This window comes from Pecten maximus, chromosome 7 (genome assembly GCF_902652985.1).
Source record: "Pecten maximus chromosome 7, xPecMax1.1, whole genome shotgun sequence".
Lineage (NCBI taxonomy): Eukaryota > Metazoa > Mollusca > Bivalvia > Pectinida > Pectinidae > Pecten > Pecten maximus.
The window spans coordinates 43,177,901-43,315,073 of NC_047021.1; the positions used below are offsets into that span (position 1 = coordinate 43,177,901).

The 137,173-nt window shown below is 35.3% G+C and overlaps 5 protein-coding genes across 7 annotated transcripts; 2 read left to right on the top strand and 3 right to left on the bottom strand.

The window, feature by feature from the left end:
* Positions 1 to 741: 741 nt before the first annotated feature.
* LOC117330914 (sodium- and chloride-dependent glycine transporter 1-like) lies at positions 742 to 47,741 on the bottom strand. The gene is made up of 14 exons (XM_033889472.1): positions 47,523 to 47,741; positions 40,570 to 40,753; positions 39,258 to 39,389; positions 21,302 to 21,638; positions 17,211 to 17,343; positions 16,633 to 16,767; positions 16,195 to 16,298; positions 15,508 to 15,632; positions 14,558 to 14,670; positions 8,599 to 8,730; positions 8,117 to 8,216; positions 6,260 to 6,360; positions 5,706 to 5,873; positions 742 to 5,293 (listed from the first exon to the last, which is right to left on the bottom strand). Exons 1-14 carry the CDS (start codon positions 47,589 to 47,591, stop codon positions 5,099 to 5,101), a joined length of 2,028 nt encoding a protein of 675 aa, XP_033745363.1. The 5' UTR covers positions 47,592 to 47,741; the 3' UTR covers positions 742 to 5,098.
* A 6,290-nt stretch (positions 47,742 to 54,031) lies between these two features.
* Positions 54,032 to 69,097, top strand: LOC117330916 (salivary glue protein Sgs-3-like). 2 transcript variants are annotated; one of them, XM_033889474.1, is made up of 7 exons: positions 54,032 to 54,116; positions 57,189 to 57,284; positions 57,561 to 57,583; positions 64,999 to 65,118; positions 66,701 to 66,820; positions 68,014 to 68,100; positions 68,739 to 69,097. In XM_033889474.1, exons 1-7 carry the CDS (start codon positions 54,037 to 54,039, stop codon positions 68,975 to 68,977), a joined length of 765 nt encoding a protein of 254 aa, XP_033745365.1. In that variant the 5' UTR covers positions 54,032 to 54,036; the 3' UTR covers positions 68,978 to 69,097. The 2 variants fall into 2 exon arrangements, with proteins under 2 accessions (XP_033745365.1, XP_033745366.1); XM_033889475.1 differs by lacking the exons at positions 54,032 to 54,116; positions 57,189 to 57,284; positions 57,561 to 57,583 and adding an exon at positions 63,260 to 63,497.
* A 24,882-nt stretch (positions 69,098 to 93,979) lies between these two features.
* On the top strand, positions 93,980 to 101,981 carry LOC117330917 (deoxyribonuclease-1-like 2). 2 transcript variants are annotated; one of them, XM_033889476.1, is made up of 10 exons: positions 93,992 to 94,021; positions 96,068 to 96,097; positions 96,311 to 96,546; positions 97,359 to 97,447; positions 97,825 to 97,902; positions 98,577 to 98,683; positions 99,330 to 99,433; positions 100,124 to 100,281; positions 101,234 to 101,321; positions 101,862 to 101,981. In XM_033889476.1, exons 3-10 carry the CDS (start codon positions 96,352 to 96,354, stop codon positions 101,910 to 101,912), a joined length of 870 nt encoding a protein of 289 aa, XP_033745367.1. In that variant the 5' UTR covers positions 93,992 to 94,021; positions 96,068 to 96,097; positions 96,311 to 96,351; the 3' UTR covers positions 101,913 to 101,981. The 2 variants fall into 2 exon arrangements, with proteins under 2 accessions (XP_033745368.1, XP_033745367.1); XM_033889477.1 differs by lacking the exon at positions 96,068 to 96,097 and having other exon boundaries at positions 93,980 to 94,021.
* A 1,852-nt stretch (positions 101,982 to 103,833) lies between these two features.
* LOC117330918 (fibropellin-1-like) lies at positions 103,834 to 121,319 on the bottom strand. Its single transcript, XM_033889478.1, is given in 9 exon segments — positions 103,834 to 105,353; positions 105,963 to 106,057; positions 109,162 to 109,232; positions 109,616 to 111,539; positions 111,542 to 112,275; positions 115,234 to 115,361; positions 116,947 to 117,089; positions 119,656 to 119,785; positions 121,150 to 121,319. Coding segments are annotated over 9 exon segments (3,489 nt in total). The 5' UTR covers positions 121,317 to 121,319; the 3' UTR covers positions 103,834 to 105,256.
* A 4,341-nt stretch (positions 121,320 to 125,660) lies between these two features.
* On the bottom strand, positions 125,661 to 128,263 carry LOC117331234. The gene is made up of 3 exons (XM_033889833.1): positions 127,694 to 128,263; positions 126,675 to 127,389; positions 125,661 to 126,343 (listed from the first exon to the last, which is right to left on the bottom strand). Exons 1-3 carry the CDS (start codon positions 128,261 to 128,263, stop codon positions 126,063 to 126,065), a joined length of 1,566 nt encoding a protein of 521 aa, XP_033745724.1. The 3' UTR covers positions 125,661 to 126,062.
* Between the last annotated feature and the right edge of the window lie 8,910 nt (positions 128,264 to 137,173).

The window sequence follows — 137,173 nt, forward strand, 5'->3', positions numbered from 1 at the left end:
TTGCCTTTTGGGGGAGGGTGTAGGAAACACAAATGAAAAAAAGAATTTTTTTTTTTAAATATTTGGTAATTTAAAAAAATATATTTACATTGTAGACATGTAGGAGCAACTTTCTGTGAAGTTTCAAGGCGCTACACCGAATAATGAGCAAATTAGATTTTTCGCCCCTCAAAACACGATTTTTGCACGATTTGGGGCTCTCAGGCGTTGGGGTCGGGATATTCCACCAACTCGATTTTTTCTGGCTCGCTTTTTTTTTAAACGTTAAATACCCCGGGGTTAGACCGCGTTTTCACAGAAAAAGGCGGGGTTTGCCAAACCCCCTACAAAAAATATTCGATCCTCTCTAACCCCCTATTAGTATTAATATTATTCCACCTGTGGCACTTTGTAACATAGTTTTCATCGTGGTCTAACCCTATAGCTTTCCCATATGATTTTTAAACCGGTATTCTCGCATATGATGCATCAACGGCAGATAGACAAAGTTTTTTTTATTTTTAGGGTGCTCAGGCAATTAAGTGGCAAGCCAGCGTCTAACCCCCAATTAAGTTGAAAAAGTGGTGGCCTCGGTGCTAATTAGGGTTAGGGTTAGGGGTTAGGGTTATTATTATTTTGACTTAAAATACACTCTTCTTTTGCTTGTGGTCATGTAAACAGTTAAAGTCGGATTTTTTTATTACTTCCCTCGACAGTCAAAAGAACTCAAGTCGTTTTGCAAAGAAAAGATAACAAAAGACATAAATTTTAGTGAAGTTTTATTACATAACATGTACTTTCTTTTATAAAAAGAAAACATAGCTCCATTGCGAAGCAGACTTAAGCTTAAATTAGTTAATCCGTAACAATGTGAATTCTGAAATTCATGTGTCATAGTTTTCTAGAACATTTAATAGTGCTATGTATCCCTTCAGCAAGGCAACACTTTTTGGTGGTAAGTCAGTCTTTATGATGCGAGTACATTGTTTAAATTCAGCAAAGTAGCTTTTCTTGGGTCTACAGTACAATGTAAGTGCGTTGTAGGCTTCAGAAAGGTTTGGCGTGATGTAACATAAATAGATAACCATTCTGCATACTGTAACAAAATTAATTTCCGTGGGAGTATATTTTCGTTCATTCAAATGCCCACGCATTACATACAGACAAAAAACCAAAAGTACATTTACATATTCTGTCAATCCAAGAATCAATTACCACAAAAGAGTGTCTTGTACGAGACCCACGAAAATATCTTATTTTACAGAGACATCATAGGACCTTGTTACAACGATAATGATGTATTATCAATTTGATCAACCCCGATAGAACACTGACTATAGATAGTTAGTGAGACAAAATCTAGCAATAGGTGGAGTCATATAGGCGGTAAACTAGTAACTAACTAAAGCCGATAGAACACTGGCTATATAAAGTCGGTGAGACACAATCTAGCAATAGGTGAAGCCATATAGGCGGTACCATTAACTAACGGAAGCCGACAGACACTGACTATATATTCACATTTTGGTGGCAAAGCCACGATATAAACTAAGTAAAAAGATTTGCAGTCTATGTGACCATAATTGACACCCAAAACGTGACATCAATCCATGCCGCGCATGAATATATTCACCCACCGGAACTACTTGTAACTAACGTAATTCGTTTTTTATGTTAATTAAAAAGTATCAAAAAGACATTTTATACAATATTGTTACACAAATAATTAACAAAATTGAACAGACTGTGTTTTTTTCGGATTATTTCAATGCACTTTTTTGTCTGCCAATCTAAACGTGACAGTTGAGTTTTGAAAAATAGGCTGTTCTATTTGTCGAACCCCATTGACGAAATCGCTGAATATTGGTATTTTTTATGCTAACTCAATTTTAATTTTAAAAATTAACAAAACGAATATGTCTAGAATGTAAATATAAGCATTAAACTGTCTTTTTTGGTGTCTATGGTCGATATAGATGCCAGAGCTTTGTAGCGCACAATATGACATGTTTGTTTGCAAAGCTCTGGCATCTATATCGACCATAGACACCAAAAAAAGACAGTTTAATCCTTAAATAAAGAAAGTCGGTGAGACAAATCTTAGCAATAGGCAGAGTCATGTAGGTGGTAAACCTGCAAAAAACTAAGGTAACTTGATTTAGTTTGGTCAATGTATGACTTTTGTATAAGTTAAATGACAATGATATTCAAGAGTTCACAATATCTTTTACTGTGAAATAAAATTTGACATGTGAATCTCAATATGAGATATTTAAAGTTAAATCTTCAACATAAACTTTTATATCCTACACGTATTAATCGCTGTGTTACATCCGGACCTAAACTAACAATGCTGGAACATGCCCTAATCCAAGGAATGGCTTCATGCAGTTTAAGTTGTTTGATGGTAACATGCTGAAATGTTTGAAACTCCACTAAAACCTCCTTGGAAATTTTGATATAATTCAAATTTCACTATTTCAATTGAGGATTATAATTTAGACAACATTTGTATTTGTATTTTATCAATGGGATTTTCTATTTACATATAACATACAAAATCAAGGCCACAATATTTGTCAAATGGAATTTGTAATTCGTTAATGTCGTGTGGGAATGAATTTAGTAAATTGAATAACAGAATAATTTGTTGACGTTCTTTCCTAAATGGTGTCATGTGATCAGGTCTTACTAATGTCATGCGACATCATCACATATGTCCTAGCTAATGTCATGTGACACTCAGTGACTGCGGATATGATTTATTGTAAAATAATTAGCACCCTTCTTGCCAGAAAAAAAACTGACGCTACAAAAGACGTTACATACCTCATTTAACGTCAACTGGCATTGTCGTTTATGTATGTTAAGGTTATTTAAACAAAATGAAAACCTGACATCAATATCCGAGTGAAATATTTGGTCGTTATGAATTTGATCATATTAAAATCACTCAACATAATGAGGAAAACTTTGGGTTTGTAGAAAATAAAAATAAATATGTTCAAAAAAAGTTTATATAACATTGATACAATGCTGAACATTCATCATCATGTTAAGGGAATTTATATATTTAACAAATATCAGTTTATTAAGATAAAACCATCACATTGTAATGATTCAAAGATTGTAACTTGGCAATTTAATGCTAATTCTTATTCCTTGCATTGACTCTTGCAAATGGCAGTGAAGGAAATGCCCTTAGCACACTTCGACCTTCAAGATTATTTTTTTCTTCATGTGTAAAAAAAAAGATTTCATTTTTTTCATAAATTTTCAATTCCTTGTTTTCATTTTCACATGTATTCTTTTTTCAATGTCCATATCTCAAAATAAGAAAATGTGTTACTCAAAAATATTTTCTTTTCCAAATTTGATGAAAGATGTTGATTTTTATACTACAAAACCATGTGAGAGTGACAATCACAAAATCATTGAATGCTTATAATGTATTCCGCTTGCTAGTAAATGACTAGAATGTTATTTAGACACCAGTTTCATAAAATATTTCTTCTAAAAACATTCAACCCAATACGATACATATCTACATACTGGTTGCATTCTTTAAACAGCAACTGTAAAATAGATTTGGGTTACATGAAAAATATTTATTTACAATCTACATGAAATACTGAAATCAAAGTAGACATCAAAATGGTTCAATTCGATGACCATGAATACTTGAATACCAACAAATATAAACAACATTTTAGTGATCATTATCTTATACTATAAATATATACAGCAAACTAAATTAACCAACCTCAAAAAGGTCAACCCTATTTTGAATATTATCCTTTTTTCCTCTAGCAATACCTCTTAATGTCACTTATACATTGTCATAGACTGGACATCAGTGACACAATGCTTTGTTTTATACTTTTATTCATCTGTTGAAAATTAAAAAGTCACAGTATTACTTTACCTTTATATTTCCCTACAATTTTATGAAAGTTAAAAAAAAAAATCTGTTTTTATAATATTACTAAATTTTACTAGAAATTAAAGTCATAATATCATGTTTTTTCTACTATCTCCATGCAATTTTATAAAACCTTTTTTTTCAATTCTTATACAATTCTATTAATTTCAGTTCTCAGCGAGTTTCAACTTTTTATGGTCATTATCACACAAGATTACATACACATATATAGAAAACTCCTCCATTAAAACCTACATTCTATATCACATCAACTAATTTCACACTCTGTTTGATAATAAAATAGAGAAATTCAAACACGAGTGAAAATTTTTTCTTTCATTATTTTTTTGTGATTAAAAATATTAAATGTTTAGCAAATGATTACTTTAGATGCATTTGAGTCATTATTTTCAGTCCAATTGAATCGGTACCCAATTATCTTGACTTAAAAAATTTCCATAGAAAAGCATTATTGGATTTTAAAAAAAGAAAGAAAAACAAGTTAAAGAACTTTCTTTAAAGGGGTATTCAGTAGTGGAATGGACATCAGAAACGTACAAAATTTCTATTGATAAAATCTATGCTCGAATAAGGATTACCGTAAATATTCGTGTATAGACTAATAGTGCACACTTTTTTTCAAGGATATGTAGTTTTTGTGCCTACCAGTAATAAAAGTAACGGCAAAATCCTAAATACTGTTTGCCTTTGCGGTAATTAGTGATACTTCGGGTCGAATAGAGAATTTTTATGATTTATTATACCTGAAGCACTTTGGTTTCCCTTGAGAGTAAAACTGCCTTGATAATTTAAAGATTATAACTTAATATTTTGAAAAAATACATATTTCCTATTAAGCTTCATTTTGGCAACATACATTTTATTCAAACGAAGGAATGCCCCTTTAAATTCTGTAATGCTTTCCTACGAAAATTTAAAGTTAAGGAATTTTGAGAAACTTTAGCTTTGTCATCGATGAAAACCTAAAACAACCTGTGTTATGATGTTTTTGTTGATTTTGTTAAAAGCTTAAGATGAGGATGACATCTGTATAAATCGATATGAGATGTTAATTCTAAAGCATTCTTGATAGTTTGTTAATGGTCAGAACTATTATGTACATAATATTAACAAATGGAAACTTTTACAAAACACTTATTAATATATCAAGATCACTCTTTGTATGACTTGTCAATATCATGATGATGTAATGAAGATCTGTGTTTCTGGTGACGACCGCAGTTCTGTCGTGGAAAGTTTGGAGCGTGGACGTCTGTTGCGGAGAGTTGGTAAGTATGAATGCCTTGTCTCCAGTGAGGCAAAGTATTTCTCCCGGTATTCAGGTACAGCGGGACCAAAATCCTCAGAAGGCCGACAAAGCTTTTGTATTCTCTGTAACCAGGACGATAACACAAATACCCATTAGGTGACGATTATCATACCATAAGTAACTTGTATTTCAAAATTATCATTTTATCGGAAAATAACCAAAATTTATAGGCATTTTCTTTCAAATGAGAAAAATTTTATTCTGAATTGTATGCTGTATGTACACTGGCCTCTGCGTCTAGAATACTGAAATTCTTGAGACCCTAACTCTTTGTTTGATACTGAGGGGAGACAACCCAGTGTCAAAATTAAGCTAAGCAATATTCAGATGAAAATTAGAGACTGGCAGCCAGTCAAGTACAGTAGCAACTCAATTAAAATGGAAAGAGTAAAATAAAAACTAATAATAAATCTTTAACATGATAGATTACAAATTCCAGGTATGCCAACTGCCAAGAAATATGAGGATACATACCGTGACGAGAGATCCACGTTCGTTTAAAATTGAGATGAGAGCCACAAGAGGAATGGGTATGAGGGAAGCCAGACCAAACATCCAGCCTAGAGCAATACCCCATGCTGGGTATTCGTAGTCTCCATACGTCACCGCACTGAAGCTGGATACGCTGAATATCCATACAAACTGTCAAAACACACAGAAGTTAGTGGATTCATTTACTACAGATAAGCGACAATATAATTCAAACTCTGTCTTTGTCTTCATACATGAAAATATTAATTAGAACAAAACAAGATTTACAAACCATTCTATTTTGGGAAAATACTTTGACTGGACAGAGGAACATTGGCCATTTTAGGAAATTGTCATCAGGTGAAAAATGGGAATTTTCAGTACAGTGTAAAATTAATGTGGAATACAAGTTGCTGGAATCCATGTCTATACACACAAAATATTAGATCGAAAGGTTTCAGGAATTATGATTTAATTGGAGAAAATAAACAACTGAAACATTGAATGTATGGAACTTCTGGGGAAATGAATGAACAGGATTGTCAGGGATTGCTTACTGTGATCATTGAAGGGGAGATAAAACACCAGCAGATTTTCCACCAAACGCTCGGCTGGTAACCAATCATCAGCTCCAGATCCTTGTAGAATCGGTCCGCTCCTGTAAATGTCAAACATTCTTGTTCAGTACTACATCGACCCAATAGACAGCACACAAAACCCTTGGTCACACATCCACCCAATATACTACACACGAAACCCTGGGTCACACATCCACCCAATAGACTTCACATGAAACCCTGGGTCACACATCCACCCAATAGACTTCACACTAAACCCTGGGTCACACATCCACCCAATAGACTTCACACGAAACCCTGGGTCACACATCCACCCAATAGACTTCACACGAAACCCTGGGTCACACATCCACCCAATAGACTTCACACGAAAGCCTGGGTCACACATCCACCCAATAGACTTCACACAAATTCCTGGGTCACACATCCACCCAATAGACTTCACATGAAACCCTTGGTCACACATCCACCCAATAGACTTCACACGAAACCCTGGGTCACACATCCACCCAATAGACTTCACACAAATCCCTGGGTCACACATCCATCTATAGTCTCATTATTGGTCCCAGTTTGACATCTCTCACTTAAGTTTAACTTGTAATTATCATTCTGAGTATGTTAAGCTACTTATTTAAAATATACGTGTACTACGCTTAAATTTGAACATTTAAAATGTCACTGAAAGGATAGGTTACCTAGACCAGTATCAAATACCCTTGTATTTAGGGTTTAAGGAGGAAGTTGTTTAACCCCTCCCCTTATGACCTTTCAAAGTTTTTGAGGTCATTTGTACAAGAACTACAAAATCTCTGTAAGATATAAATGCCCTGCTTCTACTTGACACGCTGAAACACAGTTTGGTGAGGATCGCATCAGCATTTCTTGAGATTAGCTAGTTACATGGCATCGGCACGGTACAGAATTGGACGGACAAGGGTTACACTATATGCCCCCTCATTTCAAAGCAGGGGCATATATATTTAAAATACTCATTTCAGATTTTCAGTTTTCAATCACCAGTTCTCTTAAGAACCCATTGATCAATTAAATAAATAATAGACATCATTCACAGCATAATAAATAACTAGTGAGAAATTTGTGCCAGCTTCTTGTAACTAAAGTAATTAATTGCATAAAAATTTATAGTCCAGAAAAAAACTAGAACTCTCGCCAGGATGGCTGACTAATACCCCCGCAATCTGCACGAGTCAATGGTGAATTGGAACAGTTGGAACTGGAAATAGAGGCTAACTAAGATAACCCAGTAATATAGTGACCAGTTGCCATAGCAAATATAATTTTGAGAAGAAGAAAGTGGCATGAACATCTACACATGGTCCTCTATTTGTGTGAAGTTTCATTGAAATCGGCCCTTCGGTTTAGGAGGAGTTGTCCCGACAAACTTAAAGTTATGGTTCTTATCGGAAAACCTATTATTTTTCTTAAAACGAAATTTAACGCAAAAATGATGTAAACACTTTGTATTGGAGTGGTGTGGCTATATCGCATTGAGATTTATGTACAGTTGATCGCCCCAATCATAATCGATCGTCCTAATATAGGGCGGTACTCGGGGGAGTTATCAGGCAGGAAGGTGTTTATAGTGACCAGTTGCCATAGCAACCATAATTTAGAGAAAAAGAAAGTGGCATGCACATCTACATATGATCATTAATATTTGTGTGAAGTTTCATTGGAATCGGCCCATCGGTTTAGGAGGAGTTGTCCGGACAAAATGTGTCTACGGACGGACGAACAGACAACCTGATTCCAGTATACCCCCCTAACTTCGTTGCGGGGGTATAATAACATTTTCAGGAGGAGCTAACTCACCATAAATCCAGGCGATGGCAATACATTCAGCGAGACAGAGGAGCATGAGGGAAAACGTGGCACAATACCAGTCCATGATCTGTAGAATGTACACACCTCCCTACAAAATAAATACAAATATGTGGATGTCAGACAGACAGACATATGGATGGACAACTTCCGCCTGTCCCTGGTTTGCATCTTCATGCACTGTAATCTGGCATAAAATAAAATTGCTCAATTTTTTTCAATAGCCTGAGCACAATTTATGGAAGCAAAAGTTTAATTTGAGAATAGGTATAAAATCTTCTTCTATAGATCTACAAATCTAAGACCTTTGGGAAGATTTTTTATTTTAATATATGGTAAAAAAGTCTGAAATAAACCTTTTTATAATGTTTTCTAATTTTCTAAATTCTTAAAGTTATTATTATCACAAACATTCATGGAAAAGTCTGAAATATTTTCAGTTGAAAATTCTTTGTCAGCGATTTATTTCTCACCTGCATCACACATGGGACACCAAGCAGAAACTCAATGAAACACATGACGGCTGTGAATAACACCTTCCTGTTGGCAAGAAGATCCGGGAATTCGTCCACAAATGCACTCGTCATAGTTTCAAACATCCCAAACTAAAAAACAGAGGATAGTGTTAATCTGGGCCAACACACATTTGAACCAACGACAGAAGAGTTGAACCTTGAAGTGATGTAGCATCAGCTATAAAAAGTTTATATTATTACCTTCAAACATTATTGTCATTCCAGTATGTCAAAGATTTCACAAAAGGAAGAGAAAATGTACCCCCTTATTCCAAATTTATCCCTTACTTTATATAAGATCCCTTTATCAACCAATTCTTTTTTAATTGAATTTGAAATTCATTTATTTGCTAAAAATATATTTGAATAACATTTTTACAAATGAGTATTTTTGCAATTTTTAGATTTTCCCCATAATTCATATTTTCGAGATAAAGTATAATTGACTATGTTTTGAAATCACTCAGTTTTTTCTCTTCCAATTTGAAAAAAATGTAAAACTTTTCAAGCAATGGTCAACATGAATCAAACTAATATCTAGCAGTATATGAAGGTTTATAAATAAAATTAATTGGAAGTAACGAAAATAGCATCTTTATGTGGTGTTGAGGATGTTAATACATGATTAAAATAATGATAATAATAATCTAATTAATTTACTTCAGAGAAATGTTGATACCCGGTAATTTTCACAATTTCTCCAAATAACAGCTTTTTTTCATCACAATTTCAATTTCATTTTTTTTCTTTAAAGAATAAAATTGGGCAATTTTCAAAATGAAATGAGAGTACTTCAATTTTCTCATATTGAAAAAGCTGAACTCTTATTGATTATAAGCAATATAAAAAATACCCAAAATGTTATCAGCAATTATCACCAAAGACCAAATATGGATCATTTAGTCCAGGAAAGTTGATAATACAGATGCATAGAAAAATCACCCGAGGCCTGTATAATTAGGATTCTGAAAAGCCACTGGGAAGTGAGCATCAGTTCTCTTCATTGTCTCAAATGAATTGAAATATGCTTACACTTCCTGGTGAAAGTAAAATATAAAATATTACTGATCACAGGTAAGGTCCATGTTCCTTTTACAGCTTCTACATTGAATTTTAGAGGATAAAATGAATTCTATGAAACCTTGTCGAATGGACAAAATCTATAGCACTGGGGGACATCTATACGACAAGGTTCAGAGGGTTCCATGACCTCTAAAACAGGCAACTGTTTTTATTTACAGATATTTACAGAATTATGATATGAAGTTTTATAGATTTTGGAAAATAAAACAACACAGGAATCTTTAATAAAAACTTCCTTCAAATTATTGTACGTCTCAATCATTAGAAAAAAAATGTCATAGTTTGACAGCATTATACATTGAATGCGTATAATTACAAAATTATCATATTTAATTGTTCAATTCTAAATGCCAGGAAAATTTCTTAGAAATTTTATATGAAAATTATTCATCCAAGAACTTTGCACATAAGACATTCACTCCCAGTTTTGCTGGACCAGTCAAATGTGTTCTCAAGGGATGAATGAAAAAGCTGATTACACTAAAATTATCATTGGATCAATGAAAAGACGTACAAAGCATGAAGTGTAGGCTGAGAAATCACATATCGCATGTTTTAGAACATGGGCCTTTTACAATTGTGAATCAGTGTAGATTTCTTCTAAAAAAAATACATTCTGGCCAAATAAATATCTCACTTTTGTTAAAAAGTTGATAATAATAAATATTTTGGATTAACTAATGTATCCAAGGTAGGAACAATTTGAATTTTCTCTTAAGTTGGGGATCAATTTATTTGGCCAGACTTCCAAAGCCTCCCTATAGTGGTGAATATTGATCATATGCATTTGTAGATAATATCCTGACAAACAAATGTGCTTTGATCATAGTTATAGCTACTCAAATTATAACAGAATTATTATAAACTAATTCATAAACATTTTTAGATAAAATTTCAATTTTTCCTCCACTCTTCATTTTTTTTTTTTTTTAAATCCCAAATGTTTGAAATTTATTTTTATGGAAGTTGAAATGACCATAACTGCCACTGTACTTTTTTTTCTCTCGCAATTTTTGCAATTTTAAATTTGTCAAAAAAAAAAAAAAATGCTGTTAGGCGTTAGCACATATATATATACAAAGATACATCAAATCTTCAAAAAAAATCTTAAATTACACATTTCTTTGTGTCAGTCCATATTTGTTCCGAGTGATAAATTAAGTTATTCATCACAGAAAAAATGTTCTGGTAGTATTGAATGCTGTCCTTGGAGAAATTTGAAAATGAAAACCATTGCTTGAAAATGTGACATAATAGAAGGTACCTCTTATATATTTGAAATGAGTGTTTGGATACGAATATGATATTTTATTTATCATACGGTACACAGCAAACCAAGACAGTCGGTTGGATGGAGTGACTTAGTGTGGGTCTTGACGAGATTAGTCTTCAGGTATTCGGTCAGCATCCGAAGCTGGTAAGGTAAGATACAAAATGGGAGAGGTTACCACAAAACTCGTCATAAGGGTAAATCCAGACACAAAATTCCTCATAATATTTACTTTAATTACCAGTTTAACGGCTATAATTCTTATCATATTGAAATTTATCAGAATCGATATATGAAAAATTGTGTATTAAATATAATTTAAATTATTCTAAAACAATTTAAAAACTTTTAATGCAGAAACATTCGCACCCTAGGTTGTAGCTTGAAGCTTGGGCATCCTCTTATTTACAAGGTATTAAAATGACCCTCACTTTCGCATTTAATTTTTTTTGACACATTACTTTATCAATCAGAGTTGCTCTCCCTACGTTAATTTCTGTAATGCTCCGGAAACAGTTTATGCTCCGACTCTGAAATAAGCATCCTAACTCTTCCATAAAATCACAGCTTATAGATTTGAAGCTTGTCAAGTATATTTCATCATGTTAAGAGATGAATTCTATATGATTTAGAATAAAGACAGTATGTACCATACACACTTAACCTATCATACACTAGATGCTTTCAATTTTTTCAGTTGGTGCAAGTAAATATCGAATTCTAAATAAAATAATGTAAACAAATTGATATCCTCTGATGATTTTAAAGTATAACCATTTTGAGCGAAATTTATTTTAGCGAAAATACAAATAAACCTGTAGGTTTAGCTCCCCATTCAAATGGCAGGATTTAAAAAACCATGCATCCCATTTTCATAAAACGGAAAAAAAGGGCAGACAACTATGTAATATACATTACTACTTAGCTACGATATGTTTGGAAGCCACTACTTACACGGTATAAGGAATCGGTACGGTAAGTTCAAGGTGATCGTGAGGCAGATCTTGAAGTCATAAGCTTGCATTTCATAAACAGAAACCATACAGAACACTATTAGATGTATAAACCATATACATATGATAATAACGTTTACCCAAACCATCAAATAATTTTCATCTATAATTTTTCGTTTGAGGAAAGGAAAAATATACTTGGTATGTATGCATACACACTTCCAACATCTCACAAAATCTCTCCAACTCTCATATTGCGATTTTACCTGTGACCCGTTATCCAGGCTCTTTACAAAGCTGTTTACACAAAAGAGAAAATAATAGATGATGATTAACTTACATATATAGCAGTAGACATCTTGTGTATATACATGTATGTAATCACATCTTTATGTCAAAAGTGTAAATCAAACTTCTACTAGGTTCTACACCATTCCAATTTCATAAAAATGTTAATTTCAGCAATCAAAAATCCATCAGTAGACAAATGTATAATAACATGTAAAAGTATTAAAAATTCTATTGTTCATGAAGGTTTCAATTTATTTTCTTAATTTAATAAACCCTACTTTTGAAAATTAAACAGAAGAAATCATGCTTGTCACAGAAAGAAAATGGTTTCACTTTTCTACTATTTCTTCGGAGAAAAAAAACTGAATATTTTTGCTACGTAAAAATGCCAAAGCAAAGTGAAAACATTTTCTCTGTGAAAAGTATCTATTTTTTTCTGTCAAATCTTCATAACTTAAAATTATGAAATAAATTTTAACATTAGCATGCTGACCAATAAAATGCAATCACATGTTAAATACTGCAAAAGACAGCAGGATTTATACAGTGCATATTAATGAGTCTCAATGTCTTTTTTTGTTGAGATTGAAAGTCGAGGCAACATAAACACATACTACTTTGCCACCATCCATTTATGGGGGCATTATAAGCAATCATTTAGAAAGAAAGGAAAGGCATTTTATCAATCTAAAGTTGGGGGGGGGGGGGGGGGGGGGGGGATATATTTTCTGGATTTTTAAGCCAAAGAATTACCTCCACTTAAATCATAACAAAAGATAAGTAAATTATATCAAAAGATAGTAATTTTAATCACTTAGAAAAAAAATGTATATGTTATCTTTGTATTGTAAGGCAATAATCATTAATTTGTTTTCAAAATCAAATACATCACTGCTGAAAAGAAAAGAAAATGAAAATTAAAAAAACAATAAATGAACTAAAGGTAGCAAATTCCAATATGAAAAAAATACAAAGGGAGGTAATTCTGTTGTACTACAAAATTAGTGTTGCAGATCATTTTGAACAAAAATGTTAGTTATGTATACAAGGGAATAAATACGATATGAAACAATGGTAGGTTAATTTTATAATTAACTGCACTGTGGCCTCGTGTCAACTTTAAAGTATATCCCCAATATTTTCCTTTCCTTTTTATTTAATCCTTGCATTTACCGATATATAAAATGCCTTCAGAATGTGTAGCTATTCTACTAGATCAAGGGCAATAACTCTACTAGCAGTACCTGTGAAAAACTAAGGGAAGTAACTCTAGGTTACTAAAATGCTTTACCAGCTTGCATGATAAATATTTTACGTACAAGAGACAGTCTGTAGTATGAAAAATAAAACAATATACTAGAACTATATCTTTTATATGAACAGTATTTTTTTTTTTATTGTTGGCCTGGTCATTTTAGATTTTCCACATAACTTATAAATCGTAACTTGTTAGTAAAACTCTATGACTGTATATAGTGGATAACTATATAGGTTATATCACATAATAATAATTAATAATATAAGTTAGTGGTCATATGGAAGGAAGCAGGTGTGAATGTTTACCAGATATTTTGCTCTTCTTCAATACCATCAGTTTCTGTGCCAATATCCAGCTAACATTTCAAACTGGTTTTCAAATAAGACATAAATTTTATTTGTACTTTAAGTTACTGAGGTCTTTAATCAAACTTCAAGTATGCTGAAAACATTTACAGGAAACTTATATCTTGATACTTCTATCAATAATGCTGACAGGTTGCTGTCTGTTTCCAATCATATTTAATGAATACATAACCATTGAGAAGCAAATGTCTTGCATGAAGCAAATTATGATCTTCCCTGGATAAGAATTCCACAAACTCTCAATTTAAAATGGAACTTTGCTTTTGTTTAAAAGAAACTGCTTAAATATTTTTTTCTATTTTCATTTTTGTCAAAGTGAAATTGCTAGCTTTATCTAGCTTTATTTCTCCGAGAAGAATATTGTTTCTGTAGTTATTTTTGCCCAGTGAAATAAAGAGCTTTGTCCATAAGCTTTTTTTTCTGTAGTTATTTTTGCCCAGTGAAATAAAAAGCTTTGTCCATAAGCTTTTTTTCCGTAGTTATTTTTGACTAGTGAAATAAAAAGCTTTGTCCATAAGCTTTTTTTTGTAGTTATTTTTGACTAGTGAAATATTAGCTTTGTCCATAAGCTTCATTTCTATGGTAAGAATATTGATTTTTTTCTGAATTCTATATGACAGCTGAGGTCACATTGTAGCTATGACACTAGAAGCTATTTTGTGTGTGTTATAGACCATGTGTCAGTGTAAGGTTATACCTGGGTATCGAGTCCGACCGTAAACAACATGAGGAAGAAAAGAACAGCCCAGAGAGGGGAGATAGGTAGTGTTGTCATCGCCTCTGGGTATGCCACAAATGCCAGTCCGGGGCCTGCAATAACAGAAGTTACTCATTGAATATTGTAAACAATTACAAACAATCCGGCTATTTTTCTTACTGAGCATAAAACTGGTTAAGCTGTTATTAGTTATATGGGACAGATATCCTATTCCGATAATTAATATTATCCATCAATTTTCCACTGTTGAACTAAAAAACAGGCATATTATATTACATCATGTCAGAATATATATATATCTTTATCATGTAACGTGATTCATCAGTTTGATGTAGTACTATATACATGCAGTCTTTGCCCCACTTAAATACTTGTTTTCCTTAGTAGCACTGTACTAGTCTAGACAGGCACTTGAAGGTTAATACAAATATTGCTGTATACAATTAGGTTCAAAACCCTTCAAATCATAATCCAAGGTATTTCAAATTCAGTTGCTGAGGGGGATTTTAACATTTTCAAATAACATATTTTTTCCCCCCGAATGAAATTGAAATCTTGACATACAATATCATTAGAACTTAACGTTTACCTCTACTCTTCAAGGTTATATGTTTATTTTCAATGCTTTTCAAGTTTGTATGGACCTGGTAAATATTACTTGAATTTATGTTTTGTAACACATGATGGAAATTTAAAAGAAAATTAAATTCAAAGTTCTCGAGGTCCTTGAAGCAACAAAGGGACAGGCCATTAGTATTCATTACTGGTTTATGACTCAAGCTCGTTGGATTTTCAATTAATTTTTTTGCAGGATTTTATTTTTAGACTCCACGCTGTTCGTGATCTTGAGACATTAATGATATATCTATAGATGTAAAGACATAATCCGGTGAGTACTTCAGAATTTAAATGATTTAAACATTACATACCATGAGTAACCACATTTTTTATATCCACTCCCGTTTCGTGGGCCATGAATCCCAACACAGAGAAGATCACTAGCCCAGCAAACACACTTGTCGCACAGTTGACAAATGGTACGATCATCGCATCCCTATAAAACAATTAGTCCAGATTATAATAATCAGTAAGTAGTAGAGATAACTCGGAGAACACGATGACATATAGAAACGTATTTTAAAGCTAGGATACAGAATATCTCACATCTTGTAAAAATACTTCATCAAACTTTACATAACATAAAATAACTTCTTTATCAAACTTCACATAACATAAAATAAATTCTATCAAATTTTGCATGATATAAACAACTTCTTAATCAAACTTCACATAACATAAAATATTTCTTTATAAAATTTTACTTGACATAAAAAAAAAACTTCTTTATCAGATTTTCCATGACATAAAATAACTTGTTTATCAAATTTTATATGACCTAACATAACTTCTTTGTCAAACTAAAATCATTATAGGATATTATAAGATTCTACATGTTATAAATCACTTTAGACATCATAAAACCATCTGTTTATCAAAGTTAGATATCATAAAACTTAACAGACATATATAAGTTCGTTTCTTTCTCAAACTTTCCATGAAGTCCTAAACTACATCTTTACCATATTTCACTTTATAGATATTGTAAAAACACTGACCTGTAACAGTTGTTATGGAACTTATTGTAGCTTGCCATGGTAATAAGACCGCCCCAGGCTGGTCCAATGGAGTAGAAGATCTGTACTGCAGCATCCCCCCACACCTACCAACCACAGAAATTCAAATCCTAATTTCACTTCGGAGGCATGAAGTGCAGAATTATTTCTCTGATGAGCGACATGTTGAAGATTTTTTCTCATTTAGCCACAACATGAAGCACAGAAAACTCGTCAACATGAATTACAGTAAATTTGTATAGTTACAGATCTATATACATCCATGTGTAATCATGTAATCATCATTATTAAACTGTATATCCTTAAAGGCTCATCATGATCAACACAGAAAAGGTTGTTAGGGTCAATGAATATGTACATGTAATACAGAAAATTGCTCTCCCTCAGTACATAGTATGCTACATGCATTAGAAATCTTACCTGAAAATTTTTGAGTTTGTTAAAGTCAGGGATTAAGTAAAACTTAATGCCAGCCCCGGCACCTGGTAGTGTCAGTCCCCGGACAAGAAGAATTAGCAGCACGAGGTACGGAAAAGTGGCGGTGAAATACACAACCTACAAAAACAGCAGATACATGATGCACAATCATTTAATTTCCAAGTTTTTTTCGGAACATGAATGATATACCTGATTCAGTTTCTACGTTACTTGATCATATACCTTATTAAATTTAATTTACATTTATAAAATTAAATGAATTTCATCAATTGTAATGGATATTTAAACAAAATGCCTTGTAATTTGTTAATGAAGTTGAAACAGTTTAAAATATAGTCCGAATCAACAAATATAGTCCAGATCATGAAAACAATATTTGACTTTCAAAGTTACAGCAAAACTTTAATTTAAACAATTTAAAGGAACAAGGAGTTAGGTTTCAGGAATAAGATCTTTTAAAATTTTTCAGCACAGATATTCTACTTCAAATTAAACTTATCAAGTCCTAGACAAACACCATAAAGTAACTGGAATCCAAACAGAAATCACTATGGACTTACCTTCCCAGAAGACTTGACACCCTTAAACAGGCAGAGGAAGATGACTACCCAGGCAATGAAAAGACAGATGAAGAGGTCCCACCTCAGTTCTCCCATGTCGTCTATCCCGGCTGTCCGCTGTAAAACTTTTCTCCTGTAACACATCCATTACAATCATCATTATAGTTCTAACCTACTTCTCATACACAAAGGAATGAAAAAACCAGAGTGAGTAGGGGTTTACAAAGATATCTCAACTCCATCTAGATATCCAAATATTGCTGGTGTGTGTGAGTGAGTGATTTACTAATTAAAAATGTACTATTTATATATTTGAATATTATATACTGTATGTATATCAAAATAACAAAACAAAACTTAACGACAAACTTTCTAGCGCTTTCACAGCTCTTGCTGCTCTTCAGGAAAGTTTGTATATGTATATATATATTTGTCAATAAGTAACATAAATGGTAATTATCCGGATAACACTGAATCTCCTTACAAAGGTACTGTATATCTGCAGGATACAAATTACTTGAGATGTTAATATGGGGCAAAGAGGAAATTCTAACTTCAAATTTTCGAGGCCATCCGTCCCTTTATCAAGACACAGAGAATACAGATACAATCACATAATATATAAACAGTACTAAATAATACAATAAGATACAGTAAGACTAGTATTTTTGGTAGTAGTTGAAATTACAACCATAAACCCTTCGGCTGGCGTGGGCCGAAGGCGGTGGCTAGCGTGACATTTACAGAGCCATGTTCTATGATGGAACGCTATGTGACATGTATATATATAGTCATTTTATTTTTAGGGTGCCGGGTGGTGTGAGGATAATTAAAATGCACTTGCCTTTCACCTAGGCAACTAAGTTTCATTCTCTGATCTGTCATGAAAAGGTACAGGGTAACCTGTCATGTGGGTCAATTTTACTGGGTGTTTCAGTTTCCCATATTATTAGACCCGTGATCTGCTTCTGTCTAGTCCAGCATCACAGAAACCCAACTAGGCAGGTACTAGTATTACAGTAACCCAAACAGTCGAGTATTAGAGTAACCCAACCAGTCCAGTATCACAGTAACCCAACCAGTCCAGTATTACAGTAACCCAACCAGTCCAGTATTACAGTAACCCAACCAGTCCAGTATCACAGTAACCCAACCAGTCCAGTATTACAGTAACCCAACCAGTCCAGTATCACAGTAACCCAACCAGTCCAGCATCACAGTAACCCAACCAGTCCAGTATCACAGTAACCCAACCAGTCCAGTATCACAGTAACTCAACCAGTCCAGTATTACTGTAACCCAACCAGTCCAGTATTACAGTGACCCAACCAGTCCAGTATCACAGTAACCCAACCAGTCCAGCATGATAGAAACCCAACCAGTCCAGTATCACAGTAACTCAACCAGTCCAGCATTACAGTAACCCAACCAGTCCAGTATTACAGTAACCCAACCAGTCCAGTATCACAGTAACCCAACCAGTCCAGTATCACAGTAACCCAGCCAGTCCAGTATCACAGTAACCCAACCAGTCCAGCATGATAGAAACCTAACCAGTCCAGTATTACAGTAACCCTGGGGCCAACCAGTCCAGTATCACAGTAACTCAACCAGTCCAGTATCACAGTAACCCAACTAATCCAGTATTACAGTAACCCAACCAGTCCAGTATCACAGTAACCCAACTAATCCAGTATTACAGTAACCCAACCAGACCAGTATCACAGTAACCCAACTAATCCAGTATTACAGTAACCCAACCAGTCCAGTATCACAGTAACTCAACCAGTACAGTATTACAGTAACCCAACCAGTCTAGCATGATAGAAACTTAACCAGTCCAGTATTACAGTACCCCAACCAGTCCAGTATCACAGTAACACAACCAGTCCAGTATCACAGTAACTCAACCAGTCCAGTATTACTGTAACCCAACCAGTCCAGTATTACAGTAACCCAACCAGTCCAGTATCACAGTAACCCAACCAGTCCAGTATTACAGTAACTCAACCAGTCCAGTATTACTGTAACCCAACCAGTCCAGTATTACAGTAACCCAACCAGTCCAGTATTACAGTAACCCAACCAGTCCAGTATCCGGTAACCCAACCAGTCCAGCATCACAGTAACCCAATCATGCAGTCCAAAAGCTTTCAAGTGTGCTGTTTGACGTTTTTTTTTTTTACTCTGACCATAATACCCACCAAAATCTGATCATGATAGTCTTTAAAGCAATTTGGCCTTTTAGTGTTACTGTAATATTTCCACAGGATGTTTCTGAACAGTGATTACTCTGTAGATACTAAATACCTGATTTCCAGGTCATTATTCCATTAGAACTAAAATGAAGAATCCTCCGTGGAACAATTTAAATGACTCCCTGTGGATACAAACGTTTAATTAACGACCTCGCCCAACAGCCCAGGTAATATAATCAGGGATTGAGATCTCGTTACTGTTATCACGTTACGGACATAAAATATTGACGGATAAAATATTGACCATGTATGCAGTCCTCTTGACATAGAATATTGATTATGTAGATTATATTTTTGTATAATTTAAATTTTTTCCCCAAACCCTCATTACTGTAATATCTGGAGTAAAATCTAATTAATATTTATGAAGACACTTCCACAACTAGGTGCTGGGGTAGCACAGTCTGGATTGAAGCACAGTGATGAGCATATATTTATATACACATGTTCTTCCATGATCTGAATACACAGCCGCTATACATGTGGGTTTCTCCGATTTTTCTGGTTTCCTCCCACATACTTCCTGTATCCTTCAGCCCATATCAACACAGTTTGATTAACCATCAACTAGTACCACTCATTTCATTTCTGTATGAAATCTATTCTTGATTCAACCTTCAAATCATCGTAAAAACTTCAAAATGTTCTTTCTTTATTCCTTATTTTACAATAATACCTAGAGGTATATACTTCCTATATACTGTAACAGGGAACTGAAAACCTTACTAATCCCCTAACACCAGGAGCTAATTGGAAACATATACAAAGTAAAAAGTTTCACAGCAAACAAAAATAACCTTGGTACAGAGCATCTTCACTTACCAACAGTTCACTTAACCCTTTCAACCCTAAGAAACTTTAGTGGACTCTGCCATTCATTCATCATTTGAAGTCTAATATGGTCAGTAGGGGTGAAAGTGCTAAGATCAAGTACTCTTCACGTGAAAAGGAGAGGATCGTATTTAATACCCTTTGTAAACAAAGATGAGTGAAAATGGGTACATAGAGGACACCAATATTCTATATATAGTAACTGTGACCTAATTTTTTTAAGGCTTTGTTATGTGCACTGGTAAAAGGAGAGATGGACTTTTAAAAAACTCATTGGGTTACATGTACATGTACTAAAATAAACACTTAATTATGTATATGAATCCATCACTTGTCATAGAAGGAAAAGCCCAGGCCAGGGGGCAAAATTAAACTTTAAATATATATACATTATAAGTGGGCTTATCACCAGACACGGACTTATTACCGATAAATTTGATAGGATAACTAATTTTGGTATCTATCACATCAATTGTACCAGCAATTTCCTGTCAGGCCACATTTTACAGTCAGGTCATGTATGCATAACATTTCATGAAATTTGATAAATTACAAATAAACGCCAAGCATAATGTTTTGACATTTGAAATTTGATGACACAGTGCTACGTATTATGAAATCAAAACAATAATGTTTGAACTATGACAATAGAACGATTCATATGCATTACAAACACAGTTAAAATGTCATCAAGCCATCTGAAGTGACTGGGTGACTCCCATGTGCATTACTACCGCATTCGAAACCTGATGATATTTTGATGGTTAGGTTGTGATATTTGACACTATACAATCGGTGTACATTTTTACATCTCGATATCAGTATACACATGGTACTTTGTAGAGGTTTTTGATGTTCATTGCTATCCCAATCAGGGAATTACATATCCTCTGATTAATCAAAGAATTACCCAGTGTATAGATAAACATAATGTCTATTATTAAAAGCCATACATCACTCTGTTCTAAGTGAATGATTTTTTTCATTAACGTGATCACTTACTCCCAGAATTCCTCACTGGCCGTCATCCTCTTTGTAACATTCTGAATGGCAGTGGATACATTTCCAGCGACCATCTGGACCAGAGACGCATTCCCTGTTGTAACATTATAAAAGGTGGTGTTTAAACTGTTGACCGTCGTCGTTTCGTTGTTGGTTGGTGATATGGCGTTAGGGCCGGTGCGTATGTAACATTGGTCCGTGTTCCACCAGTTGTTACACATGCTCCAGGGTAGGACAGCACGTAGGGAGTGGTACAGGTAGTAAATTGTCCAGGTAATGATGATGTTGTAATAAACACAAACGATGCCCGAGATAATCACCATTCCATACCCAACACCTGAAAAACACAAAGGTCAAAAGGTCACTTCATTGTACCAAACGACTAAAACAAAGGTCAAAGGCCAATTTACTGTGCCTGACACCTTAAACAAAGGTCAAAGGAAGAAAGATTACTTTCACTATCGACTGATTTAAAACATGCAACCTCTTTACTGCTATCAGAACAATCACTTCAACCAGCTCTGGTTATTTTTTATCACTACAGCCATATTTGTGTGGCCTAATTCTTGGAAATGACCAACGAATCAGAAGTACTCTACTTTCCTTTTCCTTTTAAGTATCAAATGCGAAAACAATCAGAGATTTCACTTATCGATTTCTAATTGGAAAATCTGAGAATACAACGAGTGAGGGCCAAGAGCTCGAAGTGACTTTCCAATGTCGCATCAACTAGAATGTATACAAGTTACCTCCCCTTGCGTAAACCAGGAAGCAAGCGTAATGATTTGCACAGAAAAGAGTTTGCAATATTGAGAGTCAGGCATAAAACCAGCCATTGTGTACAATTTTAACTGTTTTTCTATAATTTATTTATCTTAAGCAAATGTCTTCAAACATATAAAAGCCTGAATCATATTACTTAATCACAAACAAATACTTCTTGGAAGGAGATAAAGTTGTCAAGTGTGTTGTTAGGGTTTTTAGGGAAGAATTATTTCCGGTCCTATCCTGAATTCATCAGGATTTATTATAGAAATAAGCGACATTTTGATTCCCCTAAGAGTTCCGAATTAATTTGTTCCAGTGAAATTTGACGAATATTGTTTAAGGTGGCTGTTTCAGAGCACCTAATGAGATCGGTTATATCGGTGAACATTTCTTAAAGACATTTGACACTGAATGCACTTTTGTTACTCAAAGTTCACAATCATAAACAGCCTGGCCAGATAGTTTTGAAAAAACACCAGTTTGACAGGGGAATCTGTCAACAGAGGTTTCTAAAATCGATCAGAGCTTGTTTATTTTACCAACAACAGTCTGGTGCATGTGATGTGACATGCATGTTAATGTGAGCGGGGACAGACAACATGCTGATATACACAGTACTGATATGGCCTGATTTGATATATTCACACACACTTTAGACAGGATCTTCTTTCCGTACCTTTATATACATGTATTGGATTTATTCAATCCTAAAACTCATTTGAAACTTGATAACGCCCATTGATCGATACCCAGGCTTTACAGTAGGAAACACCTTGTTCCTTAATTCCTTGCAAAACTTGTGCAACATGAATTTCAGTAGATCTATACATACATGATTTTGAACAGCTAGGTTATAAGATTCCTAAACATCTCATGATTTGTGTTAATTAAATACATGTATGCACTTCGAAATTTCTTTATAATAACTGTATATAATCCAACAATATATACCCATACCTGGTAATAAGCCCACCCCTATCTGTTTATAATCATCATATATAATCCACCCTTACCTGGTAATAACCCCACCCCTATCTGTTATAATCATCATATATAATCCATCCATACCTTGTAATAAGCCCACCCCTATCTGTTATAATCATCATATATAATCCACCCATACCTGGTAATAACCCCACCCCTATCTGTTATAATCATCATATATAATCCATCCATACCTTGTAATAAGCCCACCCCTAATCTGTTTATATCATCATATATAAATCCCATCCCTGTACTTGGTAATAAGCCCCACCACCCCTATCTGTTTATAATCATCATATATAATCCATCCATACCTTGTAATAAGCCCACCCCTATCTGTTATAATCATCATATATAATCCACCCATACCTGGTAATAAGCCCACCCCTATCTGTTATAATCACCATATATAACCCACTCATGTCTGGTAATAACCCCACCCCTATCTGTTATAATCATCATATATAATCCATCCATACCTTGTAATAAGCCCACCCCTATCTGTTTATAATCATCATATATAATCCACCCTTACCTGGTAATAACCCCACCCCTATCTGTTATAATCATCATATATAATCCATCCATACCTTGTAATAAGCCCACCCCTATCTGTTTATAATCATCATATATAACCCACTCATGTCTGGAAATAACCCCACCCCTATCTGTTATAATCATCATATATAACCCACTCATGTCTGGTAATAACCCCACCCCTATCTCTTATAATCACCATATATAATCCACCCATACCTGGTAATAAGCCCATCCCTAGCTGGTGCAGGTCTATTACAAATGATATCAAATACAATTTATCTTACTTCAGTGAGTCAACATGATTTGTTTCCTGTGAAAGATTTCTCGCTAGCCTCCTAGGGTATGACAAAGAAAATGTGTTAGCAATTATAATCTATTAAGACATCATGGCAATAATACCATACGTCATATTGACAATTCAACCACGTCATGTCAACATAGTTGTGTTGAATTACCTTTTTTTTTTTTTAAATTGTCATAAATATAAAAGTATGATGGGAGAAAAATAACCATCCCCTACCTTGAGGACATATTGTATTTCTCTGTCACAACCATCTGGGCGATATTTTGTATTAACCCTTGGGTTAGACAATCAAGAATATCACAAGGAGGGTTAGAGATTTCTATGTCAAATCCTGAAGTAAGGAGATATCTTGTCTATATATTTTGGTCCCTAATTTCAGGCCAGATTACAAATTGTATATGTTATTTAATTTCTCCTAATGGAGTCATCCAAATTTCTGAAATCTTGAAATTGCCAAGATTTTAAGCGAGGATGTCAAATCCAGCAATATAAATTACCCATACCCCCTTAATTCTACTTATGCTGCTCCAATCATCTCCAAAGTCTGCAACATAAGACGTGTATGTGGTAATTTTCCAAAACATTGCCAATGTCTGCCATGTACATGTGTGTGGTTATTACCGATACCCAAAATGAACAGGAAAACCACATGTCACAGATTATGAGTTGGTGCTCTAGACTTATTACAGGATAAACATGACTGCAAGGAGATTGAGAATCAGGTTGTATACATATAGGCACCAAGATACTTTTAACCATTAGTGGTTAAATTGGACAACAGAGGAGGGTTGGGGGATAAAGGTGCCACAAGCCTACCATTACAGTCAGCTGCTGTGTGTAGTCAAACCTTTTATCTGAATCATTTTATTGAGATGAGGTCATTAGGCAATGCCACCAATGATGATAAAATCCAAAGACATTCCAACCTCATGCTGTTATATATTGACTTTCTGAGTTTACCAGTGATCATTTTGGAGGGGGCCATGGGGACATTGGCCCACAATTCGCCCATAATTTTCCTAGATGACCCACATGATTCAGAAAACAAGAGGCCCATGGGGCCTGTATCGCTCACCTGGTTGAATTAGACCAAATGTCAAAATAATGTTCATATTCAATTTGTTTTATTTGTAAATCTCAAACAATGCTATATATGGTTATAGTGTGGGAATCGGAACTGCTATAAAGATTAATGAAGTCCAGACTATCTAAGGTCTGAAAGTCCTCAAGAATTGTTTTTAGAACATGCATTCATCACTTTATTACTAGTAGCAATTTAAAGGAATTACCTCTATTTCCCCTATTGGGCCCCGCCCCTTTGGCCCCTTTGGGGTCAGAGTCACCATTTATGCAAAATCTGTTCCCCTTCCTCCAAGGATGCTTCTGACCAAATTGGGTTCAAATCCATTCATAACTTAATAACTAGTAGTGATTTAAAGGAATTACTTCTATTTCCCATATTGGGCCCCTCGGGGGTCAGAGTCACCATTTATGCAAAATCTGTTCCCCTCCCCCCAAGGATGTTTCTGACCAAATTGGGTTCAAATCCATTCATAACTTTATGACTAGTAGCGATTCAAAGGAATTACCTCTATTTCCTGTATTGGGCCCCGCCCCTTTGGCCCCTTTGGGGTCAGAGCCACCATTTATGCAAAATCTGTTCCCCTTCTGCCAAGGATGTTTCTGACCAAATTGGGTTAAATCCATTCATAACTTTATGACTAGTAGCGATTTAAAGGAATTACCTCTATTTCCCCTATTGGGCCCCGCCCCTTTGGCCCCTTTGGGGTCAGAGTCACCATTTATGCAAAATCTGTTCCCATTCCCCGAAGGATGTTTCTGACCAAATTGGGTTCAAATCCATTCATAACTTTATGACTAGTAGCGATTTAAAGGAATTACCTCTATTTCCCCTATTGGGCCCAGCCCCTTTGGCCCCTCGGGGGTCAGAGTCACCATTTATGCAAAATCTGTTCCCCTACCCCCAAGGATGTTTCAGACCAAATTGGGTTCAAATCCATTCATAACTTTATGACGAGTAGCGATTTAAATGAATTACCTCCATTTCCCATATTGGGCCCCGCCCCTTTGGCCCCTCGGGGGTCAGAGCCACCATTTATGCAAAATCTGTTCCCCTTCCCCGAAGGATGTTTCTGACCAAATTGGGTTCAAATCCATTCATAACTTTATGACTAGTAGCGATTTAAAGGAATTACCTCTATTTCCCCTATTGGGCCCCGCTCCTTTGGCCCCTCGAGGGTAGGTCACCATTTATGCAAAATCTGTTCCCCTTCCCCCAAGGACATTTCTGACTAAATTTGGTTCAAATCCATTCATAACTTTATGACTAGTAGCGATTCAGAGGAATTACCTCTATTTCCCCTATTGGGCCCCCGCCCCTTTGGCCCCTCGGGGGTCAGAGTCACCATTTATGCAAAATCTGTTCCCCTTCCCCCAAGGATGTTTCAGACCAAATTGGGTTCAAATCCATTCATAACTTTATGACTAGTAGCGATTTAAAGGAATTACCTCTATTTCCCCTATTGGGCCCCGCCCCTTTGGCCCCTCGGGGGTCAGAGTCACCATTTATGCAAAATCTGTTCCCTTTCCCCCAAGGATGTTTCAGACCAAATTGGGTTCAAATCCATTCATAACTTTATGACTAGTAGCGATTTAAAGGAATTACCTCTATTTCCCCTATTGGGCCCCGCCCCTTTGGCCCCTCGGGGGTCAGAGTCACCATTTATGCAAATCTGTTCCCCTTCCCCCAAGGATGTTTCCTACCAAATTGGGTTCAAATCCATTCATAACTTTATGACTAGTAGCGATTTAAAGGAATTACCTCTATTTCCCCTATTGGGCCCCGCCCCTTTGGCCCCTCGGGGGTCAGAGTCACCATTTATGCAAAATCTGTTCCCCTTCTGCCAAGGATGTTTCTGGCCAAATTTGGTCAAAATCCAGTTAGAACTTTTTGACTAGTAGCGATTTGAAGCAAATGTTGACGGACGACGGACGGACGGACGACGGTTGGACGGACGACGGACGGACGACGGACGCTGCGCTATGACATAAGCTCACCGGACCTTCGGTCCAGGTGAGCTAAAAATCCTTTGAATTTCTATACATGGCCCATACATTATATTACAGATATCATACATGTACAGTCGAATCTGTATTAAGCGACCACTCAAGGGAAGTTGAAAAACGGTCTCTTAATGGAGAGTGGTCTCTTAATAGAGATGGTATCTTAAATTTAATAAAGGTTCATAAGCTTTTTATTCGCTTTATAAATTGGCAATAATGATTTATAATATATATGAAAAATGAACCACCACTTTGAATAAAACAAAAATTTTTTTTTTTTTTTTTTTGTGTATTTTTTTTTTAATAATTATTACTGTGCTAATTTTTCATCACTATATGTATTTTTTGAAATTCTTTCAGCATAGCAAAATACATCGATTTAACATGAGAAATATATTTCATTGGTTAATAAGATTACTTTCAAATTATTTATATATATTTTTTTTTAATTCCTGAAATCTTGGTCCGGATTTCCGCTCCGATTATTATTTACGTTCCTGCATTTCCTACTTTAAAAACGGTGAGTTTTTCACTGGCAAATATCTGTTTTAATGTCTCAAAAAAGATAACAAATCACGATTAAACAGTAAGTTAACTGTTTATGCATTCCTTCATCGTTATATTTCGCATGCAAATTGATATATCGTATATAAAACATCTGAAAATCGTCAGAATTCCAGACGGTCACTTCGCCTCATCTCCCGTCCTTTTGCACGAAAAGTAAAACTACTTGGGTGTTATTAAGGCGAAAATGGTTATGTAAGGCATTTTGGAGACTTCTGGTCGCTTATTGGAGAGTTATTTTTATCACGGGAACGAAAAATTTTGGCCGCTGGTCGCGTAAACAGAGGGTCGCTTAATAGAGTTAAAATATATAGCGAAAACGCTCGGGAGGAATTGAAATGGTCGCTTAGAACAGAGGGTCGCTAAATAGAGATGGTCGTTTCGACAGATTCGACTGTAGTTCTTTTCCTTGAAAATTACCCATCCATTTGGTAACCCAAAATAATCCCTGGATTATATTCATAAACTCAACCAGAGCCGACAGCAGAAGGCAGGAGAAAGTTATACAAAATATGCAATTCCACATTGGAATTTTGGGACTGAAACAAGCACAAATTCAATGTTCAGGGAACTCTAGAAAATTTATTTCATATTTTAAAAGCAGGAAACTCATTTCTGCGTTAATTAACTTTACTTGATTAAGCATCAATCATAAACCTCCAACATATTGATATAATGATTATCACATAACTAACTTTTTCTGCAGTGAAACACCGACACGGTTATCATGACTTTGTATTTCATAAATAAGGTCAAGCAATTGTCCCTGTATTAATTTTGTAGGACTCATATGAAAATTGATGGAAGTTTTTGAAAATCATATTCCTATGAATACGAGTTACATGATAAATAGAATCTTACACTTGTGTCATGTCATGTTTTAATATACCAAACAAGTTCAATAATTTGATAGGCTCACAACAAAATTACATATTGGCGCTGGTTATAAAAATTGAAGATTGTATGGGGAGGTAAATGTAAGATCCTTTGTGAATACAATAAAAACAAAAGACTGCAATATGCACAAAAGTTTGAGAAAAAAATGTTGATATGCACAAGAGTTTAAGAAAATAAGTTGTGAATTTTACAAGGACTAGTCTGGAGAACCTCTAACAAGCCACAGCTGCACGGAAAGGATAATATCTGTCTTTGGACATCACACATGCCTTGAAGTAAGAGCATAACCTCTCCACAATAGGATCATTAACTCTGATGATGATAGTGCACTAGACTCACAAGTTCAAATGCAGTCTGGGAGAAAGATAATCACCCATGTTTGATGTAGTGCAATCAACCAAAGATTGTGTAGCAGAACTGGTAGCTCAAATTGTTAAAACGTCTGTCTAAAGTACGCAGGTACTTGGTTCAAGTCTCGGTCTGGTTGTAATGCATTTATTAGACGATAACTAAATTCCCACTACAGCGGTATAAGGTCTCATGTAGGGTTTAAGACTTTATTGAAGGAGGGAGAAATGTACAGTGGTACTGAATAGGGCCAACATTGCTGGCAAGGTAGTTCAAATGGTTGCAATGTCCATCAAGAGTTTGTAGGTCCCAAGTTCAAGTCCCTGTCCTCTTTGAAACTTATTTGTTTCTTTTAGTTCTACAACTGGCAGCTAGATTTGATGTCATCAAGGATGAGGAGAAAGATTCACATAAGGAGGAAATTATTGACTACCAGCTTGCTCCAGATGAGGAGATATATTAAATAAATGTCTTAAATATCTGTTAATGTCTCATGTTTTTTCTACAACATTAAATCATTTAATAAAACGCCGTGACGTCATCAAGTAAGTTTCAAACATTGAAAAAGCATAATGTGGGAGATCTCCCACATTGGGTTACTTACAAATTGGCAACCCTGAGCTAGTAGTATAAAATGCAACACAACAAGGCGTGAACGCTTGAAGAACAGTTGATAGCAACCATTGTTTATTCACGGTATACATGTACATGTACCACATGTACAGTTTACACGAGATCCTTATGTCATAGTTCTAATCCGTTCTTAGACCCTGTACCAGGCCATACCATACCCTTTATGCAGGTATATTGCTTTATTACCTAACAGCTTAACAATGTGAGATACCACACCTTAACGTTAATCTTACCCAGAGATAAAATTCCCCTAGGCTATTCTAGAACGTGAACACGCAGGTCTCCAACACAAAATCATCTCCAAAACAAAACAATTGTAATAACTCCTTGTCAATTAATCAATTACATGCCTATGACTTTGTTACAAAAATCAAAATGACCGCAAACTCTGCCTATTCAATACCGGAGTATAGAGAAAGTAATATTTCTAAAAGAATTATGAAATGGTAGGCTAACCAATTGATAAACGAAACTTGATCGGTTAACACTAACCGATTTTATCTGATCATCCATGTTGAAAGCTCAACTGATTACCATCACGCTATGCATTATACCTCCTCCCCACCCAAACACACACCATGCTTCTACTTTTTGCAAAATGAAATGATATTTAAATCTAATTCTATAGCTTTGTTGCTATAAATTGCCACAACAAACAATTTGCAAATTAAAATAATTTGCCCAATCATCTACCCTTATTTGATGAATGCAGGAAGTGGAAACATCAATTATTCTGATTGATCCAATAAACAATGGGGTATGGATGCCTTATATGTGTGTGTACATGTTCATTCATGTTCCATTGATCCCCCGGCTGTAAAGGACTACACTGTATCTACCCAGCATTAATGGCAGTGAAGTATACAATACCTAGGTATATATACAAGAGGCCAAGGGGCCTTAATTAACACTCATCTGACTTGCATTACTGAATGATATTAAGCTCACAATAGATAACATCAAAATGAAGTCCCACACAACCTTAAAGAAATAAATATTGAATTATGTATGAAGTGTCAAAAATTTCTCCTATTGGCAACACCATTTTGGACCATTGTACCCCAACAATCTGATCAAAATTAGTTATGAATGTCATAATTTTGGTATTAAGCCTCACCAAAGCTTCACACTTTTAGTCTTGGTCTGAAGATCGTTAACATTTTGTCCAATATGTCCACCTATAGTCCTTCCAATCAAAATTCTATGCATAAAATAAACTCAGTAAATTACCTGGAATACTCAAGACAAATAACTTATATCATTATGTATAGAATTTTAATTGTCAGAACTAAATTTTTACCGTCAGTTTTTAAATTATTAGATTCAAGCTAACAATATTTGACTGTATAGTAATTAAAGTACCCCCCACTTTGAGGGTGGGGGGGGTAGGGGCTGTGGGGAGCGTAATGCTCCACAGGGTAATGAATTTCACCATAATCAAGATCCTTCCATACATCAATAGCATCTGATTCCTTGTCATGTTCTGAATGAAGACTGTTTAAGCCAATCTGACCAGACAAAAATATGTTATGCGAGACTCTTTTGGAGAGAGCCACTTACTTGTAGTGCACAGATTAGCCATATATTTTTGACACAAACATAAATTTCCCTATCAGGCCTCCACCTCGATCTTGCTCACAAGCTGCTGCCATGGTTGCAAAAACATATTATTATTGTATTTTATTGTCAATACTCTGTGCACCCTCCAACAAACAAAAACAAACAATGTACCTAAAGCATTTATCTGTTATGACTTCCTCTTTGTCCAATAAAGTCTTTCAATTAGCAACGAAAACTTGGGGATAACATTTCAATTAGCTAAATAATACCCTTACAACGTTAACATAATAGTAAATAGTACCTCTGCATTGCATATTGTATAAAGCTGGGTTCCTGAACAACGTGGGTGTACTATGTAATGAAAAGGCAAAGCTACCTTCTTCATACATGCTACCACCTGCAGATTTTAAACTTCATTTTACAGATTTCATATTGCTTAATAACAAAGTTTGTATGGCCCAAGTGGCAAAAATCAAAAAATCAAAAAATCCAGAAGAATACATCTTTCCATTTACTATTGGCCATCATGCAGCTATGATAAATTTTATAATAATGTAATTTATAATTAAAAATTGTAAACTGCTGAAATGCTGTTTAATATATTCATTGCACATGCATGATATAATTATGATGACTGAAAACGGACTGCCAAAACAATGTTAGCAGTAACATGTTTTTGTCAACAAAATAAGGTATGTACATATTTTGTGTGAAAAACCTGCTAATAAAGTACCAGATTTGTTTGTAGACCAAATATCTACATACATATTTGTTATCTACATACATATTTGTTGACGAAAACTTGTTACAAGTAACAAAGTTTTGGCAGTCTGCTTTTGGCCATTGTATATAATAATATTTGTCGTATATATTACATAAATATCAGTCAATTAGTGAACAAGCTTACATGGTATCCATCCAGGACAAATTGACGGCTGGCCAGCCAGGCTAAACAAGTCATTAAGTCAAAATGGTCTGCAAGACCAAACTCATCAATAAGTGGCAGTATCCATCTGATTAATATAAATGGACTGGCTTTTCCTCATATAAAATGTGCTCGATTGGGAAAGTGAAGTGCTCCATCTTTCAATTTTTTCTATATAGAGTTATGGCCCTTTGTTTAGTTTTTGAAGTGTATTTTAAAAGGTGAGGTCGAATAGAAGCACCTTGACACATCCCTTTTCCTTTTGAAAGTAGATTCAAAGGCTTCACAACATAACACAGGTGACATTTACATTTTTTGTCTGATCTATATATACATTCTGTCCCCGTAAGCATCTTTTGTTAGCCAGCCTTCACAACATCACACAGGAACATTTACCTTTTTTGTTTGACCTGTATGCATTCTCCAATCTTTCATGTACCATGCATCTATTGACTGGCAATAGGGAAAACAAGCATAATAGGTATATTGCATAACATTACATGTCCCCAACCCGCCCCTGCTAAATAGTAACAGTGACCTTGACCCAAAAACCCTGAAACTCAAACTTGATATGTGGCTATTCATACTGGATTTCACAAACATGTTAATAGGACGTTAAACAAAATAAACAAAACCAAACCTTAACGCATGGCTGAGAAAAGTGTGGAAAACAAATCTGAGTGGACAGACAGACAGACGGGGAGGAAACCTATAGCCACCCCTTCCTATTTATTTACTAATTTATATAATTTACTAATAATGTGAAAGGGTGCCAATATTTCACTGAGGGTGGGAGGGGGGGGGGACCACCAACCTAGAGTCAGTTCCTGGCAATTGCCCCACACTTGGGTTTCGAACTTGCAAGGCAATCCAGAGGTGAAGGGCTAGTGATAACACTTAAGCACTCGGCCACCGCACCCCCAACCTTCATAAATTAAAGATCCCAAATCTCTGACAAAGATTTGAAGTGAATGAATAATTACTGTAATTGGATCACAAAGAAATTCTATTGTTCCCTAGCTGCCTCTACTTTTTCAGTTGTATGTATATTTTGTAGTTTACATCAAAACGCTGGTGGCGTAGAGTGTAGACAGGACACCATTAATCAATTCTATTTCGGTTTACTCTGTCCCATACAACTGTCCCAACCTGTTGACAGTCCCAAAAAGTGCAGACAGTGACCTCCATTATAAATGACAGCCAGCAGTAGTTAAGGGATGAGGTTTCCCTGATGTTGTTTACCTACTATACTGAAGGTTTAAATGAGTTTGCTGACCTTGGATCAGCTGTAAATGCTTGTTATTCAGCATTTTCAGAGGTGTTGTTTGTGTATGTGTCTTTTCTACAAGCCTTTGCAGTATCACAATTAGACTTTCAAACAATATAATGAATTTTGATTGAAGAATATAAACCTAGTAATAACAAGAATAATCTGAGTTCTTAAAATTTCACCATATCACAGCAACATAGCTGTCTCAAAGCAGTTCACTAATCATTATCTGGAATCCCTGGTTATTAGGCCTTTAGCAACCAGCCAAATGCCTTTTTCAACTCCCTGGGGACCATACAGCCGGAGCTGCCATTTAGGGGCTAACAAATATTTCTTGCAATGACCTATCACATACTTATCTATATTGATCATGTCAACTGAACATCACAGTGCCAACATCACGATTCCAGCTAGTGACCCTCATCTCATAGTCAATAATTGACCCTGCATTTTCCAAATTTCAACCTAATTGTTAATGCATTGTGCAAAAGATATTTAAGTCCTTTTTTTAATTATCTTTATGACCTTTAATCAAAGGATTCCTGTGATCTCAATGTATGTATTTTGGGTTTTATTATATTTAATACTTCCCCTATAAATAGAAATCCGTCAAAACCCTGATGTTATTTTCCTGAATGTCGGTGAAATGCTGCTACAGCCTACCAATCCCTAGATTCCTGGCAGTATCAAGGTTTAATTTGTTTAGACCACCCAAATGCAGTCTGTAACTCTCATTTATGTAATTATGGTAAGGGGTGGTGGTAATGATAATAAGAAAGATGTTTTATATATATCTGTAACAGCTGGGGAATTCATATACCCGAAATACTATGGAAAAAGGATTATATCTGATAATTTTCTTTAAACTGAACTAATCATTTGAGAGGCAGGATTGCTTTTTGGTTTTTTCTTCATTATATAGGATTAAGATTACATAAAACAGTTAAAGAGAAAGGCCTGAAGTAAGTAACTAATGGAGATGCATCGCTCGCTTTTCATGATAATGAAACCTGTGTAGGATCGACATCCCTCCAAACGAACACCATGTAGAGTACACTCCCTATAACCAACACAGGTAATTCATCTTTATTGTATTCGACAGTCTCAAAGGCAGTCATTATTACTGACAGGAAACCACAAGGAATACGGAATACGTAGGGGTCAAAGTGTTATTTTGTTTGTCTATAAGGCCTCAACAAACTAATGCTATGTTTCACATTGCCACATACACAACCATAATTCACACATAAATTATGATCTTGACTTCAAAAGAACTTTTCTAATAATGGCTCAAGATATATTGCTTCAATGCTAGGAACATGAAACAGAAGCTTATTTTTTGGCCTGCTCATATAAAAAACCACAGAGAATCATGGAAATGAAGTGCATTGATTTTATAGGTCTTCATTGGTGGTCCTGGTACATATATTAAACATTAAATTTTTATTTCTCAGCCTATATGCATGGAAAACTCCAAAGAAGCCATGAAAAGGAAGGTGTATTTGAAGGTACTGGTGGTCCCCATATGAACATGATACGGTACTTGTGGTCCCCATATGAACATGATAAGGTACTGGTGGTCCCCATATGAACATGATAAGGTACTTGTGGTCCCCATATGAACATGATAAGGTACTGGTGGTCCCCATATGAACATGATAAGGTACTGGTGGTCCCCATATGAACATGATAAGGTACTTGTGGTCCCCATATGAACATGATAAGAGGCCTAGGGTGTTATTGGTTATACAGATCATACATGGCCTGGAGGTTCTCTGATCAGTTCTGTTTTTCATATCTATATGCTAACACAGTGGGGGCAACCAAAGGAGGATCAACAAGCTAACGAAAAGGCCCATAGGGCCTGCAACCCTCACCACGATATCTAAATATGTATACCCAGGAAGTCTGTACCTGCAGAGATCAGCTAGGATAAACAAACTAACAAAAAAGGTCCATAGGGCCTGCAACCCTCACCATGATATCTAAATATGTATACCCAGGAAGTCTATACCTGCAGAGATCAGCTAGGAGGATAAACAAACTAACAAAAAAAGTCCATAGGGCCTGCATCCCTCACCATGATATCTAAATATATACCCAGGCAGTCTGTACCTGCAGAGAGAAAGTTTAGTCATTGGGCCTGCAGAGGTCAGCCAGTCTAAATGATCCCCAATTATAGTGATATTGTACTTTCTCTATAATGAATTAACTTCATCATAGATCCAGAAAATAAAAGAGTATTTCTTGGATAACTCTTTTTTATTTAAAGAATTTATTCAGTTGAAACTGCTACCTGTATATAACAAAACCCTGTCTATAAAGTTAGGCTATAGCTACATATTTTGTGGCCCTTACAGTCACTCTTTGTATATTTTTCACTTTTGTCTGCTTCCTTGAGTGGCCTTTATAGAGGTTTGACTCATTTATAAAGTCATGATAAACAACAACAGAATCCCTTACCCTACAAACAGCCATTTCCCAGTGTCTGTGATACAACCCATACATAATTTATTGTCCTGTGCTGTGATCTCTTCTCCTTATTGGCTGGTCAATAAAAATTGATTTAGTGCCATTCACTTAAGATTCCCACATTATTTTCACTTGTATTATCATCTAAGATAGTGAATCAAAGATTTAAATATATATCTAATTCATCTTACAATTTGTCACTATGCTCACTGCAGAGGTAAACTTTTTTTATGAACCTGGATGTGGTGCAGTGGTAATAGCTGCAGGTATTTCTGGCTAGTCAATAAAGTTTGGTTGATGGGGATTAGGTTTGGTTGATGGCAAGCAAGGCCTGGTGAGGGCACCAGACATAAAATTGCCATCTTTCCAGATTTATGTTAGCAGGTTATATATGTATCCAGGTGTGTGGCCACCTCACTTAGTTCTATTACATTGAAATTGAAAAATGGTGGTCAATGTCATTTATTTCTACGTCCTTCCACCAATAATGGGACAGACTATCAGGTGGTCAATGTCATTTATTTCTACGTCCTTCCACCAATAATTGGACAGACTATCAGGTGGTCAATGTCATTTATTTCTACGTCCTTCCACCAATAATAGGACAGACTATCAGGTGGTCAATGTCATTTATTTCTACGTCCTTCCACCAATAATGGGACAGACTATCAGGTGGTCAATGTCATTTATTTCTACGTCCTTCCACCAATAATGGGACAGACTGACAGGTGGCCAATGTAATTTATTTCTGCTGTGATTAGGAATAATACTAAACTTCTCAAAATCCCCATTATCATTTAAATACAGTATAACTGTCAAAAAAACATTTCATGAGACGTCCGATTACTGGTTAAAATTTTGATTAAAAATTAGATGTTTGATATATATAATTCAATCGTACTTCGAAATATCAAAATAGTATTTGCAGTTGGTTTGGTCCAGTCAACAGCTAAGGACATTTAAAATATGGCCTCCCCTGTGTGAGAGATACATGCATGTGGTGAATGTTTGTGTTTGTCTCCTTGTAATAGCATGAAACTAATGTCAAATTTATAGTGCTACCTCACTGAACTATACTTCTGAAAACACCCAGCAGACACAGGCAAATTAGTCATTGCTTATCATTACGCAAGAGTAGCAACTACTGTGATTATAGACTCTGGTAAGTCCCGGCCAGGGGACATAACCCAAAGCTTTCCTTACAGTTGTGAACACTCAACAAAAGGCCAAACGTGAGACAGTGTCAAGGGAGATATTAGGAAGAAGAAAGTTGTTCTTGGGAGATATTAGGAAGAAGAAAGTTGTTAAGAACAAAGAGAAAAGATAAGATCCCAAATTTAGTCGTCTTTTATGATCATGCAATGGGGGCAGCAGGTATAATTCTATAAAACATACATGGTAACATTTGACAGCATTAATTCTTGCAGGTGCATATGACAAAAGTTTGAACTTTAAGGGTAAAAGCTGTCTCAAACTTTAAAGACATTCGAGATGATAAAAAACTGATTATATCATAGACTGCTGTTTTATCACTGATGCGGATATTTCATGCGTACAATAAACTGTTATCTTTCTTTGCTTCACTAACCAAGGTCTTTCCTACGAAACTTTAATGCATTATATTGATTGAAATCTTGTATATGATGTTCAGATTTGCTCAGGTAGATCACACTAAAAACCTGTTGCACAAAAAACTATTATTGATGGAAAGATGGTGTTCAGAGAACATCTATGCTAATGAAAAGGTGAAATGACAAAAATACACAGAGCTGAAATTTGTGTTGCATAGACATGATAAAGTTGATAATTGATAATGTTCAATCATGATAGAATAAAAATGACAACTTTTCCTTTGGCCAGAAGACATTTGAAGAAAAGATTCATATCACAGTTTGGTAGCAATAAAGTCAATGCTATAATTGTAAGTAATCATATTATAGAAATAATGATTACAAATTTCAACACAAAATCATATTTTTCATATATTATTCATGGAAAAAGAAAGTTTCGTATGTTTTTTTCATTATACATTATCAATTAAAACAAACAATGTTTAGTGTGAAGAATTATGGTAGATCCCATTCATTTAAATGAATTATGCTATAAAAACATGAAACATATATTACAATTTTTTTTGAATAATTAAACATTTCAGCCTTTAATATACATGTAAGACCTCTACCTTGAGACAAGCTAGATACATCATCATTATAACTGAGACAAACAGACTGTGATTAAATATTCTGTGAAATCCTGCATTGTAAATGTGTCCACAAACACTAAAACTATTTAGTTGATTTTACTCTCCACATCTATAAATAAGCTTACCGCCATTTCAGAAAAACTAAAATACAATAAGACTTTAAAATCTGACTTGTTAATGACCAAAAGCCTGCCATCATGAGGAATGCACTTTCACTGCACTGCACCTCGTTCAAAGAGGTTTGTCTAAAACTTGTACATTAAATCAAGCTATTACATTTATTGACCCATATGCATCCGGGATCAAGCTATAAATAGCCATCTGCTGCAAACACATGCATTTATCTGTATCTGTAATTTTAAACCACTTATCTGCATGGTTATGGACCTCTTGTAATTTTTGATAAAAATTCATGAAAGCAAATATGTTCAGATTTGTTGTAATCATTACTATATTTGAATTTGTAATCAATGAAATACCTGGTTTGGTGTACACACAATGAGCTAAAACAATTAGAGCTTGTTTTATCTCATACAAATCAAATATGTTGCTATCAGCATTCAGCAATTATTTCAACATTTTGTACTTGGCTTATCTGTACATGTTTAAATTTGAAGTAGAGAAATAAAATTTTAGAATATGATAAGATTACCATAGAGTATTTCAATATGTTCAATATATAAATCTAAGACAGAATTAATAATAATTGATCATTTGTATTTCAAATGAAAAGAATAATTTCTTGGTCCTAATTTCAATTACCTATATTGAAGGGAACATGTAATGCAGTTCAAAGCTCTTCAAATATCACCAGCCCGCCACCTCTGGGTTGCGAGTTCGAAACCCAGGTGGGGAAGTTGCCAGGTACTGACCGTAGGCCAGTGGCTTTTTCTCCATGTACTCCAGCTTTCCTCCAGTTTGGTTCCTTTAGTTTCAGGTTGTGTCAGTTTGTTTGTTTGTTTGTTTGTTTGCTGGGTTTACTGCCCCATGAACAGCCAGGGGTCGGGTCTCCTTGTAGTAGTTGGTGACTACCTCATTGAACAATAATGGGAGGCCTGTCACATGCAATCCAGAGCAATTAGGGTAAAGTGTCTTGCCAAAGGACACAACCACAACTGCACAGATCGATCTGTTTCTCACGAAGCTGAGATCACGATCTGTTTCTCAGCTTCGTGAGAAACACAAACTGACGAGGGTCACAGGGAGCTTCAAACACACACATCTTGGATCTTAATTCACCTGAGGTTACGTGGCCGTAACCTCTAATTTGAGGATTGACATCGACCAAGTAGGTTAGTTCAGCAATATATGAAGAACAAGTTTCTTTGTTAATGGCCTAAAGCGGTAATTAAAAGTGGTCTTGAAAATGAATTTGAGATTTGAAGTATAAAAGTGTGAACTTACCCTTGAATAGTGGACAGATCCTCCAGATTGTGATAGGACTTAGGCTTCCAAACTGTCCGAATATCACCTCCATGAAAAACAGCGGAATGCCACAAAGTACCAGAAATATAGAGTAAGGAATAAGGAAGGCTCCTAAAAATAGAAATACCCATTTTAGAGATATATCAGAATTATGTGTAACAAATAAATATATATAGAAACTCTGGTTATAGAAATACTCATTTTAGAGTTATCAAAATTATGTGTAACAAATAAATATATATTGAAACTCTGAATATAAAAATACACATTTTAGAGTTATCAAAATTGTATGTAACAAATAAATATATAGAGAAACTCTGGTTATAAAAATACCCATTTTAGAGTTATCAAAATTGTACGTAACTAATAAATATATAGAGAAACTCTGGTTATAAAAATACCCATTTTAGAGATATATCAAACTGTATGTAAGTAATAAATATATAGAGAAACTCCGGTTATAAAAATACACATTTTAGAGTTATCAAAATTGTATGTAACTAATAAATATATAGAGAAACTCTGAATATAAAAATACACATTTTAGAGATATCAAAATTGTACGTAACTAATAAATATATAGAGAACCTCTGAATATAAAAATACACATTTTAGAGATATAAAAATTGTACGTAACTAATAATATATAAACTCTGGTTATAAAAATACACATTTTAGAGATATCAAAATTGTATGTGATTAATAAATATATAGAGAAACTTTGGTTATAAAAATACCCATTTTAGAGATATCAAAATTGTAAGTAACTAATAAATATATATTGAAACTCTCCATGGCTTCAGTTCAAAAATTCTTTATTTCATCACATACAGGTAAGTGACCTGTCTTCTATTTATTATGTTCATATCACAAACATCATACGACATATGTACAAGACACTATCATGACATCCTGAATAAATGACCCGACAAAATGGCCTGTTTTAAAAAATGACATGTCTGGTAAACAAGCAAGAACCTAAGTGAGTTTTGTAATGATATGTCTACCAGCCGATCCTCTACTTGAGGTCAAAGTTCATGTGTTGGCACCCTGGGGCTTATTACAAGATAAAATACTGTAATGGATCATGGAATTTCATAATCAATAAAATTTAATTAATTGCGAAGCTTATCATTTTTAAATGTATAGATAAAAATATAAACTTTATTTATTTTTTAACAACTGCAAACAAGTTACACCTACTTAATATTAATCATTTTCTTAGTCCATATGGAAGCACACGTACAATCAATTTTAAATTATCAATTGTTCGGACAACATTGATACATACCGCCTCCATTTTTATAGCAGAGATAAGGGAACCTCCAAATGTTTCCTAGGCCTATGGCATACCCAATACAGGAGAGAAGGAAGTCAAGTCGACCTGACCAGTTCCCCCTAGACGTCTCATCTGCACTCTCGGTACTCCCAGAACTATTGCTTGAGGAGTCATTAGACGACTGTTCCAAGTCCTTCTGTAAAATTAAAATTATACATAATTACATGTCTAGCCATGGCCAGTACAATAAGTTTAAAGCAAATCCCAAAATTCACTCCCTAAAGTATTACACTGTACTGTCATTTGAAGAGTCTGGAGGGTAGTTTTGTTAACAATATCATATCTACTAAACAATAATACATCCCAAACAAACACTGAATTATTTATTGTGGCAGAATTTCAATCTTTCCATATCTGCAATAATTTGGAGAATGAAGATCATCACAAAAAAACATACAAACTTCCCCATCTTACAATATTATGTCAATTAATGACAAGGCCAATCTACTGAAAAAGTCTTAAATTAACTCGGAATTTCCACAGAAAATTCTGAAATATAGGCCGGCCTCAGTTTTTTATTTGTTTTGCTTGGTATTAGTCACCTGTGAACTGTGAGCCGGCCAGTTCATTTTGATTTTTTGTCAGTTTTATTTTATTTCATAATTTTACACAGGGTTTTTAGGAAATTGATCATAATTCAGTACTTCCTTAAAATCTGCAATATGATGTAAAAAGTTAATGTTACTAGGCACAATCAAGTATGGTCGATAGGGAAGCAGAAAGCAAAAAATACTTTTTATGTCTCCTGTTATTTTGAAAAAAAACAACACATCACAATAATATGTGAATTAGATTTTTATGATAGCCTGGCTTGGCCAAGCAGGTCTACTGAAACATATAGATTTTAATAAAAATCAAACATTAACAACAAATTCTAAATAAATCCTTATTTCATGAGTGATTTTATTCTAAAATGGAATTACAAAATTTATATATATATATACAGTAATCACTGTGAGACCTTAAAATGGGTGACAGCAACAAAAATCATTTGTTTAAAATAAAAGTTCTTTATATTTTTCTGTATCGAATAAATATATCTAAAACAGTTATAATATTGGAGTGTGAACATGGCACTAACAGCTTTTCCTTCAAGAGAAGGCACAAAAATCTCTAGCAAAGCTGAGGACTTATAATCAATGTTAACACCACTGCACAAGTATGGTAACATTTAATTTGTCAAACAACTTGAAGAGTAGGTTCAAAAATCTCTTTAACATGCATGAATCAATGCTCAGGACTTAAACCAGAGTATGTATGGTAATGTTCTAAGGACAATAAAGTTCTACGTAGCATTTCAAGGACAAAGCATGAATTCTAAACCTGTCCTAGCACATTCTGTTGTTGATAAAACACACGTTTGAAAAAGCTATAATAAAGAATTTATTTTATTCAATAGATTCTAATGATTTTTTAAAAACTTTAAATAACCTCCAAAATTACACATTGATGGTATCTATGATTTTGAATAGGTAGTTGGGTTACAAATACTTCCATTGTGAAATACTGGTATATAGGCTAATAATGTAGCCTTCATAGCATATGACAAATTTAGCTTTGCTTTCATGGGGCTTTGTATTTTTTTAAAAAGTCAAATGTGTGCAGATGGTTGGGCCTCAGGGCTTTTTCTCACTGATTTGGGATTGGGCCTTTTTGTCTCATTTTGGGAAGAAAATTGGTGAATTGGGAAAGATTTTTTTCAGGAGTAAACTGCAGATTTCGGGAATTGGGCATTATAAAATGAAATAATTCCAATTGGGAATGGGGCCCATTAACGGCCCCATAAAGCCCTCAGACAAAGTCCTGGGCCCTCTCAATGGAAACGTATAGTACTGTCACACTGACATGACACCCCAAGTATGACACTCCACTCAGTTATATCACTATTACCATTCACACTGACTGTCAACCCTGACATGTAAGATGTCCTAAAAAGCCAGGGCATGATAATCTGAAGACTAAGGTATATGTGATGAACCCTTGGCTAGTGAAGATGCACCTATCCCAGTCGCAGTACATATGAGCTATCTAACAGACTTGTTTTTGATGTGTTTTATAAGAAAAGCTCCAGGTCATCTTCTCTAAATGATATATAAATGAGGTGTTCTCTTGACACCTGTCCTCATATGACACTGGATGTGGATAGGACACAAATATGAATAAACAGGTGATTAAAATTTTTGATGACCTTCATGCTCATATCTACAGAATAATAGAACCTGGCTCTTATTACAACAATGTAGTTATATAGATGTAATACTTGTATGACTATGAAGCATGATATATGTTATGCTAGTAACCTTCAGCCCTGAAGTCAAGGTCAACCCAGATTTTTTCTATTGAAAATACATTTAACCTACATACTAACACATATTGTTTTATTTGAAGTGTGCAAGTGTGAGAATATTCTTGGTCATAAATGTCAATTTCCATCCAAATGAACAAACACTTAAATACTGGAAAAGGAGGAAAAGCCATCTCCTGTTAGACAAACTTTGGTGTGTATATATTAGAGATGTTCACTTATGTATATGTATCAGGGGACACCACAACTATTCCTATAGTAATGAGTATTAATCAATTCAAGGCCAAAAAGGAAAAGTTTAAGACAATACACATGTATATACATGTATATATGTGCATGTATACATAAATATTTAACAAATGCACAGTTATTCCTTTGAATCTTATTCAAGTCTTTAAAGAGCTTTTAAAAGAACAGCCTCATGGGCCTTGATGGTCACCTGAGTTTTGAAGTATTTGAGTTAATTTAATTGACACTTTCTGGCCTTGCCCATCAGCCTAGGGGGTCAGTCAGGGCCAACATCTGGAGACAATTGAGCTGCTACCCCATGCTGATAATGTTAGAATGAATTCCAAATTGTCAAAATTGTGATTTCCCTATCTAACCTATAGTAAAGTTTACCCCACCCCAGGGGCAAACGCGAGACCCCACAGTCATTCAATTCACAAATTTGGCAAAGCACCTTAAGACCCTTCCATCTATGAAAAGGTTTAGTCAATTGCCCCTTTTTGGCCCCACCCCTCAGGCCCCTGGGGATGGGGACCATATAATTCACAATTTTGGATGATCTTTAGCCATAACGCTTCCTGCTAAATTTCATAGAATTTGGTTCAGCGATTTTGGAGAAGAAGTCGAAAATGTAAATTGTTTATGGACGGATGATGCACGGCGACCAACAAAAGGCGATTAGAATATAGGTCACATGAGACTTTGTCACAGGTGACTTAAAAACAACATAAAACGCCATATATATCTAGAACTATATCAGATAACTTACACAATTTCGACAAAGCATCTTTAAATTAAACTTTTAATAAAGCCCTGTTTTATTTTTTCTTTGGCTGCCTTTTTTCAAGTGTATTCACACACCCCTGATCATGATCAACAATATCTTATTAATTACCTGTGGTGTCATAAAACAAATTATATAAAAAACAACTTTTAAAAGAACTTACTGGAAAGTATAAAGATGTGGCTAACTTTTATTACTGTTGAACCTGTCACATGTGTCACAGAAAACCTATACTGTCGTAATCCCCACATGTGTCACAGAAAACCTGTACTCATTACTGTCGTAACCCCCTCATGTGTCACAGAAAACCTACTGTCTTAACCCCTACATGTGTCACAGAAAACCTACTGTCGTAACCCCCTCATGTGTCACAGAAAACCTACTGTCGTAACCCCTACATGTGTCACAGAAAACCTATACTGTCGTAATCCCCACATGTGTCACAGAAAACCTACTGTCGTAACCCCTACATGTGTCACAGAAAACCTATACTGTTGTAACCCCTACATGTGTCACAGAAAATCTACTGTCGTAACCCCTACATGTGTCACAGAAAACCTACTGTCGTAATCCCCACATGTGTCACAGAAAACCTACTGTCGTAACCCCTACATGTGTCACAGAAAACCAATACTGTCGTAACCCCTACATGTGTCACAGAAAATCTATACTGTCGTAATCCCAACATGTGTCACAGAAAACCTGTACTCATTACTGTCGTAACCCCCTCATGTGTCACAGAAAACCTACTGTCGTAACCCCCACATGTGTCACAGAAAACCTATACTGTCGTAACCCCTACATGTGTCACAGAAAACCTATACTCTATTTTGTCGTAACCCCCACATGTGTCACAGAAAACCAATACTGTCATAATCCCTACATGTGTCACAGAAAACCTACTGTCGTAACCCCCACATGTGTCACAGAAAATCTACTGTCGTAATCCCCACATGTGTCACAGAAAACCTATACTGTCGTAATCCCCACATGTGTCACAGAAAATCTACTTAACCCCAGATGTGTCACAGAAAACCAATACTGTCGTAATCCCCACATGTGATACTGTCGTAATCCCCACATGTGATACTGTCGTAATCCCCACATGTGTCACAGAAAACCTATACTGTTGTAACCCCTACAAGGCTACATGTGTCACAGAAAATCTACTTAACCCCAGATGTGTCACAGAAAACCTATACTGTCGTAATCCCCACATGTGTCACAGGAAACCAATACTGTCGTAACCCCTACATGTGTCACAGAAAATCTACTGTTGTAACCCCTACATGTGTCACAGAAAATCTATACTGTCGTAATCCCCACATGTGTCACAGAAAACCTAATACTGTTGTAACCCCTACATATGTCACAGAAAATCTACTGTCGTAACCTCTACATGTGTCACAGAAAACCTATACCTACGGAATGAGAGCACTGATCTCTTTGTTTGCCACATTTGTACAATATGTGACATTTCTGGCAGTTAATATGGCTAGTATCTCTAACTCACTGATAGATTCATAGCTTGAACAAATGTCGCCCATTAGCTACATGAAAGACTTTAACTTGGTAATAACTTTATTTTTAAATCCAATAAAAATTAGTTTAACATATCAATCGTTTAATTACCCTGCAGTCTATTTCTAAGCAAGAGTACTGCAGAGCAGATCAATATTTGCCATGCAGTCCTATGGATGGATGAAAAATAATACCACAATGCACCAGTTACATGTAATAGGAAAGCAACCAATCAGAAAACTATATATCAACCTTTCAATTTCCTTTTACAGCTTAGCATTGATTTAATTCTTGTTTAGCGCCAAGACAGGAATCAAACCCAGGACTCCAGCATGCTTATCCGGCAATATCCATGGGGGTACCTCCCGAGCTAAAGAAGCAGGCTCCGCAGATGAGTGACAGTGACCTTATTTAACACTATATGCACCAACCACACTGACCCCTTGCTTTCACATTTCAATATCACATCACACATGATGACATCTGACAATCCGTCTTTACAACAGAGTACTGTGTCCTCACATATGGCAATGCTGTACATCAATAAATTGTTATGGATTTATGGAAAGGTTCTGCCATTTAGCTCCAGATAAAAGCTGCTTACATCAATTGGTAATGGAATTTTTCGTTAAAATATCAAGCTGAATTGGCCACTTTGGAAAATTTTTAAATTGTATACAAGAAGCTGGCTTTCTGATGGCCCAGCAAACAACCAAGTAATTCAATCGCCCCCCTGGGTTTTAAAATTTAAGGGAAGGGACATCAACCAGGAGAGATTTGACCTAAACTAAATAAAGACTCCTTTCTCCAAGGTGCGATCTATCTAACAAGCAGATGGTATCACATTCATCAGGTCAAGTCGACATTGGCCATTGAATGGTCAGCTCAAATTACTGATCTACAAGGTCGAGGCAACATCTGGCACAACAATGGCCTACAGAACATATGTATCAAAATTCCACCCAAATTTTAAAATAAATTTTTGAGAGTTAACAAAATAAAACAAATATTAAAACAAAGCATAGAATATCAGTTATAGAAATTGATTTTATAAAAGCCTTTCTACCTAGCTGCCCTTTTAAAACAAAATCTTGCACTTGACTTTGAAAGGACATAACAAGAGTACCTATTTGATAATCATAACTGCATTCAATGATTTTTATTGTATTTTTTGATATATTTTCATACAAACGGAGCGGAGCAACACTTGCCTTTTAGGAAATCCTTGGCAAGGTCATAAAGCAAAAGCCCATTTCTAGGTATAACATTTAAAATTTGATACTAAATATTATTTACAGCCTATCAATCTATGTGTATGGCTTCTATTCAGCAAAAATATATTACATTATTTTACTGCAAGTTGAGTCATGACTGCTGCTATTAAATGCACTAGCCTACGTTTTAGTCGCGTACAGTATGGATCCATGCAGTCGAAATGGGATTGGTAATTACAAAAAAAAAAAAAAAAAATACTGAACTAAAATCAAAATTAGGCCAAATTTAGAAATAAGGGCATAAGATATTCCATTTCACCACCAACTTTAATACATAATTTACAAATAAAAAAGCAAATAACAAAACAAAACAAAAAAACAAGAAAAAACGAAAAAATTGATTTTCTTTATAAACTATATTACTATATATATAGGTATTAATTAGAAGTTGGGTAATATAAGTAAGGAAGAAATCATTTCCCCTGTGTATATGATGCAAGTTATTCAACACAAACTGAGATTATCGAGACACTCCTCAATAACGCCTAACGGTATTCATGCCAATTATCTTGGGGGGGAAATTTCCCGTTCTAAAAAAGATGACTCATGTTAGATCTATACGCACGGGGGAAAAACGGCATTACATTATTTGTATATATCTAACAAAGGAAACGATCATCTATGAGCCAATGAACACTGTTTATTAAGAAGAAAGAGAAAATGCGAAATGCTTGATAAGAAAGAAACATTATTCTCGAATACAATTGTATATTATGCTAATTATTCAATTGTACATCTAAATAATGGACACACGTATAACGGTGTATGGCTATTTTTAATATATTTTACTTACCTCCTTTTCTTTCAATAGTCCTAAATCAGCAGTAACCAGTTCGTCAATAGATAACTGTGATTTACTCATTTTTTCCAACCAGTTTTCAAATATTTTCTTCAAATATTCCACACAAAGCAGCTCGCATGCGGTCTCGTGGAATCACGAAGTCCTATCGATCTTACACCGTCGAGATAGACACACGGTATCGTCTGCTCACTCAGTCCCTGGCGCTCAAGCTATAGCAGGCTAAAAGGACCGTGTGCACGCCCCACTAACCACACACGTGGTCAATTTATTTGTGTAGTGGCGTGTGTGTATCCAAATCAGGAAGTCGCATGTGTTCCGGTGTGCACACATCCAGGCAATTTTTATAACAATAGTCGAATTCAAGTGTTTCTGTATCGCATAGTACACACGTGCGTGCGAAACGAACTCTTGATAGCGTGCAGGTGAATTTTTTTTATGGCATTATTTGTAACACACAATGAGTAATCCACGTCCGTGTTTGTTTTTTGTTGTGTTTTTTTTAAAGAAAAGATGAATATTTGAACCCAATGGGTTTCAGTTTCATCTTGAATTTACTTACGCATGCTTTAATGTTCCACACACAGGTATACATATGAATTAAAAACAAGCCAAAACAAAACACTAAACGGTAATTTAATAGAGAGAATATCCCGTTGTCCGAGCCACGTGAGGCATGCAGTACGCAGGAAATCTTACCGTTTTTGCATGAAAGACTTGGTCGAAATAGGTAACATGACTATGCCTCATAAACTTCCTACAGAGTTTACAAGTAGTGTCATATTGGATGCTAAAAAAAATAAAAAAAAAAGACACACAAAAACTGCGCCCTCCCGGACATAAATGTGCATTGTACTTGACTATAATATATATACTGGTTCGTGACATAGAGAGTATTTAAAAGGACGTGTGAACTGCGTTAATTGTTTTAATATGCATTTGTGTAAATGTAGACTGAATTCTAAATTGATTTTGGTTTTGTTTGAATTGTACTGGATGCAGCCTGAAAGAGTCCTTTCGTCCGCCCATCATATTTTTTTAAACTAATAGGCCAATTCGGACTTGTTTGAAAATCCGCGAATTTTATTCAGATTTGTTCACAGTGGGTTTTTTTTAATTAAGAAAATCTATAAAATAACAATAAAAAAAAATTATAATAAATAAAAATTTGTATCGCAGGCAATTTACTTGTGTTTTAACATAAATATGTAAATATTAACAGAACGGATTTATATAGTATATAAAGTTTCCCGAAAGCATTATAGTATTTCTTTATGGTCCCATGAAAAAATTAATTCAAACATGCGACATTTGCAGATATGATAATGCGATGCAGACTGCTCACATACTTTTGACCCCGGGCATCAGTTACGAGACAAAGTAGGACGAAATAGTCCCATGATGCAGTTTTACAATATTCCCTCGGTATCTGGTATCATACGCATAATTCACCTTTTGTGTTTTAAATGTAAAGTTCTGCCGGTGGACTTTATCATTCATTATCCAGAAGATAATAAATTGATTTAATCAACTTTAAATAGCAGGTCTTTCCATATTTTAGAATATGTTCAGGCCCACTTGGGTTTGCCCGAATGCCTATCTCGATTTCCACCCTTTTGGCCCCTATGGCATCACTGATGTGTCCTAGAAGGACGAAACAGCTGTATGATGTCCCTAGCACCACTGATGAGCCCTAGAAGGACGAAACAGCTGTATGATGTCCCTAACATCACTGATGTGTCCTAGAAGGACGAAACAGCTGTATGATGTCCCTAGCATCACTGATGAGCCCTAGAATGACGAAACAGCTGTATGATGTCCCTAGCATCACTGATGTGTCCTAGAAGGACGAAACAGCTGTATGATGTCCCTAGCATCACTGACGAGTCCTAGAAGGACGAAACAGCTGTATGATGTCCCTAACATCACTGACGAGTCATAGAAGGACAAAACAGTTGTATGATGTCCCTAGGATCACTCACTATCCCTAGCATCACTGACATGTCCTAGAAGAACGAAACAGCTGTATGATGTCCATGGCATCACTGTCGTATTCATAAGGACGAAACAGCTGTATGATATCGATTATTATATAATTAAGCGCACATTCAAACGTGTTAACATATGTTTTGTCTATTGCAATTGAAACACACACATATATATATACACACTGTGTGGTATACTGCATTGTATTTTAGTACAATCAACAACAATAATGATCTACTCATTGTAGAACAGGATGACATTCTGTAGGCTACAAGCTGAAAAATGGAGTCGCGAGTATGGATCATGGAGAAATGGAAATCGATAAATTAATGTTGCGAGTCGAGAAATGAATGTTGCGAGTCGAGAAGTGAAGGTTGCGAGTCGAGAAATGAATGTTGCGAGTCGCCAAAAAATTAATGTTGCGAGTTGAGAAATAAATATTGCGAGTCGAGAAATGAATATTGCAGGTTGAGAAATGAATGTTGCGAGTCGATAAATGAATGTTGCGAGTCGAGAAATGAACGTCGCGAGTAGTGAAAATGTTGCAGATCGAAATATACGAGTTGCGAGTCTAAAATAATTGTTCCGAGAAGAGAAATGCGAGTTGCGAGTCGAGAAATGAATGTTGCAGGTCGATAAATGAATCTTGCTAGTCGAGAAATGAATGTTGCGAGTCGAGAAATGAATGCTTCAGGGTTTCGAGTCAAGAAATGAATGTTGCGAGTCAATAAATGTATGTTGCGAGTAGAGAAATTGGCAAGCACAGCTCAAACTTATCTACCCAAGGAAGACTTTCTGTTTCAGTTGTCTCCCCTCTCTCGCCCAGTAATTTTGCCTGCGAATTATTAACTTGTAATCTGAAGCGAGGCAACTCTCATATAAGAATATCACATTATTCGGACTTGAACTAGGAAGCTGTTATATTTGTATTTATTCATCTATTCTTTATTTCCTGGTATTAATTAAATAAATTTCTATACTGTTACTGAGATTTTTTTTTTTCATTTTTGCGGAAAGCCACGTATACACTGTCGGCGACATAGTTTTTTTTTTTTTTAAACTTTGAGTAAGAATTTAATTGTTCTACGATTAATTGTTTGATGAAACATTTCCCCCTAAAAGTGTATATTAGTGAATTCACGTAAATTTTCAGTATTTTTTTAAAACATGTTTTCTGGAACACAAATCATGTCATCAAACAAAAAGCTGAAATCGTTTGTAAAATCAACTTAAATCTCCCTAGATTTCAAGAACAAGAGGCTCATTGGCCTTAACGGTCACCTGAGTTTTATAATATTTCTTTGACCCTCTTTGACCCCGCCCATCAGGCCCTGGGGGTCAGTCGGACCAACATTTGTATCCCAATAAATTGCCTTCCAAAACTACTAATTATAACAAAGATTATTCCAAAAGAAATCCAACAGATGGTAGTCCAAAATGTGATTTCCCTATATAAACTATAGTAAAGTTTACCTCCGCCCCAGGGGTAAACACGAGACCCCAGAGTTATGAAATCCACAATTCAAATGGTGCAAAATCTTATGATCCTTCCATCTACGACGAGTATTTGATTCTACCTTATTTGGGTTTTGAGAAGAAGATTTTTGAAATTTCTGTTAATTTGACCCTGTTTGTACCCCGCTCATTAGCCCCTGGGGGTCAGCTTGGCCAACAGGTGTACACATGTGTTCAGTTAATTCTACCCTTTTGGCCTCGCCCATGAGCCACTTGGGTTCAGTCAGGGTAACAAGTGCATACCATCAAACTGTCACCTCATGCTGATGATCCTTACCAGATTAGAATAAATTACAAAATAAAGTAAACAAATGATAGTAAAAAACGTGACTTCCTTATATTAACTGTAGTAAAGTTAACTCCTCACTAGGGGCAAACGCGAGACCCCAGGGTCATGAAATTAAAAAATTTGGTGGAGCACCTAAAGACCCTCCCACCTATGAACAGTGTTTGATTCTACCTTATTTTGGTCTTTAATTTTAATTTTTTTTTATTTTGACATTTCAGTTAGTTTGAACCTTTTGGTCTCACCCATGAGCCCCTTAGGTTCAGTCAGGGGGCAACAAGCACATACAATTGTACCATCAAACTGTCATCCCAGGACCTGAAGACCTTTCCAACTATGAACAATATTTGATTCTACCATGTCTGGGAGTTGAGAAGAAAATTTTGAAATTTTTGTCAATTTGACCCTTTTTCGCCCCGCCCTTCATCAGACCCTTCAGGGGTGGGGACCATGTAATTTACAATTTGGTTTGATCTTTAGCCATGGAAGCTTCCCGCAAAATCTACATGAATTTGGTTCAGCGGTTTTAGAGAAGAAGATTTTTGAAATTTCTGTTAATTTGACCCTGTTTGTACCCCGCTCATTAGCCCCTGGGGGTCAGCTTGGCCAACAGGTGCACACATGTGTTCTTGAAACTTCACTAGGTCACTTGAAACTTCGTCTCGGGTAACCTAAGAAATAGCATCTAAAATATTTTATCCGTTTAGATTATCAACTTTGGCTTAATCCGTTCCAATATTCATATCTAACAACCTAGATACCAACTTCACTTCTTACACTAGTGAGCTTTCAACAAGCTACTTAGATAATAAATACCGCGCGAGTGAATCAATACTAATTGTATGTAAAATCGGGAATGCCCCGTTAAATCTTTACGTGCAAGTTACATATTCTCTGAGAAATGTATTATTCATATGAAATTGCATACTCTCCAGAAATTCACATAATCTGTACTTTTAAAATAACCCCAAGCACTTTGTTTAAACAACCAGAATATTGTCTGATATTTCTTTCTCGTTCCTTCCAGCCTTTTTATTTTTATTGTTTCCATACTTGTAAGCAATTGGTATCTGTTTCCCGGGCAATTATATTTTACCAGCAGAAAATACATCTTATTATCTGAAGATTGTATAAATACATTAGATAACAACTGTTTGTTTAAATTTCTTACAGAGCTCATACACGGTAAGTTATTTCTTTTAAAAGTGTGTACGTACATATATTTATCTGTTTGTGAAATCTTTAAAAGCAAAACCATGAAAGTGTTTAACTACTATGAAATATTTTTTAGTTGGTAAGTATATTTGTTAGTACTGATACATATGTAACAAGAAGTACGTGTAAACTTTCTATGCAAAGATATCTATATTCATATTTGTTTACAGTTATAGCCTTTTGATAAGGTCAATATATGGTTTCATTTATACAAGAAAAACATCAACCGAAGACGAAGTAAAGGATAATATTTTTTTCAGATCATTAAAACCATTTGTTAACCGAAATCAAAAGACTTATTATTAATTTATTATTTAATGACATAAGAAATTCGGTTTATTTACTGTTCCTCGGTATTCTGTATTTATACATATGATTATATACAATATTTGTAAATACTATAAGACATATTTTATACTATCAATCATATCATAACATTGGGGACATTGGTTTAAACTGAATTTTATTTGGTCATAGCAATGGTACATGCAAATAATACAAATATAAGGATACAGAAACAAGTACTTGGTACTTATATTAATCCGTCTCCTGATGTAGATATAGGCTATGGACTGATATTGACAAAATTAATAATACATTGTCATATATATTTATATATATATATATATATATATATATATATATAATGTGCAGGGAAGAGAAAAAGAACGGGTGCAGGGGTCGGGTTGGGGATTACTGGGTGGCATCGGGGTTGGCATAAAAAAAAATGCAAGAATGGAACAAACACTGATTGTTTACCGTCCGAGTTCATAATAAAAATGTACTTACACTATATGATATAAGTATTGGGACTGTACATATATTTCTGTAAATATTTACTATTAGTATATAGTAAAACAATACAAACACAAAATCTTAACGAAATCTGCGCCATACAAAGTGTATATAAGTATCGCGACGATAAATAGGATTTCTAGCATAAAGCCAATGGTAATTTCAGAAACGTTTAGATTGAATGATGAAATTTTGAACACAATCAAAAATAACTTCGTTGAACTGAACAGGGAATTCTGGACTACCATGGAGTAAAATGTTAACATTATAGTTAGGAGGACATTGGTCACCGCCTTATTAGTTATAGACGTATTTCACGTGGTCTCATTCTATCTTGACCCGATACAAAGCTATTGAGATATTATGCATGAATACATGAAAATCTGAACAATAAATTTAATGACAATAGATGACTAATAACATTTACGTTGCAAATATATTTAGTGTTATTTTCAAGCAATTATATTTATCTATCTGTAACCGTGTTTAATCTGATTACACATGGTTTTGAAAAGACAAACAAAACATGCACAGATGCATTCTGAAGTATTTATTTAAAAAAAAAGTACTTTTTTGGTTGAAGTTTGAACTCTTGAGAGTAATTAATTTTCTCCGTTAATTTTACGTTTAATATTAATGACGAAATATTAAGTATATGATCATATTATAATTTTCAAAATTTTTTATGTTTAGGGGTACCCATAGATCAGTATGAAAATATCAGCCACCATCAAAGCCATCTATCTCCTGGCGGGGACGGCTGTCTTCCTCCACGGCGTTCAGTCACAAGGGTACGTTTCCTCAATTTTACAATATGCTAGTATAACTTGTAATCAAAAGGCATATATGACTAATCTTATTTAGCCTTTTCACTTCTTGTTTATCCTTTTCGCTTCTAATCAAAAGGCATATATGACTAATCTTATTTAACCTAGTCACTTATAATCAAAAGGCATATATGACTAATCTTATTTAGCCTTTTCACTTCTTATTTAACCTAGTCACTTATAATCAAAAGGCATATATGACTAATCTTATTTAGCCTTTTCACTTCTTATTTAACCTAGTCACTTATAATCAAAAGGCATATTTAACTAATCTTATTTAGCCTTGTCACTTACAATCAAAAGGCATATTTAACTAATCTTATTTAACCTTGTCACTTATAATCAAAAGGCATATATGACTAATCTTATTTAGCCTTGTCACTTATAATCAAAAGGCATATATGACTAATCTTATTTAACCTAGTCACTTATAATCAAAAGGCATATTTAACTAATCTTATTTAGCCTTTTCACTTATAATCAAAAGGCATATATGACTAATCTTATTTAGCCTTTTCACTTATAATCAAAAGGCATGTATGACTAATCTTATTTAGCCTTTTCACTTCTTATTTAGCCTTTTCACTTATAATTAAAAGGCATATATGACTAATCTTATTTAGCCTTTTCACTTCTTATTTAGCCTTGTCACTTATAATCAAAAGGCATGTATGACTAATCTCATTTAGCCTTTTCACTTATAATCAAAAGGCATATAAATTTTGTATGACTAATCTTATTTAGCCTTTTCACTTCCCTGCCCCGAAATGATTTCACTCGCACGTATCTTTTCATACCTATTGTTTATCTTTTTGTTTCTGTTCAGGCGCATCTATTATTGTTTTGGCAAATAAAACGAAAACATATATTTCAACAAAGAACAAAAGGAATCAAAGGGTAGCAAATTGAAAAACAATTTTCTTGTCTTCATCTAGAAAAAAATATACTGAAAATACCGATATGTACACAAAACCACGACTCAAAAACGAGTGCAGACTTTAAAGAGGATAAGATCGGGTGTTCTGAAAAACTTAGCGTCCTCTTCAACATCGATGACACCGACTTGGGTAAATCTACGTCAAATCCGGGTTTTGTTCCTTGAAAGGAGAACCAGACATACCAAAACAACAGGGAGTAATGCCATATTAGCGACATTGTAATTCTAACTCAAAATCGATAAAGGGCAAAAACAATAGAGAATATCGACATATTAGCTAAATCGTAATTCTAATTCAAAATCGGTAAAGCGAGGGCAAAACAACAGAGAATGCTGACATAATAACAAAATCCCAATTCTTTCTCAAAATACGATTTAACGAGGACAAAAACAACACAGAATTCAAATCTAGGTCAAATTCGGATTAATCAAATTCTCAAATGAGAACTAGGCGTTGACAATGGAACCATCAGGTATTTAAACAAGCATGGGACACCTCTGATTTCTCATCAAACTAGGAAATAGAATATTTCGGAATGAGCTCATGATATCGACCATGGAACTTACGCATGGTCTTCATTAACCTGAATCTGTGCTCGATATTAACACGTTGTTGAAAAACCATTTATTTAAAGTTATATCTATCCACATAAGCAATACAGTTAAAGAACGTTATTTATTACATTTTTACCAGTGAAATATCAAACATTATTATTTCTATAAAAGTGATATTATTTTTCGCTGGTGAAAAATATCACTTTTGCTGATTTGACCAATCAAATTAATGATTAGAAAATACCCAAATAATTGACCAATCAGAAAGCCCGACATATATGTCAGCACCTTGACAGGGGGAACTACTTTTTTTAGGGAACTGTAGGCCTAGTTAGCATACGGGGTAGGTTTTTCGTTGATAAAAAATGTAATAAACAGAATATATAATAGTGTCTTCAGTAATACCAAATATATTTCACTCGTGTGGCTAATGTTTTGATATTTTTCACTCGTGCTGCGCACTCGTGAAAAATATCAAAATATTAGCCCCACTCGTGAAATATATTTGGTATTACTGAAGACACTGTTAGATATCCTCTATATATTGCTGCCACATTAGTTTCCTCTGTTTAGTAATATATCGGTGCTATTATCCCTACTGCCATTTCTGAATATGTCCATGTGTTTCCATGATGTCAACCATTCTGCCTTTGTCCCTATATTGACTCCGTATGACTACTATACTAGATACAAACGTGCCAAATACAGCACAGTTACGATTTTACATTGATATAAATATACCGTATAGCGCAACATTTTAGCGGTCATAAAATTTGGCGATTTGGTCATGAAAACTGAAAGTTAAATTTTGGCGGGTTAAATTTAGCGATTTCCCTTAAATCTAGGGTTTTAATCTGGCGTTGAGCATATATATTACCTGCCGGTATATATAGATAATTATGTTATGTCCATACATCCTATCCATGTTGATTAAGTGTGTTGTGTATTTTTGACAGAGGACTGCCTTGAAACCGGAAACTATTACCAAATGATTTGTCAAATTAGTGTTTATATGAGTATGTGTACAAGCAACAGACAAAGAGAATTTAATCAACCGTATGATATCGCCGTGGTCATCTGTTGTATGATGTGTACACTTACAGGAAGTTTAACAATTAATGAGTCTACAGGTAAAGTGTTACCATCAGTTCATTGAATGGTATGAGTAGATGGCTTTGTTTTGATAAAACTTAATTATGATGCGATATATGTCATACTTGTATAGCTTTATATTTTGTATATGTTTGCCTGAACTGTAATGATTTATTTTATTTTATTTTTGTGTTGTAAAACTTTATTCTACGCATGCTTTTTTATGCTTCCATACTTGTTGTTTCTGTAATGGAATTTTCACATACGTTCTGGAGCTAATTACATTTATTAGTTTTTATGGTATTTTTTTTCTAAATGTATGTTCTATACTTGCAAGCAGTCGAAAATACCTCACGCACTGTAATGATTTTATCAAATAAACTAGAAATTTTAATCCACGAAAAAAACAAACAAACAAACAAACATTACTTAAATATGTACTATTTTTTCAGCTGTCCGTCCGGATGTCAATATGGGACAACTACGGAAATGCAAAAGATAACCGAAGATTGTCACAGGTTTATGCTTTTCCGGTCACGCTGTTCAAGGTCAGTCATCCATGACGGATTAATCAAATTTTTCTTCAAATTTCAAAATTATTGTCATCGTATTCATTTTCTTCTATACATTTTCAAATATGTAAATATTGAATAATCTATACAGATCTGCAGTTCATTGCTTGAGATGCCTTTTTACCAGATATCTCAATATAGTCAGATTCACTGTAAACCTTTTTATGCTTTTTATGTACCACAATTTTAGCGTCTAACTGATATTACATGCATTGATTTGATTGATATTTTAATTTTCGTTTTTAATTTCAGGATGATAAAAGCATGCGTTTGTGGTGAGTATATATTTCTAAGTAGTTTGAATAGTACTGTCACATATGTATATATATTGGTGAATGCCCAATCGTCAATAAGGAGAATCCCTAATATATATTTTATTAAAAAATACTATAAACGTATTAACAGTAGAAATCTTATTTTGGCGGGGATCTTATTTTAGCGGAAATATTGTTTTTGCGATTTTCACGCTTGAAGTAATCCGTTGATTTTTGATAACGATATCCTAAGTTTCCGTACAAAGTTTTCTATGGTAAGCATATTGTAGTATCGCCGATTCCTGGTAGAACTAACCTGTTTTATTTTGGTTACGCGCGAACATTTGAGCTCGCATAAAATAGTACGTTTACAGTATCTCTGAAATGATATTAATTCTGCTGTTTATTTCATTATAACGATGATGTTATCTGAGAATAGGGAGGTACTAAGGCGTTCCAGAATTTTAAATAATTTCCGAGGATACAAGTGGCTAGATGTTTTAATTGTCATCGCAATAGAACTCAAAGCTAAGAAGTTGACTAGAATTCAGATAATGGTCTTATCATCTAGACCCAACACTTTTACTGCAAAGTATATGAATTGAAGAGTATATAACGTTGATATCCCATGATGATATATTATGTTCATTTAGCTACTCCTGGAACGATACCTACTGCAAGTAGCCCGACAAGCACACGCACTGAAAATATGGCTAAAAAAGGAGTGTGGTCGTCAATCGAAAACCCAGTACAAAACCTCTGCACAAAACAGGTCTGAATCTTAGCCAATATTCCATCTGAATATTACCTAATTGGACATTTTCAAAACCGTGTTATTCACGGGACGGTTAAATGTTACTAACTTTTGTATTGAATGTTGCAAATATCTCTGTTTTATAGTCATTTTAACAATACAACATTTGTTGTTTGAAATGGCATTATTGCTGTCTTCAGTTAAGATTAAAATTAGCATTTTCTATTTCCCTTAAATATCAAAAGTTGTTATTATGAATATTATCAAATAGAAGACGTGGAACATGAGAAAGATTAAAACAAAAACAAAAACAAAAACTAAACAAAGAAAAGAAAATATTTTTTTTTAAGTGCCTTTAAAGCGACTTTAACTGTAAAAAATCCCTTTTAGAAAATATCAGGCGTAATATTTCCATTAGATATACAAGGTATCATAAGACTTAGATTCTCCCTTAATTACGTAAATTAAAAATGTCCGCAACCGTGTTTTCTTTTTAAATACCTCAATCATTTCAAAACAATGACACTACAATTCTGTAGGTCCTTCTAGAATGTATACATGTTAACACTTGTAAGCAGAACGCTCTGCTGATTCGTCACTGACAACCACGTGACCGCATTCAACTTTCTCGGTGTAGCATTCTTTACAAACACCAACAAAAGTAAACAGTGTTTAAAAACGGGTTATCATATAATTGTAGAACATCTCTACGTGATAGGTTCGTGCATAGCTATATCTTCAGCACAGTTCCTTATTTATTAGAAGCAATAACGATTTATTGAATATGAAATCTACAAAAATGAGTGTTCACCTTAATCCATATATATGCAAATGCGTAGCTTTGCGATATCCTAAGGCGTAAACGTGACCATGATATGACGAGTTCAGGAACAGCCGAGAAAAGGCTACGTTCGCTTTCACCTGACACAAATTCTTTTGGAATTTAAAATTTTAACATTAAATTTCAACTTACCGGATTAGGTTTTATCAAGCTAACCCCAAATGACAGCAGTCGATCAACTTTCCGCTGCAAATGGTGCGACGCCATCATCGAGTAAAACGGTTAGCCATTAATAACAATCTTAATAAGGCCGTCCGTCACATTTTGACGAAGTGATCAAATAAATATCATTTTAGCGGAAATCTTATTTTGGTGGAAAACTTATTTAGGATTTTCACGATTGAAGTAATCCGTTGACTATTGATAACGATATTTTTAGTTTCTGTACAAAGTTTTCTATGGCAAGCATTGTAGTATCGCCGATTCATCGTGCAGCTGACCTGTTTTATTTTGGTTACGCGCGAACATTTGAGCTCGCATAAACAGTACGTTTACAGTATCTGTGAAGTGATATTAATTCTGCTGTTTATTTCATTATAAGGATGATGTTATCTGAGAAATAGGGAAGTACTAAGGTGTTCGAGAATTTTAAATAATTTCCGAGTATACCAGTGGCTAGATGTTTTTATTGTCATCGCAATAGAACTCAAAGCTAAGAAGTTGACTAGAATTCAGATAAAGGTCTTATTATCTGGACCCAACACTTTTACTGCAAAGTATATGAATTGAAGAGTATATAACGTTGATATCCCATGATGATATATCATGTTCATTTAGCTACTCCTGGAACTATACCTACTACTGCAAGTAGCCCGACAACCACACGCACTGAAAATAAGGCTGAAAAAGGAGTGCGGTCGTCAATCAAAAAACCGAGTACAAAACCTCTACACAAAATAGGTATGAATTTTGGCCAATATTCCATCTGAATATTACCTGATTGGACATTTTCAAAACCGTGTTATTCACGGGACGGTTAAATGTTACTAACTTTTGTATTGAATGTTGCAAATATCTCTTTTGCATAGTCATATTAACAATACAACATTTGTTGTTTGAAATGGCATTATTGCTGTCTTCAGTTAGCGTCCCCCTTTTCACTTACCAGCAGGATAAAATTAGCATTTTCTATTTCCCTTTAATATCAAAAGTTGTTATTATGATTATTATCAAACAGAAGACGTGGAACGTGAAAAAGATTAAAACAAAAACAAAAAAACAAAAACAAAAACAACAAAAAAAACAAAAACAAACAAACAAAGAAAAGAAAAAAAAAGAAATGTTTTTTTAAATGCCTTTAAAGTGAGTTTAACTGTAAAAAAATCCCTTTTAGAAAATATCAGGCGTAATATTCCAGAATGTATACAAGTTAACACTTGTAAGCAGAACGCTCTGCTGATTCGTCACTGACAACCACGTGACCGCATTCAACTTTCTCGGTGTAGCATTCTTTACAAACACCAACAAAAGTAAACAGTGTTTAATAACGGATTATCATATAATTGTAGAACATTTCTACGTGATAGGCTCGTGCATAGCTATATCTTCAGCACAGTTCCTTATTTATAAGAAGCAATAACGATTTATTGAATATGAAATCTGCAATCGTAGTCGCTTAAAAAAATGATTGTTTACCTTAATCCATATATATGCAAATGCGTAGATTTGCGATATCCTAAGGCGTAAACGTGACCATGATATGACGAGATCAGGAACAGCCGAGAAAAGGCTACGTTCGCTTTCACCTGACACAAATTCTTTTGGAATTTAAATTTTTAACATTAAATTTCAACTTCATTTGATCTCAAGTCCGGATTAGGTTTTATCAAGCTAACCCCAAATGACAGCAGTCGATCAACTTTCTGCTGCAAATGGTGCGACGCCATCATCGAGTAAAACGGTTAGCCATCCATAACAATCTCAATAAGGCCGTCCGTCTCATTTTGACAATCTTATTTTGGTGGGAAACTTATTTTAGCGATTTTCACGATTGAAGTAATTCGTTGACTATTGATAACGATATCCTAAGTTTCTGTACAAAGTTTTCTATGGCAAGCATTGTAGTATCGCCGATTCCTTGAAGAACTAACCTGTTTTATTTTGGTTGCGCGCTACATTTGAGCCCGCATAAAATAGTACGTTTACAGTATCTCTGAAATGATATGAAATCTGCTGTTTATTTCATTATAACGATGATGTTATCTGAGAATAGGGAGGTACTCAGTTGTTCGAGAATTTTAAATTATTTCCGAGTATACCAGTGGCTAGATGTTTTAATTGTCATCGCAATAGAACTCAAAGCTAAGAAGTTGACTAGAATTCAGATAAAGGTCTTATTATCTGGACCCAACACTTTTACTGCAAAGTATATGAATTGAAGAGTATATAACGTTGATATCCCATGATGATATATCATGTTCATTTAGCTACTCCTGGAACTATACCTACTACTGCAAGTAGCCCGACAACCACACGCACTGAAAATAAGGCTGAAAAAGGAGTGCGGTCGTCAATCAAAAAACCGAGTACAAAACCTCTACACAAAATAGGTATGAATTTTGGCCAATATTCCATCTGAATATTACCTGATTGGACATTTTCAAAACCGTGTTATTCACGGGACGGTTAAATGTTACTAACTTTTGTATTGAATGTTGCAAATATCTCTTTTGCATAGTCATTTTAACAATACAACATTTGTTGTTTGAAATGGCATTATTGCTGTCTTCAGTTAGCGTCCCCCTTTTCACTTACCAGCAGGATAAAATTAGCATTTTCTATTTCCCTTTAATATCAAAAGTTGTTATTATGATTATTATCAAACAGAAGACGTGGAACGTGAAAAAGATTAAAAAAAAAACAAAAAAACAAAAAAACAACAAAAAAACAAAAACAAAAACAAACAATCAAAGAAAAGAAAAAAAAAAGAAATGTTTTTTTAAATGCCTTTAAAGTGAGTTTAACTGTAAAAAAATCCCTTTTAGAAAATATCAGGCGTAATATTTCCATTAGATATACAAGGTATCATAAGACTTAGATTCTCCCTTAATTACGTAAATTAAAAATGTCCGCAACCGTGTTTTTTTTAAATACCTCAATCAGTTCAAAACAATAACACTACAATTCTGTAGGTCCTTCTAGAATGTATAAAAGTTAACACTTGTAAGCAGAACGCTCCGCTGATTCGTCACTGACAACCACGTGACCGCATTCAACTTTCTCGGTGTAGCATTCTTTACAAACACCAACAAAAGTAAACAGTGTTTAATAACGGATTATCATATAATTGTAGAACATTTCTACGTGATAGGCTCGTGCATAGCTATATCTTCAGCACAGTTCCTTATTTATTAGAAGCAATAACGATTTATTGAATATGAAATCTGCAATCGTAGTCGCTTAAAAAAATGATTGTTTACCTTAATCCATATACATGTATATGCAAATGCGTAGCTTTGCGATATCCTAAGGCGTAAACGTGACCATGATATGACGAGATCAGGAACAGCCGAGAAAAGGCTACGTTCGCTTTCACCTGACACAAATTCTTTTGGAATTTAAATTTTTAACATTAAATTTCAACTTCATTTGATCTCAAGTCCGGATTAGGTTTTATCAAGCTAACCCCAAATGACAGCAGTCGATCAACTTTCTGCTGCAAATGGTGCGACGCCATCATCGAGTAAAACGGTTAGCCATCCATAACAATCTCAATAAGGCCGTCCGTCTCATTTTGACAATCTTATTTTGGTGGGAAACTTATTTTAGCGATTTTCACGATTGAAGTAATTCGTTGACTATTGATAACGATATCCTAAGTTTCTGTACAAAGTTTTCTATGGCAAGCATTGTAGTATCGCCGATTCCTTGAAGAACTAACCTGTTTTATTTTGGTTGCGCGCTAACATTTGAGCTCGCATAAAAAGTACGTTTACAGTATCTCTGAAATGATATGAAATCTGCTGTTTATTTCATTATAAGGATGATGTTATCTGAGAAATAGGGAAGTACTAAGGTGTTCGAGAATTTTAAATAATTTCCGAGTATACCAGTGGCTAGATGTTTTAATTGTCATCGCAATAGAACTCAAAGCTAAGAAGTTGACTAGAATTCAGATAAAGGTCTTATTATCTGGACCCAACACTTTTACTGCAAAGTATATGAATTGAAGAGTATATAACGTTGATATCCCATGATGATATATCATGTTCATTTAGCTACTCCTGGAACTATACCTACTACTGCAAGTAGCCCGACAACCACACGCACTGAAAATAAGGCTGAAAAAGGAGTGCGGTCGTCAATCAAAAAACCGAGTACAAAACCTCTACACAAAATAGGTATGAATTTTGGCCAATATTCCATCTGAATATTACCTGATTGGACATTTTCAAAACCGTGTTATTCACGGGACGGTTAAATGTTACTAATTTTTGTATTGAATGTTGCAAATATCTCTTTTGCATAGTCATTTTAACAATACAACATTTGTTGTTTGAAATGGCATTATTGCTGTCTTCAGTTAGCGTCCCCCTTTTCACTTACCAGCAGGATAAAATTAGCATTTTCTATTTCCCTTTAATATCAAAAGTTGTTATTATGATTATTATCAAACAGAAGACGTGGAACGTGAAAAAGATTAAAAAAAAAAAAACAAAAAAAAAACAAAAAAAAACAAAAACAAACAAACAAAGAAAAGAAAAAAAAAGAAATGTTTTTTAAAATGCCTTTAAAGTGAGTTTAACTGTAAAAAAATCCCTTTTAGAAAATATCAGGCGTAATATTCCAGAATGTATACAAGTTAACACTTGTAAGCAGAACGCTCTGCTGATTCGTCACTGACAACCACGTGACCGCATTCAACTTTCTCGGTGTAGCATTCTTTACAAACACCAACAAAAGTAAACAGTGTTTAATAACGGATTATCATATAATTGTAGAACATTTCTACGTGATAGGCTCGTGCATAGCTATATCTTCAGCACAGTTCCTTATTTATAAGAAGCAATAACGATTTATTGAATATGAAATCTGCAATCGTAGTCGCTTAAAAAAATGATTGTTTACCTTAATCCATATATATGCAAATGCGTAGCTTTGCGATATCCTAAGGCGTAAACGTGACCATGATATGACGAGATCAGGAACAGCCGAGAAAAGGCTACGTTCGCTTTCACCTGACACAAATTCTTTTGGAATTTAAATTTTTAACATTAAATTTCAACTTCATTTGATCTCAAGTCCGGATTAGGTTTTATCAAGCTAACCCCAAATGACAGCAGTCGATCAACTTTCTGCTGCAAATGGTAAAACGGTTAGCCATCCATAACAATCTCAATAAGGCCGTCCGTCTCATTTTGACAATCTTATTTTGGTGGGAAACTTATTTTAGCGATTTTCACGATTGAAGTAATTCGTTGACTATTGATAACGATATCCTAAGTTTCTGTACAAAGTTTTCTATGGCAAGCATTGTAGTATCGCCGATTCCTTGAAGAACTAACCTGTTTTATTTTGGTTACGCGCGAACATTTGAGCTCGCATAAACAGTACGTTTACAGTATCTGTGAAGTGATAGTAATTCTGCTGTTTATTTCATTATAAGGATGATGTTATCTGAGAAATAGGGAAGTACTAAGGTGTTCGAGAATTTTAAATAATTTCCGAGTATACCAGTGGCTAGATGTTGTAATTGTCATCGCAATAGAACTCAAAGCTAAGAAGTTGACTAGAATTCAGATAAAGGTCTTATTATCTGGACCCAACACTTTTACTGCAAAGTATATGAATTGAAGAGTATATAACGTTGCTATCACATGATGATATATTATGTTCATTTAGCTACTCCTGGAACTATACCTACTGCAAGTAGCCCGACAACCACACGCACTGAAAATAAGGCTGAAAAAGGAGTGCGGTCGTCAATCAAAAAACCGAGTACAAAACCTCTACACAAAATAGGTATGAATTTTGGCCAATATTCCATCTGAATATTACCTGATTGGACATTTTCAAAACCGTGTTATGCACGGGACGGTTAAATGTTACTAACTTTTGTATTGAATGTTGCAAATATCTCTTTTGCATAGTCATTTTAACAATACAACATTTGTTGTTTGAAATGGCATTATTGCTGTCTTCAGTTAGCGCCCCCCTTTTCACTTACCAGCAGGATAAAATTAGCATTTTCTATTTCCCTTTAATATCAAAAGTTGTTATTATGATTATTATCAAACAGAAGACGTGGAACGTGAAAAAGATTAAAAAAAAAAAAACAAAAACAAAAACAAAAACAAACAAAGAAAGAAAAGAAAAAAAAGAAATGTTTTTTTAAATGCCTTTAAAGCGACTTTAACTGTAAAAAATCCCTTTTGGAAAATATCAGGCGTAATATTTCCATTAGATATATAAGGTATCATAAGACTTAGATTCTCCCTTAATTACGTAAATTAAAAATGTCCGCAACCGTGTTTTTTTTTAAATACCTCAATCATTTCAAAACAATAGCACTACAATTCTGTAGGTCCTTCTAGAATGTATACATGCTAACACTTGTAAGCAGAACGCTCTGCTGATTCGTCACTGACAACCACGTGACCGCATTCAACTTTCTCGGTGTAGCATTCTTTACAAACACCAACAAAAGTAAACAGTGTTTAATAACGGATTATCATATAATTGTAGAACATTTCTACGTGATAGGCTCGTGCATAGCTATATCTTCAGCACAGTTCCTTATTTATAAGAAGCAATAACGATTTATTGAATATGAAATCTGCAATCATAGTCGCTTAAAAAATGCGTAGCTTTGCGATATCCTAAGGCGTAAACGTGACCATGATATGACGAGATCAGGAACAGCCGAGAAAAGGCTACGTACGCTTTCACCTGACACAAATTCTTTTGGAATTTACAATTTTAACATTAAATTTCTACTTCATTTGATCTCAATTCCGGATTAGGTTTTATCAAACTAACCCCAAATGACAGCAGTCGATCAACTTACTGCTGCAAATGGTGCGACGCCATCATCGAGTAAAACGGTTAGCCATCCATAACAATCTCAATAAGGCCGTCCGTCTCATTTTGACAATCTTATTTTGGTGGGAAACTTATTTTAGCGATTTTCACGATTGAAGTAATCCGTTGACTATTGATAACGATATCCTAAGTTTCTGTACAAAGTTTTCTATGGCAAGCATTGTAGTATCGCCGATTCCTTGAAGAACTAACCTGTTTTATTTTGGTTGCGCGCTAACATTTGAGCTCGCATAAAATAGTACGTTTACAGTATCTCTGAAATGATATGAAATCTGCTGTTTATTTCATTATAACGATGATGTTATCTGAGAATAGGGAGGTACTCAGTTGTTCCAGAATTTTAAATTATTTCCGAGTCATCGCAATAGAACTCAAAGCTAAGAAGTTGCCTAGAATTCAGATAATGGTCTTATCATCTAGACCCAACACTTTTACTGCAAAGTATATGAATTGAAGAGTATATAACGTTGATATCCAATGATGATATATTATGTTCATTTAGCTACTCCTGGAACTATACCTACTGCAAGTAGCCCGACAACCACACGCACTGAAAATAAGGCTGAAAAAGGAGTGCGGTCGTCAATAAAAAAACCGAGTACAAAACCTCTACACAAAATAGGTATGAATTTTGGCCAATATTCCATCTGAATATTACCTGATTGGACATTTTCAAAACCGTGTTATGCACGGGACGGTTAAATGTTACTAACTTTTGTATTGAATGTTGCAAATATCTCTTTTGCATAGTCATTTTAACAATACAACATTTGTTGTTTGAAATGGCATTATTGCTGTCTTCAGTTAGCGCCCCCCTTTTCACTTACCAGCAGGATAAAATTAGCATTTTCTATTTCCCTTTAATATCAAAAGTTGTTATTATGATTATTATCAAACAGAAGACGTGGAACGTGAAAAAGATTAAAAAAAAAAAAAAAAAAAAACAAAAACAAAAACAAACAAAGAAAGAAAAGAAAAAAAAAGAAATGTTTTTTTAAATGCCTTTAAAGCGACTTTAACTGTAAAAATCCCATTTAGAAAATATCAGGCGTAATATTTCCATTAGATATACAAGGTATCATAAGACTTAGATTCTCCCTTAATTACGTAAATTAAAAATGTCCGCAACCGTGTTTTTTTTAAATACCTCAATCAGTTCAAAACAATAACACTACAATTTTGTAGGTCCTTCTAGAATGTATACATGTTAACACTTGTAAGCAGAACGCTCTGCTGATTCGTCACTGACAACCACGTGACCGCATTCAACTTTCTCGGTGTAGCATTCTTTACAAACACCAACAAAATTAAAGAGTGTTTAATAACGGGTTATCATATAATTGTAGAACATTTCTACGTGATAAGCTAGTGCATAGCTATATCTTCAGCACAGTTCCTTATTTATAAGAAGCAATAACGATTTATTGAATATGAAATCTGCAATCATAGTCGCTTAAAAAATGCGTAGCTTTGCGATATCCTAAGGCGTAAACGTGACCATGATATGACGAGATCAGGAACAGCCGAGAAAAGGCTACGTACGCTTTCACCTGACACAAATTCTTTTGGAATTTAAAATTTTAACATTAAATTTCAACTTCATTTGATCTCAATTCCGGATTAGGTTTTATCAAACTAACCCCAAATGACAGCAGTCGATCAACTTTCTGCTGCAAATGGTGCGACGCCATCATCGAGTAAAACGATTAGCCATTAATAACAATCTTAATAAGGCCGTCCGTCTCATTTTGACGAAGTGATCAATGAATTGTAGAGTATATAACGTTAATATCCCATGATAATATTTTCCTTCAGCTACTCATGAAACTACTACAGGTACTGAAAACATGACTGAAAAAAGAACACGGTGGCCCATCGAATCAACAACTCTACACATAAAAGGTATGGATCTTAGCCAATACTCAATCTCAATATATATGAATTTAATTTTGCCAATCTTGAAGACGCGATGAAGTTTGCCAAGAGTTACCTAATTTGAAAACATTTTTCAAAACCGTGTGATGAACCGGCCTGTTTAAGGATGCTTACACTTGTATTAACAAGTATACCTTATGCACAGCCATTTAAGCAATAGAACAGTTGTTGTATTTTCTTGTATAACCTTCCGTTATCATTACATACAAAAACGTGAAAATATTAATATAAAAAAATATTTTCTGAAGTGCCACTTACAATTCATTGTTAACCGTAACCCATGCATTTGCAGATGCGTAGCTTTAAGAGATCAAAAAGGGTAACCGCGGCCATGGTATGATGAAGTAAAAAGCAGCAGAGAAAAAGCTACAGAGCTTTCACTTGACATAAATTCCTTTGGAATTTAAGCTTGAACACTGAGTTTTATCTTCTCATGTTCGAATAGGTTCAAACTACGCCCAAATGACAATATATACATACTTTACATAAACGTATTTCATACTGAATTCAAATAGTTAATTTCTAAATTCATGATATACTAACGAAGTTTTCAAAATTACATTTCCAATATGAATATCATCTTTTTTTTTAAATATATATTTCAGCTGCAAAAGGTGTGTCGCCAACACCGAGAAAAATGACTATGCTACCCAAAACAAAGCCGTCCGGTTTAGAAGACATATGCAAAACCCGACCTAAGGATGAGTTTCACCTGCCTTATCCCCCAGATCCGTCCAAGTTTGTCCAGTGTGATATTACCGGACGAGCTTACCTCAGGTCCTGTGGCGACTTGACTGTTTGGGATAATACCTTCAAAGCGTGCGTCGGCAAACAAATGTTTTAGAGGACAGTGTTCTTGACTTGGATATCTTGTCAATGACGACATAAAACTGATATAGCTTATCATTTGATCGTTGTGTATCTATGTCCTTTTATCCAATAAAAAACTGACACTGACGAAAAAGGACTGGCTTTATATCTCCTACACCACTTGATACTTGCGCTTCATGCTTAGGACATGAGTTTACCTAAGTGAGGCGGTGTGGGTCATGTGTTAAAATAAGGTCACTCTGGCTTAATTTTGACCTTCTACATCAAAGAAAAAATATCCTGGCTTTATCTCCTACACTACACGACACTTGCACTTCATACTTAGAGCATGGACTTGCCTAGGAGAGACAGTGTGTCATGTGTCAAAATTAGATCACTCTGGCTTAGTTTTGACTTTTGACCTACATAAAAGAAAAAATGTCTAGGCTCTTTTTCCTACATGACTTGATACTGGCATTTCATATTTGGGGCATGGATTCACATTGGTGAGACGAAGTGTGTCAAAATTAGCAAATCATGTCACGCTGACCTACATATGATTTTTGGCCAAAAACAATGTAAAAGTATGATAAGACTTTTTTTCCTACACTACTTGTCACTTGAAATTCATACTTGGGACGGTGTCATATATCAAAAGTAGGTCACTTTGACCTACATTTGGATCTTTGACCTACAACGAAGAAAAAGTTTACACTACACTACTACTAGTCACTAGAAATTCATAATTGGAATAGTGTCATATATCAAAAGTAGGTCACTTTGACCTACATTTAGATCTTTGACCTACACAGAAGAAAAAGTTTTGGATGCGTATTCACTTTATTTATTTCAAATTCTGTTCATATGATTTTACATCCGACGGGGAACTGTATAATTATCTCGTTGAATAATAATATGGTTTATAGATAAACTGTTTCTGAAGTCAAACTTAAATTTAACTAGTGTTATCATGTTTGGCAAACAGTTAAGTGTTGTTCCTGCATTTGTATTTAAACAACAAAGAGCAAAATGACACATTTTGAACTCGTACGACCAGAAGATGTGCAAATGTTACAAGCTGTAGTCAGATATTGAAACAACAACGAGCGTTACGTGTCCTTCCATCTGCTTATTATTATACCCCCCGCAACGAAGTAAGGGGGGGGGGGGGGGGGGGGGGGTGGTATACTGGAATCAGGTTGTCCGTTCGTCCGTCCGTCCGTCCGTCTGTAGACACAACAATGTACCGGCTACTCCCCCTAAACTACTGAGGGAATTTCAATGAAACTTTATGGCAACAACCCTTATACATAGTAGATGTGCGTAATCTATATCATGTTGTAATTTTGTGGTTACCATGGTAACCAAGTCACAATACTTAGTTTTTTGGGTGAGTCTGTAGACACAACGATGTACCGGCTACTCCTCCTAAACTCCTGAGGGAATTTCAACGAAACTTAATGGCAATAACCCTTATAAATTGTAGATATGCGTAATCTATATCATGATGTAATTTTGTGGTTACCATGTGTAACCAAGTCACAATACTTCGTTTTTTGGGTGAGTTTGTCCCGTCAACTCCTCCTAAACCTGGTAACTGTTTCAAGTCAAACTACACAGGAGTGATAGGGACATGTGTAAATGTGCATGCATGATATTTCTTTACAGATTTTTTGGTTTCCATGGTTACCAGGTTTCAATACTCATATTCTTGTGGAAAACTTTGTCATGACAACTCGGACAACTCCTATATAGCTATCAACCGATTTCATTTGAAATACACAGGAATGTTAGTGACTCATAAGGTGTAGATATGTATGTATGCAGGTTTTTAAGTTGCCGTGGTAACCCGTTCACTAAAAACAGGTTTTTGTTGGAAAATTTTCACCAGAGGGGCGGTGGAGGGGCGGGGGTATGAGTTGGCCCTCTGGACGACAGTTCTAGTTTATCTAAAAACGTTGTCTTGGCACAGATTACATGTCATATTAAAATTAAAAAAAAACAACAACCCGGAACCCCTCGGCTTTCCTCCGCTGCGGATTTACATTTCGAGGAGTTCCGAGTGAAAAAAAAGTGAAGAAATAAAAAAGAAAACGGAAAATTTTATCCGGAAAATTACTCAAGAGAATTATTTCTGACGATGTGCAAAATTAACAACATCTATACAGTGTATATACACAATATCAACAAATTATCCATCACATATAGGTATACACATTCATGTAACAGCTACGACAACGTTAGGTCTAATAGCTATTTTCTACCGTATTCCAATTCACTGCTAACACTCTCGTTTTTGCGAGACCAGCGTTGTTGAATGATACAGCATCGGCCCTGACCAAATGACAAAATTTTGAAATGACTTATAGTAGCCGAGACAACGTTTTGATATTTAACTCTCCGTCGAACGACTTAAATAAGCATCATTAACACTTGTTGATTCTTTGCCTTCATTTGAGCATTTCTGGAATCCGTTAATTCAAATCTGGTTCAAGGTAAGCGTTGAATTATCTCCATCTTGTGGCCGTATTAATTGAATGACTTTTAACAGTGATTTCACATTTATGATAACTAGTGTTCAAATTCAACACTCAATCGGCCAAAGTTTTGGTGTTGATGATGATTCATCTGTTTACGAAGAAAAACAGGTTTTAGAACCAAACAGAAATTCAACCCGTAAACGAAATGTTCTAACTCAAATTCAAATACAAAATAATGAAAAAAATGATGATTATTGAACAAAAATAAGCATGAAAGACCAGGGGTCTCGGAATGATAAGTGTCTTTCGTTTCATTGACGACACTCGCCATGTAAATCTAGGCTAATGCCAATAATACCACGTTTCCTAAATAAGAACCAGGGTAGTGACAACGGAAGTAAAGTTTGTATTCAAGTTTTATCAATAACAACACACAGCTTACACAATACTTTTTATTGTAGATATTTGACGCCGTTTTGATCAAAATCACGTCATGGAAATGAAATCTTAATCATTCTTGCTTCACATTCAAAAAGTTATCTTCTTGCATGTTTTTTTTATGAGACACAGTCTCTGCGGATTATCATTTCATTCAGATCAGCGATAAGATTTCTTATTAAACATCGTCCAGTTTGCTATTTAACGCAACAACTTAAGTCCTTTCCTATAATCTAGACGCTGGATACACTTTGTATAAAATATCAAAACTCAATGGGTAGCTTTATAAGAAAATTCACTGACCCTGTACTGCAAATCCGTTTCAAATTCATTCTCTTCATTACATTTTATTGTTTTAACTAAGCTAACCATTGCGAGCATAAATTTGAAGATATCGAGCACAGGGAGACTCAACATGAACATACTACAGTCTCCTAAAATACACATACGTACTCACCACACGCATGCATGTCGCACGCACCGTGGAGGCCGTCCTTAAATGACCTTAGCTGTTAATAGGACGTTAAACAAAATAAACAAAACCAAACCAAAGCTTATCAACGTAACGCGACAATAACATTTGATGTAATAACTGATAGAAACTATCTTACTACAACTGTAAGCTATTGTATATAAAAAGACAATAAACATCTGTGATTTTTGAAAGTGCAATCATGAATATGGCGTGTATCTTAAAGATTTAAGATACCTGATAACCCCCAAGGCATCTGTGCAAGATTTGCAAACTGATGAATATCTAATGCCAGCTGGTTATATTATGGATATTTTAATCACCTATTTTTCGTCAATGTTAAAATGTTTTTGATCAGTTGAATATACACACAGGTACCTATTTTTCTTTTCCTGAAAATCGGTTCGTATGCCAGTCAAAGGCAAACGCGGCATGTCCATATTGTTGGATTACAGCTTCAGGACTTAAAACGAACATTATTATTGCATGATCGTGACAGCCTTTGTTTAGGCAATTTGATTAAAACCAGTTGTTATCTGCAGCCATGTTAGAGACTACCCATGAGGTACGCTGTCTCCAAGATTTCTACCCAAACAACATCTGTTTTTTGTTCAAATTAGTTCGAGGGCAAACTTCCATTGTTCTTGTTACAGGCCCTTTAAGATTTTAATCAGGAGAGAAAGTCGTCGAGATTGTTAATATGTTTACCTTTTTACATGTGTGTAATCTTTTTTACATCTGAAGGTGCATTTTCTGTGGCCCAATTCTATCTAGGTAAGGATTAAAAGCACCTTTTTAAATGAAAACGTATTTTCACAAAGTTTTCACTTAACACAAAAATGAATTATTCTCTGAATGTTGAATATCGTAATTCGCCCCGACAAATGAATGTTGAATGTCGTATGACATACGTCGTGCTGACACAACAATCAAATTCTGAATGTTGAATGTCGTATGTCGTATGTCGCATTGACACAACATTTAAATTCTGAATGTTGAATGTCGTATGTCGTTTGTGGCACTGACACAACATTCACAAAACATCTAAATTCTGAATGTTCAATGTCGTATGTCGTATATCGCACTGACGCAACATTTAAATTCTGAATGTTGAATGTCGTATGTCGTATGACGCACTGACACAACATTTTAATTCTGAATGTTGAATGTCGTATGTCGTTTGTCGCACTGGCACAACATTTAAATTTTGAATGTTGAATGTCGTATGTCGTATGTCGCACTGGCACAACATTTAAATTCTGAATGTCGTATGTCGTATGTCGCACTGGCACAACATTTAAATTCTGAATGTTGAATGTCGTATGTCGTATGTCGCACTGACACAACATTTAAATTTTGAATGTTGAATGTCGTATGTCGCACTGGCACAACATTTAAATTCTGAATGTTCAATGTCGTATGTCGTATGTCGCACTGACGCAACATTTAAATTCTGAATGTTCAATGTCGTATGTCGTATGACGCACTGGCACAACATTTAAATTCTGAATGTTGAATGTCGTATGACATATGTCGCACTGACACAACATTCAAATTTTATTCTGAATGTTGAATGTCGTATGTCGCACTGACACAACATTTAAATTCTGAATGTTGAATGTCGTATGCCGTATGTCATGCTGGCACAACATTTAAATTTTGAATGTTCAATGTCGTATGACATATGTCGTGCTGACACAACATTTAAATTCTGAATGTTGAATGTCATATGTCGTTTGTCGCACTGGCACAACATTTAAATTCTGAGTGTTGAATGTCGTATGTCGCACTGACACAACATTTAAATTCTGAATGTCGTATGTCGTATGTCGCACTGACACAACATTTAAATTCTGAATGTTGAATGTCATATGTCGTTTGTCGCACTGGCACAACATTTAAATTTTGAATGTTGAATGTCGTATGCCGTATGTCGCACTGGCACAACATTTAAATTCTGAATGTCGTATGTCGTATGTCGCACTGGCACAACATTTAAATTCTGAATGTTGAATGTCGTATGTCGTATGTCGCACTGACACAACATTTAAATTTTGAATGTTGAATGTCGTATGTCGCACTGGCACAACATTTAAATTCTGAATGTTCAATGTCGTATGTCGTATGTCGCACTGACGCAACATTTAAATTCTGAATGTTCAATGTCGTATGTCGTATGACGCACTGGCACAACATTTAAATTCTGAATGTTGAATGTCGTATGACATATGTCGCACTGACACAACATTCAAATTTTATTCTGAATGTTGAATGTCGTATGTCGCACTGACACAACATTTAAATTCTGAATGTTGAATGTCGTATGCCGTATGTCATGCTGGCACAACATTTAAATTTTGAATGTTCAATGTCGTATGACATATGTCGTGCTGACACAACATTTAAATTCTGAATGTTGAATGTCATATGTCGTTTGTCGCACTGGCACAACATTTAAATTCTGAGTGTTGAATGTCGTATGTCGCACTGACACAACATTTAAATTCTGAATGTCGTATGTCGTATGTCGCACTGACACAACATTTAAATTCTGAATGTTGAATGTCATATGTCGTTTGTCGCACTGGCACAACATTTAAATTTTGAATGTTGAATGTCGTATGCCGTATGTCATGCTGGCACAACATTTAAATTTTGAATGTTCAATGTCGTATGACATATGTCGTGCTGACACAACATTTAAATTCTGAATGTTGAATGTCGTATGTCGTATGTCGCACTGACACAACATTTAAATTCTGAATAATGAATGTCGTATGTCGTATGTCATGCTGACACAACCTTTAATTTCTGAATGTTGAATGTCGTATTTCGCACTGACACAACATTTATATTCTGAATGTTGAATGTCGTATGTCGTATGTCGCACTGACACAACATTTAAATTCTGAATGTTGAATGTCGTATGTCGTATGTCGCACTGACACAACATTTAAATTCTGAATGTTGAATGTTGAATGTCGTATGTCGCACTGACAGAACATTTAAATTCTGAATGTTGAATGTCGTATGTCGTTTGTCGCACTGGCACAACATTTAAATTTTGAATGTTCAATGTCGTATTTCGCACTGACACAACATTTAAATTCTGAGTGTTGAATGTCGTATGTCGCACTGACACAACATTTAAATTCTGAATGTTGAATGTCGTATGTCGCACTTAGACAACATTTAAATTCTGAATGTTGAATGTCGTATGTCGTATGTCGCACTGACACAACATTTAAATTCTGAATGTTGAATGTCGTATGTCGCACTGACACAACATTTAAATTCTGAATGTCGTATGTCGCACTGACACAACATTTAAATTCTGAATGTCGTATGTCGTATGTCGCACTGACACAACATTTAAATTCTGAATGTTGAAAGTCATATGTCGTTTGTCGCACTGGCACAACATTTAAATTCTGAGTGTTGAATGTCGTATGTCGCACTGACACAACATTTAAATTCTGAATGTCGTATGTCGTATGTCGCACTGACACAACATTTAAATTCTGAATGTTGAATGTCATATGTCGTTTGTCGCACTGACACAACATTAAAATTTTGAATGTTGAATGTCGTATGTCGTATGTCGTGGCTGACACAACATTTAAATTCTGAATGTTGAATGTCGTATGACATATGTCGCACTGACACAACATTTAAATTCTGAATGTTGTATGTCGTATGTCGTATGTCGCACTGGCACAACATTTAAATTCTGAATGTCGTATGTCGTATGTCGCACTGACACAACATTCAAATTTTATTCTGAATGTCGTATGTCGTATGTCGCACTGACACAACATTTAAATTCTGAATGTTGAATGTCGTATGTCGTATGTCGCACTGACACAACATTTAAATTCTGAATGTTGAATGTCGTATGTCGTATGTCGCACTGACACAACATTTAAATTCTGAATGTTGAATGTCGTATGTCGTATGTCGCACTGACACAACATTTAAATTTTGAATGTTGAATGTCGTATGTCGTATGTCGCACTGGCACAACATTTAAATTCTGAATGTCGTATGTCGTATGTCGCACTGACACAACATTTAAATTCTGAATGTTCAATGTCGTATGACATATGTCGCACTGACACAACATTTAAATTCTGAATGTTGAATGTCGTATGTCGTATGTCGCAGTGACACAACATTTAAATTCTGAATGTTCAATGTCGTATGACATATGTCGCACTGACACAACATTTAAATTCTGAATGTTCAATGTCGTATGTCGTATGTCGCAGTGACACAACCTTTAAATTCTGAATGTTGAATGTCGTATGTCGTATGTCGCACTGACACAACATTTGAATTTTGAATGTTGAATATCGTATGTCGCACTGACACAATATTTAAATTCTGAATGTTCAATGTCGTATGTCGTATGTCGCACTGACACAACATTCAAATTTTATTCTGAATGTCGTATGTCGTATGTCGCACTGACACAACATTTAAATTCTGAATAATGAATGTCGTATGTCGTGCTGACACAACATTTAAATTCTGAATGTTGAATGTCGTATTTCGCACTGACACAACATTTAAATTCTGAATGTTGAATGTCGTATGTCGTATGTCGCACTGACAAAACATTTAAATTCTGAATGTTCAATGTCGTATGTCGTATGTCGCACTGACGCAACATTTAAATTCTGAATGTTGAATGTCGTATGTCGTATGACGCACTGACACAACATTTAAATTCTGAATGTTCAATGTCGTATGTCGTATGTCGCACTGACGCAACATTTTAATTCTGAATGTTGAATGTCGTATGACATATGTCGCACTGACACAACATTCAAATTTTCTGAATGGTTTGGAAAATTTTCGATTTTTGCGTAAAGTCGCACTGACACAACATTTAAATTCTGAATGTTGAATGTCGTTTGTCGTATGTTCCACTGCAAAAACATTTTAATTCTGAATGTTGAATTTCGTATGTCGTATGTCGTGTTAAATTTTATGTCGTATGTCGCACTGACACCAACATTTATTTGAATGTTGAATGTCGTATGTCGTATGTCGCACTGCACAACATTTAAATTTGAATGTTTAATGTCGTATTGTTCGCACTGGCACAACATTTAAATTCGAAGTCAATGTGTATTGGTCGTTGTTCGAACTGACGCAAATTTAATTCTGAATGTTGAAGTCGTATAGGCGCAAGGGACAACAAAAATTAAATTTGAAAGGGTAATGTCTATTCGTAGTCGCAGGAAGCAATTTTAATTTGAATGTGAACCTGGTAATAAATGTCGCATGACACAACATTAAATTTTATTTGATGTTGATGTCGTATGTGCACGGACACCAGAATGTCGTATGTCGTATGTCGCACTGACACAACATTTAAATTTTGAATGTTGAATGTCGTATGTCGTATGTCGCACTGGCACACCATTTAAATTCTGAATGTTGAATGTCGTATGTCGTATGTCGCACTGACACAACATTTAAATTCTGAAAGTTGAATGTCGTATGTCGCACTGACACAACATTTAAATTTTGAATGTTGAATGTCGTATGTCGTATGTCGCACTGGTACAACATTTAAATTTTGAATGTTGAATGTCGTATGTCGTATGTCGCACTGACACAACATTTAAATTTTGAATGTTGAATGTCGTATGTCGTATGTCGCACTGGCACAACATTTAAATTCTGAATGTCGTATGTCGTATGTCGCACTGACACAACATTTAAATTCTGAAAGTTGAATGTCGTATGTCGCACTGACACAACATTTAAATTCTGAATGTCGTATGTCGTATGTCGCACTGACACAACATTTAAATTCTGAAAGTTGAATGTCGTATGTCGCACTGACACAACATTTAAATTCTGAATGTTGTATGTCGTATGTCGCACTGGCACAACATTTAAATTCTGAATGTCGTATGTCGCACTGACACAACATTTAAATTCTGAATGTTGTATGTCGTATGTCGTATGTCGCACTGACACAACATTCAAATTTTATTCTGAATGTCGTATGTCGTATGTTGCACTGACACAACATTTAAATTCTGAATGTTGAATGTCGTATGTCGTATGTCGCACTGACACAACATTTAAATTTTGAATGTTGAATGTCGTATGTCGTATGTCGCACTGGCACACCATTTAAATTCTGAATGTTGAAAAGTCGTATGTCGTATGTCGCACTGACACAACATTTAAATTCTGAAAGTTGAATGTCGTATGTCGTATGTCGCACTGACAGAACATTTAAATTTTGAATGTTGAATGTCGTATGTCGTATGTCGCACTGACACAACATTTAAATTTTGAATGTTGAATGTCGTATGTCGTATGTCGCACTGGCACAACATTTAAATTCTGAATGTCGTATGTCGTATGTCGCACTGACACAACATTTAAATTCTGAATGTTGAATGTCGTATGTCGTATGTCGCACTGGCACAACATTTAAATTCTGAATGTCGTATGTCGTATGTCGTATGTCGCACTGACACAACATTTAAATTCTGAATGTTGAATGTCGTATGTCGTATGTCGCACTGGCACAACATTTAAATTCTGAATGTTGTATGTCGTATGTCGTATGTCGCACTGGCACAACATTTAAATTCTGAATGTTGTATGTCGTATGTCGTATGTCGCACTGGCACAACATTTAAATTCTGAATGTTGTATGTCGTATGTCGTATGTCGCACTGACACAACATTTAAATTCTGAATGTTGTATGTCGTATGTCGTATGTCGCACTGGCACAACATTTAAATTCTGAATGTCGTATGTCGTATGTCGCACTGACACAACATTTAAATTCTGAATGTTGAATGTCGTATGTCGTATGTCGCACTGACACAACATTTAAATTCTGAATGTTGAATGTCGTATGTCGCACTGACACAACATTCAAATTTTATTCTGAATGTCGTATGTCGTATGTCGCACTGACACAACATTTAAATTCTGAATGTTGAATGTCGTATGTCGTATGTCGCACTGACACAACATTTAAATTCTGAATGTTGAATGTCGTATGTCGTATGTCGCACTGACACAACATTTAAATTTTGAATGTTGAATATCGTATGTCGCACTGACATAACATTTAAATTCTGAATGTTCAATGTCGTATATCGTATGTCGCACTGACACAACATTCAAATTTTATTCTGAATGTCGTATGTCGTATGTCGCACTGACACAACATTTAAATTCTGAATGTTGAATGTCGTATGTCGTATGTCGCACTGGCACACCATTTAAATTCTGAATGTTGAAAGTCGTATGTCGTATGTCGCACTGACACAACATTTAAATTCTGAAAGTTGAATGTCGTATGTCGTATGTCGCACTGACACAACATTTAAATTTTGAATGTTGAATGTCGTATGTCGTATGTCGCACTGGCACAACATTTAAATTCTGAATGTCGTATGTCGTATGTCGCACTGACACAACATTTAAATTCTGAATGTTCAATGTCGTATGACATATGTCGCACTGACACAACATTTAAATTCTGAATGTTGTATGTCGTATGTCGTATGTCACACTGGCACAACATTTAAATTCTGAATGTCGTATGTCGTATGTCGCACTGACACAACATTTAAATTCTGAAAGTTAAATGTCGGATGTCGTATGTCGCACTGGCACAACATTTAAATTCTGAATGTCGTATGTCGTATGTCGCACTGACACAACATTTAAATTCTGAATGTTCAATGTCGTATGTCGTATGTCGCACTGACACAACATTCAAATTTTATTCTGAATGTCGTATGTCGTATGTCGCACTGACACAACATTTAAATTCTGAATGTTGAATGTCGTATGTCGTATGTCGCACTGACACAACATTTAAATTTTGAATGTTGAATATCGTATGTCGCACTGACACAACATTTAAATTCTGAATGTTCAATGTCGTATGTCGCACTGACACAACATTCAAATTTTATTCTGAATGTCGTGTGTCGTATTTCGCACTGAGACAACATTTAAATTCTGAATGTTGAATGTCGTATGTCGCACTGACACAACATTTAAATTCTTAATGTTGAATGTCGTATGTCGCACTGACACAACATTTAAATTTTGAATGTCGTATGTCGCACTGGCACACCATTTAAATTCTGAATGCTGAAAGTCGTATGTCGTATGTCGCACTGACACAACATTTAAATTCTGAAAGTTGAATGTCGTATGTCGTATGTCGCACTTACACAACATTTAAATTATGAATGTTGAATGTCGTATGTCGTATGTCGCACTGACACAACATTTAAATTTTGAATGTTGAATGTCGTATGTCGTATGTCGCACTGGCACAACATTTAAATTCTGAATGTCGTATGTCGTATGTCGCACTGACACAACATTTAAATTCTGAATGTTGAATGTCGTATATCGTTTGTCGCACTGGCACAACATTTAAATTTTGAATGTTGAATGTCGTATGTCGTATGTCGCACTGGCACAACATTTAAATTCTGAATGGCGTATGTCGTATGTCGCACTGACACAACATTTAAATTCTGAATGTTCAATGTCGTATGTCGTATGTCGCACTGACACAACATTTAAATTCTGAGTGTTGAATGTCGTATGTCGTATGTCGCACTGACACAACATTTAAATTCTGAATGTTGAATGTCGTATGGCATATGTCGCACTGACACAACATTTAAATTCTGAATGTTGAATGTCGTATGTCGCACTGACACAACATTTAAATTTTGAATGTTGAATGTCGTATTTCGCACTGACACAACATTTGAATTCTGAATGTTGAATGTCGTATGTCGTATGTCGCACTGGCACAACATTTAAATTCTGAACGTTGAATGTCGTATGTCGTATGAGATATGTCGCACTGACACAACATTTAAATTTTGAATGTTGAATGTCGTATGTCGTATGTCGCACTGACACAACATTTAAATTCTGAATGTCGTATGTCGTATGAGATATGTCGCACTGACACAACATTTAAATTTTGAATGTCGTATGTCGTATGTCGTATGTCGCACTGGCAAAACATTCATATTCTTAATGTTGAATGTCGGAATGTTGAGCCAACTTCACATAGCTTAGTAAAACACTTGTGAACCATTGAGAGTTACTACTGTACATAATGTCTCTGCTAATTGTAGCACTAGGGTTTAATATGACTATTATATTAATAAACCATTAAATAAATAAACCATACACAAACAATTTTGTTAAAAACCGTTAACTCAAATCAAAGTGTACTCTGCCCCTAGATCACTCAGAGGCTTATCGAACCTTAAAAAATCATCCCGGAACGAACTAATTCAAAACGAAAACAATATTCTGCCACATTTGAAATAAACATTATGAATATTATTATGATCATTTATATAGACAGGCGTGGGTTGAACATTAATATTAATGTTTTAATGATCAAAACACGCTTTTCTATATGAATTAATTAAATTTAACTAGATATTTATTCAATTTACGTTAAAACATACTATTTTTAGTCAGGAATATTGGATTTTAATCATATTGTTTGTTACCCGACATTGTCCTTGCTACCCGCTACCCGCAGTTTTGGCCGAGTTTTGTGGGACGACATACGTACATTTTACCAAGCGCTGTCAGTACATCACTTCAACTTGACTTTTTAACCCTTTGATTTGACTATTTATTTATACCACCTGTACACCATCTAACATATTTTCTAATTAATTACAATAGGCCTTCGGCGAATAAATTATCGACCAAAAGGATTATTAACACAAACATAACGATATTGTCCGTTGTCTATCTACATGTACTAAACTTGTGTAATGGTTCCATGTTCTGTCTGTATATGATTGTATTTGCTAGCGGTACATGTAAATGGATTGAAAATGCATTTGAAAACCAGAGACAACAACGCCAAGAGCATTAGATGTAAATTACAGAATTACATTATGGGAGCAAAATCGTAATTCAAATTCGATCGTTAAAGAGAGAGGGATATACGTGACGAAACTTAGTTTAGACACCAAGGCAGAATTAGCTCCTAAGAATTTATTAAGAAGAGATATTTTAACTCCCTAAATACGAAACTGGTTTCCAAATACGGTTATGATAATAATGTATATATATATTTATTAATTTTCAAGACATTTTTTATCACAAAAATAAAAAATATTCTGCCCTCGCTGGGCCTTGAACTAGCGATCTCCCGGAGGGACGTCCTACCACTAGGTCAAAACGAAATTCCCGCTGCGATTTCTCTTTTATGTTACCATCAAAATACATGAATATATTAAAAAAAAATAAGTACAGACAACAACACATATAATACCTGAGTCTTAAGGAAACTCAAATCGAAGTTATCATTTTTGCGAGGCTTTCATAAAAAATCTCCTCTGAAATGAAAACTTATAAAAGATCTTATATGTATATTAAATACTTTCAACATATACAAAAAATAACAAGAATGTATATTCATTTGTATGTTTTATTTATATCAATTTATTAAATTTTACACTTACAGACAATACTCTTATTATCAGCAATTATCGCGACTTTTTTTTCAACGATGAAAATTTGAAATATTGAAAGGTCAAGGACAAGCCCGGCTATAAAAGTTACCCCTATGGATACATTGACACACACCATTGGGATTTTAGAATGAAAATGAAATTTACGTTAACAATATATTTATATTGATATATTTCAGGTGTAAAAAGAAGACACCCTTTGATATGCTTACTCTAAACGTACAGATTTTAGTAGAAAAATATTTTCGTGCTTCTCGTGCTCAATAAACATTCTGCAAAATTATAATCGACCTATTATGCTTTTGCGTACTAGCTGTAGCATATATGCGTTTATGCGCTTAGATACGAGTACCCCAAAGCACGTTGACAGTATCTGAAGAATTAACCATCAACCTGAGCAAAACTGCATGCTTTGTTCATATCATTCCAAACGAGACCTAAAAAGCATTGCTTTACGAAGGCCCCTCCGATCCCGTTGCAATGAATAAACTTTGTCGCGTCCGTTGGATCAGGAATGTGAAACACATTATTTGGCCTGTTGTTACATAGAGTCACGGGGTCAGCGGTTGTAGTGGTTGCCGTGGTTGCTGTGGTTGCTGTGGTTGCCGTGGTTGTCGTTGTCGTTGTTGTAGCTGAAATGTAACAAAGACAGTTAAATGGTTGGTAATATAAATATGCTTGTTTTCGAGGTGTTTTATTATTCAGCCCTCCTTGATGTATATCTGAAATCGATTTACCATTCTTCATGATCTTACAATGACCGATTTCGGACTGTTAAAACGACGTTGCATGACTTTTGTCACAACATTCAGTACAAACAGCAGAGAGCGTCATTTCGTATGCATATTACAAGTACATTTATTTGTTTAAACACAATTATGAACAAGACACGGCAAGTGACAGCATTTTCTGTGCATAATAAGTTACAAAATCAGCTGTGTTTTCCTCTACCCTTCTCAACACTACTTTTATCCCGTTACATCAAGTGTACAATCCAATATCCTTATAAGGAGTTAATGTATGATAAATTCAGCCACAGCATCTGATTTATTTTCATGTTGATATCACTAGACATACCAAAGCACAGACTGACCCATTTTTGTGGTTATTTATCGTTCATTGAAGCTAAAATGTTTGAATGTGCATAACGTCGGCCGTCGTGAAATTCATAGAGATAATTTTTAATTTTCGAACACAAACTTCAGGACGACAACTAGAACTATGCCACACATCTACATTTAAAATCAAACTCATATAAGCCAACATCAATAACTATTATGCCAGCTCTCGAGAAGACTAAATGCTATTTTCTATGACTAACGGGTCCTTCTTGGAAGACTATAGGTTCTTCATGCTCATTGTGAACAGCCCATGGAATTGTTTTTATAACTTTCGACAAATATAAGAGTCATTTATATACTTTATAGATCGGACAAAACAAAGCACTGGCTACATATAGGTAAATGTGAATATTAAAAAAAAAAAAAAAAAAAATCAACTGTGACCATGAATATTGGTCGATTCATGTTTTATCACAATGTATAAGATTTTATCCCAGAAAGCTACTAGTTAAATAAACATTACTATTTGAAAGAATAAGATCGTGAAAGACTACTATTGATGAGTGTTATTCAACTCCCAAGACATAAAATAGTTATTACTACTACTACTGAATAACCATTCAGTTTATACTTCACGTGTAATGAACTCTTAATTCGTTTTGATTGGTTGACACGGTGACCTTTGACCGGGACTGTTTTAACCACGTGGTTCAACGCATTTTGATTGGCTAACGCTTGCTGACCGCTTCACGAGGTACCGGAACTAATAGCGCACAAGAACTAGTTCTCAGTTGTTTGAAAAATACATTGATTTTAATCAACTTTTCGCTTTAAAAATATTTGTTATGATTTTTGATAAATTGTAATATTTCCACACATTTAAGAAATTGTCAGTTTAGGTCCTATCCTTACACCCAAACTGATATTGTGAAAAAACCACGTTGACACAAAATAGGCCAATTTATCCTTAAAATAGCTTTTCTATGTAATCGTTAACAATGATGACGGGATATGTCTCGTTAGTTATTTTTCCGAAATTCCGCAAAAACAATCGCTAAGGCTCGCGTTTTTGTAACTTTTGAAAAAAAATGCTAACTCGAGTGAAAGAAATATATAACTACCACTCGTTGTGTAACATCTATATACACCATTTTCCTGCAGGTAGGGCGTAAGAATTGTACCTGCTGCCCCCATTGTATGATCGTAAGAGGCGACTAAATTTGGGATATTATCTCTTCTCTTCTTTCTTAACAACTTTTTTCTTCCTAATGTCTCCCTTGCCTCACTTTTGGCATTTAGTTGAGCGTTCGCCCCTGTTAGGAAGGCTTTGAGTTCTGTCCCCTGGCCGAGACATACCAGAGTCTTTAAAAATGGTAGTTGCTACTCCTGCTAAGCGCTTAGCATATTAGGAGTGAGACGACTGGTTCGCCCGTTGTCAGTATAATGTGACCGGGTGGGGTGTGCTGCTGGGTGTCTTCGGCAGTATGCTTCCGTGAGGTAGCTCTATAAATCGGCAAAAGATCCGGCCTATCACAAGGAAGTCGACTTAACACAAACATACCACAGCCTCCCAAAACACACATACGCACTCACCACACGCATGCATATCGCACGCACGGGAGGCCGTCCTTAAATGACCTTTGCTGTTAATAGGACGTTAACAAACCAAACCAAACTATATATACCACAATAAAACAATATTATATTCATACCAAAGCTTTCATATAATAATTCTAATATCGTTATTTTGATAAAAAGAAAAATCTATACTCACCACACACGCAAGCGTTGACCAGACTATAATAATAAAAAAAGATATTAGATTTCTATTTTACAAACTTTGCATATAATTTTACTTTTATTCTTTTAATTCCTAATGATGTAGGCAATGTATCTTATTTATAAAAAATAATTGAGTCTTTCAAACATTTCAAGTGCTAAACTGCGTTATACATATGAATATACTATCAATTTTTTAAACACTTAAGCAGGTTATGAAAATTAATAATTTTTTCGGAATGTAATCATGATATTATGAAAATTTATTTATATTTCGGAATGTAGTCTTGCACCAACAGTTTAAAACTGTTTAAAGGTCACAATGTACTTTGTTTTAGTAGCGAAATTTAAACATATCAATGGATATAAAAGCTCCTAGCATGGATGCATAATTTGAAAAATGAAATATATAATAATGTTTATTGCATTTAACAAAAACCCAACATTTTCCTGAACCCTTTTAGAATATTGCAGTAAGACATAGTTTACTTACGAGGTGCATCGTTTCTGATTGAACAATCCACACGACTTCGATATTGTTTGTATCTCTGATGCAAACCCATGTTGACAATTCCTCGGACAACTGAAAAAAAAAAAAAAAAAATGGGAATTTTTTTTTACTTAAGTAATCGCCTTTGTTCAGCAAGTTAATTTCCTGTATTCATAGTATGATAGTTTTGTGAAAAAATGGTCTATACAAGTGAATAATTTTTCAGATCTTCTTCACACATATCATAACATGTACTTAAAAGTAAGTCAAAAGTTTTTCTTTTTTTATACCTTTAAACACAATATATTAAAATGAGAGAAAGCGTGAGTGGAAGGTTGTTTGTTTGTTTGTCTCTGTATTCCAAAAAAAACCAACCAATCCTTTTTTTTTCTATTCATCACTTAATAAGTATTGTACATCTTACTGCTGTAATGATATGTCTGAACTATTATACCATGTAATATAATGTACCTGTATGTATACTATATGTAAAAGGATGAATAAAAAAGATTTCAAAACTGAAAAAATTTCTTGTATTCATATGAAACTGTCATTTACTAGAACAAAATAGACAGAAAATAAATTATTAAATCAATTATTATTTTTCAATAGCTTAAAAACGAAATAGTTTAAATTTTCTGTTGCTTTTTCCCTCGCTTTATCGATATTGAGTAAGAATCATGATTTCGTTATTACGTCAGTATACTCTGTTGTTTCCACCCTCGCTTTATCGATTGTGAGTCAGAACCACGATTTCGTTATTATGTCAGTATACTCTGTTTTTCCACCCTCCCTTTATCGATTGCGAGTAAGAACCATGATTTCGTTATTATGTCAGTATACTCTGTTGTTTCCACCCTCGCTTTATCGATATTGAGTAAGAACCATGATTTCGTTATTATGTCAGTATACTGAGTAAGGATTGCGATATCGTTATATCGGTCATAGCTCTCTTTTTATCAATTTAGAGTAAGATACTATTTCGGCAATATGTCGATATTCTCTTAAAAAGAATGTTTAGCTCTCGGTTTATCGATATGGTTCAGAAGTACTACTTTGGTATTATGTCGGTATTCTCTGTTGAGTCTGGTTCTCATTTCAAGGCCAAAACCTCGGTGCCATCGATGATGATAAGAAGACGCTAAATATTTCAGAACGCCTGGTCTTATCCTCTTTAACGTATGCCCTCCTTTTAAAGTCTTTTGTTGTTTTTTTTGTTAAAATGTATGTTTTTTTTTCATTATATTTGTAGCAATCAATAGATGCGGCTAAATAAAAACAAAAAGATAAACAATTGTTTTGAAAAAATACGTGACAGTGAGAACATTTTGGAGCAGAGAAGTTAAAAAAGAAGTTAAATAAAATTATTCAAATATGCCTTTTCATTATAAGTTGTTCTAGCATATTGTGAAATTAGGGAAACGTACCCTTGTGACTGAACGTCGTGGATGAAGACAGCTGTCCCCACCAGGAGATAGATGGCTTTGATGGTGGCTGATATTTTCATACTGATCTATCGGTACTCCTAAACATAAAAAAATGGACATATGAATTACATTTCAAACAAACTCACAGAAATAAAAAGTTCTCTTAAGAGATAAAACAAATTTCAATAGAAAATGCACCCTAAAAAAAAAACACTTCAGAATGCATCTGTGCATGTTTTGTTTGTCGTTTCAAATCCGTGTGTATTCACATTAAACAGTTACAGATTCGATAGATAAAACTATTTGGAAATATAATAAAAAACATTCAATAAATTTATTGACCAGATATTCATGTATCCATGTAAAATATCTCAGCTTTGTAGCGGTTCTAGATAAAATGAGACTACATTTTGGTACGTCAAATGCATCTATAACTAATAAGGCGGTAGCCAATGTCTCAAATGCTATAATATGAGTAATAGTATGAAAGTATTACTTGTAGTATTTACAAATATTGTAAATAATCATGTGTATAAATGCTTATCTTTCAAAAAAAAAAAAAAATTAGGAGCACTTTAATGAACCCAATTTCATAGGTCAATTAATAATAAAATAAGTCTTTTATCTGTAAAAAAAAATTAACCTTTTACTTCGGTTGATATCTGTTTGACCTGTTTATAAAACCATTTATCGACCTTATCAAAAGGCTATAACTGTACAATACATAATATAAATACTTCTGCTCCGCCTGTTTACGCTCACTTTATGTGAAATAAGAATCATTTTAACAAATATTACCAACCAGAAGAAACCATTTCATGACAGTTATGCACATTCCTGATTTTGTTTTTAAACATTTCACAAACAGATTAATCTATGTACTTACCGTGTATTAGCTCTGTAAGAAATTTAAACAAATAGTTGTTATCTAATGTATTTATACAATCTTTAGATAATAAGATGCGTTTTCTGGCGGTAACATTTAATTGCTTAGGAAACAGATACCAATTGCTTACAAGTATGGAAACAATAAAAAAAAATGGCTGGAAGGGACCAGAAAGAAATATCAGATATCATTCTGGTTGTCTAAACAAAGTGCTTTGGGGTTATTTTTAAAGGAACGATTACGTGCATTTCTTGAGAGTATGTAATTTTAAATGAATAATACATTTCTCAGGGAATATGTAACTTGAACATAAAGATTTAACGGGTCATTTCCGATTTAACATATAATCTATATGAATCTCAATTTACTTCCATGATGTAGAAGTGGCTGGTGGAAACTGCATTCGTCTCTCACCCGTATATTTCTGGTTCCATTTTCCGACAAGTTGATATATAGTTAGTTAGATATGACCCTTGGAACGGAAAAAAGCCAAGGGATAAGACCAAGATTTCTGTCAAATATGATCGGATAGATATCTTTTAAAAGTTTTTAAGTTGGTTACACATGGAATTAACATTTATTTGATGATATGATTCGTGTTCAAGTACAGACAGACAGACAGACAGACAGACAGACAGACACAAGACAGACAGACACACAGACAGACAGACAGACACACAGACACACAGACAGACAGACATACATTATCTATTTCCTCTTGTGTTTACATGGTCTTGTCGTTTTTTTTTTTACAGTTTTAGGTAGCACACTACAGTAGGACAAAATACACCTCTCAAATCAGCAGTACTGGGTGACTATTAAAGATACAAAGTAACCCGATATCTCGTTTTGTTCGTCGAAACATATTCTAGACATTCATATGGATTTCAGTAAAATTAGAATTGAAAAAAAATTATGTATAAGGTAGTACACAAAAGTAGGACAGCCTGGCCATCGGCGATTTTTTTTGTTAAACAAATAACTCCTGTATTTTGATATGCATAAAAAAGAATGAAAAAATAAATGTACACTATAATTGGTATACATACAGGCTTCACATTTGTTAAAACTAAACAAAATAAATAATTTGGGTCAAATATAATATTTTGCAATTTTAAAGCAGTTTTTAAGTTGTTACCATGGTGTTCACAGCTAAAAAAAACATAGAAAAATAAGTTTACCTATCCTTCAGAGCTGTATTAAAATTGCAAATGTTGTATAGATTATACATAAATCTACTTTATTAGAGGTAATATGTAGGGTTAACTGGCAATGTTTACATATCTAAAACATGTGCCATCTTTTTAAGAATTGGGCATTTGTGCTGTACTCTGCTACCTTAGCAAGTTACATCATAAGTATCCTATATGTACGTATGCCTCAGGTTCTACAAATATTCAAGAACTGATCCTGAGAAGTTTGTTCATTTCTGTGATTATCTCATAGAAGTTTGTCACGTACAGCAACCATTAGGGGGTCCCATTCTCTGTCATTCAGGATGATATCCTTCCTTACAACAAGATTGAATACACATTTTTGTCTTCTAGTATATTGTATTACATAGATTTTTCAACGCTTATGAAATTTACAATTTGTTCCAGAAAAATGTCACTACTTTTGAATTATGTGGGATATTATGACATTCAGTAAGAAAGTGTTTTATGTCATCATTCACAACTTTTTTGCACTATTTACACATCCCGTTTTGCTGTTTTGTCTTTTTATGACTCGCCAGTGATGCTACAGCAATTTTGTCGTTTTAGGACTCGTCATTGATGCTAGGGACATCATACAGCTTTTTTCGTTCTTCTAGGACTTGTCAGTGATGTTAGGGACATCATACAGCTGTTTCGTCCTTCTAGGACTCGTCATTGATGGTAGGGACAACATACAGCTGTTCCGTTCTTCTAGGATTCGTCAGTGATGTTAGGGACATCATACAGCTGTTTCGTCCTTCTAGGACTCGTCATTGATGTTAGGGATACCATGCAACTGTTTCGTCTTTATAGGAATCATCAGTGATTTCAGGGATACCATACAACTGTTTCGTCCTTATAGAGCTCACCAGTGATGTTAGGGACATCATACAACTGTTTCGTCCTTATATGGCTCATCGGTGATGTTAGGGATATCATACAACTGTTTCGTCCTTATATGGCTCATCGGTGATGTTAGGGACATCATACAACTGTTTCGTCCTTATATGGCTCATCGGTGATGTTAGGGATACCATACAACTGTTTCGTCCTTATAGAGCTCATCAGTGATGTTAGGGATACCGTAAAGATGTTTCGTCCTTATATGGCTCATCAGTGATGTTAGGGACATCATACAGCTGTTTCGTCCTTATATGGCTCATCGGTGATGTTAGGGATACCATACAACTGTTTCGTCCTTATAGAGCTCATCAGTGATGTTAGGGACATCATACAACTGTTTCGTCCTTATATGGCTCATCGGTGATGTTAGGGATATCATACAACTGTTTCGTCCTACTTTGTCTCGTAACTGATGCCTAGGGTCAAAAGTATGTGAGCAGTCTACATCGCATTATCATATCTCCAAATGTCACATGTTTGAATTATTTATAGGACCATAAAGAAATACTATAATGCTTCCGGGACACTTTATATACTATATGAATCCGTTCCGTTAATATTTACACATTGATGTTAAAACACACGCATATTGTCTTCGATACATCTGATATGGATCTGTAATTGAAATTTTTACTTACATGTGGCAAATTTGAATAAAATTCTCGGATTTTCTAACAAGTCCAGATTTGTCCATTAAATTTAATAAAACACTAATGACTGGAAAAAGGACTCCGTCAGACAACATCCCAATACAATTCAAGCAATATTGAAGAGCAATGTTATAGTTTCAGGATTGAATGATTTCAAGCTTTTGAAATAAACCAATTTTTTTTTTTGAATGCGTATATTTAAATGCTCAATGCCATTAAAAACTAGTACATGTATATGAAAAAGAATAACAATAATAATAATTAAAAAAAATAGTAAAATTTTTTTTTCCCCAAAAAATAAATAAAAATAATAAGATAAACATAAATAAAAAAAACTATAAAAATATTAAAGTAAAAAAAAAAGTAATAATAATAAAATGCTTCCACATCAACAGAGTATATATTACGTTAATACATTAAATGACACCAATGGTACACGTGTATGGCTTTATATCTTAATTGATAACATAAATGATATTCATGGTATGGATTTATATCTTACTTAATAACAACAAATGATATTCATGGTATGGATTTATATCTTAATAAATAACAACAAATGATATTCATGGTATGGATTTATATTTTAATAAATAACAACAAATGATATTCATGGTATGGATTTATTCTTAGTAAGATTAAGTCAACAAATGATATTCATGGTATGGATTTATATCTTAATAAATAACAAAAAATGATATTCATGGTATGGATTTATATCTTAATAAATAACAACAAATGATATCCATGGTATGGATTTATATCTTAATAAATAACAACAAATGATATTCATGGTATGGATTTATTCTTAGTAAGATTAAGTCAACAAATGATATTCATGGTATGGATTTATTCTTAGTAAGATTAAGTCAGGCTGCAGTCCTATTGCGACTATTACATGTATTTACTCCAGTAAAACTAATGAAATGAGGATTTTTAAAAAAAAATATCCAAAGATCGTTTGAATAATCTTAAAAATCCACTCCGTTTCTTCTATCAAATACTTTGCTTTTCCTCTCTTTACAGTACTAGCTTATGAACGCCTTCATTCTCTTGTGATGAGAGATTTATTTTCCAAGACAGGCGAACGGCTTTGTGTGTATGTACATTTCGTTAAACATACGATTAGGGCCTATATACTATACATCAAAGATGAAAACGTAGGGAATTGCTGAATTTCTGAATGATAACACCTTTGTAGAGTTTGGTAAATATATCTTCCAACATACTTTTGACAAACTTTGTACTTTGACATGTTTTTGTTTTCATACGAGGCTAGTATTGAAGAGCTTATCAGAACACCTTATAGATACCATGCAAATTCCTTTAATTTCACCTACGATAGATATATGTATATTACTTGCTTACTAAATCCTCTTCGTGCGCCATCGCACATAATTCATTCACCAGAGATTTCCAATGTTTTCTGTCTAGGACCATTGTTGCACCTGTCCCCACGTCCATCCTGCTTCTTTCATTTCCTTTTTGACCGACCGTCTCCAGGTTTCCTTTGGTCTTCCTCGCTTCTTCCTCCTTGACGGTGTCTATCTCATATCCATCCTTGTGATGGAATCTTGGTGCATCCTGCAGACATGCTCAATCAAGCGCTATCTTCTTACGTTTTTCTATGGCAGGTATATAGTTTTTGTTCTCCTGTGCAATCTGCATTTTTCACATAGCTATGCCAGTATATCCACACGATCCTGCGTAGACATCTAGTCTGAAAGACATATAGATATATTGACGATATGGTACCTTTAAATAACCACAAACTTACCATATCGATCGGATATACCTTGTAGAACTATAAATCAAGGACACAACAGACTCTGCAATATTAATCGCTTACCTCGATCTCAACTTAAAACATAACAAGCAGAGACAGTTTACAACTAAGCTGTATGTTAAGCCTGATGATTTCAATTTCTCAATTGTTGATTTTACATTTCTAGATAGTAACATTCCTGTTTCCCCTTCCTACGGTATTCACATGATCTGGCTGATTCAATATCCAAGGGTTTGTTCCAATTATCACGATTTCCGTGATAGATGTCGACTATTAAGGAATAAAAGAACACAGGGTTTCAAGAGATGCAGATTGATGAAGGCCATGTAAGATTTATCTAATTATAAGATTTTTCACGGTTGTTACGGAATGTCTGTACAAAGTCATTGGTCAAACAAAACGTTAAGATTCCATCTAAACGCACGGAAATTTTAGATGCATGCACATCACGATGTTTTAATACATTAATTATATTTAGATTGTTGTAAATTATCAAAATAATAAAGCATACCATGAACTGAGTCCGTTTTCCTGTCAAAGAAAATCGTGAATGTTAAAACAACAATTGTCTTATCTTAACTCGTTCAAAACAGAGAAAGGGGTCAATTCCAAGTCAATTGTTTATTACTTTCTTAAACTGAAATTTTTCCAGCAGTGAAATCACAAGTGAAAATATGATGATGATATTTGTGCGTTTATATAGTAAGTTACTGACTTTTATTAACATTTGAACATGTGTGAAACAGCCATCGGTGCATCATGCAGATCAAAGAGTCAGGGACAATTCTCAGTAACGGTTTATGGCGTGTTTGTTCTATGATAACTATGGCCTTTACGGTTTATAACACAGCACCTGTGTCGATCTCATCATAAACTTAGTTTGAAATATTGATTCCCTCAATTACAAGTACCCTCGATATGTGGGTTTAAAAGGGGCCGAGGACTAGTGAGACTAGTTCCCAAATTCGTCACCAGAAGTTTAGGTAAGTAATAGCCGACGGGCATTTTTACGTCTTTCAGTTATTTGTATTTTTGAAATCGAATATGATTGATTGAAGGATATTTTAACTAAATTTTTTATAAAAATGAAATGTCAATTTTATAATGCTATAATTTCGTTTAAGTTATAAAGCAGTATAGGCTGGTCAGTAACAATATGCTTTTTCATTTCCAATATCTGTTTCCACAGTTAAAACTAGATACGGAATGTAATGAAGTAGGAATATTAGTGGTATACTTCATCAATCCATGGCTTGTTCTGATATCCAATCGAATGACTTGAAATAGGCATTTTAAGAATGAAGATAATTCCAACGATGTCATGATTTAAATAACACGCATTGGTTAAATTGATTAAACTTTATTTATTTTGCAACAATTGCGAAATAAGTTATATCAACTTATATTAATCACGCTTGTTGGCCCAGATGGAAGCACTTAATGTGAATTACATTGTAATCATTACAAAGCTTTCTTTTATCGTACAGTCTTCATACATCTGGTTTTTTTTGTGGATTTTGTTTTATAACTTCAGTTGTCAATTCACCATCAATCAACTCATTTAAAAGCAACCTTAACAATTACTGGTCTAACAAGGAGATCAAGTTCCACCCATCCTGCTACACGTACTAGTTAAATAACGACCCGCCAATAACACCTACCACCTATATAGTCTATACATGTATATAAAGATAGTGACCCTAGATACAGATGGTGTGTCAACTGTTAATAGTCCAAATATGAAACTGAACACCAATTCGTCTTTTGTGAATGAAAATTGATGACCATATTGAGGAAATTAGAATATTGTACAATATTTAAAAAAAAAAAAAAAAAAAAAAAAATTTTTTTAATGAGGAATCTACTATACTTGATACATAATTAAACATGCGCACTGTAAATAGAAGTATATAAACAGGTGGTCAAGAAGCGGACACGCTTACAAGAAGACCGATAACTGCTATTGCTATTGCTATTATCAAATTTTATTTGAAAGACAAATGAATTAAAACATATTTAACTCTCGCCATTTTTCTGAAAGTGTTATTGCTTTGAAAATTTTGATTCGGGAAGGGGAGCTTTTCCGGCTTCTCCAATTATATCTGCAGTATAAATATAGGTATCTAGTGTTGATACTTAGGAGGCGATTAAATTAGGTCAAAGGAAATGTCACAATTTGGTTGCGGAGATAACCTCATTGTCAAATAAATCTTATATTTTTTCAACATTTGAATACGAAAGAAATGCAGCGTGTCTGTAAAATCTGTACTGTAACACTTCTTAAAATGATAATAAATATAAAGTTAATGATATGAATTATCAATGTATTTTGAAACTACATAAAAGTCACGGAATAAACCTTTAAATAATAATGTTAACCTCATTTAAAGTCAACAGTTGTAAAAAATACTATATATAACGAGACTTTAACTGCATCATACAGCTTTTATTCTAGAATTCGTCAGTAATACGTTCTGGTCAGGCTACTAGTGTTACTGCTAAAGACAACTCTAAGATCTGTCTACTAGTGTTACTGCTAAAGACAACTCTATGATCAGTCTACTAGTGTTACTGCTAAAGACAACTCTATGATCTGTCTACTAGTGTTACTGCTAAAGACAACTCTATGATCTGTCTACTAGTGTTACTGTTAAAGACAGCTCTATGATCAGGCTTCTTGTGTTACTGCTAATGACAACTCTATGATCTGTCTACTAGTGTTACTGCTAAAGACAACTCCATGATCTGTCTACTAGTTTTACTGCTAAAGACAACTCTATGATCTGTCAACTAGTGTTGCTACTAAAGACAACTATGTGACCAGTCTACGTGTGTTGCTACTGCAGACAGTTTGTTGGTGATAGACCATGCACTTTAATTACATGGTTAATTGGCAATGAGTTTATGTATTGTACCTACAATTGTATATTCATTATATAGGTTATTTGATGTCAGCCTTTTCCGATTCAAATCATAATAAACTGTACTGAAAATTAAAATTCGAGACAATTATTCAAATTCTACTTCAGAAAAAAACTTATATCTCAATTATCATATAGGTGAGTACTAAATACATTATTGTGTCTACAAATCCAAATCTATAATGATAAATGTCTAGAGCAACTGAAAATCCCATTCAGTAATTACAATTTAATTACGAATTAATATTTATAACGCTGGGTGACTAATTCAACAGCAATAAAAGAAAATTTAAGAAAAGTGAACCATTTTTTTCAACTGTTTTATTTGTTTTTGCTTCTGATTTTGTTTAGATACATTGGACGTTTGTCTATCGTGGTGCTGACGTCACAGTATGGGGTTTCGACTGTTAGTGACTCTGATGATAGCGTGTCATGCTGTGAACATCTGTACCGCTTCCGCGTTGAGGTCTGCGCATGTCTCACGGAGAGTTCGAACGCCTGGTATCCTTGATGTCTCTGCTTTCAACATCAAAACTTTTGGCAAATCCAAGATGAGTAATCCCGAGGTTGCGGAGATCATTAAAAATGTACGATAATCATATAATCTATTGTCGACGTAATTTCAATTCGAGTCCATCATATCTTCATACTGCGATATTTCGATATTTTGTGATAAAAATCTTTTTGGTTATCCCATATAAGCAAATAGTTATCCAGCATTTCCTTGTGAAAACCGCCAAAATTTTACAATAATTTACCATATATGGCCAAAATTGTATGTTTTACTGTTGTAACATTAGAAAAGATCAATTTGATAACACCATTTATTTTGTGATATTTTTGCATTGTCTAATCAGTAAAAAAATTTCAATTCATTAAGAGCGGCAAGTTTTTGGCTATGTTCAGCTCCAAATAATGCGAATGCAAATAATTAGTTGTTTTGATAGATTTCTTGCTAATTGTGATATGGTACATGTATAAACATAGATATGTCACAATCACACCTTGTCAATATATATTATAGATAGGATGAAACTTTTCAGCGATGGAATACTCTATTTGAAATATTAACAGCATCGTGGTACATCATGACGTCACAATATTTTGGCGCCATTGATTAGGCCTACATCACTTCCTTATGTTATGCATTCTTCATTGTATCAGACTCGTGGGAAATAGAAGTGTTCTGAAATACTCGTGAAATACTTTCTACATATGAATTAAGCAGGAAATCGTGAAATATCTTACATAATGGAAAACGTTGTTGTAAAACATGTAGCCAGTGGCGCATTTTACAATAAATTTGTGTTTACCTAAACGAGTTGACAAGGTAATCTTGATATTTGTTTTGTAAATTTTAGTGCAAGTATTGAATAGTAATCGGCGCCTATGGTTTCAGATTGTGTTGGAGTATGACTTGATTCTAATCCAAGAGATTCGGGATATCAGCGGCGAATCGTTCGAATTACTTCTAGAAATGCTGAACAGGTAAGACAGTAAATCACCGAGGCATTCCGGAACCATGCTAATCAGGTAAGAAACTTGATTATCAAGTGTTTCAGGAGCTATGCTCAGAATAATTTGAACCGAAAACAACGTTCCCTCCACTACTATTACATTTTTGTTTTAAATTTCAAAGTGTTGGAATAAAAGCAAATGACTGATATTATGTACAAATTTTGATACAATTCAATGTCATTGTTAAATTGAATATTATTTTCAGTAATTTATGTTAGTTTCGTATTTTTCGATTTTGTTAGTTTCGTATTTTTCAATTATGTTAGTTTCGTATTTTCCCCAGTCCTTGTATTTCGGAACTATAATCTAAACTACTTTGTTTTCATCTTTAATCGCCAATAATGTAGCGTTGAGCAGTACGGAATGGCAATCAGTGAGAGACTAGGGAGATCGTCTTATAAAGAACAATACGCCTACTTTTACAGGTAATCATAAATAATTTTCTTACGTATTACTTACGTTATCTAAACTCTACCCGTATGATATTTTCCCGTTTATTTATTTTATTTGTTTGCAAACTGTATGAAAGCGAATTCTTACAAAAGTTTGCAAATACATTTTGTTCATACCCCAAACTAAAAAAATGATTGACATCAACGATTATAATTAATTTTTGAAATTGATTTTCGAAATTAAAACATGTTTTATGTACAGGTTAGCTGATCTTATAAACGTCAATGGCCGTATTATGACGTCACATTCATTTTTCGCGCCATTTTCGGATTTGTTTTCACTTGTATGAAGAAAACAAATCTCCACCAATCACAAAGCCGCATTCTGCGTACAAACAATGGAAACTTAATCATTATTGTATCACGTAAAGGACAACAATCCCGTTTTAGTATAATAAACTTTGTCTTCCGGCAATTAGGTCTCGGAATATTTTAGATTTTAATATATCACCTCTTAAAGAAGAAATTTACAGTGCGTTACGAAAAGTATAAGTAAAAAAGACCTTCCACAAATTGTTGAAATGCTGCCACTTTGGGCTCTTAGAGACGGATATTTAGTTAATGTTGTCTTGTCGTTTCTATCGAAATCTCAATCACCAACTTAGAGAAGGATGTATAGATGTTGCCGTCTTGTTTATTTTTTTTAGAAAATCCTCCCTCACTCTATTAGGCACTCGACAATACCCAGACCCAGGAGATAGGTTTGAGCGAGAGCCATACAGCGCCCTGTTCAAGTACAATTTCAACTCTCAAAGTACGGTGTTGTTTCTCATTGGATAATATATAATATACATGTATTCCTTATATGGTATAATACCATACATGGTATTAATATAGTATTTGTTTTCGTTTGGTATTTTTACGTCCAAAACTTGATTAAATTGCTACAAAATATTAATTTATTTCTACCTTCATGCTATTTCGTTTCGTGGTCGATTTCATATTGTTAGTGCGTATATATAAGGGAATAGCAAATATCATGTGTTGTGAAATATAACCGTTATAAATGAACATGACCTGGTCACTATAGTTACACTATTATGACCTCATCCATTTATTTATTTCCTTTGCAAATATTGTCGAGTGTCGCTTTATATCAGATGAACATTGGAATTACATTTATAAGCGTGCTTCCGCAGTTTTAAAATATTTAAACTATAACATTCGTTTTCTTTTTAAATTGCAAATTTTTGAAATTGGAAAAAATATCAAAAAGTTCACATGAACAATTATGTTAGATCTTTCTTTTATTTTGCTGGCGTCTTTTCTCAAAGCAAAACTAATATAGTTTTTCTGAACGTCAGACAATATTAGAGTGTCAAAAGTATGAGCAAACTGCTTCTATTTGCAAATAATTACAACAACTTACAGCTTAAGTTGGTTTTACCCACGAATTCCAGCATTTGTTGTCACGGGACTTCACGCCAAGCCCGCCGATGCCGTCTCAGAAATCGAGCTAATGGTGGACGTGTACCAGGACGCCCTTGATGAATTTAACAATGCAGTAGGTCAACTCTATTTGATCCACATATCCAATGCCACTTTTCCATGGGGGTCAAGGTCACCCAAATTTGGAAACATGTGATATAGATCTTAATCGGTCAAACCACTTACAACGTACCTGTTTTGCGTGACACTTTTACTGCTATAACCATGAATGGAGAAAACAAAGCATTTTTACTGTTTAATGTTATTGGTCAATAAATCTTCCAACAAACTATATGACTCTCGCTAGGCCAGTAATAACTATCATCGCAGATATTGTGAATTGATTACAGTGTGTGAGTTTAAATACATCATATTTATAATTTTTTACTTTACTTTTCAAAAATCTCTTCCGAGATGAATTTATCAATCTTCCCAGACCAGAACTGGAGACATTTTTCTCCATAATGGATGGAGCAGAAGCATGTATGTAGTCGGGTGGGACAGTGGCACACTTACCTTTCACCTAGGCGGCCGGGGTTCGATTCCCCGATCGGACGTGAAAGGTATAGGGTCACCTGCCCGACCACGTTGGTTTTACCTGGGTACTCCGGTTCCTCCCACAGTAAGACCCCTCGCGCGCTTCCATCCGGAACAACAAGCGTGATTAATATAAGTTATCATATAACTTGTTTCGCAATTGTTGTAAAATAAATAAAGTTTACATTTTTATTGATGTAGTTAATATTTATGAGTGAGTATTTTTCAGAATATGATCATAATGGGAGACTTCAACGCCGACTGCTCCTACGCCAAAGATTATGAACTAGAACCGCTAGCTTTCTACTCTGACAGCACTTTTGATTGGCTGACTCCTTGGAACGCAGACACGACCACTTCAGAAAACACCGACTGTGCGTACGATAGGTAGAGTGACGTATTTACACCTTATTGCAACCTTACTAGAAATTCGATGAAGCAAACCCGTATTGGACCAAGATTGGTCGTTGGGTGACGCCAATGTAGCAGAAGACGTTTACTCTCCGCTAACACCTGGTCTTATTCTCATTGTAAATGTCATGGGGCTTCATACAATTTTTTTTCATATGTTGAACTCTTTTTTTCAATTTTGAGGTAGAATTACGATTTCGTTATCATGTCGATATTCTCCGTGTTGTAATGGGGTGATAACACAAAACATACTTATATCCCATAATTTTTCCCAAAGTCAAAATAGAATCGCTTGCTTTACAATTTATTGTAGTATAAACCTGTTGAATTTTTATATGGAGTGTTTTTTCTTATTTGGTTTTGTTTTCTTCTTTAATCTGATCAGTACCATTGCGTTTGGAAAAAGAATCCAATCTTTCCTCTTATCATATTTTTTCCAAAAAGCTTATGAGAAAAGTTAATTCTTGGTGATAGGTTGACATAAGTGGCTGTGACACTTGTTCCTATTTCCTTTGTCATCTTGTTTATTGAATGTATATTGAATATGCTTGAAATGAAAAATAAAATAAAATTTAAACTAATTTATCTCTCGCCATTACCGTCAAATACATCTAGTAAAGGGGGCCGCGGTGGCCGAGTGGTTAAGGTGTCCCGACAATTTATCACTAGCCCTCCACCTCTGGGTTGCGAGTTCGAAACCTACGTGGGGCTGTTGCCAGGTACTGACCGTAGGCCGGTGGTTTTTCTCCGGCTTTCCTCCACCTCCAAAACCTGGCACGTCCTTAAATGACCCTGGCTATTAATAGGACGTTAAACAAAAACAAACAAACAAACAAACAAACAAACATCTTGTAAAATATACTTGATCTTAACCCCATCTGTTAAGAGAGAATATTGAGTATAGTAAACATACTTGTTTACGTTTCAGAATCGTTGTGACAGGAAGTTTGAAACATGCTGTATATGGAACGTCTGTGTATAACTTTGAGGAGACCTATGATCTAGATTACGACCAGGTAAGTTATCTACTAAAGATAAGCTCAGATATATACTTCGATAATTAGAAATGGTAGAACTTTATATAAAAGGTGATATTTAGAAAACTGTCTAATACCAATGGGAAATATTCGTCGCGCTGTCTTTATTTTGTTGATGTAATATGCATTGTTTATATTATAAAATCTATCAAAATGAATTAATAATGTCAAAATTAATAATTTTTCTAGGACACTCGTTCTCAAAAGCATGTCATATTTAGGTAAACCAGAAGTTTTCATGTTCTAGTTTATGTTAAAGTCTACTGAGAAGACCCAAATTATGTAATATTTGTTCTTAATTAGTAATCGCAAATATATGTTTTAACATATTTCTGAATCAGGTAACTTTGACACGTTACATGTAGTACATGATTGAAAAATAATCGATATTTTACTGTAAAATCTGAGATTCAGTGATAAGGAAAATAAATTAATGTTTTAAGCATAAATTTGAGCTTATATGACATTATTTCATACATTACTTCCGGATGATTGCTTGAATTGTGTTGTACGTTACAGATGTGGGCTGTCAGCGACCATTACCCTGTAGATGTGCGTCTCGCGATATGACGTCATAGTCGTATTGCTGACGTCATCAACGTGGCGTATGAGATCACAAAATAAAACAAAAGTTCAAAATGTTTCTGTTTGCTTCAATCTATAATATCTCAAAGCACAATACGTCTCCGGAAACCTTCACTTAAAGCGTTTACTGACACAGACATTATTTTTCACTACTATGTTACGATAATATAATATCATGTTTTTTCGCAAATTATTTATAACATGAATATTGTTTATATTGAAGAAGACATTTAGTGTATCACGTGATATTCACTGGACTTGATTATTTTTTCAACTGACTTATTTTGATTTCATTTTTATTTTTCAAATGCTGCTTTTAGCACCGCGTATCCATTTCCAAAGATATATATTATATTGTTTAGATGTAAATCGATAACACAATTGTGGAGAACATCAGCATTATGTAGAAAAGACATGGTCAGCGACTTAAAATATAAGCTGTATTTTGATGAGATTAAAGAAAGAAAAAAATGGTGAGCCTTGGCGTGCCATTTTTGTCCCGAGCCAAGATTACAACTTATATTTTAAGACACTGACCATGTATTCTATTTAGCCATCAACACTTATAAGAAATCTGCATTTTTTTATTGAAACGGTATCACCAGTATTCCAAATATTTTCGCCTTAAAAGTTAGTGTGGCCTAAACGTTGTGTCACTTAAAAGTAGGTCAGTCGAATTGACACACGTGCTAAGATTCTAAGAATACAGAAAAAAAATATATGTGGTTGGTGTATTCCGACAATGTGGATGCAAGTTGCAATATAAATACGTATACATAGATGGGATATCCAGTATTGCAGGATTGGCAGCAATTATTAATCGTTAATTATATCTTCACCAACGTTTGACTAACTTGATAATATAAGCATTTGATTACATGTATATACATTAATGACAGTAACATATCAAATAGTAATTTTTATCGCAAAAATGTAAATTGTAATTTTTTAGTGATTATAAATACAGTAATATCATACAGTGTTCTAAACCGATTTTACGAAAAGATATAACGAAATTTCATTATTTTAATCGAGTGTAAAGAACGATTGAATAATTGATTTCCTTACCTTTTTATATTATCATTAATTTATTTACATTGCAATCAGAAGGCTACAAACGCACACGAAAGAGGATATTTATCGTTATGTCCAATTTCAGCAATTATTTGTATTACATAATCTTCAAGGTAATCGGTCGAAATGATAATACGCCATCAATTCATAAAAGAAAAATATTGTAAAAAGTAAAAATAAGAGTAAAATATGGTAATAAACAAAAAATCCAACAATACTTCATTATGTATTTATTTAATGAATTCATTGTTTAACGTGAAATTAAAACCAACAAGATATAAGAGCAAAATTTAATCTCAAACATTGGCTTATTTACCAAAAAAACGATGAATGCTCAAAAGAGGACTCCACCACTACCACCACCAACAACAACAAAAACAACAGCAACAGCAACGACGTCGACGACGACAACAACAGTCACGACGACGACAACAACAACAAGAACAACAGTATTTGTGACAAGCGTGGCATAACCACGACGACAGCAACAATAATAACAACTACAGTATTTGTGACGAGCGTGGCATAATCTAAATCATTAAGCGTCATTAATGCATAAATTACCTCATTCATCTAATTCTGCTATACATTTAACAATACCACAGTTTAACAAATATATATTAAATAGAGTACAGACGTATATCAAAAACTACAATGTTGACAAAGGTTTTCCTCCATGATAATGAGTTCCTGTAATGAAATAATGTCGAATTCTATGAACGTCTTATTCCTTTTAGGAAATCATCTTCCTTAAATTCGTAATCTTTAGACAAGGTTAATACAACGTATCGTTTGGTGAAATATTTCAGCAAGCCTTGATAGATATGATATTCCTCATATTCCTGTCAAAACTGTGCAATATTCTTTCAAAACGTTTCGTGGAGCATTAAAACCTTCCTTGAAATTTTGAAGTTTTAATGAAACATGCTCATCAGGTTAATAAGTAAAAATGTATATATATTAGTATATATCAAAACGAGTCGCACTGTTTGTGATAGATAACACCACTGTATATATCACACTGGTTAGACTATATACTAAAGTCTATTCAAATTAGTAAATATTTGTATGGATCCTTGCTATGAAAATATATAAAATATATGTTATACATTTTTTACTAAATAATATCAATACGTAATCCCAGCAAGACACACAATAAAACTGATACAAATGTTTATGCATAATAACAATGCCTTTACGTAGTTCAACTAATGAATATTCATGTTTTGTTTGATATTTATAATTAAACATATGGAATAATATTAACAATCGAAACATCAGAAACATACTTAATTTGACTATTCAGTTACACTGTAATATCGTTTTGATTGGCCACCAGGTCCTAAGTTTTTGAAAAGCTTTGCCCGGCTGAATTCTAATGCTATATCATCTCCCCTTAATTTGAAACTTAGGATCAGACATATCTTAGAGACCAAAATAACAAAGATCAATTTTATCTTTAATTTGAATGTTCTAAAGGCAGGGCCCATTTAGATATCAATCACATATATATTCATTTAATCATAAAAAACCCATAAAAATTATTGTTAAATTAACAACAGTTCTAGAGAAGTAGTTTTCATATGATACCCATACTATATATTACATACTGTATCTGATAATTTAAGTTTTTAACACATTTTTAAACCAAAACTTTTTTGGGGGAATTCCTGAATGTATTGTTTCATGTTGTACTTCAAGCATCTTTACCCTGGTTATCGCCTATCAAACTATCACAAGCACAGTCAACCAACGAAACGACCTAACGAGATCGAGTGGTCCAACATTTGCAAAAAAAACTTATTTCATGATAAAATGAATGTTAAGTGATATTCCCTTACGCAATGCAATCGGTGTAAACATTTTTTTAGTGTTCATCCTTATTTTACAGTTTCCCATTTTCATCATTTTTCTCCTGCGAGGGAATATCATATGAAGAAGTTACAAACCGGCCATCTTATAAAAAAAACTTCCAAAAGAGGAAGAACTTTAAATTAACATATTTTTTGTCGTAATCCTATTTTGTCAGTTTTCGCGCTGACAGAATTCTGCTAAATTTTGATTTCGCCAATTACAATTACTGTGTACCCAGTTCTACGCGACTGTTTCTTTGCGCCGATTCATTATGGCGCTAATTTGTTTAAATCCCGTTATAAACTTACTTTTAGTGCGCCAACATAAGTAAGTTTAAACTACCAAGAAGAAGTGAAATGAAGCTTTGGGAGATTTACATAGAGATGAGAATCTCAACAGACTCAAGCCTCCGAATTTGTGCCATATAATTGGTTCTCAAAACGCAAACTCCGTTCCGAGTCCACAGAAGTCTGTCTGCTTCCATAATTTCTTTTTTTCCTGAAATCAATGCAGAATTACATCTCAACTTATTTTGACGTGGAATTAGAAAGTCGATTTGGTTCAAAGATACATGTACTCGCATGCAAAGATGTATAAGAACAATGGCAGATTTGGTGATTAGCTGAATAGGTATCAAAATTAAAAGTATTTAATTTTTTGATAAATCAAATGAAATAATTAAAAATAGTTAAACAAGCATATCTTAAATCATTTATCAGATGCGAGATATTACACATGCCTACTTTTCCTACTCAACAGAGAAAAGCTAAAATAAGCATTAAAATAAGATATAGATTAAACGACACGTGCGTAAATGTATTGAGAATTTGAATTTGAATTTCAAATTATGATTTCAATCATTTTACAATAATATTGCAAAAGGTAGCGTAATAATATGTTAAACTGTCGTTTTAAGAGTTTTGATGTAAAACAAAATAATATATTTCCAACGCATTATATGTTGAAATTTTCTTACCACGGGCTTCAAAACAGCCAAACTTTTCCACTTTAAAGTAGATAGGTTTTGTACATACGTGTCCACACCAAAGGTAAGATTTTGCAATGGATATGACCGAGTATCAACAACACATACGTATTAATACCTACCTTTTACATACCACTGTAAGAGCCGTCAGTGATATGAGGGCCACAAGACCACATGCCCCAGCTATCACGATGTACTTGTTGTCTGAAAACCAGTCCTGTTAATCAACAAAAAACATACAGTGTATATATCTAAAGTGTCTGTATGTACGTCCAACTGACATTCTCATCAATAAGCATTCAATATAGATATCTTGATATCACTTAATCTGACAATTGTGTTGGTGCTTCCGTGAATTGTGTTGGTGTTCACATGAATTGTGTTGGTGGTTCCATGAATTGTGTTGGTGGTTCCAAGAATTGTGTTTACATGAATTGTGTTGGTGTTTACATGAAATGTGTTGGTGTTTACTTTATTTGTGTTGGTGGTTCCATGAATTGTGTTGGTGTTCACATGAATTGTGTTGATGGTTCCATGAATTGTGTTGGTGGTTCCAAGAATTTTGTTGGTCCTTTCATGAGTTGTTTTGGTGTTTACAGGAATTATGTTGGTGCTTCCGTGAATTGTGTTGGTGCTTCCAAAAATTATGTTGGTGCTTCCATAAATTATGTTGATGCTTCCATGAATTGTGTTGGTGGTTCCATGAATTGTGTTGGTGGTTCCATGAATTGTGTTGGTGGTTCCATGAATTGTGTTGGTGGTTCCATGAATTGTGTTGGTGTTTACATGAATTGTGTTGGTGGTTCCATGAATTGTGTTGGTGGTTCCATGAATTGTGTTGGTGGTTCCATGAATTGTGTTGGTGGTTCCATGAATTGTGTTGGTGGTTCCATGGATTGTGTTGGTGTTTACATGAATTGTGTTGGTGTTCACATGAATTGTGTTGGTGTTTATATGAGTTGTTTTGGTGTTTACATGAATTGTGTTGGTGTTTACATGAATTGTGTTGGTGTTTACATGAATTGTGTTGATGGTTCCATGAATTGTGTTGGTGTTTACATGAATTGTGTTGGTGTTTACTTTAGTTGTGTTGGTGGTTCCATGAATTGTGTTGGTGTTCACATGAATTGTGTTAGTGGTTCCGTGAATTGTGTTGGTGTTTACATGAAATGTGTTGGTGTTTACTTTAGTTGTGTTGGTGGTTCCATGAATTGTGTTGGTGTTTACATGAATTGTGTTGGTGTTTACTTTAGTTGTGTTGGTGGTTCCATGAATTGTGTTGGTGTTCACATGAATTGTGTTGGTGGCTCCATGAATTGTGTTGGTGTTCACATGAATTGTGTTGGTGTTTACATGAAATGTGTTGGTGTTTACTTTAGTTGTGTTGGTGTTTCCATGAATTGTGTTGGTGTTCACATGAATTGTGTTGGTGTTCACATGAATTGTGTTGATGGTTCCATGAATTGTGTCGGTGGTTCCAAGAATTGTGTTGGACCTTTCATGAGTTGTTTTGGTGTTTACAGGAATTATGTTGGTGCTTCCGTGAATTGTGTTGGTGCTTCCAAAAATTATGTTGGTGCTTCCATAAATTATGTTGATGCTTCCATGAATTTAGCTGGTGTCTTCATGAATTGTGTTGATGGTTCCATGAATTGTGTTGGTGTTTACATGAATTGTGTTGGTGTTCACATGAATTGTGTTGGTGTTCGCATGAATTGTGTTGGTGTTTATATTAGTTGTTTTGGTGTTTACATGAATTGTGTTGGTGTTTACATGAATTGTGTTGGTGTTTACATGAATTGTGTTGATGGTTCCATGAATTGTGTTGGTCCTTTCATGAGTTGTTTTGGTGTTTACAGGAATTATGTTGGTGCTTCCGTGAATTGTGTTGGTGCTTCCAAAAATTATGTTGGTGCTTCCATAAATTATGTTGATGCTTCCATGAATTGTGTTGGTGGTTCCATGAATTGTGTTGGTGTTCACATGAATTGTGTTGGTGTTTATATGAGTTGTTTTGGTGTTTACATGAATTGTGTTGGTGTTTACATGAATTGTGTTGGTGGTTCCGTGAATTGTGTTGGTGTTTACATGAAATGTGTTGGTGTTTACTTTAGTTGTGTTGGTGGTTCCATGAATTGTGTTGGTGTTCACATGAATTGTGTTGGTGGTTCCGTGAATTGTGTTGGTGTTTACATGAAATGTGTTGGTGTTTACTTTAGTTGTGTTGGTGGTTCCATGAATTGTGTTGGTGTTTACATGAATTGTGTTGGTGTTTACTTTAGTTGTGTTGGTGGTTCCATGAATTGTGTTGGTGTTCACATGAATTGTGTTGGTGGCTCCATGAATTGTGTTGGTGTTCACATGAATTGTGTTGGTGTTTACTTTAGTTTTGTTGGTGGTTCCATGAATTGTGTTGGTGTTTACATGAAATGTGTTGGTGTTTACTTTAGTTGTGTTGGTGGTTCCATGAATTGTGTTGGTGTTCACATGAATTGTGTTGGTGTTCACATGAATTGTGTTGATGGTTCCATGAATTGTGTCGGTGGTTCCAAGAATTGTGTTGGACCTTTCATGAGTTGTTTTGGTGTTTACAGGAATTATGTTGGTGCTTCCGTGAATTGTGTTGGTGCTTCCAAAAATTATGTTGGTGCTTCCATAAATTATGTTGATGCTTCCATGAATTTAGCTGGTGTCTTCATGAATTGTGTTGATGGTTCCATGAATTGTGTTGGTGTTTACATGAATTGTGTTGGTGTTTACATGAATTGTGTTGGTGTTCACATGAATTGTGTTGGTGTTCGCATGAATTGTGTTGGTGTTTATATTAGTTGTTTTGGTGTTTACATGAATTGTGTTGGTGTTTACATGAATTGTGTTGGTGTTTACATGAATTGTGTTGATGGTTCCATGAATTGTGTTGGTGTTTACATGAATTGTGTTGGTGTTTGCATGAATTGTGTTGGTGTTTACATGAATTGTGTTGGTGTTTACATGAATTGTGTTGGTGTTTACATGAATTGTGTTGGTGTTTATATGAGTTGTTTTGGTGTTTACATGAATTGTGTTGGTGTTTACATGAATTGTGTTGGTGTTTACATGAATTGTGTTGGTGTTTATATGAGTTGTTTTGGTGTTTACATGAATTGTGTTGGTGTTTACATGAATTGTGTTGGTGTTTACATGAATTGTGTTGGTATTTATATGAATTGTGTTGGTGTTTGCATGAATTGTTTTGGTGTTTACATGAGTTGTTTTGGTGTTTACATGAATTGTGTTGGTGTTTACATGAGTTGTTTGGTGTTTACATTAAATGCACGATACCTGACTTTGTTTTGCCTGTTCAGAAGACGACCCTTCCACCGATTCTGTAGTTGTTTTGTGTGCTTTAACAACTGCAAAATAATGTATAAACGACAATTAAATAGATTCTATATACGGGGATTTTTTTAATAGATAAGCAGTACACGTATGTCTCAAAAGATGCAATCTACATGGTATTTGCGTTTCGCTAACGTTTCCAGTCTAGTGTTCTAAAATACCGCTTTGTGATTTGATAATCATTTACAAAGCATTTTCTTATTTCAGTTCGGAACTAAACCTTAAAAAGCTCTGAAACAATCAAATGCCCTAGGAATCGACCTGCTAGTTTTTTTCATGTTAAGGATTTCAATTACTTGTTATAAACATTAATACATATATAAATATACAGGTATGTTCTGCATCACCATAGGAAACACAGTCTACATCACCTGCTCCGATAGAATCATTGGTTTACCTGTTGACGTGGACCGTGGCGCCATAACTCTCGGAGAATGAGCAGTGGATGTCTTCACATCAACAGTTCCACGTTTCATTGGTGTACTGGTGTCCACGTGATCTGCTGATGTTACCTCGCTGTGAAAAGAAGATTTTTTTGGCTTCTCTGACATTGTCGCTGTTAATGGAGTAGTTGGGGTAGATGATATCCTAGTAGTGTTTATTGATATGGCAGCCATAAATTCACAAGACAGCCCTTTGTAATCTGACGTGCAATCGCATCGGTATACACCCGACAGGTCGTGGCAAGTCCCGCCATTTTGACAGGGACTGTTTTTACAACCATTTATATCTACATGGCATTTGGATCCGGTATAGCCAGCGGCACATGCGCAGACAAAACCATTGACTCTATCAGAACATGTACCGTCGTTGTTACAAGGATTCGAAGCACAGTCATCGATATTTTCTTCGCATATCGAACCACTCCATCCTGCAAGACATGTGCAGGAGTTTTTTCCGTTGACATATTGACATGAACCACCATTCAAGCAAGGGTTGTCAATACAGCCACCATTGTGATGCTGGCATCTGTCACCAAACCATGCAGTTGGACAGCTACACGTGGATGTGTTATTGTTGAAGATACAGTCACCAGTATTGCACCAGTCTGGTATATGACAGAAATTTATATCGACGTCACATCGCTCCCCTGCCCATCCTGGATAACAGTGGCACCTAAATCCACCAGGGGCATTCTCACAAGTACCATTTGGTCTACAAACGGTGGTGGCACATTCATTGACATCAGCTTCACACCTCAGACCAGTCCAACCATAGGCACAGTCACACACAAACCCTCCATTTGTGTTTGTACAGTTACCATTCTGACCACAAGGAGAATCTAAACATTCGTTGATGTCAGCATCACACCTCAGACCAGTCCAACCTACGTCACAGTCACACACAAACCCCCCATTTGTGTTTGTACAGTTGCCGTTCTGGCCACAAGGGGAATCTAAACATTCATCGATATCAGAGGAGCAGTCAACGCCAAAGAATCCTGCTGAACAATTACAAAAGTACCCTCCCTTAGTATTTATACAGGTTCCGCCATTAACACACGGGCTGCTAACCTGACATTCATTGACGTCATCGGAACACGTGACTCCATCCCAACCTACGTCACAGTCACACACAAACCCTCCATTTGTGTTTGTACAGTTACCATTCTGGCCACAAGGAGAATCTAGACATTCGTTGACGTCAGTATCACACCTCAGACCAATCCAACCATCGTCACAGTCACACACAAACCCACCTCTCGTGTTTGTACAGTTGCCGTTCTGGTCACAGGGGGAATCTAAACATTCATTGACGTCAGCATCACACCTCAGACCAATCCAACCTACGTCACAGTCACACACAAACCCTCCATTTGTGTTTGTACAATTACCATTCTGGCCACAAGGGGAATCTAAACATTCGTTGACGTCAGCATCACAGCTCAGACCAGTCCAGCCTATGTCACAGTCACAGACAAACCCACCTCTCGTGTTTTTACAGTTGCCGTTCTGGCCACAAGGGGAATCTAAACATTCATCGATATCAGAGGAGCAGTCAACGCCAAAAAATCCTGCTGAACAATTACAAAAGTACCCTCCCTTAATATTCATACAGCTTCCGCCATTAACACACGGGCTGCTAACTTGACATTCATTGACGTCATCGGAACACGTGACTCCATCCCAGTTCTCTGTACAATTACAAAAATATCCACCGATAATGTTGATACAGTGCCCACCGTGAAGACAGGGGTTGTGTTGGACACTCATCCACATCGATACCACATGTGACTCCCTGCCAGTTCTCAGTACAGTCACAGATATATCCACCGAGTGTATTATTGCAGTGTCCGCCGTGAAGACATGGGTTTTCGTTGGCATTCATCCACATCGATATCACATGTGGCTCCCAGCCAGCCTTCTGAACAATTACAACTGAACCCTCCTTCGCTGTTGGTACAGGTCGCGTTATTCTGACAAGGAACTCCAATGCATTCATTGATATCATGTATACAGTTATCTCCCTTCCATCCAGCGGTACAGTTGCAGAAGTATCCGCCAGGGGTATTTACACATATTGCCTCGTTGTGGCAGGGGACGGATTTGCATTCGTCAACATCGAGGTCACATGTTATTCCAGTCCAGCCAGTGGTACAGTTACACAAATAACTACCATTTGTATTTATACAAAGCCCGTTATGTTGACACGGCGTGGATAGACATTCATTATTATCCTGTAAACAGTTAAATCCTGTCCATCCGTCCGTACAGTTACAGGAATACCCCATATTGCCGTTGATGCACGAGCCATTATTTGCGCAAGGCATGGATAAGCATTCATCTACTTCATTTTCGCAGTTACCTCCTGTCCATCCATTGGCGCATGCGCATGTGTAACTTCCTTGTTGATTAACACAAGTAGAACCGTGCTGGCACGGCATACTCAAGCAATGATCCCTAGCCTCTGTACAGTTCTTACCGGTCCAATCTCCGTTACAAACACACAGATAACTGCCATCGTTGTCAACACAACTGGCCCCGTTCTTACATGGATGTAAAGTGTGACACTCGTCAATATCTGTGCATGTTTTCCTGTACTGAGAATACAAATATCCTAAAAAACAGAAATACATCCGTTGATATTTTTCCCGTACGGAAAACAATTAACAACATTCAAGTCGTGATTATATTTCGATAACATGCGAGCAAAATACTTTAATTTTGATTAATGTTAGTCATATGCATAGAAACAACAGAGCAGAGGAATTATTAATAGTTTTGCATAAAATGAGTCAATTCTTATAATAATAAACTCATGAATGCTTCGCTTAGAGGCAAATTCATATCTTACCTTAGAGACCAATACATATCTTACCTTAGATACCAATACATTTCTTACCTTAGATACCAATACATTTCCTACCTTAGATACCAATACATTTCCTACCTTAGAGACAAATACATTTCTTATCTTAGAGACCAATACATATCTTACCTTAGAGACCAATACATTTCTTACCTTAGAGACCAGTACATTTCCTACCTTAGAGACCAATACATATCTTACCTTAGATACCAATACATTTCTTACCTTAGAGACAAATACATTTCTTACCTTTTAGACCAATACATTTCTTACCTTTTAGACCAATACATTTCCTACCTTAGATACCAATACATTTCCTACCTTAGATACCAATACATTTCTTACCTTAGACACCAATACATATCTTACCTTAGATACCAATACATTTCTTACCTTAGAGACCAGTACATTTCCTTCCTTAGAGACCAATACATATCTTACCTTAGATACCAATACATTTCTTACCTTAGAGACCAGTACATTTCCTTCCTTAGAGACCAATACATATCTTACCTTAGATACCAATACATTTCTTACCTTAGAGACCAGTACATTTCCTACCTTAGAGACAAATACATTTCTTATCTTAGAGACCAATACATATCTTACCTTAGAGACCAATACATTTCCTTCCTTAGAGACCAATACATTTCCTACCTTAGATACCAATACATTTCCTACCTTAGATACCAATACATTTCTTACCTTAGATACCAATACATTTCTTACCTTAGATACCAATACATTTCCTTCCTTAGAGACCAATACATATCTTTCCTTAGATACCAATACATTTCTTACCTTAGATACCAATACATTTCCTTCCTTAGAGACCAATACATATCTTACCTTAGATACCAATACATTTCTTACCTTAGAGACCAGTACATTTCCTACCTTAGAGACAAATACATTTCTTATCTTAGAGACCAATACATATCTTACCTTAGATACCAATACATTTCTTACCTTAGAGACCAATACATTTCCTACCTTAGAGACCAATACATATCTTACCTTAGAGACCAATACATTTCTTACCTTAGAGACAAATACATTTCTTACCTTTTAGACCAATACATTTCTTACCTTAGATACCAATACATTTCTTACCTTAGAGACAAATACATTTCCTACCTTAGATACCAATACATTTCCTACCTTAGATACCAATACATTTCCTACCTTAGAGACCAATACATATCTTACCTTAGAGACCAATACATTTCTTACCTTAGAGACAAATACATTTCCTACCTTAGATACCAATACATTTCTTACCTTAGAGACAAATACATTTCCTACCTTAGATACCAATACATTTCTTACCTTAGAGACAAATACATTTTCTACCTTAGATACCAATACATTTCTTACCTTAGAGACAAATACATTTCCTACCTTAGATACCAATACATTTCTTACCTTAGAGACAAATACATTTCTTACCTTAGATACCAATACATTTCCTACCTTTTAGACCAATACATTTCTTACCTTTTAGACCAATACATTTCTTACCTTAGATACCAATACATTTCTTACCTTAGATACCAATACATTTCCTACCTTAGATACCAATACATTTCCTACCTTAGATACCAATACATATCTTACCTTAGAGACCAATACATTTCTTACCTTAGAGACAAATACATTTCCTACCTTAGATACCAATACATTTATTACCTTAGAGACAAATACATTTCCTACCTTAGAAACCAATACATTTCTTACCTTTTAGACCAATACATTTCCTACCTTAGATACCAATACATTTCTTACCTTAGAGACAAATACATTTCCTACCTTAGATACCAATACATTTCCTACCTTAGATACCAATACATTTCTTACCTTAGATACCAATACATTTCCTACCTTAGAGACCAATACATATCTTTCCTTAGAGACCAATACATTTCTTACCTTTTAGACCAATACATTTCCTACCTTAGATACCAATACATTTCTTACCTTTTAGACCAATACATTTCCTACCTTAGATACCAATACATTTCCTACCTTAGAGACCAATACATATCTTACCTTAGAGACCAATACATATCTTACCTTAGAGACCAATACATTTCTTACCTTTTAGACCAATACATTTCCTACCTTAGAGACCAATACATTTCCTACCTTAGAGACAAATACATTTCCTACCTTAGAGACCAATACATTTCCTACCTTTAGACCAATACATTTCCTACCTTAGAGACCAATACATTTCCTACCTTTTAGACCAATACATTTCCTACCTTAGATACCAATACATTTCCTAACTTAGAGACCAATACATTTCTTAACTTTTAGACCAATACATTTCCTACCTTAGAGACCAATACATTTCCTACCTTTTAGACCAATACATTTCCTACCTTAGATACCAATACATTTCCTACCTTTTAGAACAATACATTTCTCACCTTAGAGACCAATACATTTCTTACCTTAGATACCAATACATTTCCTACCTTAGATACCAATACATTTCTTATCTTTTAGACCAATACATTTATAACGTTTAGACTAATACATTTCCCACCTTGGAGACCAATGCTTTTCCTACCTTAGATATATTTCTTACCTTAGAGATCAATACAATTCTTACATTGTATACCTATACATTTCTTGTCTTTTAGACCAATACATTTCTAACTTTTAGACTTATACATTTCCTGCCTTAGAGACATTTCTTACCTTTCTCGCATGATATCGTACCCTTTCCCCCTGGAAGACAGACTTTGTGGTTCCTCTGAATAAATGGTATTTCACAGTAGGAGCCTGACGAACATTCTCCACAATAAACTTTAAAGGTAAATGATAAACTGAAAAAAATAAATAAAAATAAAACTTCATAAAATACACCTAGTAATCATCGATCATTCTAGCATGGAGTTCGTTTACTCACATAAAGATAAGCAAGTACAAGTATTTGAAATTTCTCGTATCAAGTACACATATACATTTTGTAAGCATATTCATTTCTGAGTATTGCCTTCAAAATCAAAGTGCATTATAAAGGGTTGTGAAATATACCAGTTGTAATCCTTAAAACCCACATATGAACCAAAGATGAAGATATACCGTGTACGATAATGATTGAATTTCATGCTGACAACACTATTGTTCAGTCAGGTTGTTATGACAAGCCGTAAACCTTCTCACAGAAACTGTCTAGTGTCACTTGTTTTTAATTTTTGCCTTTTCACAAGTGACTGAATCCATCAAAGACCTTATAAGATTTGTAATTTAGATCTTTTAAACTCAATTTCATCTAGATTAGTTAAAGGTAATTTCACACCTGGCTGTTGTGGCCCGCCGGTATAGCTAAACTATACTTTGATAGGTAATTGTAAGGTTCAGAGCAATTGGCCGAAGAATACCGACATAATACCGACAGACATTGTTGTGCATGCTAAAAACTTTACACCATAGCCTGTCGTTGCCAATTTTTTCGCCGAAGTTCTGACGATGTCCTGACGTTGTTCTGACAATGTACTGGCGTTCTTAGCAATATGATACCGTTGCGCTGTCGCACCAGTACCGACCCCGAAAGGTTTTGTCCGGCAATAACTCCGGCGAGCCAAATCCGCTAGGTGTGTCTTAAAATTATAACCTGGGTAAATGTGTTGTCTTATATGACATAATATGTTTGACCATATCGTTCAGATAAAACCTAGACAACTTAAATCAAGGACACTTCATCTATTCCAATCTTCCATCTTGGAAGTCTGATAAATTTAGTTTCCATATTGCAGATATTCCAGTTTTGAATAGTAGACTCCATGCTTTCGCAACCAACGGCACTTTATGAATAGTTGTTTTAATAGTAAATAGCTTGCTTTTTACCACTAACCGGCTCATGGAGGACTATTTTATTTCCTTGTGTGATATGAAGGCGCGTTCGATGCTGGCTGATATGCATAGAAATTTCGTTGTCACCACTCCTTTGAATAACTTTGTAGATGTTTTGGAACTTTTTCTCCAGGTTCGTAATGTAAATATGATAGTTATATAACCCAACCGATATGATATTTAAGAATGTGACGTTTCGATGACTACACTATCACCTTCATCAGACTAATGACCAATGTGAAGTGTAATAGCACTGTCTTATGTAGTGCACGGGTGGGTAATAGACCAATCTTGTAACTTTGTGTCAATAAGATCACGATAGAGACGAAACATCTTAAAAAGTCGGTCGGGTCCTTCACCATCTCGGACTGCATATGTCAGCGCCTAGCACGCTTCACATCGGTCATTAGTCTGATCAAGGAGACAGTGCAGTCACCGAAACGTCAAATATAAAAAAATAAATCATTTTCATGATTGTTATATCGAGTTGGTCTTTGAATTACGATTTTCTTGTCATGCCTGTGTTATCTTGCTGTTACTGAACAGTTTACCTACCGACTACCAAGCTGATAATCAGAAGCTTCTCCAGAGAATGTTATTGGGGAAAAGGAAGGCCTGATCAGTATGGACTGTCTGCCGTTCAGTACCATATGCCTGGTACCGTACAATGTAGCTTGGACTGTCAAACCCAGATTGCGCTGAAATGAAATAAGACCCATTTGTATTTAACTTAACATTGCAAACAGACATGAAGGAATAACCTGACCAGAAGTAGGATTACCGTCCATGAATGGAAGACGATGCAACGAAATGGATATCTTGAAACAGTAGACAGCGCTTCTCTCGCAGAACTTGGTTTTATTATATTTTGAAGGATATCCATGCAAATCTTTATTCTTTGATGTTTTGAGCGAGCTGAAGTTAGCAGCGGATTCTTTATTGGGGATTCGGTTCTTTATCTTTAATTGATATTTCTTTTTATTGACATTTTGACGTTAGAATTCAAATAACGAATCCGCTGCAAACAGCGGATTTGGGATTCAGTTTATTATATTAAAGTGGTATTTTTCTTATAAAATATGATTGGAGATTCGAATAACGAAGCAGCGGATTGGAGATTCGAATAGCAAATCCGCGGATTCAGTTCTTTATATATAGTGTTAAACTTTTCTTAAAGTTATGAGTGAGGATTAATCTGGTTGATATGTGTTTCGAATAACAAACTCGCTGACAAAATGTTTGATGCGCACTTCCCGCCTCCGTACTTTCGTTTCCTTACTTCGTAAGAAAAAGTACAAAAATGAGATTATATTCGACCTTCATGTCTTTAAATTTGATATATATATGTAAGACATTTTTCTTACATTGTAAATAGTAAAAGATACATATATATACTAATTTAAGATTGTATTGTTTAAAAATGGTTCTCAATTTCCTTATAATATGAGCATGTTATCATATTACATGGAATATGTTGGAAAAAGGCAGAAACTTATCTGGTATTCACGGGGCATTACCAATTCCGTACAAACTTAAGGCCGTCAAAATCAAACTTAGTTGGAAATAAGTATTTTCTCAAAGTAGCAAAAGTTATAATCATCACATTAATAGCGCTTTGTTTGTTTGTTTTGTTTATTTGTTTTTTGTTTAACGTCCTATTAACAGCCAGGGTCATTTAAGGACGTGCCAGGTTTCGGAAGTGGAGAAAAGCCGGAGTACCCGGAGAAAAACCACGGCCTACGGTCAGTACCTGGCAACTTCCCCATGTAGGTTTCGAACTCGTAACCCAGAGGTTGAGGGCTGGTGATAAAGTGTTGTGAAACCTTAACCACTCGGCCACCGCGGTTCTTAATAGGGCACTCTCGAGGTAAACCAAATTTCTTGAAGTGTTTAGCCCTGAAAATTCTCAGTTCGCCAGACGGTCTTTATGTGCCTTACGTCTTTTTCCTATACATTTTGGTGGTCATTCCATTGCATGTACAGGCGAAATATTTTTCCTTTCTAAACCTATGCCTTTGCAATGGAATTACTTTTTTTCAGTTGGTGTTATTTTTTTTTTATTCCACACACGTTTTAGTGAAGCACGGGGTATTAATTGCGGTTTGTCCGTCTGTCTGTCCGTCGGTTTGTCGCACTTTCTTTCCTTTCCTTTTTCAAAATAGGGGACAATCCTTAATTATTACTGAAAAAAAAACAACATTTTAACTTCTAAGAAAGTTTAACAAATTCCCTTGGGCTGAAAGTGGTAAGAATATGAAGGAAATAGAAGCAAGAAATCGTATGGCGCTTGCGTAAGCCGTCGTGGTACTGATATCCCAAGATACTGTATCAATACCACGGCCGTTGTCCTACAAGTATTACAACCTATGCTATGGAAGTCCTTTTGTACCAAACTGCTGAATCCGAACGTGACGTACCAGCCGGACCGAACCGGTTCAAGTGGAGGTGGTTCGTTTTCTGAAGCGTGTCACTTAGATCCAAGATGACGGAAGCGTGATTCTTATTTCATCAAAATGTAAATTTGGTTAGACAAGGCAGACAATGTTCTGACATAAGTTTTATGTGATGATGTTCCAAAAATGTATGGTGACTGATTATGGCCATCCCTGTTGGCGCTTTGGCGTGTTGACGCAGTTTGAAATCCGCGACATTGCGACTACATCTCGTGTTGTCGCGGATCGAGAAGCACCAAAGCGGGCGCTAACAAGCCAATGGTGCAAATCAACGAATGTCCTAACTATTCAGGTATGAATTATATATCATTTGCATTAGCATTGTTAATGAGCAAGAAATCACACTTTGAAAATGACGATTTTTTTTTATATTACCTATTCTCCAGATCATGAAATAGACTTAACAAGAGTACCGCACAGAGCAGAACAACATAGGCCCGTACCTACTTGCATGCATATATGTAAATAAGATAATCAAGGTGGATTTCTGCAAGTTATTCTTTACTTGTTGGAGTAATATTTAGCAAAATATTCACAGGTTCGTTATTCGAATCCCCAATCCGCTGCAGGCAGCGGCCGCGGATTCGTTATTCGAATCCCCAGTAACGAATAACGAATCCGCTGCTAACTTCAACCCACTGATGTTTTGCCCCCATTTGATCGATTTTAAGGTGGAATTATGTATTTTAGTTTTTGTAGACGACCTGATTTACTGATCTTCATGTGTGCTGTGTCTTAAAAGTTTCAATGACTTTGATAATAATCAATCTCTAACACAGCAATGCTTATGAGACAAGGATTCAGCACTTACCGACCACCTTGGTGCAGTTAACTGGAAAGGGTTCGTGAGGTTACCCACGTGATCTCCAAACGTAATGGAGTTACCGGTGGGAACTATCTTCGATGTGACTTTGAATGACTGACAATGTTGTCTATACTGACTGAAAAGAAATGTTCATACAGGCATGAAATGGTATAGGTAAAATTCATCCAAAAACACACAATAATAACTTTAAAACTAATTCCTGTTTGAGCAATTCATCACCACTGTCACATCAAACCAGGTTTGATATTAATAAGCAATAGACGAAAACCTGTAAACGTTTTGTTTCCGTTTCAAATAAATTCTATTTTTGGGAAACACAGAGGGCTCTCACTCGTCATACTTCATTCATTCATTCATTCCGGATACAAATTATCATATAATCCAATAATTATTAGTGACTTCTATTTACTTCCGGTGATGCTATTCTACGGTACTTCTCGTTTTTTACTCTTTGTCGTAACTAAATTTAAACAATAATAGTACCAGTACCAAGTGGTTGGGGAACCCCCTACCTAACAAGGTACTGGTATATAATGCGTTTTTATATATTGCATAGTATGCAGTGGCGTAGGAAGTCGTCAAAAAGTGTGCGGGAAATGAAAATGAAATATAGCACATTTCCAATCATTCGGGATCAGGCGCGGATCCCGGATTTTTCGAAAGGGGGGGTCCAGTAATTAAGTGATAATGCTCGCGCCGTAGGCGCAAGCCGATTTTTTTCCTTTTTGCGAGAGGTCTGGGGGCCGCCCAGCGGGTCCCAGGGTGGCTAAGCCCCCTTGCGAAAAATGAATATAGCAAATTTGCAATCTGCAGTCGAAAGGGGGGCAGTAATTTAGTGATAAAGCGATCGCCGTAGGCGCGAGCCGATTTTTTTGGTGTTTCCTCGTACCTGTCGGTAATTATTATCACTCTATTCACGTTAAAACCGCGCATTCTTATTCATGTTGTGTTTCTGTCTTGTTCTCATTACTTCACATTATCATCAACTTACCGAATCTATGTGATGAAGTTAAGCAAAATTCCGTATTAAGATATAAATATTGACTTACCAGGCTAGTGCAGACGACCGACACACAGGTCTGAGGATTGATATACTAATACAAAATAAAGTTTTTATCGTTGCCGTCAAGAAAACATTATCGGTTCGAAAATTTACAGATATTTATCGAAATGAATATATAAATTCTTGTTTTTTCCCCTTTTTTAGATTTTGGATGTCAAAAAGTGGGGGGTGGGGTGGGGGTGGGGGGCAACAAGATATGTTTAACCCCCCCCCCCCCCCCCCCCCCCACTGTAAAAGTGGGGAGGGCAATTGCCGCCCCCCATCTGCCCCCCCGCTTCCTACGCCACTGGTATGTTACTTCCTTGTTACACATCCAATCTGTCAGGACGCATGCAATTATAATTATGATAACGTATTTCCGGATTTTTTTTTTTTTTTTAGAAAAATCAAGGAAAAAAAAGAGACGAAAATCTTACTTTAGGCAGAAGTTGATTTGTACCGGACAAGGCGTGGCACAGTGTGGATAACTCTCTGTAGAGGTACAGCATGTGTGTGACTGAAATAGGAATCCCCTGGACGTCTGGTGCGAGTTGTAGGCATTCTGATCCTTGCTGTAACTCTTCACAGTTACCTCTACTACCATAACACTTAATACCTGATTGGAAGTGAAGACAGATTGTTACTTTAATATTTGACAGTTCTTTTTTCTTAATAACATTATGTCTGTATCATTCATTTAAGATTGCAGGTGGTAGATGCTGCTGTTGAATTTTAATCTACGACGGTTGCTGTAACTTGGATGTTGGGTTCTAATCCCTTAAGCTCACATTTATGAATTATTGGGTTACTGGTCATCCTTACCAAGTTTTTTTCATGTCTGTATACGTTCATTTAAAATTGCAGGTGGTAGATGCTGGTGATGGATTTTAATCTACGAAGGTTGCTGTAACTTGTATGCCGGATTTTAATTTCTTAAGCCCACATTTATGAATTGTTGGGTTACTGGTTATCCTTACCAAGTTTTCAATCTCTTATTTGTGTCCTCCGACGACTACTTGATATTAAAAAAATTAGGCCCTAGCATTAGTTATGAGTCAACGAAGGACGAAAAATCTGTGTCATTTTATCGAATTAAATGCTTCGGCTCTAGTGAATCCTCTTCTAATCCTGCTAAAGATACTTCTTTCCTGTGTTTCTTTTGTAATATCTATTAAAGGACATATAATTTCATTTTACAACAACTGTTAAAAACTTAACCCAAAGCTTTTTAGTCCGATTGGAGTATCAAATCCTGCTCACAGATGATATAGACTTCACCTCCATCCATAACTTTTCTCGTTCTTGGTTATACATACACTATATATAGACGTACATCGACATCTTTAATGTTTACTTCGTCTTTAATATTTATTTTTTATCCATTAATTATTAAGGGACGGAGAATATTGATAGATTTTACATAAATTACATACCAAATACATTTTAGAGTCTAAATATTTATGAATAGAAGAATTCCAAATGCATTTTGACCTAGTTTGAAAGTTGAACAACTAACTTGATTATTAGTAAGTGTGTTGTCTTTTTCTTGTCTAGAAGTATAAAAGAGTATATAGCCTTTAAGACATTGTATGTAAATATCTAAGGAACATCTTACCTCGTTTATAAATGTACATAATGTAAACACTGTCAATATCCTGATGCTGTTTACAACGGAAGCCATATTGTAATAAGTAAAGTACCCACTCGACAGGTTATCAGCATTGTGATGACACGATCCATGATTTATATCAGTACTCAATAAACTGCTACCCGGTCACCCTAGATCCAGCCATCGTACGACTGCTGACAGGTGAGATAACATCAGGTGTAAACATAACAATGACCTTATTTCATTGTTCACCTAATCATGTATGGCTGATGACATAACAATGATTAAATTTTCCCATTTCACAGTTATATCATTGTTCCATACATATATCATATTGTAACATGAATTATCTTTATATTCCTATTCAGGCTGTTTAAATACTCACATACACTGAATCTTAACACATTAATTAGCATACCCAAATTACATTTCTTGGAAATCACCAAACAGAATCTGCAGTTAACGCAATCTTAATTTAGCGGAATTCTTTCAGCGGAAAAATTGCTAAACTCAAACTACCGATAATATGTGTAAGTCAGCAGTTGACACGTGATTACTACAAAATTAGATCTCTAAATCAAAATATCGCTACTCCAATTGGTTTGAGAGCTCTTTTGTATATAAAAGTAGTAATGAAACTGAATGTCTGAATTTCGTTTTTTGACTTCATATAAGAATTCCCCGAATAGTGCGAGACATTTTTGGACCTATGAGCTTTTTATCTCCAATCGGTGATAAATTTAGTACCCAGTCCCCTTGACATCGCTTATCTCGTGGAACGCCTGTCCTTGAATAAATCAAACAGGTGAAAGTGATACAATGTACTGTGTAGTAATCTTTTACTGGTTTCTTTTGTTCATACTACAATCAAACTTACCCATGCTAGGATTAACGTGTTTCGAAAGTCGCTTTAGATACAATTGGTGATAACTACTGTTGCCCTTAGCGACATTAGGTGAGGAACACTCATATTGTATTCCTCTATATTGCAGTAGTATACAGTCTCGTGAATACAATTTGGTTTACTAACGACATATAAGGCATTGAAGTATTCATTCATTAACACAATGTATCAAATGTATCTATGTGCTGTTGATCCGAAAATTAAAGATTTGAATCTCCTGTCGTTATTGCACTGTGTTGAAATGTTGTAATATATACAATTCGCATCCATGTATGTATATACATTGTGATCCAGGTATTCATATCATCTAATAGACGATTTGTCATTATGATCATTTCAGAGTATCGAGCTGACCATTGAAACGTCCTTTCAGAAGAACGTGGATGTGGCGCAGTAGTATAAGCTGCGGGTATTTCTGTCTAGGTAAGTATGAGCTTTAGGTCATGAGTTCGAGGCCAGGTCGGGACACGAGTGATAAAATTGTCTTCCTTTGTTGAGTCCCTGTTGTGGACATTTAACGCTAGTTCACCTAACATTCTTTGGATCAACATGCGTGCAGTGTGATGTTATTTCTAAAACGTTAATGAGATTTAATGATAATCCGGTCCAACACTAGTTCTAGTCTTTGCGTTTGTCTACAATTGCTACAACAATATCTCGGGACCTACTGTAGAGTTCAAATTGTAAAGAAGAAAATTGTTGTACACCGTTCCAGAAGATGCAATTTGCATTGGTAAAGAACAACTTCAGAAGATAATTATAATCTTCCAATGATTAGAACATGAAGGCTGTTAACGAATAATTCAATCGTGTGTCCTGTGAACAATGCTTCAGTAAACTATAATACGATATTATTCGGCCATGTCAGAAGGCCATTAATCTCATGTCTACCAGAGTCTGACATTTGTTTGTTACTGCTAAAACTTATCAACAGCGTCATCTCGTGCTATATAATATCTATTGTTTGTGTTACATGACTTCTTGGTGTGAGCTGGATAGCATTGTACAAAAATGATTCATGATGGCGATGTGCAAAAAAGAGCTGATTCAAACTAATTAAGTCAATTAAAATGATAATGCCATGCGTGTATTCGGAAAAGTCGTCCAATTTTTCTGATCGGGCTCCATCACCATAGACTGTGGAATGCGTTCTGGCGTGTATCTACGCTCATGATATGTGTAAGTCGCAAATTAATATAAAATGAAGTCGATGCTGTACAATTGTGGTACATTTACAAACAATGTTAAGAAACTGAAATCAGCACAATGTGAATTTAACTTAAACAAGATAACCGAAAAAAATGTGTACGTTTGCTCTTGAAGTTGATTTTGGTGGTGCCAATATTCTGGGTGTCTTTTGCACAAACCCTTGTAGTGTTTTATACCATCGGTTGTTTTACGGCTGTTAAACATGGTATCATATTACAAATGTATGTTGGATTTTAAATTGGTGACATGTTCATAGTATTGCACTTGAAAGTAAATAAGATATTCATTCAGATTAACTAAAAAAATGATGTATTTGACTATCTCGTATGTCGGACTATAAGGATTTCTCCACATTGGTAGACTTGCAGATGTAATGGTATACATCGAGTCCTCTGAAAAACCTGCTGCCAGTCATCCTTCATTTCGTTGTCTGTTGAGAAATGAAACAATCTTCTATATATTGGTAAATTCTTGCTATCACTACCATTTTTTTGAAGCACAGTCTCTCCCCTGTATGTAGCGGGTGAAATTGTACTAGCTACCCCTTGATCGTAAGAGGCGACTAAGTTTGGGATCTTATATTTTCTCAGCTCTGTGAGGATCTCCCTTGACACTGTTTCACTTTTGGCATTTAGTTGAGAATTCACCCCCTCTGAGGAAGGCTTTGGATTCTGTGCCCTGGCCGACACATACCAGAGCCTATAAAAAATGGTAGTTGCTATCGTTCAGCATTTTGCGAGTAGACGACGTGTTCACCTGTTGTCAGAATAATATGACCGGATGGAGTTTCCAACTTGTCTTTGGCAGTATGCTTCAGTGAGACAGCACTTTAATGTCGGCATCTGTTCCGTTCTATCACAGGTAGACAACCACGAACATACCACAGTCTCACAAAACACACACACGTACACTACACGCATGCATCTTGTACACAATGAAGGCTGTCTTCAAATGACCTTAGCTAGGACGTTAAACAATACGAAAACAAAAATCCATATATAAACCTAACAATTTGGTGAACTATGATGAATATGTTTTCCCCAAATCATAAATATTATTAATTGTTTTTTACATGGTTTCATCCCCGCTCACCAGTTTGTACTTCGTGCACTTTTCTTGCTAATTTCTCATAAGAACACATTATGTGACAAATAAGTGATCCAATATATGTGCAATAGCGATTTTGCTTTGTAGAAAAAAAATCAAAACACATCACAAAAACCAAGTCAATTTACAGGATAATTCAAAATCAATTCAATGCTAACGAATATAATAAAAATGAAGATAATGTTAAATACAATAAAAGTTTGTCACAATCAAGTCCTTTGTTTCCATTCTAATTTTACATTACACTTATTGTTCGCTGTTGTAGGATATTTCACAGACACAAGTAATGTACTGTTAAATTCTCTATCGCTTAAAATGGCGGGTGTCTTTGGTGAAACAGGAAACGAATTCTCTCTGCAAATCCTCTCCTCATTCTCCTTGTGTACCTATGTATTTTTGCTCAAGCTTTCTCCCCATTTTAAGGATTTCGTTTGTCCTCCGAAGTCATCAGATGAACTTTTTTTGTTTTGTAAGTGTACTACACCGGACTCCTTTGATTCCGTTTCCTGGGTTTACATGCTTCAAAGTCCAGAAAGACTATAAATAAAAACACTGACACCAGTACATATCACACCCGTATACCCGATAGTCTGTACGGACATCCGGTCGTCCTGCGCAGACGTCAGAGTGCGGATGTAGCGTCTGGTCTTCTTCCGGTCAATCAGGTTGGCACGCATGTCAACCAAACGGATGTCCATATCTCTAGTATAATTGCGGCAATACATAAAGCATTTCATGTTTTTAATGGAATAAGGATTTGCTGTACCACAAAGCACTGATGTTTCGGTCGGCCTTTTGGATTCTGCAAAAAAAAAAGACAATAGCATATTAAACATCGTTATCAAATATTACATTTAAATGATGGTGGCACAGAAAGAATATCAACGGTGATTAATTATTTGACCTAATTAAAAAAAAAATTAACTTAATGTATGGATCTTTTCCAAATTGTCCATCAGTTTACAGAAAAGTTCAAATTCACATTGAACTGTTTGTGTATTTCCTACAATAAACGTTGACAGCGCCGCTGTAAAGTGTTCGCCTTTTGTTATGCAAATAGTAGAGATCAGCTTAAAAAATCTACACATTTTTTACAGAAAATATGCATAGTTTCTGTCTTGATATTACTTTACCTGGTGACGTATTCCAGTCAATGCTTGTAATTTCATTCGTTACGGCTGTTGTGGTTCCTTCTGATGCCATCAAGTTTGTGTCTCCGTGGGCGACTGAAGTTCCATAAAAAATGGCGGCTGTCGTTTTGGTCACCGGTTGGGATGTTCCGGCAACTGTTTTTCTGGCAGTTTTGACGGTTGTTGTTTGAATGTTTGATTCTGTTGTTTCCGTAAATGTGGTGGTTGTTGCTTCAGTCGTTGGTTTGGGCGCTGCTTTAACCTTGGAAGCTGTTGTTTCAGTGTTTGGTCCGCTTGTTATAATAGCTGTGATCATTGTTGCTTCAGGAGGTTTTTCGTATGCTGTAATACCTGAGGCGATTTTTGTTTCGGACTTTTGAATGGTTGTTAAAGTCGTTTCGCTGACTATTTCGTCAGGCGTTATTTCGGATGTTGTAAAACCCGAGGCGACTGTTGTTGCTTTCGATGTCTCGAGGTTTCCAGATGCTGAGAAACCTTTTGTTTCTGTGGAGGAGGATTCAGATGTTCCAACAGATTTGGCGGTTCCACTCGCTGTGCTGACTGTGTCATCAACCGTGACAGAGTTTATTGACTGTTCGAGGTTGTTTTCGTCTCTAACTTGTGTTGTAATCTCTGTGTCATATGTCAAAGGCGTGGCGGTAGACTCATATTTGTTGTTATTAAGGATTTCAGCTGTTCCTGTGTCGAAAACGAACGACTGCAAAAACATGTACATCAAAATGGTCATTTTAAAGAAATCTTGTGTGTGAACATGTAGTTTCTTTTCGCTCGAAACAAAACTTTGAAATCCTTCACAAGTAAATAACCTTTCTTTTGTGATAAACTTCTCATATGGCACAAACCGTAAGTTACGATATAATGAATTATTGTGCGAATTATACATTCGTGATATCAAATTAAATTTCCTTTATATTGATGCAATAATTTGTATTAATTTGGAATTACGCGAAAATTTGAGTACGCCAAAAATAATACGTTTTGAAGCAATATAACTTACTTACACTGTTTCGTCCAGCTTGTAGCGAGAATCCGTATGTTTCACTACCATGCCTTCCAAGTACATATCCCGATATTCTTAGGGAGAGCCCGGATGTTCTTATAAAGTGAGTCCCACTTTGAACGTATCCAAACACACCAACAAGATCCGGTTCGATTGGAGTAATGTGTAAATTAGTCACATAATCATTGTCTAACGTTATATAATTTAAATCGTCTATATATGTAACAAACATGATCTGTGCAGATTCGAGAGATACGGGGACGTGAAAAGCAACGGTTTTGTGGATTTCACACAAGGGCTGTAAAACAACCATGGAGGGGTCATGGGTCACCGAATGGATGATTATGGTAAGCATGACAGGTCCAGTGGTAAATACCTTGCAGATTGCGTCACCAAACTGTAGCAATACGTCATATCCGGTATTGGGTAGAGTTACGGACTGCCAACCGCTTGTGCCACAATGGTACCATACCAACGTATCGGGCAATGCAGCAACAATTCTACAGTCATAGAGCGAACCAATTGGAGGGATAGTCACGTAATAAGTGTGCCAGAATTTCATAGGAGTCATTTGTTCCAACAAAAATCCGTCTTTTTTGTCAATAATTATCGCTTGGTTCGCACTAAAAACACTTATGGATGTTGACGCGACGATCAGAGTTCCTGTCAAATCGCTCCCCTCGCTTTGGATCTGAGCTGTATCAAATTTACTAAGCAACAGATTGATTGTCTCACCATCATCGTATGTGTTGTTTTCGTACAGAACATCGGTGGTACTGTTAATAGTCACACTAACGAATGTATCATCCTTTAGTCCCACTAACAGAATTTCAGACTGCATGGCTCCCTCACCAGGAACCCCCATTACCACTGTATAGTAACGTCCTAGAAACCGTTTAGGAATAATCATAGTCCCTTCTCTTGGACCTGAAACGGGGTCCTCCTCAACATAAACTGCAGCTAGGCCGGTTGTAGTGATATGGATCCCTTGACTGGTTTTCGTGCTACCTTTTACCATAAATTCATTGCCTAAAGTTACTGTGTAGCTTGTGGCTGGTGGCACAAAGTATTGTTGTTGTGGAGCTATGTCAGAGGTTAAGAGTACTTCTATTTCTCTTCCACCAGCATTGGTCACCGTGATCCGCAGAATGACGTCCCCCTGGTTTCGATTCTCCGGAAATCCAACCATGAATTCAATATGGTGTATTTTCAAGAAACAACAAGCTGTAACCAACACGAAACAAACCTTTTTTTTTTTATTATGTATTAAGTTGTTTTTTTAATCGCTCAGACGTAATTTGGAAAAAAATATAGGTTTGGAACAGAAATCAAGGATGATTTTTAATTTTAGCTAAGTGATAACAGGAATTGAATGAGATAAAAGATAATTTCTGATTTAAGCTAAACCTAACTTTCAATTTCAGCTAAAGCTAAATGATAACCGTAAATGGAATAAATGATAAATGAAGAATATAACCAACTTTAAGAGAAATTTTGATAATCATTAATAAATGATGAAATCAAGGATAAGTTCCAAGTTAAGCTTAATGATAACCGTTGATAAATTATGAAATCAAAAAATTTGTCAAAATCTAGGACAATTAATAATTTTAAATTAATGATAACCGTCAACAAATGAACCTCATCGTCGAGTGATGTTGATACAAGAGTACGTCGATGAAACAGCCAAACCCAGAAATATTTACAGTAAACGTGGCTATTTTCGCGGGGGGTTATTTCCGCGATTTTAATATGTTAACTGTACGCGTAGGGGTAATTTTTGCGATCGATTCACCTTCGTTTGTAGTTAAACATTGCGCAAATTGATATCAAATTAATACGCGTGGCGGAAATTTTCGCGAACAAAAGGACTCCGCGTAATTAGCGAAAATTCCCCCTCGCGTAAAGTTCCACGTTTACAGTAATGCAATCAATGGTGGTCTTTAGCAATCAACAGCTGTGTTTAACATAACAGGAATGACTATCCCTAACCAGATATATTAAACAAAGAAAGGAAGCAAATGTCAACTGTGACGGCGACGGACGATTTGGCTTCTTTCGTTTCCACATTGTCAGATTTCCAATTGTGAATATTATATTGAGTATGCATCAGAAGTTTGCGAACGTGAGTAGCATGTTTTACAATTTAAATGCTATTGAATATAAATCGGGTATTTTAACAATACAAATCACAAGGTTTTTCGAATATATGGTAGGATATGTAATATAATCCACAAGTCTTATGAACGTATTAACTTGGAACCAGACATTACCATTTCTCATTTCTGCCTAAATGTTATTTCGTTAAATTTAATTCTTATTCCAGAAAAAAATTATATTAGCCAAATAAAATCGCTAATGTTTAGACATGAAACTCACCTCGCCAAAGACTGCACATTATAAGAAATGTGAGAAGTCGAAATTTCATCGTTGCCCTCATACTGTCTCGTCGAGGGAATATCATACCGTTGTGTTTGAGGTGGTTATGAACATCAGGTCAGAATTTCAAAGTAATCAGCTGTTCCTCGGCTGACAAACATGTGAACTGGTGATTGGATATATGTATAAATAAGTATAACTATTATTGATTGATCACGTGCTGAGGCATTGATTGATAATCTACAGTTGCTTCAGCAATTGGAATTAAGATGGAAGGCCACATAATCAGATGCTGAAGGAATAGCGGATACAACGCAATATAAGGGGGAAAGGACAATTGAAATGGAGCTTACAGCAGAACAATAGCGGGGATAACATAATACAAAGAGGGGGGGGGGGGGGGGGGGGGGGGGGGGGGGGGGGGGGGAAGAACAATTGAAATGCAGCTTACATCAAAGCAATAGCGGGAATATCACAATAATAAAGGGAAAAGAACAATTGAAATGGAGCTTATATCTAAACAATAGCGAACAACACAATAATAAAGGGAAAAAAACAATTGAAATGGAGCTTGTATCTAAACAATAGCGAAAACAACACAAAAATAAAGGGAAAAGAACAATTGAAATGGAGCTTGTATCTAAACAATAGCGAAAACAACACAAAAATAAAGGGAAAAGAATAATTGAAATGGAGCTTGTATCTAAACAATAGCGAAAACAACACAAAAATAAAGGGAAAAGAACAATTGAAATGGAGCTTGTATCTAAACAATAGCGAAAACAACACAAAAATAAAGGGAAAAGAATAATTGAAATGGAGCTTGTATCTAAACAATAGCGAAAACAACACAAAAATAAAGGGAAAAGAACAATTGAAATAAAGCTTACATAAAACAATAGCGGGAAAACACAATAATTAAGGGGAAAGACCAATGGGAATGAAGCTTACATCCAAATGAAACTTACATCAAAACAAGAAGGACATAACTGTAGGGTGTAGTTTGATTCAATTTCGCTCTACTGCATCCTACTCATAATTTGTTTTAAAATGTCCTGATATCTTATGTTTCATCCGTACAATCCTGTGAATATATTCCAATGGAAAGACGATTTTTTTTACAAATATACCAAAGAAGCACTATCATAATTAATTAGTGTAAACTAATTGCTAATGGGGTCAATTTAATGAACTTGGATTTGTTTTCACCATGTTACAATATTATTGATGTATTTTTCAGTACCAGGTCGATTTCAAATTTGTTAGTAATTAGTTATATCAGGAAATATTTCTACCCCTAAACTGTGTATATCAAGGGACGGTTTTACCAGCTGTCGTTTGTCTAAGTCAACATGATTGTATGTAAGTGTGGAAAGATACACTTCTAACATAAAAATATATAACATTCGTTTATAAAATTGTCGACGGGATTATGTTACAATTGAAAAGCAGATTGTAATACAGACATAAAAACGAAACAGTTAGTCTGACTGGAAATATGTGAAACGAGGGAATTTGAACAAGATATATATTTATGTGGATACCCTTGGAAAAATCCATTGATATTAAGACAAGGGCCCAGTTGTCCAATAAGTGATTAACTTAATTACTTGTTTGGTGAAAACAATAATTTCCCTTTTGCGATCCTAACATCGGCAGATACGAAGAGAATAATGAGTGCTGTAGTTTCATGTTAGTTTTCCCCAAATTATATAAAAAAAAATCAAGATTTTGAAATTATTGTTAAATTGTGATTCGCCTAATCATCTTTTGATCTTCCGGGAGGATCAATAGTCATGCTGCCCGACATTGAACGAGTTATCTCCCCTCTACTGAGGACGGACCTGCGTAACGATCTATGTGGAAGAAGGCAAACAACTCCCAATGGATTTATTCTTCCGCAGTGATATAAAGTCAATGTTATCAAATTTAGGGGTTGTCTCCAGTTTCTTTAAGCTTCGTTTATGTAGTCGTTTTGGTGTTTATCCAGTTTCTTTATGCGTCGTTTTTGTAGTCGTTTTGCGGTAAATAACAAGCAGCTTTTTACCACCTGTTTTGTACAATACTTACTTCCAAGATCATAAATCCAGTTAATATGATAGCTATCGATCAGCATTAACCAGTCATCATCAAAAATTACCTGTGCATATCCTATATATGAGATCAGAATTACGTGTTCAACGAAATTAGATAATTTTATGAGAAAATAAATACCACATTTTAAAAAGTTTATTTTTTTATTTATTTCAGGGAAGTTTTGACAATAAATATTATGTTATGACTTTTAAACATTCATAGTATTCAAGCGTTCAATGATTGCACAAAAAATATTGAAAACATGCTTGATTTCAAAATAATTTGAATGACTTTTTTTCCTTTCAAAATGACTATTATCAGAGATATGCTAAAAATGACTTTTCTGTATGTGTTTTAAAGAGTAATAAGATATTGCCTAATTCAAAAGATATATGGTTTCAAATGAAATTAATTTGTCGGTTTCATTAAATTATATTTCATTGGCGGTGTTCTATCTTTATCGTTTTATTCTATGTTTGGTAACCTATACACTTTTCTAACTTTGAAGGAAGAAATTGACAAGGTTACCACATGTGGTGATGGGATACACCATGACGGGTACATCATGTGGTGACTAGAGGCATCATGACTGGTACCACAACCACATGTTGTTATTGGAGACATCATGACGGGTACCAAATGTAGTGATGGGAAACATCATGACGGGCACCACATGTGGTGATGGGAGACATCATGACGGGTACCACATGTGGTGATGGAAGACACCATAATGGGTACAACATGTGATAAAGGAAGACATCATGAAGGGTTCCACATGTGGTGATGGGAGGCATCATGAGGGATACCACATGTGGTGACTGGATACATCATGACGGGTACCACATGAGGTGACTGGATACATCATGACGGGTACCACATGTGGTGACGAGATACATCATGTCGGGAATCACGTGTGGTGATGGAAGACATCTTGTCGAGTACCACATGTGGTGATGATTGACATCGTGACAGGTACCACATGTGGTGACTAGAGACATCATGACGGGTACCACATGTGGTGATGGATGACATCATGACGGGTACCATATGTGGTGATGGAAGACATCATGATAGGTACCACATGTGGTGACTAGAGACATCATGACGGGTACCAAATATGGTGACGGGATACATCATAACTGGTAACACATGTGGTGATTGGTTGACATGATGACGGGTACAACATGTGGTGACAGGATACATCATGACGGGTACCACATGTGGTGATCGGAGACATTGTGACGTGTACCACATGTGGTGATGGGAGACAATTATGACTGGTACCACATGTGGTGACGTGATATATCATGACGGGTACCACAATTGGTGATGTGAGATATCATGTCGGTTACCACATGTTGTGACGTAAGACATCATGACGGGTACCACATGAGGTGACAGGAGACATCTTGACGGGTACCACATGTGATGACGAGATACATCATGTCGGGAATCACGTGTGGTGATGGAAGACATCGTGTCGAGTACCATATGTGGTGATAGGATAAATCATGTTGGGTACCACATGTGGTGATTATTGACATCGTGACGGGTACCACATGTGGTGACTAGAGACATCATGACGGGTACCAAATATAGTGACGGGATACATCATAACTGGTAACACATGTGGTGATTGGTTGACATGATGACGGGTACAACATGTGGTGACAGGATACATCATGACGGGTACCACATGTGGTGATCGGAGACATTGTGACGTGTACCACATGTGGTGATGGGAGACAATTATGACTGGCACCACATGTGGTGACTTGATATATCATGACGGGTACCACAATTGGTGATGTGAGATATCATGTCGGTTACCACATGTTGTGACGTAAGACATCATGACGGGTACCACATGAGGTGACAGGAGACATCTTGACGGGTACCACATGTGATGACGAGATACATCATGTCGGGAATCACGTGTGGTGATGGAAGACATCTTGTCGAGTACCATATGTGGTGATAGGATACATCATGTTGGGTACCACATGTGGTGATGATTGACATCGTGACGGGTACCACATGTGGTGACTAGAGACATCATGACGGGTACCAAATATAGTGACGGGATACATCATAACTGGTAACACATGTGGTGATTGGTTGACATGATGACGGGTACCACATGTGGTGACAGGATACATCATGACGGGTACCACATGTGGTGACAGGAAACATTATGACGGGTACCACATGTTGTGATGGGAGACATCATGACGGGTACCACATGTGGTGTTGGTTGACATCGTGACGGGTACCACATGTGGTGATGGTTGACTTCATGACGGGAACCACATGTGGTGATAGAAGACATCATGACGGGTACCACATGTGGTGATGATTGGCATAATAGGTACCACATGTGGTGACTAGAGACATCATGACGGGTACCAAATATGGTGACGGGATACATCATGACTGGTAACACATGTGGTGATTGGTTGACATCATGACGGGAACCACATGTGGTGCCTAGAGACATCATGACGGGTACCACATGTTGTGATGGGAGACATCATGATGGGTACAAAATGTGGTGACAGGATACATCATGACGGGTACCACATGTGGTGACAGAAAACATCATGACGGGTACTACATGTGTTGATGGGAGACATTGTGACGTGTACCACATGTGGTGATGGGAGACAATTATGACTGGTACCACATGTGGTGACGTGATATATCATGACGGGTACCACAATTGGTGATGTGAGATATCATGTCGGTTACAACATGTTGTGACGTAAGACATCATGACGGGTACCACATGAGGTGACAGGAGACATCTTGACGGGTACCACATGTGATGACGAGATACATCATGTCGGGAATCACGTGTGGTGATGGAAGACATCATGTCGAGTACCACATGTGGTGATAGGATACATCATGTTGGGTACCACATGTGGTGATGATTGACATCGTGACGGGTACCACATGTGGTGACTAGAGACATCATGACGGGTACCACATTTGGTGATGGATGACATCATGACGGGTACCACATGTGGTGATGGAAGACATCATGATAGGTACCACATGTGGTGACTAGAGACATCATGACGGGTACCAATTAAGGTGACGGGATACATCATGACTGGTATACAACATGTGGTGATTGGTTGACATCATGACGGGTACCACATGTGGTGACAGGAAACATCATGACGGGTACCACATGTGGTGATCGGAGACATAATGACGGGTACCACCTATTGTGATGGGAGACATCATGACGGGTACCACATGTGGTGTTGGTTGACATCGTGACGGGTACCACATGTGGTGATGGTTGACTTCATGACGGGAACCACATGTGGTGATAGAAGACATCATGACGGGTACCACATGTGGTGATGATTGGCATGATAGGTACCACATGTGATGACTAGAGACATCATGACGGGTACTAAATATGGTGACGGGATACATCATGACTGGTAACACATGTGGTGATTGGTTGACATCATGACGGGTACCACATGTGGTGACTAGAAACATCATGACGGGTACCACATGTTGTGATGGGAGACATCATGACGGGTACCAAATGTGGTGACAGGATATATCATGACGGGTACCACATGTGGTGACAGGAAACATCATGACGGGTACCACATGTGGTGATGGGAGACATTGTGACGTGTACCACATGTGGTGATGGGAGACAATTATGACTGGTACCACATGTGGTGACGTGATACATCATGACTGGTACCACAATTGGTGATGTGAGATATCATGTCGGTTACAACATGTTGTGACGTAAGACATCATGTCGAGTACAACAAATGATAACGGTTACCACATGCGGGGACAGGAGACATCATGACGGGTACCACATATGGTGGTTCAGGAAGTGTGGAATGTTGATTTCGGTTCATGTTGTCCCTTTCGTTTTGTTGTTTCTTGTATAACGCATTCCAAATGTTGGATGTAATTATCAACCTATTGTGTATCAGATGCATGCTTATTGCTTGGTGTTCATTAAATTATAACACAAACAATCGTTAGTAATCACGAAATTATTAATAAGATACCAAATTTTCCTTTTCTGTCATATTATTACATTGATATTTGCAGGGAAAATGAAACAACGAAATGTCAAAATTGCTTTGAAAAGTAAGTTTTAGAGTTCGACGAAATTATGGCCAAGTATGAACAAAAGGAAGAGGGCGGACGGATTAATACAGAGACAAGTGAAAAAAAGAGGTTTATGAAGAGTTCTGAAATGGCAAGCGTTGTCTGCCTTAACGACGGCATCCTACATAAAATCATACCAAACCAAAATAATGCCACGTCCTCAAAGTTAGGCCAGTGATAGTGATAAAGCCCCGATAAAGCCATTGGTAACACAAAGTCGGCAATAATTCAAAAGAAAATAAAACGTCCATAATGATATCGTGTAACAGCTTATTAGTGTATATCCAAGTAATTGAAACTTATTTTGTTTATTTTCAAACGGTTTTCTTATTTATGAAGTCAAAAGATATCTGCTACCTTACAAAATCGCACAAATTTAATGAGATATGAGCGAGTCATGTTATCAGATGTTTTTACTTCACAAAATTCAATGCAGCCCCAATCTAGCAATTTGAATTCGGACATTTTAATGAAAAATATGACTATTATAAAACAGTTTTTTTTTTTTAATTCACGTGTTATACCCGATATTTGGCAATAGGATAAATACTTTACAAAAAGGACTTATGGATATAAGTTCGAACTTGTAACAGCTTGGTTGCCTTTCTATAAACACGTTAAAACTAATACTTTGTTAATTGGAAGTTAAACAAATATTACTTGTATAATCCCACACTGTGTACAAGAAAACAAAATAAAATGTTTGATTCTCTTCACAAAGGATTAAAACACCCTTTAAAAAACGAGAACACTATTTTTGGTATTATGTCCACGAAAACATATTCACAAGTACAAACAAACGCCGGAAAGATAAACAAACGCTTCACTGTTTAACATGCGTTAATATGAAATGTAATACTACAAT

Excerpts from the sequence above, each read along its gene's own strand:
- LOC117330914 (XM_033889472.1), bottom strand. The coding sequence starts at position 47,591 with ATGAGTAAATCACAGTTATCTATTGACGAACTGGTTACTGCTGATTTA. Across the intron at positions 39,390-40,569 it reads CTGCTATAAAAATGGAGGCG|GAGCCTTCCTTATTCCTTAC; the intron begins GTATGTATCAAT and ends TTCTATTTTTAG. Across the intron at positions 14,671-15,507 it reads AAAAAATGTGGTTACTCATG|GCCCCGGACTGGCATTTGTG; the intron begins GTATGTAATGTT and ends CTGTTATTGCAG.
- LOC117330916 (XM_033889474.1), top strand. The coding sequence starts at position 54,037 with ATGAAAATATCAGCCACCATCAAAGCCATCTATCTCCTGGCGGGGACG. Across the intron at positions 54,117-57,188 it reads CACGGCGTTCAGTCACAAGG|CTGTCCGTCCGGATGTCAAT; the intron begins GTACGTTTCCTC and ends CTATTTTTTCAG. Across the intron at positions 68,101-68,738 it reads AACAACTCTACACATAAAAG|CTGCAAAAGGTGTGTCGCCA; the intron begins GTATGGATCTTA and ends TATATATTTCAG.
- LOC117330917 (XM_033889477.1), top strand. The coding sequence starts at position 96,352 with ATGGGGTTTCGACTGTTAGTGACTCTGATGATAGCGTGTCATGCTGTG. Across the intron at positions 96,547-97,358 it reads TTGCGGAGATCATTAAAAAT|ATTGTGTTGGAGTATGACTT; the intron begins GTACGATAATCA and ends CTATGGTTTCAG. Across the intron at positions 100,282-101,233 it reads ACCGACTGTGCGTACGATAG|AATCGTTGTGACAGGAAGTT; the intron begins GTAGAGTGACGT and ends TTTACGTTTCAG.
- LOC117331234 (XM_033889833.1), bottom strand. The coding sequence starts at position 128,263 with ATGACTCCTATGAAATTCTGGCACACTTATTACGTGACTATCCCTCCA. Across the intron at positions 127,390-127,693 it reads TACAAGCTGGACGAAACAGT|TCGTTCGTTTTCGACACAGG; the intron begins GTAAGTAAGTTA and ends ATGTTTTTGCAG. Across the intron at positions 126,344-126,674 it reads TGACTGGAATACGTCACCAG|AATCCAAAAGGCCGACCGAA; the intron begins GTAAAGTAATAT and ends TTTTTTTTGCAG.